At 40.6% G+C, this 126,057-nt stretch overlaps 4 protein-coding genes and 6 long non-coding RNA genes across 15 annotated transcripts; 3 read left to right on the top strand and 7 right to left on the bottom strand.

The window, feature by feature from the left end:
- Nucleotides 1–6,415: 6,415 nt before the first annotated feature.
- Nucleotides 6,416–7,963, bottom strand: LOC113013418 (uncharacterized). 2 transcript variants are annotated; one of them, XR_003270831.1, is made up of 4 exons: nt 7,926–7,953; nt 7,656–7,850; nt 6,885–6,986; nt 6,416–6,493 (listed from the first exon to the last, which is right to left on the bottom strand). It is a non-coding gene; the product is annotated as an uncharacterized LOC113013418 (long non-coding RNA). The 2 variants fall into 2 exon arrangements; XR_003270830.1 differs by having other exon boundaries at nt 7,656–7,963.
- Nucleotides 7,964–21,232: 13,269 nt separating this feature from the next.
- LOC113013405 (uncharacterized) lies at nt 21,233–24,811 on the bottom strand. 2 transcript variants are annotated; one of them, XR_003270826.1, is made up of 4 exons: nt 24,667–24,811; nt 23,840–23,923; nt 21,783–21,863; nt 21,233–21,484 (listed from the first exon to the last, which is right to left on the bottom strand). It is a non-coding gene; the product is annotated as an uncharacterized LOC113013405 (long non-coding RNA). The 2 variants fall into 2 exon arrangements; XR_003270827.1 differs by lacking the exons at nt 23,840–23,923; nt 24,667–24,811 and adding an exon at nt 22,141–22,432.
- A 5,689-nt stretch (nt 24,812–30,500) lies between these two features.
- On the top strand, nt 30,501–36,424 carry LOC113019566 (coxsackievirus and adenovirus receptor homolog). Of its 3 annotated transcripts, none has more exons than XR_003272051.1 (3): nt 30,501–31,644; nt 33,762–34,285; nt 34,759–36,424. XR_003272051.1 is itself a non-coding variant. In XM_026163316.1 (3 exons), the coding sequence occupies exons 1-3, from the start codon at nt 31,587–31,589 to the stop codon at nt 34,860–34,862; spliced, it is 495 nt and encodes a 164-aa protein (XP_026019101.1). In that variant the 5' UTR covers nt 30,510–31,586; the 3' UTR covers nt 34,863–36,424. The 3 variants fall into 3 exon arrangements, 1 of the variants encoding a protein (XP_026019101.1); XR_003272052.1 differs by having other exon boundaries at nt 30,502–31,644; nt 33,777–34,285; XM_026163316.1 differs by having other exon boundaries at nt 30,510–31,644; nt 33,953–34,285.
- Nucleotides 36,425–45,897: 9,473 nt separating this feature from the next.
- LOC113013401 (uncharacterized) lies at nt 45,898–47,190 on the bottom strand. Its single transcript, XR_003270825.1, has 3 exons — nt 47,126–47,190; nt 46,665–46,748; nt 45,898–45,957 (listed from the first exon to the last, which is right to left on the bottom strand). It is a non-coding gene; the product is annotated as an uncharacterized LOC113013401 (long non-coding RNA).
- A 5,719-nt stretch (nt 47,191–52,909) lies between these two features.
- LOC113013396 (uncharacterized) lies at nt 52,910–56,651 on the bottom strand. The gene is made up of 4 exons (XR_003270822.1): nt 56,559–56,651; nt 54,933–55,016; nt 53,707–53,799; nt 52,910–53,142 (listed from the first exon to the last, which is right to left on the bottom strand). It is a non-coding gene; the product is annotated as an uncharacterized LOC113013396 (long non-coding RNA).
- Nucleotides 56,652–58,047: 1,396 nt separating this feature from the next.
- Nucleotides 58,048–64,249, bottom strand: LOC113019565 (uncharacterized). Its single transcript, XR_003272050.1, has 4 exons — nt 63,608–64,249; nt 59,826–59,962; nt 59,352–59,387; nt 58,048–58,070 (listed from the first exon to the last, which is right to left on the bottom strand). It is a non-coding gene; the product is annotated as an uncharacterized LOC113019565 (long non-coding RNA).
- Nucleotides 64,250–78,698: 14,449 nt separating this feature from the next.
- LOC113014824 (butyrophilin-like protein 8) lies at nt 78,699–81,613 on the top strand. The gene is made up of 2 exons (XM_026156575.1): nt 78,699–79,189; nt 81,249–81,613. The coding sequence occupies exons 1-2, from the start codon at nt 79,120–79,122 to the stop codon at nt 81,611–81,613; spliced, it is 435 nt and encodes a 144-aa protein (XP_026012360.1). The 5' UTR covers nt 78,699–79,119.
- A 2,106-nt stretch (nt 81,614–83,719) lies between these two features.
- LOC113019531 (uncharacterized) lies at nt 83,720–89,148 on the bottom strand. The gene is made up of 6 exons (XM_026163282.1): nt 88,768–89,148; nt 88,512–88,625; nt 87,223–87,355; nt 86,385–86,735; nt 86,120–86,255; nt 83,720–84,899 (listed from the first exon to the last, which is right to left on the bottom strand). The coding sequence occupies exons 1-6, from the start codon at nt 89,006–89,008 to the stop codon at nt 84,147–84,149; spliced, it is 1,728 nt and encodes a 575-aa protein (XP_026019067.1). The 5' UTR covers nt 89,009–89,148; the 3' UTR covers nt 83,720–84,146.
- Nucleotides 89,149–96,524: 7,376 nt separating this feature from the next.
- Nucleotides 96,525–105,879, bottom strand: LOC113019533 (uncharacterized). Of its 2 annotated transcripts, XM_026163284.1 has the most exons (5): nt 105,019–105,879; nt 102,813–102,837; nt 99,228–99,397; nt 98,963–99,098; nt 96,525–97,415 (listed from the first exon to the last, which is right to left on the bottom strand). In XM_026163284.1, the coding sequence occupies exons 1-5, from the start codon at nt 105,492–105,494 to the stop codon at nt 96,672–96,674; spliced, it is 1,551 nt and encodes a 516-aa protein (XP_026019069.1). In that variant the 5' UTR covers nt 105,495–105,879; the 3' UTR covers nt 96,525–96,671. The 2 variants fall into 2 exon arrangements, with proteins under 2 accessions (XP_026019069.1, XP_026019068.1); XM_026163283.1 differs by lacking the exons at nt 102,813–102,837; nt 105,019–105,879 and adding an exon at nt 101,584–102,204.
- Nucleotides 105,880–106,086: 207 nt separating this feature from the next.
- LOC113019562 (uncharacterized) lies at nt 106,087–106,888 on the top strand. Its single transcript, XR_003272048.1, has 2 exons — nt 106,087–106,467; nt 106,586–106,888. It is a non-coding gene; the product is annotated as an uncharacterized LOC113019562 (long non-coding RNA).
- Nucleotides 106,889–126,057: the final 19,169 nt, after the last annotated feature.

Here is a 126,057-nt window from a genome sequence, read left to right as displayed (position 1 = left end):
ACAGAGCGGTCAAAAACAAAGTGCAATCATTCATTTCTGCAGCATTGATCACCACGAAGAGCTACAAATACAGATTTCTCCCCCTGAACACTTTCCTCCTACTCCCACTAGAGATGCAACCAAGGAGCTCAGGAAGAAAAACAAGGCGGCAGGAGTGATGGGATGGCCAGCTGAGGCTTTTTGTACTTATGCCAGAATTATAATAAAGTTTCACATAAATCTCAAATCCACCTCCACAGTGACAAATACTTTTGTCAAAGCCACATGTTGATAACGCCACTCTGAAACAACGAGGCGCAAAATTGTTGGACGATTCTAAACAAGGTTATTTTCTTATATACTCAACTATCAAAAATTAGGATCAACACATGTTTTAGAGAAATCCCTGTACAATCTGCACCAACTCTGTTTGCCAGATGTCACTTTGTCTACTCACTAGAGAAGATCGTGCACCATCATAGAGGAACAACTTCCTGTGGACACAACAGGATGTTTGCTGAGATCTAAAAACAGCAACTGCAGTGAAACAAATCCAGAGTTTAATGACCTTTAATGTGAGATCAGCTGAACTGAAATCACTGATAAGGTTTTTTTTTTACTTACAGCTCGTACAACGATGCAATATATACCATTTTCATAAATATCTCTATTTTTTATTATATATAAAGTATGAAGATATTGTATAATCACATATTAACATTCTATTATTCATGCCATGATTTATCTTAGTCTAATGGAGGAAGAGGTAGCAGGAAGGTTGCTGATTGGCTGTAGTTGATCCAAAGGCAACAGAAATGTTGAGAACATTTCTTTTTTTGTTTTTTTAACTTTAAACATTGTTAACAGTCAGCAGAGGTCGCAGCTGCTGGCATTGAGCTGGTTGTCAGAAAAGTAATGAAACTATCTGCAAGGATTTGGTTAATAAGTACTGACTAGCATCACGTGGTCAAGATTCACATCAGCTTTAGCTGCTAACAGAAGCAGAAAAAAAGCCCACCATTCAGCTGGGTCAGATCACACTGACTGCACACAGCACTTACTTTCTTTCCCAAACTGCGATATGCTTATTAAGTAATGACCCTTTCAAAACAAAAGCTGCAATAGTGCTTCACATTAAAAGGTAACACAAACAGCGAACTAAGAAATAATACATAACGTCACAGAAACAAGTGGAGCCTATCCAAAGAGGGCAGAGCAGGTCACAGTGTCACTGCCTGAAAAATCGAAGCATCTCTCTCTCTGTTTCCTCTTTCAGTTCAGATAAACATCACAGCTGGACAGAACGTCACTCTGCCATGTCGAGCTCCAAACATCGACAGCAATTCCAAGGCAGTTGTAGAGTGGAGCAGAGCTGACCTTGGAAAAGATTATGTTCTTTTGTATCGGGATGAGCAGCCTGATCCAGAAGAGCAGCATCCATCTTTTAAGAACCGGGTGGATCTGCAGGACAGAGAGATGAAGGATGGAGACGTGTCTTTGATTCTGAAGGATGTGACGACTACAGATGCTGGAATATACGAGTGTCGTGTCTTCAGTAGAGGAGGAAATCGCAGGAAGAGAGCTAATCTGAAGACTGACCCCATCAGCATCATCAACCTGAGTGTTGTTCCTTCAGGTGAGTGAGTAGAGTTGAGTGTGTGTGTGTGTGATCAGAGGTGAAGCTGCTTCCTGCTTGTTGATGTTTGTTTCTAAAGATGTTGTTGATGAGACTTTGTAGAAAGCAGCTGGTCTGAGTGATGTGATCAGAGTGCAGTAGATAATGTCTGACAGCAGTTTGAAGAGGAAATGGATTCTGTTCTGTTCTTCACTCATCACCTACCTGACAGCTGACACCTCACACCTGTTTCTCACCTGCAGGTCAGACAGGAGGAGACACAGAGGATGGAGTCAGCAGAGCACATGCTGGACTGGCAGTTGCTTTTTCACTTTTTGCTGTGATTGCTTCTTTGGCGATCTTTATAAAACTAAAACCTCCTCCTAAAACCCTTACAGATGATATTTAGTCTGTTAACATTTTTTACTGTATTTTTCCACTATATTTTATACATATTTAGTTTTTTTTACTATCTTTTACTGTACTGTACTGCTGAGTGACTGTCTTCCTTTCGTCAAATATATTTAATTGCAATGTAGACCCTGTGCTTACTTGCATATGACAAATAAAACTGAAACTAAACTGAGAATGGTCTGTGGCATTTCATCAGACTTGGGGGCTTCGGTGCTGGTTTTTGTCGCCATTTTCCCCTTTACCAGGTTTCAAAATTGATTTTTGTGAAAGACACTCTCATGACTCATTGAGTGATGCTGTTGACCAGCAAATATGAGATATACAGTCTGACAATGTCACACGAACCCTGAGCAGGTATTATTTTAGTATCTGATACCAGGTAGTATTACCTAAAGGAAAACCCCGGTGAACAATTGCAAGTTGATTATAGTAGGTAACAGTAACAATAAATTACCAAAGTAATAAAATTAACAACACTAACAACATTTATAACAAAAATAGTAGCAATAATATCCCTGAAAAGGATAAGCGGCAGCGAATGGATGGATGGATAGTAGCAATAATAACAACATTAACAATAACAGTAATAGCATGGTAATAACAATAACACCCAAAATCCACTGTTAATATCTGACACTGCAGCTGTTTTCAAAGATGAGCTCTCCAGGCACAAACATGCAGGCTGAAGTCTGTTGACTCTGCTTTAGGTAAGAAAACAGTTTTTGAATCTCAAATGTTTCACAGGTGTATTCAGTGACTGTAATATATTTATTATTTATATTTATTCAATCAATCAATCAAATTTATTTATATAGCACATTTTAAAGACCGAAGTACACCAAAGTGCTTTCCAGTAAAATCATGATACAGATAAAAATCACAATATAAAATATAAGTTACAGATATAAATAAAATATAAAATAATTACATAATCTAAATGCAAAGCCAGATGTAAATTACCCTAATTAGCCTTGAATGCCAGGTTAAACAAATACGTTTTTAGACGTGATTTAAAAGACTGAATGGAATCTGATGCGCAAATATGAAGAGGAAGAGTATTCCATAACCTGGGTGTGGCAAGGGCAAAGGCGCGGTCTCCTCTGGTCTTCAGCCGAGACCTAGGTTGCACTAAGAGCAATCTAGGTGTGATTTATATTTAAGGCACTTTATTTTAGAAAAAATACTTTGCACTTCATCCTGAGCTCTACAGTCAAACTGGTTCAGTACAGCTGTACAACTGTAAACACACAGTATATGATTAAATAAATAATGTATAATATTGAGAGGAGTGCAGGGATGTAGCAGCCAGCTGGACGTCACTACACAGACTGGTTACACTGCGTTGAAGGCGTGTGGGTCAACTTCAGTGCGGAGTAGATGACCGCTGGCTCTGGTGGAAGATCTGAACACAAACACACCGATTAGAGAAAGTTTAGATGTCAGGAGGTAAACATGAGAAAAACGTGCACCGGCTCTGTTTATTACAGAGGGGATATCCACAGAGTCACGTGAGCAGGAGGAGTTTAACACTGCAGGTGAAAGAATAAAAATAACACTGTCTTATACACTGTATAAGACAGTGAATTTCCTGAATTTCAGGATTTCTGCAATTACTATATGTATAAATATTTATTGTAGCTGTAATCACATCTTTCGAGTCTGAATGACAGAGTTGTTGCACTGATAGACCAGTTCTGATGCTGGTCTATAAAGCTCTGAATGGTTTAGGACCAAAATACATCGGTGACCTCCTGACCCAGTATGAACCTTCCAGATCCTTCAGGTCACCTGGATCCGGTCTTTTATCAGTTCCCAGAGTCAGAACCAGACACGGAGAAGCTGCATTCAGCTTTTATGCTCCTTATATCTGGAACAAACTCCCAGAAAGCCTCAGATCAGCTGAAACACTCAGTTTATTTAAATCCAGGTTGAAGACTCACCTGTTCTCAGCTGCATTTGAATAAAGCACCAAATCCACACTTTTAAGCTTAAATTTCAAAACTTACATTTAACTACTGATTTTATCTACTGTTCTGATTTTATCTGTTTTGATTTTATATACTGTTTTGTTTGTTTGTTTGTTTGTTTACCTCTGCTAACTTACAAAAGGATTCCTTGTATTTCCACCTCTTTTCTGACTAATTTCATCATAAATTTTCATAGACCTTCTGCTCATTATTTAAATTTTATGGTCCACAATTTGTAAAATTGTAAAAATACCATTTTTAAAAGGCATTAAAAGCATATGTATATTGGAATTTTTTTCAGCATTCAGTCTAGCAGTCAGTTTGCAGACTGCCTGATTCCTCCTTACCTGTAGAAGATGTGGTATTAGGATTAGGTTGGATTTGGAGGTGAGGGGCAGTGTCTTGTATTGGACAAGACAAGACTTACATGAAATAAGCTACTAATCCTTTTTTCATAACTCTTAATTGTTTTGCTGTTTTTTTGTTTTTTTAATGTTAGAAAAATTTTACATTGACAACATTGGGTTGTTGTGTTTTTCATGCATCTTAGCATATTTTAAACTTAACCTAAATTTTCAGAGTCCTCGAAAATGAAAAAAAAAAAGAAAGAAAATGCATATGTTTGCCAAATGTGTTTCTTCAATAATGATTAAAGTACAATTGAAGCACCAAAGTTGCTCTATTAAGGTTACATTTGCACAAAAGTTGAATAAGAAAAGCATTTTCTTCATTTCATAACTAAGGTTTTTGTGTTAAAAAGTATTCCATGTGATTTATTTTGAAATACTGTAAAATTACATATTATACAGAAATTTTCACTATTTGTCTTTTGCACGATAAAGTTTTTATAATTAGTGCATGCTCAAATATGCCATTTTGCAGCGCTGCTTGAATGTTTTTTTTTCATGATTTAACCAGCCAGTAGGAAGTATCTTTGTATATTTGAATTCATATTTATATTTATATACAGTATATTTGAAGTATCTAACTCAACAGATCCTGATTCACTTTTATAGTAAGAAAGGCCAGCTAAAGGGTTATATATTTAATACTACATGAAATTTTCATGTTCAACATTGCCTCAGATTTCAAAATGCGAAAAAAAAAATCATATATTCACACCAATTTATATTTAAAGAACATTTTTTCATACTATATTTACATCACATGGTTTCTATCTCACACACAAACCCTGATTTCTCTCCAGAAGTTGTGTGTTTAATCTCTTCACATCATATCCTTCTAAAATAGTTTTCTCTTCCTTTGTATTAGACCAGTCTGACTTGTGGAGCCGATAACCAGCTTCATCTCGCCAGGTTAATCCCTCCACAGTGCAGAGGAACTAATGGTGCCTTTCACTGTGTTTGCTGCTGCAGGCTGAGATCTGAGCTTTTTTAAAATTTTGATTTAGGTTTGGAATTTTTCTATACATAAGGGAGATTTTGAAGTCAACATCGAAGAGCTGTACCTCTGTGCCTGCTGTTTGTCCTGACGGTGATTTCTCCATAACTGACGTCAGCTGTTGATGAATAAACTGCAGGTGGATCAGTCTCTGCAAAACAAAACAAAGTCATGTAACAGACACATAACCTTTTATTTTAGGATGAAATAAATCTATATTAAAATTTAAATCTCTGACTTACAGTTGAAAAGTACAGAGACATATCCAAGCTTTAAACTGAAGGAACTTTAACAACTCTACTTAGTTCTTAAAACAGGAAGCTTAATGACCACAAAGCTGCTCATGTGTCAAAACAATGTAACACTTTGACACACTGCATCTTGTAAAGGAAACAAACTTGCAAACCTTTGAAACTAATTTAAAATGAAATTACGAGCAATAAATTTGTATCTGACAGCCTGACGCTCAGAGTGAAGTCTCTCTTTCAACTTCTTTAACACAGGGTGGACACAGCTGCGCATGGGCTTCAGTGTTTTCCAGCTTTCTGCACTAATTGTATTTCTTTATAAATATTCTGATTTCCTTTGGGTCCCTCTGCTGTGTGCTTTGTACTGCCTGCGCCGCTTAATCTAATAAGGAAGTCCTGAGGTTCTTTCTGCCTGTTGAAAGGTCACCTCTAAATGCAAATAAGTTTTTTTAATAATATGAAGTTTTATCTTTTGAAAAACTCCCTGAACAAACTTTGATTTGTGTGTTGAGCATGTGCAATGGACTGAAATCTTTGAAAGCAATTTTTAATCCAACTAAATCTCCACCTTTTAGTCTAGTGTGTTGTTCTTATAACAAACAATGATCTCACTTAATTGTGCTACCATGAAATAAACAAACACAGACAAAGAACTGAATGAAATGATGATTAAAAAAAATAAGAGGCTGACCTGCAGTCCATCCTGCAAGAATCACCAAAATCTGAACCAAATGTTATCACAATGCATCTAACCATGATTATCTAACAGGAAAGTTGATCTGTACCTCTCATCATCTTTGATCCATGTTGGCCTTCTGCTGTTGTTTTTCTCACTGATGAGTGAGTGACAGCTGCTGCAGGATCTCTCTCTGCAAAATCAAATGCAAAGATTTTCTAATATTAATAATGTTTTAAATCATTAGACAAGTAAAAACTGGGATGAATTTGAAATATTTTTTCCATCTTTTTGTGATAGAAAATAAAAATAAATAAAATTAAATAAAATAATAATACTGACACTAGACTGTAACAGATCTGCTACTTCTTCCGCACAATGACTTGTAGTTCACACAGGATTTGGTCATAAACTGAAGCTTTGAAAGTACTGAAAATATTGACCTGAGCAAACACCAATGTCTGAAAAATGTTTGGAGTTTTTAATAACATATTTATTAAAAACTCCAAACATTAACTTCTTAGATTGAATAAATAATAGGTTTATTGAAACCTCAGAGGAAGATTAAAGTTTTGAGCGTTTACCTTGTACGAAACTTGTACCTCTTGTCCTGTTTGACCCATTACGGTCACCTGCTGATACTTTTCTCCCTGATAAGTAGGTGTCACCTGCTGCAAGATCTCTCTCTGAAAAGCAAATGGAAACAATAGAACTGTTGCTGATGTTGTTTCATCATTTGGAATATTAATATTTATAAGGCGGTTAATTATATTTAAAAATGGAAAGTAAAAGAAAGATTTAATTAAGTATAAAGCTGCATGAAGCCAAAAAAAAGTAGAACTATTTCTATCTTTCGGAGTTCTGTGGTGAAACAACAAGTAAAGGTTTGTTTTGTTCTTTCAGAAAACAGGAAACTGGACAGCAAAAGAGCTTTGCTCACATTGACACTCTGACCACAAAATCTCACACACAGCATCTCAATTCAGACACAGGAAAAAACTAACTGAACTAACTTAAGTATGTGATGCACAAATATAGCATTTGCACTGTAGTGACTTTATTTTAACTCTCTGTGGCTCAAATTTGTCCTCAAAAAGACAAAAGTGTGAAAACTGCACATGCTGTGCATCATGTAAAAAATTTTGACAGGAACAGTTCACCCCATAATCACACCTACATGTGTTTGGTCTGCAGTGCTGTTTGAGTTGCTCACTGTTGGGATTATGAGCTGTAGAGACGACGCTCAATGTGTCAAAACTCAACAGAGAAAAATTTAATTTTAGGTGATCTGTCTTTCAAAACTAGTATAATATTTAAGCATTAAGCATTATATTTGAGCAGAATGTGACTCTTACCTTCAGGGTTTCTCTTGACACATCGTCTCACCAATACAACCAGTAAAACCAGCAGCAGCAGCACTCCAATTATGGAGGGAAGAAAGACCAGCACAGCGAGAGGAACAGAGGAGTGCTGAGGAGTAGAGGAAAATGAGGAGGAGAGGGAGGCAGTGGAGGCTGATGGAGGAGGAGAGGTGGAAGAACCTGCATCTACTAAGAAATACAAATCGTTGTGGTCACTTTGAGTATCTTTGAGTCTAAAATCTGTAAAAGAAACAGAAGCTTCACCTGTGACAGTGATCCAGCTGGATGGAGACTCTCCATGACCGCTGATGTCACACTTGTAGAGGCCTTCATCAGACCTGGAAACATGCTGGATGGTCATGTGACCTGTAGGCTGCTTCCTGATGAGGGAGCCATCTTTATAGAAAGCAGCTGTGAGGTTGGAGGGAGTGGTCTTTGTTTTACAGAGCAGAGTGATGTCATCTCCCTCCATCACAGGGAGGACAGGACTCTGCAGGATCACTGATCCACCTCAACACAGAGACAAACTACAGCATTTCATCCATTTACACACAGCTTCATCAACACTAACTCCACACACTCAGCTTACCAGCGACTGTCAGGTTAACCATGTTACTGATGGGACCCTCTCTGGACTCACACCAGTAAACTCCACTGTCTATTAAGACGATGTGGTTGAAGGTACAGGAAGAACCAGCTGATTCTCCAAACCCATCTCCACACTGAGTCCTGGTTTCTTTGCTTGTGTTTCTCCTCAGAGTCCATCCAGCAGAGCTGTCGTCCTCCTCACAGCTCAGAGACACAAAACCTCTTATAAAGAACTGAGAGCTGCTGGGACTCACAGTCAGACGAGCTGTGAGAGAAATTATTACAACAAAGCAAAACATGAGGAATAACTTTGTCACAAAGAAAACATACATTTGTTGAAAACCAAGAGAATCTTTGTTGGTGTATTTAAGGTGCAGGCAGAAGATGATCCAGGAGTGTAACTCGTGCACAGGTATCATAAAATAAAGCTTTAGAGATGCTGGTAGGTAGATTTTGTTATGTTGCAGCTCCTCAGTTCATCTTCAGTCTGAAAAGTGCAAATTTAGCTTTTCCCTCTTTTTCTTTTTTTGACTAAAATTTGCATGATGTGTCTCTGCTTATCTAGGACCACATATGGACCTAAAGGCCCAGCTGTAACTTAAACATCTGCTGGCTGATGCTGATTGTGTATGTATTACAGCACCAAGAAAGCCTTGTTAAACAGTGCAGATGCTGGTTACCACCCACTCCTAAATCCTCTTATTTTAACATTATATCACTTTATATTTAACCACCCCTTCTACTGACGTTAAAAGAATAAACTGATATTTAGAGACCATGGTACTAATGCCTTCACATTTATTTTTTAAAATCCGTCATTATTGAATCAGGACTTTTTTTTAAAACAATCATCACAATTTTATAGGCTCGTTTAATTTCTCACAGACATATATAAAACCTAAGCTTTCCCCATTGTTGTGCTAATTCTTGGTACTTGGGACTCAGTTACACTCGTTTTATGGTCTTTTATTTGTCATTTTAAAAAACGTTCCCTCACCGTGGTTTGTTGCCCAGCATAGCAGCGACATCAGGACTGAAAGCAAAGCCCAAGAGATAAAGAGTCAATAGATTTTCATGTGTTTTTGGTTTAAAAGCTAAATAACCACTACTCAACCTGTGGGGCAGTGACCTAAAGTGTCAGACTGATAAACAGGATGTGCTCTGTAGGGGGGAGGTGAGGATACAGTTTAACACCACCATAGTTTACCTGCACCATCGACCACTAAATATGAGTTTTTAACTAATTTAGTCACCTGAAACTGTGAAGCTGTTAAAATTTCACCTTAAACACAAAAAACCCAGCTGGATTAAAGCACCTGCAGCATCCACCTGTACTTCCTTTTATACTGTGTAACTACATTTACTGTTACAGCATTTTTTCCTTTAGTTATTAACACAGCTTTAAAGTCTTAAGTAAAACAATTACCTGTGGCTCCAACCCACTGCCACTCTCAACCAGAATACCTTAAATATACATATTACATACTGAGATTTTAAAAAGAGCATGTGATACTTACGGAGCAGCCACAGAAGAGCTGTTTGTCCCATCGTGCCTCACAGAGGTGTGAGATTGTTGTTGTTCCACTGCAGCACTTAAACCCTCCTCCTTCCTCTCAGTAGTAAAGTTTGGGGGGTCTGTGGTTTCTCTGCAGCACTTCTAGGAAAATAAAGAAAAAAAAGTCTAAAATGTTAATCAGGAGGTGCATTAAAGTGACAAGTACAAAATGACAGAATGAAAATGTCAGTAAGGGTGCTTACCTGAATTTTTTTCATTTTATTAATTAATTTTTTTTTCTGTATCACACACACAGAAAAAGGCTCAGAGTAACTCGGGTTTTACGACACAGTAAAAGTGAGAATTAAGCAGAAAGAAGTGTACGTTGACTGTGTCCTGGGCGACGGTGGCACAAGGTTTGTTCATGTTTCCTTTAATGTAATAAGTCATGTGGAATCAGGTAAAGTAGTGTCAGAACAGTACTTTAGTTTTCCAGTGAAAGGACTTGCAGCCTCATTTGATTTATGTAGGAGTTGGGATATGAGAGCCTGTGATATGTGATACCGAGATTGGGTACATGGCCCCAAGTGCGATAGGAGAAGGATCGTTGAGTGTGAGAGGAACTGACCTGAAAAATAGGATCATGGCCAAGCTTGAAACCTGGATCCCCCGTAGCCGGTTACCAAGATTACGTGAAGTACCCTCAGAAGGTCTGCTAGATGATGTTAATGCAGCACTACGGACAAATACAGCAAGCTGTCCATACCTGAGGCCTTGGAAACTGCCAAGCAAAGGCCAGCCGCTTGAGGAGGAACAGCACCACCAAGGCTGGAGACGGAGCAATACTGGAAGAGCATATGGGAGAAGGACGCAACCCATAACGGCGATGCTCAGTGGCTAGTTGATCTGAGGGCAGACCACAGCGACCTCCCTGAACAGGGTCCAGTAACCATCACAGTGGCAGATATCCAAGAAAGGGTCTCCAGTATGAAGAGTTGGACAGCACCAGGGCCCGACATGGTTCACGCCTACTGGCTAAAGAAGCTGACTGCACTCCGCGTCTGGCAGCACAAATGAACCAGCTGCTAGTTAACGAGAGACACCCGGAATGGCTAACCGAAGGTTGGACGGTCCTGATCCCCAAGGACCCCAAGAAGGGACCGGTCCCCTCCAACTACCGACCAATAACCTGCCTCAGTACTACATGGAAGCTCCTGTCAGGCATCATATCGGCTAAGATGAACAGGCACATGGGTCAATACATGAGCGGGACACAGAAAGGAATTGGCAAGAATACCAGAGGCGCAAAACACCAGCTACTGGTAGACAGAACAGTCAGCCGAGACTGCAAGACAAGACTGACCAACCAAGTCTGGATTGATTACAAGAAGGCCTATGACTCAATGCCCCACAGCTGGATACTGGAATGCCTAGAATTGTACAAGATCAATGGGACCCTAAGAGCCTTCATCAGGAACTCAATGGGGATGTGGCGTACAACACTAGAGGCCAACTCCAAGCCCATAGCACAAGTCACCATCAAGTGCGGGATCTACCAAGGAGATGCTCTGTCCCCACTGATGTTCTGCATAGGCCTGAACCCCCTCAGTCAGATCATTAACAAGACTGGCTACGGATACCGACTACGGAACGGAGCAGTTGTCAACCACCTCCTGTACATGGATGACATCAAGCTGTATGCCAAGAGTGAACGAGACATCGATTCACTGATCCACACTACCAGATCAATGTAGCGGTTCCGAATGACAGCAATATCAGGAAGAAGGAACACGAGAAGCTGGAGAAATACCAAGGGCTCAGAGAAGAGCTCGAGAGGATGTGGAGGGTGAAGGTAACCGTGGTCCCCGTGGTAATCGGAGCACTAGGTGCGGTGACTCCCAAGCTAGGCGAGTGGCTCCAGCAGATCCCGGGAATAACATCAGAGATCTCTGTCCAGAAGAGCACAGTCCTGGGAACAGCTAAGATACTGCGCAGGACCCTCAAGCTCCCAGGCCTCTGGTAGAGGACCCGAGCTTGAAGGTTTTCACCTAAAAGTTCAACTGAACCACATCTTTGGTAAAGTTTCTGTGATGCATCAGCTAAGGAGACCACCATTCATCCTGGAATGCAGCAGTAATCAATTAATATCTTTTCTTTTTGCAGCTCATTTTCGCTACCCAAGCATAGCTTCGCAATTAAAGTCCTGCATGCGCGAAGTGGTGTTTTTTATTTGGTTGGTTTTTATTTAAAAACAACAGTTTCTCCTCTGTGGCAGGTCATAGGCGATTTCTCTTTTTGGACAATATTCCCCCTGCTTTTGAAAACACTCACTCACAGGGCACAGATGAGGCAGGGGTACACAGGTATGTCAGTGCTAACTTATATAAGTGAGGATAGATATATTTTCGTCTCTCCCAGTATCTAAGGGGGTCCTCCAGCCTTCCAATATTTGGCTCCATCATGTACCGTTGGACCTCAATATTCGCGTCTCCTGTCACATTTTGTGTCTGTGTCTGCCTGACACTTTCATCCAGGCGATGCCACAGGTTGTTACCTACAAAATAAGGGGAGTTTTATGTGATACTAACAATTCAATTTCAATTTAATGTTATTTATATAGTGCCAAATAACAACAACAGTCGCCTCAAGGCGCTTTATATTGTACAGTAGATCGTACAATAATAGATACAGAGGACATCCCAACAATCAGTTTATATAAATGCAACTAAAATGCAATAACAATAGTACCGTGGGAAACAGCCTCAACAGATTGTGACGTTGATGGCTGTGGTGGTGGTGCGGAGGAAGAGGAGGTGGTGGAGACCCTCAGTATTGAAGCACATTCTGCTTTCAGTCTTTTTTCTGCTCCGCTAGCTCTTGCAGGGCTGAGAAACCCGAGTTTCCTGAACCTTGGGTCCAGCAGTGTCACAAGGAACATAATGCTCATGGTCTGTATTTTATCTAGCTTCTCTCTCATCCTCAGCTTCTGAGCCAGAGAAGACCCAATGGATGGTGTTTTTTCCATTTGTTCATTGAGGCAATGATCCAGCATAGTGAGCAAAGGTATGACCTTTGACCCAGACACCCTTTTTTCCTGAGAGAGCTCAGTGGTTGCATCGTTAAATGGTGCTAGGACAACCAGACACTCTGAAATTATACCAAATTCCTCAGATGAAACAGGTGGGATGTCTGTTGTGCGACTTGCCAAAGCAGCACCCACTGGCTCCCTTTGCTCGAACAGTCTTTGCAGCATATTACAAGTGCTGTTCCAGCGGGTTTCCACCTCCTGTATTAGTTTGAGTTGAGGCTTCCTTAGTTGTTCCTGCACGACTGAAAGCCTCTCCTTACAAAATACAATTAAAAAAGCATACATTAGATTGTCAAGGGAGCAGAACTATACACATAAGTAGCATTAAAGAAACTGTAATTAAGCCACTTAAGAACTTACCTTTGCAGGGGTACTGCTCCTGAAATATCCCACGATCTTCCTGGACTTGGCTCGGATGTCAGAGACCTCAGGGGTCTGGTCAAGAGCCTTCTTCACCACTAAGTTCAGGGTGTGAGCTATGGCATGTTTGAGTTGTAGCTCCCTTACACAAACCCCCATATTGGCAGCCCCATCTGTTACTAGGCATGTGACTTTGTCAGTAATTGCCCATTCTGTCATGAGTGAGCCTTTCACTTGTGCAATGTTTTCTGCAGTGTGTGCATTAGGAAAATATTGCACTCCTAAAACAACGGTGTTTAATGTGCTGGACTCATCAACAAAATGGCAGGTGACTGCAAGATAGGCCTCTGTGTTGATGGAGGTCCACATATCTGATGTCAGACTCACAGCTGCTGCCTTCTCAATGCTGACCTTAGTTTTCTCCTTCATCTCCTGGTACCTGGCCTCCACCATGACTTTCAGGGCCTAAAGGAAAGAAAAAAACTTTTGTTTAAAAGTACGACATGGCTGTGAAGCAGTGTGTAGTAGCTACAGACTGAGTCCTGCCTGTTCACATTTTATTCTGTAAAAACTAAATTTTCACTGCTTTTATGACCTTTTAGTGGGGAGAACATAGCTAGGATTTAATGATTTAACAAATCTTTTGAATCCTTTCCTCCACAATGCTAAATGGCTGGGAGTCCTCAATCACCATTCTAACCACGTCTTCATCTATTTGAGATTGTTCTCCTGAGGAAAGACAATAAAGACAAAGCACAAATATAAATATCACACACATAACTTATTGCATTGTATAATATTGTTATATCATTTAGTAACATTACAGCATGCTATATTATCCTGGCATTTGATGGCTCACCTGGTCTTGCTCCACAATCGGTGTTCCCCTTATTCTCATGCAAAGCTCTGTAGTGCCTAAGCATGGATGAGGTGTAGTTGTTATATCCCAGCTCCCTGGCACATAGCAAACACTTCACTTTGTACAAAAGTAAAGCCGCTTAACAGTAATTGTATTGCACCATCAGTATCATGAAAATACATCTTCTGTAGAAATTTACATACCTTGTTGGGAGGAATAAAATCACAATGTTCCCACACAGGGGAGGACATCCTCCTCTTCTTAGCTGGCTCCATTCTCTCCTGACTTTCTCTCCTCACTCTCATAAACCTCCAAACTGTCTCCAAACTCTCACTAACCGCAACTCTCCATCAAACACCCACATTTTGAATGAAGTCTGAGGGGTTTATATCGCTGTCATATCTCGCGGCAAAGTTCGAACCGCTTCATGAACCAGTCACGTGGTACAGCCAGGCAGCGAGGCTTCGGACGTCATCATTTTCAGCTCCTCCCATAAATGAAGCAAGCCATCGCGGAAACGCCCCTCCACTACTCGACACAAGCACCAAAACAAACTAACGGCTTGCCCAGCTCAATCGTCGTTTATTTTCTTGCAGAAATGTCGTCTTTTGTGGGTTTTCTCTCCTGTGCATTCTTTGTGACTTCTGCATTAGAAGGTACGTTTCATATTACTAGCGCTAAGATAAACTGGCAGGCTTTCCACAATATAAATAATAGCAGTGCAGTTGTGTTGCACGTTAAAACGGAAGCAGCTGGTGCATTTGTTTTGACACCACAGATGGAGTAAAATGTAAGCTAAGAGTTTAGAAAGTATTTTTAATATATTTTTCATGAATTGTTGGTGGTTAAAGTCATCATATTTGATATTTGATACTAAATAGTGATGGGTAGCTGAGGCCTCGTTAAGCGTTTCAGCACATTCCCCAAACTGTATCGATACTGTGTTGACACAGTGTTGCTGTTTTGCTCCATACTGACACCTGCTGGACCTTAAATATCACTGCAGGCAACTTACTTGAGACTCACAACAGACTCTGATTGAATGACCTACTCACACTTGTATACACTGTAAGGTATTGTAGTGTCCATAGAATGATTTTATATCTTTCATATTGCAAATATTGTAGACATCTTTAAAATCTATTGTGAATGACATTAACTGAAAATTAAAATAAAAGTATTGTGAATGTGTTATATTACCCATTTGACTCAGAGTTTATTGTAAATTTCTAGTCAGAAAAATAGGTTAATCCAATGTTTTTGCATTCAGGCTATTGCGTTTTTTGTTTTTTGTTTTTTGTACACCATTTCCACAGCTTTGGAAAACTCACAGGCACAGATAAAGCTGCGGTACACAAAAGCTGTAAAGCCAGGTGGAAAAGGTTCAGATAAGAGGTCTTCCTATTCCCCCAGTACGTTAAAGGATCCTCTGATCTTGGAATGTTTCTGTCTGACACTCTCCACAATACTAAGGGGTTGGCAGTCCTTTATAATAAAATTCAGGACTGCCTGGTCCAGAACAGTCTTCCTAGATGCTTGATTTCAAAATAATAAAACACGTATTAATAAAAACAATATGATGATGAAGCTGTTCAGTGTCTATATAGGCCGACTTGTGTTCATTCTCGGTGTGTTTGTCTCCTCATTTTCATGTTTGGCTCTGTAATGCCTAAACACTGAGGAGGTGCTTTTGTTTGTGTAAGAAACGCAGAACAGATGCGACATTTAACCTGCATAAAATGAATATAAATAATTTACACTGCAGGTCACATTGTTGTTTTTCCTATTCTGATAGATTACACTGAAACAAACAGATACCTTATTTTGCAGTTAAAAGTTCAAAATGATCTCACACAGCAGAAACATTTCTTTTTCTTTCGGGCTCCGTTTTGTTATGGAGAGATGTGTATTTTTATTTTATCTTTGCGAGAGTAATTTTGTGTTTGTTTGTTTTTTTTGGTGGCGACTCATTCCGTTGGCAGATACGGATGCGGTACCTTTTAAACACAGTTTGGCGCGTTGGCAATGAGTGATACGGCGGCTGTCGATCACGTGACTTTTTCTTAAAGCGACGCACGCATCGGTACAGGCTTCGCTGGGTGAGCTTGATACATGCGTCGGTTCGTCAGTGTTGCTGGACCCATCACTAATACTAACATGGTGAAAAATTGCACTCTGCAGAGAAAGTAAGACTCGTGTGCACAGAATGAAAGCGAGACTTTACAGGTTAATCGTTGGTTTCTGAAGTGGTGTCGCAGCAGGAACATGTTGTACTCTGGTTCTCTCTCGTCACTTCTCCCTGAAAGTCAGATAACAAAGACATCCACAAAGTGTGTGTGTTATAGTAAATCTTGTGTGACGTTTTCTGATCATTTTGCTTCAATTTTGGTTATAACGAGTTATTTGAATGTATGAGCTCACTCACAAAGAGAGAGGGAGAGGATCTGGCACCACATAAAAGTAATGCAATCGAATCAGTTTTGTTGCTGATCTTTCACGTGTCCAAAACACTAATAACCCCCAACACCCCACACACATACTATTTATTACATGGAAAACAATCCCGTTTTTGTGGGGTTCAGTAGCGGTTTTAGATACGGGCGGTTGCCCGGGGCGGCATCACGGGTATCGGGGGAAAAAGAAATGCTCGTACTCATGTTGCTCCGACGTCATGCCAGAGCATACTGGGGATGGCATAGGCACCGATCGGTTTTTTATCGCCCATTTCCTGGGAGTAAGGGCTCCCACCGTTTGCGAGGTGCGCCTGCTGCTTGCGGCACAGGGAGGAGAGGGCGGGGCTGCGGGGGATTCTCTGACTTGCTGGAGCGGCATCTAATAACCAACTCGCAAAATAAAACAAACCAACAACAAACACGAAAACAGCAGACATTATGATACAGACTTATAATTTGCACCGATGTTTTTCCTCGGTGCGCCTGCTCGCTGCTGAAGTCAAAGTAAACTTTATTGTCATCTCTGCTACATACAGTCCAGAGTAGAGAGACGAGACGAGACGACGAGGCTCCAGTTACAGCGTGTTTCTCTGGTGAAATTCAGTATGGTTCCGACAACAGTTTTATGTTAATGTAATGTGTGTGTGTCTGTCTCTCTCTCTCTCTGTGTGTGTGTGTGTGTGTGTGTGTGTGTGTGTGTGTCCAATTTAATGTTTGATCGTTTTGATATTTCCTCAAGTTAAGTGAATTATTATTATTTTTTTTTTTAAATTGCTATTGTTGCATGAGGATTTTATGGCTGATTTTTTGCTTGTACGTTTTTGGCCTCAAAGGTGGCAAAAGGGTGCAAAATACATCAATTCATATGTTGATAACATGTAAGAGTAAAAGACACTGGATTTCAAAAATTTTACTAACGTTTGGAATAAATGTACAAAACTACCAGAATAGGGCACAAGGGCTAAAACGTTGTTTAATAAGAAAAATAAATAAATAATTTCAAGATGTCCAAAATGGACAGTATAGCACATCATTAATATTTGCTTTCTTTTTCTGTTCTCTTTGTGTTTATATCCCACAGAGCTCAAAGTGAGATGTGGGGAAAATGTCACTCTCCAGTGTCAGGTTCCCAGAGGTTTAAATATCACCCTGTTAGAGTGGAGCAAACCTGAGTTCAACTCAGAGAGTTATGTGTTCTTCTTCCGAAACCAGCGTCCATATGAAAACTACCAGCATGAGTTCTTCAAAGGCCGAGTGGAGCTGAGAGATCCAACCATGAAGGACGGAGATGTTTCAGTGATTCTGAAGAACGTCAACATCAACGATACAGGAACATACAGCTGTGAGATTACAACCAGGATGAAGGGAAAAGTAGTTCATGAGGTTGTGCACTCCATCAACCTCAAAGTCACAGACTCAGGTGGGTTTGTAGAGGTTCGACTTACAGCTTTTAGAGCACAGCTGTTTGTGGAAGGGTTTCACTTCTCTTCTTTTATTTTGAAAGGTGTTTTACTTGATACACATGCAGCAGTTGGAAAGCGAATAAAAGTAAACTCAATGTGAGCTAATACTGAAGTTCTTTCATCCCCTTCCTGTTAGTGGCTGAAAATAGCGTGAAACATGATCACATGGATGCTCTCCAGTGATTGCATCTGCAGTCACATGATCAGCAATCAGCTGCTGGCAGTGACATCATGTCTACTGACTGTTAGATGTGTTTTAAAATTTAAAACAAGAAGTATTGTCAGTACAATCAGTAGCAGAGTTCTCACAGGTGTTTCTGTCCTGCTTGGTTCACAGATGAAAACATCAAGGGTGGAGAAGAAGAGGATGGAAAAAACATGAATAAGTCTCTCCCACTTATATTTGGTGTGACAGTTACTGTTCCAATTATGATGTGTATTGTAATTCTAATTATAGTAATCATCTGCAAAAAACAAAAGGAAAACCCACACATGAATTATACAAGTGTCAGTTCGCAAATGAACTTTTACCAGCTGATGAGAAAACTTTGCTCAGTCACTTAAATGATTGTGACTTTTGCTATTCTATAAAGTTGTAAATATTTGAGGTTGTGCAGCTTTGCACTTTTCTGAACCTTTAATCACGGCTAAAGCTTAAAACACCCTGTTGGCAAGATGATTAATAAAGCTGCTATGCACAGCACTTTAACATCACAACCTCGGGACGCATCCAGGAAGCCGATTTTAACATCCATCATTAAAACTCATGATAGTGCTGCATTTTAGCTTGCTGTACTAATGTGTAGGTGACGCACCATGGTGTAGTACATCCCCCTTACTGTGTAAACACTAGGGATGGGTACCAGTATCCGGTGTCATTATGGTACCGGTTCTGACATAAATGGTAGTAACCAGACTGAAAAGCAGCGCACATTTCAGTGCTTTTTTTTTCCCTGAGATGTCATGCACTTTGAATTCTAGCCAATCATTTTACCTTTGCAAGCATAGTAGGCGGGCCCAGGTACGTACCTTCTTTTAGAGCAGAGCTACAGATTAAAAATGCCCAAGGCGAAGTGGTCAAAAGTCTGGCTGTACTTCACAGCAAAAGATGAAAACTGTGATGGCAGATGCTCCCTTCACCCTGGCCAAAAAGGCTAAAATGACCAAAGAAAAAGTGGAAAACAGTTAAATATGAGAGGTTTTGGACAAAGTTTGTGTTTTTTCCATTGATTAAGCACTGCTTCCAGCCAAGAGTGATACCATATATGCCCCATAGCTGCAGAAAAGGCTAACATTGTTATCTTTTTACAAAAAAACAGCTGAACATGGGAGGTTTTTGGACCAATTTTGTGTTCTCCATTCTTTAAGCACCGGTTTGAGCACCGTTTGAGCACCGGCACCGTTTCAAAAGTACCGGTTTGGCACCGGTATCGGATAAAACCTAAGTTTTGGAAGTTTGGAAGTTGGAAGTTTCAGTTATGGCTGTTATGGTCTTTAAAGTGGGTTTAAGTTGCTTTACCCTTTTTTCATTAAATATGTCTTACAGCCTTTAAAAGCCTGTGGGTGGTCTCCCTCTTGATTGTCACTTCCTATGAGCTGGGTTGTGACAAAAATAATAAACAACCTTATGTGGCATTTTGTGAATTTTGTGCCATTTCATTTTAGTTGGGTTTATGTGGTGAGTATAAAGTTTTATAGAAATCCCTAAAAAGTTGTGTTTTCTGTCAGGGTCATATATTGTGTTCCCAATATTTGCAAAATTTTGCGAGAAAGTGTTTATACCACAAATTCAGTTTTTTAAAAAAAAAAAAAAAAAAAATTCATTTAATTCTAGGGTTTGGTTTTTTTTTTGCATATTTTGTTCTGTTCTGTTCTCACATAAGCTTCTAAGCATTTGATGGTTTGATGTTTTTTTTTTATAATGTCTCAATATTTTTGTTTTCTTTTTTTTCTTTTTATGTGATGAGAAAGAAATTATTTTACTTCTCATCACAGCTTTTCCTGCTTCCCAGACGGTCACAGCGCAAACATACAGAGAAAAATAACCATTCTTTCATACCTGGAGAGAAGCCACACAGAAACGTGAACATGCAAAGAACAATCTCAAACTGGAGTCAGACTCTGGACCTTCTCCCTGTAGACTGTGGTGACGGTGCCACCCTTGGTTGCAATCATAAACAGCAATTGTTTATTTGATACATGAATGATACATAAATGTGAAACAATTTGATAGGTTTTACTCAATTTTATGTTACATTTTAAATTACATGATCTCAATAGAATAAATAAATCAAGAGTAAACTTTCACTTAATGTTTTTGTAACTGTAACAACCGTTCTGTGTCTGTGACAGCGAAAATAATAAATAAATTAAATTCAGTGGTGGTTCCCTTCAAAGCTCTGCATCATTTCTGAGTTTTTTTTATTATTAATCACAAATACTTCACAAAATTTTACACCAAATTTAATCAAACGGCCGACTTCAGCTTCCGCCGTTTAATTCTACTCTTTGCTTTCGCTCGCTCCCTCCTGCTGTTGTCCAAAGTCATCACACACACTACCATCTCATGTTGCTTAGCTAACTTCTCCCTGACACCACCATACAATCTATCAGATAATACCCTCTGCATAAGATGTAGTCCTGTGTGCTGTTTTGCAGTAAGTGTGAAAAAGGGAGCAGCCGTACCTCTGTGTCTGTAGTTTGTCCTGATGGAGTTATTAACTGTTCTGTGCACTGAAGAATAACCTGCAGCTGGATCGCTCTCAGTCATAACACGTCATGTGACTGATACAAAACTTTTGTTTTAGGATAAAATGTTGGGCTTTATAGATTAGAGCTGCAAACATTACGCCACAGCTCATCTTCTCTTTAACCTGAAGTGACTGTAACACCTATTGCTATATTATGCTATATTAACTGGCAGGAGGGGGTCAGTCTAAGAGAGACATGTGGCACTCAAAAACCCTGAATTCAAATCTATGGCAGACAGCAACAGTAAAGATGGTTGCAGAGGCTGAAATCCCATGTGTGAAAAAGGGTTTTTAAAACCTTATATTTGGGCAAAGTCAGCAAACGTTAAAAAAATGCTTGATGTCAGATTTGACTGCTGATCCTATACATGCAGTGTTTATGTCCTGGTGACCATTCAAATAAAAGACAGTGCAGATAATGCTTCATAAAGATTTACCAGTGCAGCATTTCATGATGGCTGCAGAGTGATTGGATCTGCTTCTAGAAGGAATTTCCTGTGTGACGCCAAACTGGATTACCTTTAAAATGTTTTATTAAAGACAAACAAACTTTCCACTTCATCCTGAGCTCTACATTCAAACCGGTCCAGTGCAGCTGTACAACTGTAAACACACACAGAATATGATTTAATAAATAATATAGAGAGGAGTGCAGGGATGTGTTTGGCAGCCAGCTGGACGTCACTGGGTAGACTGGTTAAGCTGTGGTGAAGGTGTGTGGCTCGGCTTCAGTGAGGAGTAGATGACGGCTGGCTCTGGTGGAAGATCTGAACACAAACACACAGATTACAGAAAGTTTAGATAAACATGAAAAAGGCCTGCATCAGCTCTGTTTATGACAGCAGAGATATTCACTGACTGATGTGAGCAGGAGCAGGTTAACACTTCTCTTCCTTGGAGCTGATAACACCTTCATATGACCACATTACTCTCTCTACACTGCACAAAGACCAAAGCGCTGTAATGTTTTCAATATGGTTTTCCCAGTGTCTGCTGCTGCAGGCTGAGATTTAAACTTTTTAAAATTTGATTTAGGGTTGGACCTTTGAAGAGGAGCAGCTGTACCTCTGTGTCTGCTGTTTGTCCTGACGGTGATTTCTCCATAAGTGATGTCAGCTGTTCTCTGCACTGCAGCTGAATCGCTCTCTGCAAAACAAGACAAAGTCATGTGAGAGATGCAGTACTTTGTGCTAGGGTGAGATAAAGATGGAGTTTTCATGAATTAGAGCTGCAAACATGAGGCACATTCTTCACAACGCATCCTCTGTTTAACCTGAAGCCACTTGAACACCTCTGCTCAGTTTAGCTCTCAAAACAGGAAGCTTAATGACCACAAAGCTGCTCATGTGTTAAAGCGATGCAACTGTTTACACCTCTTGTAAAAGAAACCTTTTTATAAATGATTTAAAATAAATGTTTTTACCTGACTGGCACAGCATCACCATAGAGCTGCCCTGTGCTCATGTGGTACACAGAAAACATAAAAGCTTCTGTTCACTGTGACAGTCAAATGGACAAACTAAGTTTTTTTTTAACTTTTTAACCTCTTTTTTTAAAGTTATCTGCAGTTAAAGGGATTATATTGCTGTTAACATCATCAATTAACATCTTCAGTTCTGTCTCATGTCTTTTTGTTCATGCCACTGCCTCATTCATGCCTCCCTGTCATTCACACACATGTATTCTGTCTTGCTTCTGCTGACTTTCACTCATCTTCTCTCCAGAGCACACCTCCACCTCTCCAGCCTGTCTTCTTCCTGCACCGTGCTCTCACTATAAATCACAATCCCATCTGCAAACATCACATAGAGACTCCTGCCTGACCTCAGCCTGTCCGTGACATCACAAACAAGAAGGGGCTCAGAGCAGATCTCATACATGTCCTGCTCCACCCTCACATACTTATCTGCCAATATTGACCTGCTCATGCAGTACCACAGTTCCTCTCTTGGCGACCTATCACATGTTTTCTCTAGAGCCACAACAACACAGCCCAGCTCCGTCTAACCTCCTCTGTCTTCTCCATCAACACTGTGTCAAGAAAGATTCTGTGGAAGCGTGAAGCCGTACGGCTGCTTGTTGATCAACACCTCTACTGATCTCTCTCCTACACATCTCCACATGTATGTCATCTGGACTAACAGCATTTCCACTCCTTCATTTCCTCTGCACCTCCTGATTCACTAACCATCCTCCATCCACCCTCTTCGGTCTGCAATGTTCTATAGTTCCTCTCCTCAAAGTGCTACTTCCAAATCAAGCATGCTGATCAAAAAGAATGGGAAAATGCCACTGCCAGTGTTACAACAAAATAAACTCAATTTTAAAGAATACTGGGGTTCTGCATGACAGTTGAGAAGTCATCTCTAAACAGAAATACGTTCAATTTTTCCTCTTATATAATTTGTTTTTTAGTTTTTGTGTTTGGACACCTGCCTGAGCACCAAGAAAGGTGAGCACAGAGGTTTTCTCAGTGTTCTAAGCATGTGCAGTGGACTTTGTGCAAGCAGCTTTGTAATCCAGCAGTATGATTACTCACACCGTATGCTAACATATGATATTTAGTATTAAGCAAAAGTATAGAAAGTATTTAAAGACTGTGACAGCACTGAGCAGCTCCTTCAGTGGGAGACTGCGGCACCCACGGTGTGGGACGGAGAGATTTCGCAGGTCTTTCCTCCCCACTGCTGTCAGACTCCATAATAAAGACTTTAACTGATCAAGCACACACATCCATACATATGCAATAATACTAAGTGCAATAATCCTTTCTGTCATCGTTGTATTTTTACTCAGTTGTATTTTGTATTTGTATTCTATTTTTATCTTATTGTATATTTATTTTATTTTATTCTATTCTGTACAGTTGTGTACTGTATTTATTCTTATTGTATTCTAATTTTTGCGTCATAACTTTTGCACTGTCCACTTCCTGCTGTGACAAAAACAAATTTCCCACGTGTGGGACTAATAAAGGTTATCTTATCTTATCTTAAAATGATAAATGTTGGCCTGATGAAAAATCAGCACATGTTTAAAAATCTCAGCCATCGACGTCATGGAGCCTCTTGTGGAAAGAGCAGAGGACTTTTAAAGCATTTCTAACAGGAAACTTGTCGTACCTCTTTTTCTGTTTGACTCGTCTCGACCATCGGCTGAAGTTCTTCTCACTGATGAGGAGGTAGCAGCTGCTGCAGGATCTCTGTCTGCAAATACCACAGATTTCCCTCTGATAACACAATAATTATTGTTGCTGCTGGTTTGACAGCTGGAATATGAATATTTATAAGAATAATGGAAAGTGAATCAAACATTTTAGTCAGTAAAGCTGGAATAAAAAAAACTAATTCTTTCTGAAAGCTGCGGTAAAAGGAAAAAAAAGCTTTTCTTTTTTTAGTCATAATACAGGAAACTGGACGCCAGCAGAGCTACTCACATCAAAACTTGTGACCACAAAGTCTCATCATTGAGTAGATCAAAGTACATCATTGCAATCAACACAGGAAGCATAAACTAACTAAACTAACTATCCGAATGTAAAAGTATATTTACAAAAAAAAAAAAAATCACAAAATTATTATTATCATATGCATGAGGAGAAAATGATGCACAAATACAGCCTGTAGTTTATCTTTAATTTAACCCTCAGGTAGTAATGTGAAGGTCTGTGGCTCAAATCGGTCCTCACAAAAATAGAAGTGCTACACTTCCTTTGAATCATGTGTTTTTGTATGTATCTAAAGAACAATTCACCCCATAATCACACCTACATACGTTTGGTTTGCAGTGCTGCTTCTGCTTAGATTAGTATGACTAACACATTGATCTAATTCAATAAAATGAAACTAACTTTCAGTCACCTTTCAAGCCTTAAGCAGAGAAAACCAAATATGATTTTGAGGTGGACTGTCCCTTTACATGTTAAGTGAGGGCAGAATGTGTGTCTCACCTTCAGGTTTCCTCTGGACACATCGTCTCACCTGTACAACCAGTACAACCAGCAGCAGCACTCCAATTATGGAGGGAACAAGGGCCAGCACAGCGAGAGGAACAGAGGAGTGCTGAGGAGTAGAGGAAAATGAGGAGGAGAGGGAGGCAGTGGAGGCTGATGGAGGAGGAGAGGTGGAAGAACCTGGAATTAAAGAGAAAACGGGATCTTTGTGGTGAGTTTGAATTACTTTGGAACTAAACTATGAATAGAAACAGAAGCTTCACCTGTGACAGTGATCCAGCTGGATGGAGACTCTCCATGACCGCTGATGTCACACTTGTAGAGGCCTTCATCAGACCTGGAAACATGCTGGATGGTCATGTGACCTGTAGGCTGCTTCCTGATGAGGGAGCCATCTTTATAGAAAGCAGCTGGGAGGTTGGAGGGAGTGGTCTCTGTTTTACAGAGCAGAGTGACGTCATCTCCCTCCATCACAGGGAGGACAGGACTCTGCAGGATCACTGATCCACCTCAACACAGAGACAAACTACAGCATTTCATCCATTTACACACAGCTTCATCAACACTAACTCCACACACTCAGCTTACCAGCGACTGTCAGGTTAACCATGTTACTGATGGGACCCTCTCTGGACTCACACCAGTAAACTCCACTGTCCAATGAGAGGGTGGCACTGTTGTTACATGAAGAACCAGCTGGTGTTCCCCATTTTCCACATTCAGCTCCGGTGTCTCTGCTTGTGTTTCTCCTCAGAGTCCATCCAGCAGAGCTGTCGTCCTCCTCACAGCTCAGAGACACAAAGTCTCCTTTGAGGAATTGAAAGGTGCTGGGACTCACAGTCAGACGAGCTGTGGGAGAATTTATTGTATCTTGAACAAAAACCTTTTTAAAACATTGTGTATTTGAGGTGAACTGAAGCTTATTCAACAGATAATGCGCACTCTGTGCATGTCATAAACTAAAGCTGGTTGGTAGATTTTGCTGCCTTGATGTAGCTCCTAGTTCATCATCTGTTTGAAATATCACAAATGATCTCCACAGTAGTCTTTTTTTCTGATTGGCTGCCCTTCTGAAACATATAGACAGTATGAACAGCAGCATGGACCTTCCTTTCGCTTGAACCTTCTGGTGATGGTTCTCTACGTACACACACACAAAATAAGGAACTGACTGTATTTTAGTGGTGTTATCTTTAACTAGTCTAAACCACTGATTTTCACTCAAATATTAAACTGAACCACATTTTTTTAATGATTGAAGTTTTACTGGATTTTTAATTTTTGTTGTTTTTAATTCTGAGCTTCCCCTAACACACACATCTGGGACTAATCTGTCTTTTATTGGTCAGAGATGCTCTTTGGGTCTGCTTACGGGTTTACGGACGAGTTTACGGACACTGTCACCTCCTATATCCACTTCTGTGAGGACAGCATTGTGCCATCACGCACCAGGGTGAGTTATAACAATGATAAACCCTGGTTTACTCCTAAACTCAAAAAGCTGTGGCTGGAAAAGAGAAAGGCGTTCAGAAGCGGAGACAGGGACTGCTACAGAGAGGCCAAGTACAGGTTCACTAAAGAAGTGGACGTTGCTAAACATCAGCACTCTGAGAAGATGCAGCAGCAGATCTCAGAGAATGACTCGGCCTCTGTGTGGAAAGGTTTTAGGAATATCACCAACTACAAGCCTAAAACCCCCCACTCCACTGATGACTTGCTCTTAGCCAACACCCTTAACGACTTCTACTACCGTTTTGACGAGCCATCAGGCAGCCTTCACACCTCCAACGACCCCAACAATAGAGGCACTTTGGACACTCATTCCCCCACCTCTCCCCCCTCCATAGAACCATCACCACCTTCAAACTGTTCACCTGCAACACCCGCCCCCTCACCCCACACAAAAGAGGATTTCACACCACCTCCTCCGACCACAACTCTTCATATTCATGAAGCAGATGTGAGGAAGCAGTTTAGGAGTCTGAATGCTCGGAAAGCTCCCGGCCCAGACGGTGTGTCTCCTGCCACCCTCAGACACTGTGCAAACAAGCTGGCCCCAGTGTTTTCTGGCATCTTCAACTCCTCACTGCAGGCATGTCATGTGCCTGCCTGCTTCAAGTCCTCCACCATAATCCCTGTCCCCAAGAAACCTAGGATCACTGGACTAAATGACTACAGACCTGTGGCTCTGACATCTGTGGTCATGAAGTCATTTGAGCGCCTGGTTCTCTCCCATCTCAAGACCCTCACGGCCCCCCTCCTGGACCCCCTGCAGTTTGCATACAGAGCCAACAGGTCTGTAGATGACGCCATCAACATGGCCCTACACTTCATCCTGCAGCATCTGGACTCCCCAGGAACCTACGCCAGGATCCTGTTTGTGGACTTCAGCTCTGCCTTCAACACCATCCTTCCAGACCATCTCCGAGGCAAGCTTTCCTAGATGAATGTGCCTGATCCCATCTGCCGGTGGATCACTGACTTCCTGACGGACAGGAAGCAGCATGTGAGACTGGGAAAGAATGTCTCGGACTCCCGGACCATCAGCACCGGCTCCCCTCAGGGCTGTGTTCTTTCTCCTCTGCTCTTCTCCCTGTACACCAACTGCTGCACCTCCACCCACCAGTCTGTCAAGCTAATCAAGTTCGCAGATGACACCACTGTTATTGGGCTCATCTCGGACGGGGATGAGTCTGCCTACAGGAGGGAGGTTGAACGTCTGGTGACCTGGTGTAGCCACAACAACCTGGTGCTGAATGCCCAGAAGACAGTGGAGATTATTGTGGACTTCAGGAAGCACACAGCCCCACTCCCCCCCCTCATCCTGACTGACACCCCCATCACCTATGTGGACTCATTCCGCTTCCTGGGTACCACCATCGCCCAGGACCTGAAGTGGGAGCCCACCATCACCTCCGTCATAAAGAAAGCCCAGCAGAGGATGTACTTCCTGAGGCAGCTGAAGAAATTCAACCTGCCAACACGGACGATGATGCAATTCTACACTGCAATCATCGAGTCCATCCTCACCTCCTCCATCACTGTGTGGTACGCTGGAGCCACTATCAGGGACAAACAGAGACTGCAGCGTGTTGTGCGCTCTGCTGAGAAGGTGATTGGCTGCAGACTCCCATCTCTGCAGGACCTGTACACCTCCAGGACACTGCGGCGTGCAGCTCGGATCTCAGCTGACCCTTCTCACCCTGGACACAGTCTGTTTGACCTGCTCCCCTCAGGCAGGAAGCTCCGGTCCATTCGCACCAGAACCTCTCGCCATAAGAACAGTTTCTTCCCCTCTGCTGTTGGACACATGAACAATAACCACATGACTGTCCCCGCCACTAACACATGACCCTACGCTGTGTCACTGCATCATTTCATGTTTGGCACTGATCATCACCTGCACTCATGTATATATCTTTCTACGTAGCACTCATAATTCTTATTCTCATGTATATATCTTATGTATATCTCATGCACATAGCTTTCTTTCTACATAGCACTTTAATTCTTATTGTTTGCACTGAAGCACCGCAGCAATTTCCTAATGTTGTAAAGCTCAACATCTGGCAATAAACCCCATTCTGATTCTGATTCTGATTCTGATTAATTGTTCTTTGTGTTATTCTGTCATAAAAACAGGTTCACTAACCTTGATTTGTTGTGTGGCAGAGCAATGACATTAGAACTGAAAAGAAAGCACAAGATCATAAATATTCAGTGTATTTTAGTGAGTTTTTGCTTACAGGAGCAGTGACCACAAACTGAGTCTCAGACTGATGAACACAAAACAATTCCTTTGATGTGAAGATGCAGTTTAACACGTCTGTCAGTGCGCCCCAGGGTGGCTGTGGCTACAATGTAGCTTGCCATCACCAGTGTGTGAATGTGTGTGTGGATGGGTGGATGACTGGATATGTAAAGCGCTTTGGGGTCCTTAGGGACTAGTAAAGCGCTATACAAATACAGGCCATTTACCATTTTACCATTTAACACCGTGGTGGTTTACTCAGAATTTTAATGAATTTAAGGAAAGAAATCTCTGAACCTGTTAAAACCTCCTGCTAATGACAGAACCAGCTGAATTAAAACACCTCAGATAGTCACTAGTATTTCTTTTTTCATTGTACTTAAAGTTTCATTTTCTTTTTAAGAGTTTTGTCACTCTTTCCCTCATGGTCATTAACTTCTATACTTAAGTAAATGCAAATATATCTGCTTTATCTCACTGCTGTTCCCATCCAGAATCCCTTCAATGCACATATTAAGATTTTTTTTTTTTTTTTAAAAAGCATGAGGTACTTACGGAGCAGCCACAGAAGAGGTACTTTTCCCATCGTACCACACAGAGGTGTGAGATCTTTCTGCTTCCCCCCAGGCAGTTAAACCCGCCTCCTTCCTCTTAGCAGCACAATTTAGAGTCTGTGGTTTATTTGTAGCAGGTCAGAAAAAACAAGGGGTTATAATCTTTTAGGTTATAAATGAGACGTGAATTGTGAAATTTAATAAAGCTACGAACAAGAAACAATGAAAAACATCAGTAGGGTTGGTAACCTGATTTTTTTTTAATCATAGAAAAGTGATGTTTAGGGTCCGTCTGTTATATTTAAATAATGACTAAATATTCTAAGGAGCTTGGAAAGAAAAGCGTCTGGACTTCTTTAAGTTACTTGAAGATGTTTCACCTCTCATCCGAGAAGCTTCTTCAGTTCTAAGGGTCCAATTGGTGGGGAGTCCCAGATTTAAACCCAGTGGGAGTTTCCCCCCAAAGAGGGACAAAAGGACCCCCTGATGATCTTCTACCTAATCACATGAGCCAAGGTGTGAAAACGGGTGTGGGTCCCAATCAGCCAGGGTTTCCGGTGAGCTCATTGTGAAACCTGGCCCCACCTTATCATGTGATTTCCTGAGATCAGATGGCCCAGGATGTGAGTGGGCGTTAAGGCGTCTGGGAAGGGATTTCAAATACAGATGTAGAGGTCTGGGCATTCCTCACTACACTGTACAGAGGAATGCCCAGACCTCTACATTGGAGAGACCAAACAGCCACTTCACAAGCGCATGGCACAACACAGAAGAGCCACCTCCACAGGACAAGACTCAGCAGTCCATCTGCATCTTAAGGATAAAGGACACTCTTTCGAGGATGCCAATGTTCACATTTTGGACAGAGAGGACAGATGGTTTGAAAGAGGAGTGAAAGAAGCCATTTATGTCCTCTGTGAGCGACCATCTTTGAACAGAGGCGGTGGTTTACAACACCAACTCTCTGCCATCTATAATCCAGTTTTGATGAAACCCTGGCTGATTGTGACCCACATCCCTTTTCACACCTTGGCTCATGTGATTAGGTAGAGGTTCATCAGGGGGTCCTTTGTCCCTCTTTGGGGGGAAACGCCCACTGAGTTTAAATCTGGGACTCTCCACCATTTGACCTTAGAACTGAAGAAGCTTCTCGGATGAGAGGTGAAACGTCTTCAAGCAACTTAAAGAAGTCCAGATGCTTTTCTTTGCAAGCTCCTTTGACTACGATGACCTGGATGACTGAGAACCTTCAGAGACAATGATTAAATAAGATTATTTAAACTAAGGGTCACACAAAGGCTCCTTCCAATTAAAATCACATTTTAATCTTAAAATGTTTCTTATGGAGGAAATCTCCTGTTTCTTTGGATTTCTGAGACACAAACACAAATAATCAGAGTTATAAAACACTTTTAAATTTCATTATTTTTTCTTTGTAACATTTATTTTTAGTTATACCCGTACTTTCTTGGGTATATGCCTCCCTTTTTAGTTCCATATCACAAATAAAATATAGTTTTAACCCCCTGAGAACGTTATTGTGTCAATAAAGTTTAATTGAAAAGAGTGAAATGAGTGAGCATACGCATGTCCGATCTATGCTCCAGTCCATTAGGTGGCGGTAATCCACCTCTAAGCTGCCAAAAGCAGAAGAGTCTGCATTTCATTCATACAGCTGGCGACTGGACTGGAGTCCTGGAGGAGTCTGATGCTGTCGGTCTTGGCTCACAGCTTCTTGTTTTTTTTTTTTTTTCCGCTGAAGATGAGCTTTGAGGGTTTTTTTTCTCTGTGGAGTTTCTATTCTGGCGACTTGAGAGGTAGAGCTGAGCTGCTGCTCGAGGGAAATCCCGAAAACATGACCTGAAAGGAGCGGATCCCCCAAAGAAAGTGACTTGATGAGTGTAACTTAGTTTAGTGCTTCAGACACGGGCTACTTTCAGCTGCTTCCAGAATCAAAATTTCCTTTTTTTACGTGCACCTGTATGCAGCACCACATCATGGCAGCAGCATGTTGCGTGTTTGTTATTTCGCTCTGTTTCCAGTTTAAAACAGCTGTAGCTTTTCTACTGTGAGCCAACGCGTTGATCACTGTAGGTAAAGCCTGCTGTAACGACTGATGATCAGGACTGTCAGAGAGTCTATTCAGAGTGGGAGGTTCTGTTTATGTGGTGTGTTCAAGAGTTTCGGGTTAACACGAATCTGGGAGAGTCGCCGTTACATCCGTTATTTGTTGTCTTGTTGACTGAAATCGCAGACAGAGTTCCAGTGGCCAAAATGCCTGCAGGAACTTCCCGGTGTCAGAACATCTGAAACATGTTTTATGTTTGGTTCTCATTTTGTTTGACCCTCACAGCTCGGATTGTGACCGAAGTCCATTCCTCCTGTCTGATCTTCGCGTAATTCGGACTGTGGGGCAGCGAGTAACCTTGATGTTTGCAGTTTCAGCGCTGTAGCGCTCAGCTGCAAAAACGACAGCGCCGATCAAGCAGCGCATTTAATGGCTCATAATCTGTCACGTGTCGAACACGTCACCCACCCCCACCCAAAAAAGGAAAACAAAAACACTTATTCGTTGCCAAAATAAACATCAGCTGTTCAGCTTTTCCTCACAAATGCTGTCCGTTGCGGTTTTCCCGTGTTTGCTGGTCATCCTGGTTTCCGGATTAAAAGGTGAGTCACGGTTCTTGGAGACAGGAAGAGGAAAAAAATGTAAACATTAGCGTCATCGTGTGTTTACAAGTTAAAACGAACTGCTGGTGTGTTTTGGTCTAAACGGGAAACTTTTCAGCGAGTTATTAGAGGAAGTAAGTCCGTTGTGAAAACGGGAAGCTAAACAGTTACCCCCCTGTCTTTGCAGCGGCCTAGAGGACATGTGACGCAGATGTCGTAGTTACAGTTTCATTTGGGAGTGTTGCACAACATGGGGTTATTTTGCGCTATTTAACATGACCACACGTACAACCCAGTCAGACAATCATCGGGTTTTTGGTTGGGGGTGGTACTGCTCTGGCATCGATGCTTTAGCTTATCTTATCTATCTCTAGTTTTATTTAACAATAGAGGGTTAGTCTGTTCTGGTAAACACCTGCGCTCTGACATCTGCCAGGCACATTGTGGACCCTGCTCCGTGTGTGGTGCTTTCCTGAATAAGTCGGAATTGGGGTGATTTCTATTTTTACAGTGGAAAAAAAAAAAGCTAAAGCTGTACATGAGCTGTGACTATCATTGTTTCACAATGTTTTATAACAACTGGAGTAAAATTCAGAGTTTAACAGACAAAAACAAATTCTGTCCCATGTTCTTTGATGTACTCTGTGGACATTCAAACAACATGCTGGCACAAGTCGCAAAAATTTTTAGGCTTGCAGAGGAGCAGGTGATCATTACATTAATAGAGATGGCACGATACCACTTTTTTATGTCCGATACCGATACCGATATCATAAATTTGGATATCTGCCGATACCGATATGAATCCGATATAGTGTTTTTTAATCAACAAAACTGTTTTTTAAATATCTTGCTGCATTTTGTATAAGTTCATACTCAAGTTTAAAACAACAACTACACTAAAGCTATTCTGTTATACCTGTATACAAAAAAAATATTTCATAGTTCAGCAATACTGATCAATCTAATAAACTTAGACCTACACCATCCTCCCTATTCTGGTATTTTAAAGAGTACTTAGCGTAAATATTAAGCAACCTAACTAATAGGGTTCCAACTCCCAGCAACAACAAAAATAAATAAATAAAAAATAGGGAACCACCCCTCACGCGCCACCTCATGATGCTTAATCGACGTAATCAACCTTAATTTGATGCAGTGTGAAAAAAAATGCACAGAAATCAATTATTTTTCAAGAAATATTAAATAGATTCAACATCTTTCTTCAACAAAATTGCAGACTGCACAGATGGTACCTTCCCAAAGTAAAAAGTACTATAGCTTACTAGGGTATATATATTAGACTTAATAGTCACTATATACAGTAATTGACTTCTATTCATTTTACATCAAATTAAAACTTTGGGTGTCAGATAATTATTTATTAAAAGCTAGACATTTTAAATGAGAATAAGAAAGAAAAGTATGTCTTTGTGCCCCCTTTTCCCAGTTAATGCCCTATCGGCCCCCCTGGCTAAACTTTGCTAGATCCGCCCCTGCACAGTTACCAGCCGTCAGCTACGTAGAAAAAGATCCTGGTGTAGAAATTAATATTAAATAAATTCTAACAACAGCTTATCAAGCTTAAACGTGCTGCTGTTGTTCAGCCGCTGGTTTGCTCTTTCTGGCGCAAAGTGGACCAAAAACAAACGAGAGACACGGACTCCAACAGAAAAGCCGATCAGCTGATTTAAGCAGTTTCACGATTGAAGTAGCAGCCGGAGAGCGAGAGGCAGTCGCTTGTTAAGCTTAACGTGGGAATGCTTTACAAACATTCAGAGATGGACTTACACACTTGCTTTACTTCTCTCGGGGATAACTTTGTCGGAGATGAAATGCCAGGTTGCTAGCGAAGCTCCACATGCTATCCAGACCACTGACAGGTCCTGCATGCCACAGCTGCTCTATCACGTGATGCATACGTTCTGAGGTGAGTTACGGCGTGTTGCAAGTTTTGTGAGGTGCTTTCGTGATATTTAATGGATCGGATTACATTTTTTATTTTTCTCCGATATCCGATCCAGTAATTTAGGTCAGTATCGGACCGATACCGATACTTAATATCGGATCGGTCCATCTCTATACATTAATACTAAAACACACTGATGCTCTTTTAGATTTCTTCATTTCAGTACTCCCTGCAGTCCAAACGGTTCCTGTCAGAAGTCTCTGGATGGGCTCGTCTTCTGGAAGAACAAACTATAGAGAGGAAGTCCAACCAGTTCTTCAGCATAGCATGTCTGACAGATGTGCACTCTTAAACATGACTAATTTTGTTGTCTTTTATCTTTGTGTTTCTATCACACAGAGCTCATTGTGAATCCTGGACAAGATGCCCCTCTTCAGTGTCAGGGTCCCAGAGATGCAGAGATCACCCTGTTGGAGTGGAACAGAGCTGACCTCAAATCAGATGATTATGTCTTCTTGTACAGAAACCAGCGCCCATATGAAAACTACCAACATGAGTCCTTCAAAGGCCGAGTGAACCTGATGGATCCGTCCATGAAGGATGGAAATGTTTCAGTGACGCTGAGGAACGTCAAGCTCACTGATACAGGAACGTACAAGTGTCAGATTACAACCAAGGAAACAGAAAGTGTCGTCCATGAGTGCTCCATCAGCCTCAAAGTCACAACCTCAGGTAAGTTTGTAGAGGTGGAACTTGGTGTTTATAAGTCTTCTCACTGTGGGATGTCTGAGCATCAAAGGTTCTTTCATTCAGGGCAAAGTCCGTTGGTTTGTTTGTCTTTAGGCTCATGTTTGTCTCTGTTACCAAAAACAAATGTATGAGATGAAAAGTGGCGTCAGTCATTAATTAATGCCGATGCAGGAGTCTGAGAGAGAAACTAGAAATGATAACCTCTGCAGTGAGTGCGCTCTAACCCTAATTAATTCTTTATTTCACTTCTTCTTCTGCTGGATGTGTTTATGGGTGAAAATGGTGTGAAACGCTGAGATTCTAGTTCTTAACCAAATGCCTGCACACAATGTCATTACTGCTTTTCTGACATCCGGGTGACTGCTGAAAGGTGTGACATCACTTCTGCTGAAAACAGGAAAGGTTTTCCTGGTAGCTCAGTTCTCATACCTGCTTCTGCTCTGCTGGTTTTACAGATAAACACACCAAGGAGTCCCAGGCTGAGTCCAAGGATGGAGGAGAGAGGGATACGTGTCTGTCTGTCATCATCCCTGTCCTGTCAGTTTTTGCTTATTACTGATATTATGTAATTGCCCGCAGAACCTGAAAAATGTGTCCGATCTCTTTACTGACAGTGAGTTCTGCTCTTCAACAAAGACGAATCTTTCAATAGGATCTGATTCTGTTAGAGCTTCATGCAGCGCATTGACAACCTCACCAATCATTACAGTTCAATCAGTCAATGTTAGATCAGTGCTGTCCCATTGTGGCTGTAAAAGGCTTTGAGTTTAACCCTGGGTTTTATGTACTTGTAGCTTTATTGTTTGAAGCCTACAGCAGAGCTTGGCTTTTCTCTGGGAACAGGCAGCAGGTGGAGGAGCAGCTGGTATGCTGGTTGAGTCTTTCCAAAAGAAAAAATCAATCTATCCTTTTTCTTTAGCTTATCTGGAGTGGGTTATGGGAGCCCCAGCCTGAGCAGAGAAGGCTAGACCTCCTTCTCACCAGCCACTTCCTCCAGGTTGTCCTGGAGCCTCCTCTCAGTGGAAAAAATGAAACGAGTAGGTGTTGTTTTTGTTTGGGTGGGGGGGCTGTTTTGAGAAAGACCAACAGAATCAGCATTAACATGTAATATAAGCTATATATCCCAGCGCATGTGGGCAGAGGTGGAGGCATGCAGTGCATCTATTGTAGCAAGACTTGGAACATGTTAAATCCAAAGTATACTACTGAATAAGCTCCTTATTACCTTCTTTAAGCACTTTGTTTTGCACTTTAAAAAAATATTTGTTTTTTAACCAACTGCAGGCACTTTCCTCTTTTTTGCTGAGACCGTATCAGTGGTTTCCATTCAGATGACCTCACATTTAAGATCACTGGCTCAGGCATCCCTGGACTGTTTTCAGCACAGCTGCAGTTTTAAGATCTCAGCAGACATCCTATTATGTCCTCTTGTACTTGTGTCTCTGTGATCAATCGTCTTAAATGAGTCAGAACTGGGACCTTTCAAATCATTTTCACTTTTGGGAAGTGGACAACGTCACGGGGAGGCTAGTGTGGTGAATAGGGTGGTGATCAAAGATTTCACTCAGACTTTAATGTACAGAGCGGGTCAGACACCTCCTACAATTTGTGTTTAAGACTGACTTGAATTTCATTCCTGAGCAGTTTTCTGATGAAGACATTCAAAGACTGGTGGCAGGTCTAAAAACAGCAGCTGCGCCTAAAACAGTCCAGAGGTTTCTGATTTTTTATTAATCTGTTCTTTGGTTTATAAGGAATTTACTTTTATTATATATGTGTATTAAAGTTATCTGTTAGTCAGTGTTAGGGGACCATGATCAGCCGTTACCATTGTTTATCGTGCTTCAGTTTGTTTAATGCGCAGCATATAATCCTGACAAATATACAACACATTGACTCATCACTGAGTGATGAGTCAAATACATTTTAAATAAGCAATTCATATAATGGAAATCTATCAGTGCAATGATTGGATAAAATCTGTTAAAGAAACTGAGCAGGAGTTTACTCCACATCAGGAGGAAACAAGACTCTGTGTGTTTGTACATGTCAGATGGATGACATACATAAGCTATAAAGTGTTGTGATTACGTCATTATTAAAATTCGCAGTGTTCCTTGTTTTCTTTGTTTTATATTAACCGTTTGTGTGAATGTTCTGACTACACACATCTGACTTCATCTAGAAGGCTGAAGGATGTGTATGGTGGTTTTCATGTGAGGCCTTTTATTTTGTCTCTGAAGTAGTAAGTGGGGGCAGGCCCCATGATTGGAAGGTCGGGGGTTCGAATCCTCTGAACGGCTACCCTGAGGTACCCTGAGCAAGGTACCGTCCCTACACACTGCTCCCTGGGCGCCAATGGCTGCCCACTGCTTCCCACTGTCTGTTTAATATCTTTTTAAAATAATGTTAAATCTTATTTTGGGTCAAAGTCAGAAAACATTTAAAACACGTCATGTCAGATTTGACTGCTGATTCTATGCGTGCATATTTTATGCCCTGGTGACCATTAACATTAAAGGAGGTGTAGATGATGCTTCACAAATAACGACCAGTGTTTCCTGATGGCTGCAGAGCATGGAGATATGCTGTCGTCCTGCAGCTGCGGTGCCAGAGATGAGTCCATCCTGTGGAGATGAAAGCTTAGTTTAACTTTGTCGTGTTGCAAATCACATCAAGTTTCACCTGGATGAGAAAACAGTCTTGGAGTCATAACTGGTTATGGTGATCTTGGACTAGTTATTTTTCCTCCCACCTCCTTAGATCACCATGACCTGCATGACTGAAAACCTACAGAGACTTGGTTATTGTTTTTATTGATGTTTTTGACTCACTGTCAGTGGATCATGAGTTCTGTTTAAAGGATCAAGGGTCAACACTCCCTCCTCACATCCAGCTGTGGCCCTGCCACCCTCAGAGCTCTGTGCAGACCCCAATTTAAAAATAAATTGTCCCTAAATGTCTGTTTTCATCCGTCCTTTTAACAGGAGCTGTTTTAAAATTTTCTTCCTTTTAGCTCAAAGTGGTAAATCTGTACCTAAGATGCATGCAGCTCTTGGACACTTTGTGTCAACAACTAGAAGCCTTTGGTGAAACTTACAGACTAGCCGGTCCTTACTTTCACAGGAAGTCGGAGCTGATCATGTTTTTTTTTTTTTTCTCTGTAATTTTCCAGGATCACATCGGAACCCACAAAAGTCTCTGTGTGGCTAAAACAAAATAAGACTGTTTGTATCACAGTAAACTAGACATATAGACACTATTACTGACAAAATGATTCGAAAACTGTGGAGATCGGTTTCTGTTTTACATGCTTTCTGTGTCTGTTTATCTCTCCATCAGAAAATGTTTCACTCATCTCCACAGTTTTTAAGTCCTGAGCAGCAGAACAGCTGCACGCCTTGAACATCTGTTTTCTCCCCCTGAGACTTAAAATATGAGCAAAGAAATAGGCCGTGAATGGAGGCCTGATGGTGGAGGAGTGGCTGTGATCATCAAGTGTTTTTGAGGAGAAAGAAGATGTGCTGCCACCTGCTGGCTGTACTTTGTAACTGAAATTGTGATAAAACGATGACATAGATCATTTCTTTAGCTTTAACTTTGATTTGGTATATAATGGTCCCTACTTCCTGTTATATTTTGAAGATTAGTCTCCTGTTGTGTTTCTGTTTACTGCATTTACTATTTCATTCCTCACCAAAAACCACTGTGAGCCTTTCATGCTGAAGGATGTCTTGATTCTTAAAATGCATCGTGAGGATTGCGAAGCTCCAGGAGGAGCTGTAATTTTGTTTATATTGTTTAAAGGTCTTGTAATTACTGAGAATATTTTATTATATGATTATATTATGATCTAAATATTTAAATCATATATGAATGTATTGTTTGTAGCATATATGCATGAAGATCACTGGACTGTAATAATTTATAATGTACATGTGAAGCTGAATTGGTTTGTGTCTGCAACAGTGTGTAACTTGAGTGATGCAACAGTAAATATAAATATTACTTTGTCTTTTGTAATTATTTATAATGTGTATATCCTTTATTTCTCCCTCTTCTTAAAGTATGTCTTCAATGCAGCCATTGTCTACTAATATGTGTAAGATTGTGACTGCAGCTGGTTTCAAAGACTTCTTCTTCTTTGTCTTCATCAGGTTAGGAAACAATCTTACTTGTTGAATCTGAGCTGTGGTGAAGGTGTGTCAGTCAGCTTCAGTGAGGAGTAGATGACTGTTGTCTCTAATGAAACGTCTGAACACAAACACATAATAAAGAAGTTTAGATGTCAGGACGTAAACATGGGAAGAGTAGTGCAACGGCTCTGTTTATCACAGAGAAGACACAGAGGAGCAACTGGTTAGTCTACTGTCCTACCTTCACTATGACAGGTTGAGGAGCTCGCTCATTCAAGAGGGAGTCGGAGTGTATAGGCTCAAATTGTGGGAATAATATTTTGGACTTGCGTATTTGAGCCCATAGGAGTAGACCACTGCTCCTCCACATTAAAAGGAGACAGTTATGGTGGCTCTGGCATCTGACTAGGATGTCTCCTAGATTATGTTTTTCTCTGCATGCTTGGGAATGACTCTGTTTCCCCAGATGAGCTAGAAGAGTTGATCAGGGTGACTCTGGACTTCTCTGCTCACACTGCTGCCACCAAAACCTGAATTCAAACAAGTGTAAGAACATGGATGGATGGATATTTTCTAAGATAGTTTGATCTTTCTTTTTAGTCTGATTTGATGAGCTGATTATCTTCATGTTGTCACAGGAACAAATGGTGTTTTTCACAGTGTCTGCTGCTGCAGGCTGAGATCTGAACCTTTTTTTTCCAAAAGGGAGTTTTTACAGTAAGTGTGAAAAAGGGAGCAGCTGTACCTCTGTGTCTGCAGTTTGTCCTGATGGAGTTATTAACTGTTCTGTGCACTGAAGAATAACCTGCAGCTGGATCGCTCTCAGTCATAACACGTCATGTGACGGATACAAAACTTTTGTTTTAGGATAAAATGTTGGGCTTTATAGATTAGAGCTGCAAACATTACGCCACAGCTCATCCACTCTTTAACCTGAAGTGACTGTAAGACCTATTGCTATATTATGCTATATTAACTGGCAGGAGGGGGTCAGTCTAAGAGAGACATGTGGCACTCAAAAACCCTGAATTCAAATCTATGACAGACAGCAACAGTAAAGATGGTTGCAGAGGCTGAAATCCCATGTGTGAAAAAGGGTTTTTAAAACTTATTTTGGGGCAAAGTCAGCAAAAGTTAAAAAATGCTTGATGTCAGATTTGACTGCTGATCCTGTACATGCAGTGTTTATGTCCTGGTGACCATTCAAATAAAAGACAGTGCAGATAATGCTTCATAAAGATTTACCAATGCAGCATTTCATAATGGCTGCAGAGTGATCGGATCTGCTTCTAGAAGGAATCTCCTGTGTGACGCCAAACTGGATTAGCTTTAAATAACTCATCCTTTTTATTTATATGTTCCAGTTCTTCAATCCTCTCCATCATTGACTGTTTCACTATGTTTGTGAGATTTATTTTTCACAAGTCAATGTTAATTTATTCATTTATTGAGCATTTAGATTTTTGTTTATAATCTTTAAGGGCTTGTTATTAATGAGAAAATGTTATTATATGAATATATTATTATCTAAATATTTAAATACTTACATGAATGGGTTATTTGGGCCACATATGCATGAAGATCACTGGACTGTAATAATTTATAATGTATATGTGAAGCTGAAATTGCTTTGTGCCTGTAACAGTGCATAACATGAGTGATGCAACAGCAAATATAAATATTACTTTGCCTTTTGTAATTATTTATAATGTGTGTCTCTCATGCATGTGACAGAGCTGCAGGCATCAGAATGAATGACAAAAACTTTAACATTGTTTATTCAATTATATGTCACATTTAACATTACAAAAAGAACAAGTAAACTATGAGTAAACTTTCACTTAACTGTAACAGCCATTCTGTGTCTGTGTCAGGGAAACATTAAATTCAGTGGTGGTTCCCTTCAAAGCTCTGCATCTCTTTTTATTTGTCACAAAATTTTACACCAAATTTACATCAAACCTTCAGCTTCCACCATTTAACCCTTGCCTTTGCTCTCACTCACTTCCTCCAATTGTTGCCTAGCTACTTCCCCCTGACACCACCTTGCAATCTCTTTCAGATTATACCCTCAGCATAAAATATTAAAATATAAAATAAAATGCAGCCATTGCCATTTCTCTATTAATATGTGTAAGACTGCGACTGCAGCTGGTTTCAAAGACGTCTTCTTCTTCTTTGTCTTCTTCAAGTGAGGAAACAATCTTACTTTCTGAATCTGAGCTGTGGTGAAGGTGTGTGGGTCAGCTTCAGTGAGGAGTAGATGACTGTTGTCTCTAATGAAACATCTGAAACAAACACAGAATAAAGAAGTTTAGCTGTCAGGATGTAAACATGAGAAAAGAACTGCAAACATTCAAACATGAGGCCACAGCACATTAACTTAGAGCGACTTTTACACCTCTGCTGAGTTTAGTTCTCAAAACAGGAAACGTAGTGACCACAGAGCTGCTCATGTTACCGTTTACCAAAGGTTAATTGTTGTCTTCGTGCGGTACACAGAAAACATGAACGTTTCGGCTCACTAACAGCCAAACTTCAGGAGTTTGCAGTTAAAATGATCAGAGTGCTGTTAACACTCTCTTCACCCTGTTCCCTACTCTCACTACAGATCACCATGTCATCTGCAACATTATAATCCACAGAGACTGCTGCCTGAGCTCATTTGTCAACCTGTCCATCACCACTGCACTGCACCACAGTTCCTCTCTCAGGACTATCATCTGTTTTCTCCAGATACACAAAGACACAGTGAAGCTGCTGCTGAAGTTCTCTGCACTTGGTTGCACTTCTCCATCAACACTCTTAAAGAAAACATCACATCTGAAGAGCTCTTTGTCTGCAAGAAGCCACACTGCTGCTCACTGATCGTCACTTCTCTTTGTAACCTTGCTTCAGTGACTCTTTGCCTTAGCTTCATGGTAAAACTTATCAGTGGAAACAGCAGAGGAGCTTTAAGAAATGTAGAGATTTTCTAACAGGAAACTTGTCGTACCTCTTCTCCTGATTGATCCGTCTCGGCCGTCTGCTGATGTTCTTCTCACTGATGAGGAGGTGGCAGCTGCTGCAGGATCTCTGTCTGCAAAATCAAATGTAAATGTTTCCTAAATATAACAGAACTGTTGCTGTTTCATGATTTGTGTTTCTAAGAATATCCATGTATGATTTTATATCAACATAAATGAAATAAAGATTGTGAGTCATAAAACAGAAAGCTTCTGTTCACATCAACATTATTTGACCACAAAGTCGTGTGTGTCATGTGACTGTTTTTAAAGGAACAGTTTAATAATCACACCTACATGTGTTTGGTCTGTAGTGCTGTTTGTCCGCTTAGATTAATGTGAACTGGTCACAGTTGAAGATATCTGATTCATTTTTCAGGTGAACTGTCCCTTTAAGTCTTCAATATGTTCACATTAAGTTTGAGCAGAATGTGTGTCTTACCTTCAGCTTTCCTTTGGACACGTCTTTTCACCAGTACAACCAGCACAACCAGCAGCAGCCCAAATATGGAGGGAATAGACACCATCACAGAGAGAGGAGGAGAGGACTGGTGAGGAGGAGGAGTAGAGGAAAACGAGGAGGAGAAAGAGGCAGTGGAAGCTGATGGAGTAGGAGAGGTGGAAGACCCTGGAATTAAAGAGAAAAGGGATCTTTGTGGTCAGTTTGAGTCGCTTTTGGTCTAAAATCTGTGAAATAAACAAATTCCTCACCTGTGACAGTGATCCAGCTGGATGGAGACTCTCCATGAGCGCTGATGTCACACTTGTAGAGGCCTTCATCAGACCTGGAAACATGCTGGATGGTCATGTGACCTGTAGGCTGCTTCCTGATGAGGGAGCCATCTTTATAGAAAGCAGCTGGGAGGTTGGAGGGAGTGGTCTTTGTTTTACAGAGCAGAGTGACGTCATCTCCCTCCATCACAGGGAGGACAGGACTCTGCAGGATCACTGATCCACCTCAACACAGAGACAAACTACAGCATTTCATCCATTTACACACAGCTTCATCAACACTAACTCCACACACTCAGCTTACCAGCGACTGTCAGGTTAACCATGTTACTGATGGGACCCTCTCTGGACTCACACCAGTAAACTCCACTGTCCAATGAGAGGGTGGCACTGATGTTACAGGAAGAACCAGCTGGTTTTCCCCACTCCTCACACTCAGCTCTGGTGTCTCTGCTTGTGTTTCTCCTCAGAGTCCATCCAGCAGAGCTGTCGTCCTCCTCACAGCTCAGAGACAAAAAGGCTCCTTCAAAGGACTGAGAGCTGCTGGGACTCACAGTCAGACGAGCTGTGGGAGAATTTATTGTATCTTGAACAAAAAAGTTGCAAAAAAATTAGTTTTTGAGGTGAACTGAAGTTTATTCAACAGATCGTGCCAGAACACTGCACGCATGTCATAAACTAAAGCTGGTTGGTAGATTTTGCTGCCTTGATGTAGCTGCTAAGTTTATTATTTGTTTAAGACTATCTCCTCCGCACTCTTCTTCTGATTGGCTGCCCTTCTGAAACAGACAGACAGCATGAACGTTTCTTTGGTTTGAACCTTCTGGTGTTGGTTCTCTGTACGCACACATAACATAAGGAAATGACTGTATTTTACTGCTGTAATGTTTAACTGATCTAAACCACCGATTGCACTATTTTCACTCAAATATTAAACTGAACCACATTTTTTTAATGATTGAAGTTTTACTGGATTTTTAATTTTTGTTGTTTTTAATTCTGAGCTTCCCCTAACACACACATCTGGGACTAATCTGTCTTTTATTAGTCAGAGAGGCTCTTTGGATCTGCTTAATTGTTCTTTGTGTTATTCTGTCATAAAAACAGGTTCACTAACCTTGATTTGTTGTGTGGCAGAGCAATGACATTAGAACTGAAAAGAAAGCACAAGATCATAAATATTCAGTGTATTTTAGTGAGTTTTTGCTTACAGGAGCAGTGACCACAAACTGAGTCTCAGACTGATGAACACAAAACAATTCCTTTGATGTGAAGATGCAGTTTAACACCGTGGTGGTTTACTCAGAATTTTAATGAATTTAAGGAAAGAAATCTCTGAACCTGTTAAAACCTCCTGCTAATGACAGAACCAGCTGAAATGGTAAACGGTAAAGCTAAATGCACATATTAAGATTTAAAAAGAGCATGAGGTACTTACGGAGCAGCCGCAGATGAGGTGCTTTTCCCATCGTACCACACAGAGGTGTGAGATCTTTCAGTTAAAACCGCCTCCTTCCTCTCAGTAGCACAATTTAGAGTCAAGTAGGTGGCGGACCTCTATGGTCTGTTGGTCTGACCATGTGCCTTCCCCACCCAAACTGTTGTTGCTTGGTTTTTCCACACAAATGTGTATATTTCGTTATATGTATATAGGTGTATATTACAAAATGTGAAGGAGGCGTGGCCACAGCTGGAACATATAAATCATGGAGGGAGGACGACTCTTTAAATAACTCATCCTTTTTATTTATATGTTCCAGTTCTTCAATCCTCTCCATCATTGACTGTTTCACTATGTTTGTGAGATTTATTTTTCATAAGTCAATGTTAATTTATTCATTTATTGAGCATTTAGATTTTTGTTTATAATCTTTAAGGGCTTTTAATTAATGAGAAAATGTTATTATCTGAATATATTATTATCTAAATATTTAAATACTTACATGAATGGGTTATTTGGGCCATATATGCATGAAGATCCCTGGACTGTAATAATTTATAATGTATATCTCATGCATGTGACAGAGCTGCAGGCATCAGAATGAATGACAAACACTTTAACTTTAACAACAACTTTCACTTAACTGTAACAGCCATTCTGTGTCTGTATCAGGGAAACATTAAATTCAGTGGGGGTTCCCTTCAAGGTGTGTATGTTTTTTTATTAATCACAAAATTTTACACCAAATTTACATCAAACCTTCAGCTTCCACCATTTAACCCTTTAAGACCTACCATAGAACCAAGTCTGCCAGAGCTTATATTATATTTTTACATGCTGTGGAGCCATTTTTGGGAGCATTTCAAGTTGCTATACATCAATACAACCATTATATCCCAGATTCTAATAATATGTCTGCATTAAGTGGATAGTAATTACATAAATTGCAAAAAAGTGCAATAAACTACAAAAAAAAATTTAAAATCGTTTTTGTTTTTTTAACATATATTTCTAGTTAGAGAAATTTAAGAGGCTTATCCCTCAAAACTGTAAATTCAAAAAAGTTGCACAAAATAGTTTCCCACCACAGGAAATTTATTTTGAGTGTCTTCATAGTTTTATTTTTGAAATACACCAATTTTTATATACTGCAGGAAAAACGAAAATAAATATTATAATGCAAATTTGCAAAATAACAGCATATGCATCAAAATAAACTATTTCCAGCAGTGCAATATGAGTCCTAAGCATCCCAGAAACGACACAGAAAGTCATAAAGTCAAACATAACTTTTAAAAACACCAGTATAGGCTCATGAGGCCCTGATGGTAAAAAACTACATTTCCGCGAAAATGACGTCACTTCCGGTTTCGGGCAGGTCATGGCGGACATGCGAAAGTTCGCGCTGACGTCTATTCCAACGTAGGAAGTGTAACGAACAGCTGATCTGACCGGCAAAGCGTGTTTCTGGAATATTATGTTTTTGTTGCTGCAAGTGGTTTTTATGCAATTTTTGCAAAGCTATATGTGGAAGGAAACTGTGACCTAGGACAAGCTGATGGCATCAGATGTAAGCACAACTCCTCCGGTTTCATTTGCAAAAAAAAATTATTGCGCTAGCTTACGTGGTTGCAGTGCTACCGGGATTTAAAAATAATAACGCAAAACAGAGCGTGCCCGCTCCGACCGGTTTTAAAGGGTTAATCCCTGCCTTTGCTCTCACTCACTTCCTCCAATTGTTGCCTAGCTACCTTCCCCCTGACACCACCTTGCAATCTCTTTCAGATTATACCCTCAGCATAAAATATTAAAATATAAAATAAAATGCAGCCATTGCCATTTCTCTATTAATGGTAAATGGCCTGTATTTATATAGCGCTTTACTAGTCCCTAAGGACCCCAAAGCGCTTTACATATCCAGTCATCCACCCATTCACACACACATTCACACACTGGTGATGGCAAGCTACATTGTAGCCACAGCCACCCTGGGGCGCACTGACAGAGGCGAGGCTGCCGGACACTGGCGCCACCGGGCCCTCTGACCACCACCAGTAGGCAACGGGTGAAGTGTCTTGCCCAAGGACACAACGACCAAGACTGTCCAAGCCGGGGCTCGAACCGGCAACCTTCCGATTACAAGGCGAACGCCCAACTCTTGAGCCACGATCGCCCGTCAATATGTGTAAGACTGCGACTGCAGCTGGTTTCAAAGACGTCTTCTTCTTCTTTGTCTTCTTCAAGTGAGGAAACAATCTTACTTGTTGAATCTGAGCTGTGGTGAAGGTGTGTGGGTCAGCTTCAGTGAGGAGTAGATGACTGTTGTCTCTAATGAAACATCTGAAACAAACACAGAATAAAGAAGTTTAGCTGTCAGGATGTAAACATGAGAAAAGAACTGCAAACATTCAAACATGAGGCCACAGCACATTAACTTAGAGCGACTTTTACACCTCTGCTGAGTTTAGTTCTCAAAACAGGAAACGTAGTGACCACAGAGCTGCTCATGTTACCGTTTACCAAAGGTTAATTGTTGTCTTCGTGCGGTACACAGAAAACATGAACGTTTCGGCTCACTAACAGCCAAACTTCAGGAGTTTGCAGTTAAAATGATCAGAGTGCTGTTAACACTCTCTTCACCCTGTTCCCTACTCTCACTACAGATCACCATGTCATCTGCAACATTATAATCCACAGAGACTGCTGCCTGAGCTCATTTGTCAACCTGTCCATCACCACTGCACTGCACCACAGTTCCTCTCTCAGGACTATCATCTGTTTTCTCCAGATACACAAAGACACAGTGAAGCTGCTGCTGAAGTTCTCTGCACTTGGTTGCACTTCTCCATCAACACTCTTAAAGAAAACATCACATCTGAAGAGCTCTTTCTCTGCAAGAAGCCACACTGCTGCTCACTGATCGTCACTTCTCTTTGTAACCTTGCTTCAGTGACTCTTTGCCTTAGCTTCATGGTAAAACTTATCAGTGGAAACAGCAGAGGAGCTTTAAGAAATGTAGAGACTTTCTAACAGGAAACTTGTCGTACCTCTTCTCCTGATTGATCCGTCTCGGCCGTCTGCTGATGTTCTTCTCACTGATGAGGAGGTGGCAGCTGCTGCAGGATCTCTGTCTGCAAAATCAAATGTAAATGTTTCCTAAATATAACAGAACTGTTGCTGTTTCATGATTTGTGTTATTAATCTTTCGAAGAATATCCATGTATGATTTTATATCAACATAAATGAAATAAAGATTGTGAGTCATAAAACAGAAAGCTTCTGTTCACATCAACATTATTTGACCACAAAGTCGTGTGTGTCATGTGACTGTTTTTAAAGGAACAGTTTAATAATCACACCTACATGTGTTTGGTCTGTAGTGCTGTTTGTCCGCTTAGATTAATGTGAACTGGTCACAGTTGAAGATATCTGATTCATTTTTCAGGTGAACTGTCCCTTTAAGTCTTCAATATGTTCACATTAAGTTTGAGCAGAATGTGTGTCTCACCTTCAGGTTTCCTTTGGACACGTCTTTTCACCAGTACAACCAGTACAAGCAGCAGCAGCCCAAATATGAAGGGAACAGAAATCAGCACAGAGAGAGGAGAAGAGGACTGGTGAGGAGGAGGAGTAGAGGAAAACGAGGAGGAGAAAGAGGCAGTGGAGGCTGATGGAGGAGGAGAGGTGGAAGAACCTGGAATTAATTTGAAAAAGAAATCTTTGTGGTCCCTTTGAGTCAATTTTGGTCTAAAATCTGTAAAAGAAACAGAAGCTTCACCTGTGACAGTGATCCAGCTGGATGGAGACTCTCCATGACCGCTGATGTCACACTTGTAGAGGCCTTCATCAGACCTGGAAACATGCTGGATGGTCATGTGACCTGTAGGCTGCTTCCTGATGAGGGAGCCATCTTTATAGAAAGCAGCTGGGAGGTTGGAGGGAGTGGTCTTTGTTTTACAGAGCAGAGTGACGTCATCTCCCTCCATCACAGGGAGGACAGGACTCTGCAGGATCACTGATCCACCTCAACACAGAGACAAACTACAGCATTTCATCCATTTACACACAGCTTCATCAACACTAACTCCACACACTCAGCTTACCAGTGACTGTCAGCTTAACCATGTTACTGATGGGACCCTCTCTGGACTCACACCAGTAAACTCCACTGTCCCATGGGAAAACACTGATGTTACAGGAAGAACCAGCTGGTTTTCCCCATTCCTCACACTCAGCTCCGGTGTCTCTGCTTGTGTTTCTCCTCAGAGTCCATCCAGCAGAGCTGTCGTCCTCCTCACAGCTCAGAGACACAGAGTCATATTGAAAGAACTGAGAGCTGCTGGGACTCACAGTCAGACGAGCTGTGAGAGAATTTTTATTTTTGAGCAAAAACATTAAACCCTTTCATGCATGATTTCTGACAACCTCAATCGGGATTTTTTTCTTAAGTATTTTTATTCATCTTTAGACATGAAAAAAAGATTTCTCAACTTAATTTGTTAAACATGTACTTTCCAAAGAGTTTTTTTTTAACATGTGGTGGACAACATACATTTTGACTCATGAATTTGAAAGACAAATAAATATTATATACAGTGTAAAAACTATAAAATATCAAAAATATTTTTAAACTTTTGTTGTTTTTAAACTTATGTGGTAACACTGCTTCTGTTGCTGTCCAGTGCAATGCAAAAAGTTGAAACTTACTCATGACTCCACAGCCTCCCTCCTCTCTATGCATCAGTAGTGGTTTATGTGCAAGTTTACCATCAACACTGACACACATACAAGAAAACAGCCTTTGAATAGCTGCCCACTGTAGTGACCACTATGCATGAAAGCGTTAAATAAAATACGTCTCAACAAAGTAAGTATGTTACAAAGATCTTTCTTGGTGTGTGTAGCGACTTCCACAGTCTCTAGAGGCCAGAGATGGAGCCTGCCTCTTTGCCTGACGCACTGTCAACTTTACGCTATAATGCGAGAGGTGGAATTGTTTGCTCAAAGTGCTTTGAGAGTTTACAGAGTAATGTGATCGGCTCGCGATTAAGACTCTTAACATCACAGGCTCTAATGCAACAAAGGGAAACTCGTTGTGCAACAGTCAACAAAAACTACGGCTACCCAGCCCTCTCAGTCAAAATCAAACTAGTGAATGACAGACGCCCTCTTAATGTCACCACTAGCACCCACGTGACTCCCGTTACACATCACCATAGCAACCAAACAAATGAAAACCCATTGATCATCAAAAATTCAATACATTTAGTTATGGCTGCTACAGTGTGTTTGGGCTGCAGAATGAAGGTGAAGAGCAGAGCAGCTTGTTCATTAGATGTTTAAACAGCAGACATAACATAAAATAAAGAAAATTTTAATGTTTTTCTTCAGTCCATCAGCTCATGCAACAGCTCACTGTTCTGACCTCCATCTCAAATATGCTAAATTTTCTCCTCCTCCTTTGCTCCGCCTTTCTTCTGATTGGCTGCCCCTCAGAAGCAGAAGGTGTGAAAAGCAGCAGCCTGGAGCTGTCGGTTCTCTGTATGCACACTCTTACTATAAAATAAGGAACTGCTTCAGCTGAGGTGTCATCTTTAACTGCTTTAAACCATTAATGTTGTTAATACATTTTTATACAAATATTGAACTGACCCATGCATTTCTTTTGTTCTGTTTTACTGCATTTACTTTTATTTCTTCAAGAAATTGATCAAATTGGCTCAAATTACCATACCATAGGATCTGGTTCTAACCTGTCTCTATTCCGGCTCCATTTTTGCTCCTTGTGGCTCTGTTCTGTGCTGGGAAAGGCCTGTTTTATGGTCTTGTCACAGGACAGGATCACTTACCTTGATTTGTTGTGCAGCAGAGGAGAAACATTAGAACTGAAAAGAAAAGAAAAGATCATAAAAATTCAGTGTTAATAACAAATATAAGCTCACAGGAACAGTGACCACGAACTGAGCCTCAGACTGATAAACTCAAAATGTTTTCTTTGAACAGGATGTGTCCTGTTAGCAAAGGTGACGATGCAGTTTAACACTGTGGTGGTTTATCTGCAGCATCGACCACACACTCTGATTTTTTAATGAAGTGAAACTTTGAGCTGAATTAAAGTGAGAAGCCACAAGTCTTCCTCTTTACATTTTTATCTCCTCGACATTTTTTCTTTGGACATTTCTTTCGACATGGTCATTAACAGTAATTGATTCAAATAAAATATATCTTGCTTTATCTCATCTTATCTTCAATAAACATAAAAACATAAAATTTTAAGAAAGCATCTGGTACTTACAGAGCAGCCACAGAAGACGTGTTTGTCCCATCGTGGCACACAGAGGTGTGAAATCTTTTCGTTCAATGCAACAGTTAAACCCTCCTCCTTCCTCTCAGTAGCTCAGTGAGGGTCGGTGGTTTCTCTGCAGCAGTTCTGGAGAAAAATCTCTCTGACCTTTTAGTTTTAAGCTGAGCTGTGAATCATGTGATGTATTGTAGTGATGAAGAAGAAAGAATTCAAAATGTCAGGAAGGTTGGTCACCTGATTTTATTTCATTATTCACAGAAAACTGATGTTTAGCGTATGTGTTCTTTTTCTTTTTTTTTAATATATCTCCTCTTGATTGAGCCTTTGTTTAGGGTCAGGTCATCTGTTGTCCTTTGTTCCACGTTTCCATGTTTCAGTCTGCCTCCGCCAGACTGTGACAGAACGACCCTGTTGAACCAAGCAGACATTTATTTCAGTGACTTTTTTAAATTTAAGATTCTTGTTACGTAACTTTGCAGACGTTCGATTATTTCCTGTGTAGGAAATCAGGAGGAGGAGACGGAGGCTTTTTGGGCTCTAGTGATGGGATTTCCGGCTCTTTTTAGAGAACCGGCTCTTTCAGCTCCGAACCGGCTCTTCAGGTTGTTTTGTTGCTTTAATAAACAATAATATAAAATTATGCACAAAAGGAATTACTAATGTAAAAAAGAGTGGTTTTATTTATATATTTTTATATTTAAATATATACGGTGGCCCCTACAGACAACGTACGTACAAACTCCAAAAAGCACATTTCTAGTGTTAACTGAACTTCCAAAGCAGAGCTACTAGATCACTTAAATTACACAATTGAAAGCATGTGTGTATTGTTTGTGTATTTATACACAAGCACTCATATATATTCAAATAATTAAATAAAATTAATTTACCTGTTACTACACCAAATCCGGTCGTTGGTACTTGCTGGCTTGTGTAGCCACTAGGTAACAAAAGCTCAACACTGTGCCCAGCATCCTGGAGCACTTCTGTTGTGTTTTGTACGTGCTTCAGAGTTCGTACATGATTTGAAGTTTGTACGTGCTTTGTCTCTAGGGACCACCGTAAATATACTTTTACAAAAACCAACTAGTCACAGTTCAACTTTTAACCATTTAAATTTTCAGCTTTTTCCTTTTAAACAAATTTAAAGTGAAACAACACAAAACACTGCAAAACACAACACAATTAAATATAAATTATAATATGAAAACAAAAAGAAGATGCATATTCTCTGTCATATGGACCTGCATGAATAAACTTTCTGAATCCTTTATCATCTGCAACTGAAAATAGTTGTGGATGATTACTATACCTTTCTAATGTGACGTTGTTGTCCCTGGCTCTCTTTCTCTGTCTCTCCCTCCTGCTCTGTTCCTGTGCTACATGCGGAGTGAAGCGGGAAAAAAAGTGCGAGAGAGAGAGAAAGAAAGAAAAACCTTACAGCTCGCGATAAGGAGCCGGCTCGCGTCATTCACTTCAAAGACCTGGCTCTAAGAGCCGTTTCGTTCGCGACCGACACATCTCTAGTTCTTACTACTTCCTTTGTATTTTGAAGGTTACTTTCCTTACGGATCTTCTACATCATGCTTTGATGTTTTGTCCCTCCTTGTCTCCTTCATCCTTCTCCATGTGAACCAGAAATCAGTCTCAGTTCTTCAGTTTCCTTTTCTTATTCTCCATCATTTTCTGTTTTGCCATATGTGTCTGAGAGTAATGACTGAACGAACAACAGTTTAACTGTGTCATTTTGCGAATTTTATGTAATTTTATGTGAAGGCTGTAAACATGTAACTTTCATGAACACTGTTAGACCTGACATGATTAAATACAGCAGACAGATGTTGCAGCTGTGCGAACATCACATTTAAATCACTTTGAAATGAGGCTCTGAGGTGAGGATGGGTCCTTCGGTTAAAACACCTGCTGCCTTACTCCTCTCTCTTCAGGTCTCCTCTTCACCTTGAGATGTGCAAGTGTGAGTCAAACTTTAGCATCAGAGTGTGGTATAAATATAGCCACTAGGTGGCAGCACAGGGGCTTCAGTTTGGCCCACAGTGGCTTCCACTCTGAGCTTTAATGGCACAAAACTGTAAATACAGAGTCCGAAAGAAAAAGCTACATCATCAGAAAAGAGATCACACAGGAACGGAGAGTCAGTGTTCTGCAGGCTGCACACATTTTGACACTTATCCTGCAGTCATAGAGGGAGAGGTGGGGCACAGAGGTGGACAGGTTACCTGCATTTTAGCCCCGTCTGTCACAGGACTAACACAAAAAGACAACCTTTCACACTCACATTCACTCTTATGGGCAATTTAGAACCACCAGTTAATCTAACCCTACTAACTGTATGTCACTGGACTTTTGGAAGAAGCTCCGGCTTCCTCCAAAAGTCCAGCTACCAGCTAGTTTGAGGCATGAAAATGCAACTCCACACAGAAAGACTGGATTCAAACCTTGTTCCTGTGAGGTGATGGTGGTGACTACCACACTATTTTTCCTCCCTTGGTTGACTAATCAAACATAAATTCATATATGAATGCAAATACTCTTCAAATTACGATGGAAAATATAATAGTTATATAACAGTAACAGTTTTTAAATGCTGCATGTTTGATGCTTTTTCAGTTTTTATGTTCCAAAAGATTATAAAAAGTTAATACTGACTTCTGTTGCAGACTGCAGTGTGACAAGCAATCTTTACCTGCTCAGTAGCTATTTTTCATAAATCTATGCTAAGTTATTAATATTTTAGAAACAATCTTCCTTCTTCAACTTCGACCATGTGATCCTTGCCTCTGCCTTCACTCACTTCTTCTTCTTGATGTCTGAAGTCATCCTATAAACTACATGTGATGGTGCCTAGCTACATCCTCCTCTGACACCACCTGCTTCAGGGCAGAAATCAGTCTCCTCTTTAAATCTCTGGTGTTGCACAGGTGTGTTCAGTGACCAGAAAACTGCTTTATCTTTAAAATCTTTTATTAAAGACAAACATAAACTTTCCACTTCATCCTGAGCTCTACATTCAAACTGGTCCAGTGCAGCTGTACGACTGTAAACACACACAAGATTAAATAAATAATAAATAATATAGAGAGGGGAGCAGGGTTGTGTTCGGCAGCCAGCTAGACTTCACTGGTCACACTAGTTAAACTGTGGTGAAGGTGTGTGGCTCTGCTTCAGTGAGGAGTAGATGACGGCTGAGTCTTTTGCAAAGTCTGAAGACAAACACACAGATTACAGAAGGTTCAGTCCTGCACCGGCTCAGTTTATCACAGAGGAGCTGATGTGAGCAGGAGGAGTTTAACACTGCAGGTGAAAGAATAAAACTAAATCTGTCTTATACACTGTATGAACACCTGAATCTCACGAATATAATGACCAATATTTAAATTATAAACATGCATTTGTAGTTGTATTCAGGCCTTTTGTGTATGAATGATGTGATAACTTTGCTAACTTACAAATTCACCTTTTATTTCCTCGTCTCCTGACATCTCAGAGTTATTTACACCACCTTCACATTTATACAACATGTTTTCTTACTATAGTTACAGAATGTACTGTCTTCATCACACAAACTAGGGTTTGTCTGCCACAGCTGTGTGTCTCATGTGTTTAACCTCTTCATATTTTTCTAATGTTATAATTTATCCTCCTCCCAGAGCTAATAACCACATTCATGTGACCACAGTGATTTTCACAGTGTGTGCTGCTACTCTTTTGCTAAACTTTCCTGCAGAGGAGTTCGTGCAGCGAACATGAAAGAGGAGCAGCTGTACCTCTGTGACTGCTGTTTGTCCTGATGGCGATCTGTGCATAGCTGACATCAGCTGTTCCATACAGTAAAGAATAAACTGCAGCGGGATCGCTCTCTGCAAGACAAGACAGAGTCACGTGACTGATACACAACTGTTGTTTGAGGGTGAGAAAAATTTGGACTTTTCATAAATTAGACCTGCAAGCAGGAGGATGCAGCGTGTCTGGTGTTTCACCGAAAGCTGCTTTTACACCTCAGCTAAGGTTCCCACATGTTTACAGACTGTGTTAGTTAATAAAACAGGAAGCTCAATGGCCACAAAGCTCCCCAACTCACTCAGAAACATGTTTCACTTTTACATGATGCATTAAAATATTTTGCAAAACCAATTTCAAAGAAAAACACTAAACATTTTGGTTTTGATCTGTTTTTTTACGTTGATCTGACCGTGTTTACCATTTAGCAACGCATCATTATAACGTTTAACTTGGGTTGTCGATACATCACAAACAAAATGGGTTTGGCTCTCTGTGAAAGTCCAATGGACAAACTTTGGCTGTGTTTAATAAAAAGGATGGTGACATGATGAGCTTAGTGTGTTAATGTGGTTTATTAACATCATTACAGGGAACCAGCTTTAGTTCCCAACAAAGGATTCAGCTGTGGATGCTGGACGGCCTGAACTTCACTTTGTTCTGTTTAAGGAGGTTTTTTAATTCTTAGTGAGAGACACACAGCTACTTCCTCCAGCAGCACTTTCTGCCTTATTAAAGGAGGACTGAGAAATAAAAGCTTGTTATTACAAGGTATAATGTTATTATTACTATTATTATTTTAGCAGCAGGTTATTTAACTGAGGAAAGCATCAGAGGAGCTTCTCATTTCTTAAACATGTCAGAGGATATGATGTTGCTGTGTTTCAGACGGGTCAAATTATTGGCCTGTGTCAAGCAAAGAAGCAGCTTAGGAAAAGCTCAACTACTAAAACCTGGCTACGAATGACCCCACGCGTTATTAAAACCTGGGGGAAAAAACTAAAGAGTGCAAATAAATCACTTAAACATTTGATGACAGCACATCACAAAGAGAGAGCATTTCAACATTTCTGCAGTGCACGATCTTTAATGAATCACTGCTGTCTGAAGTAGATTTCATCACAGTGCATCCAACACACGTTTAAACATCCTGAGGAAATGTCAGAGGATCATCGACGAGTTTAGAGACTGTGTAACAGGAAACGTTTCATACCTCTGGTCACATTTGACTCATACTGGCTGTTTGCTGTTGTTCTTTCCACTAAGGAGTAGGTGGCATCTGGTGCAGGATCTTGCTCTGTAAAACAAAGTCAGACTTTCCATAAACAACAGGACTGGTACTGCTGCTGCTGCTTCAGCATTTGGAATATTAATACAGCTGAAATCCAGAAACATGTTGACACTGTGTGAAATCTCTTAACCACCTATTTTATTCACAATGAAGCACAGAAAACATTTGAAATGCTGAAAAAGACTCATTTTAATGTTTTATGAAAAGGTTGGGACGGGTCAACAAAAGGCTGGGAAAGTAAAAAAGAAACAGCTGGAGAACAATGCTGCATCTAATCAGGTTAACTGGCAGGAGGTCAGGTACATGACTGGGTATAAAAAGAGCTTCTCAGAAATGAAGACCACTGATCTGCAACAAACTGCGGCTACAAATCGTCAAGCAATTTCTCAACATGACAAGTTTCTCCACATAAAATTACCAAAACCTTTGGACATCTCATCATCTACAGTGCAGAATATCACCAACAAATTCAGAGAATCTGAAGGAATCTCTGTGCGCAGGGCCCTCAGTGCTACTTGAGATCCCTGTTTTGAGCATTCAGACAGCACAAACTCGACTCTTTCATGGAAATCACTGCACGGGCTCAGGAGCACTGCAAAAATGTACTGTCTGTGAAGGAGAGGGAGCACTGGGCTTCATATCAGACCTCTGCTGGAAAGTCTGTCTCTCTGATCGTGTGGGGATGTTTGTATGTAATCGGCAGCTTGCACATGTGGAACGGCAAAAGTCAGTGTTGAAAAATGTATGCAGATGTATTTTTCAGGAAAGGCTCAGCATATTTCAGCAAGACGATGCCAAACTGCATACTGCATCTATTACGACAGTGTGAATTTGTAGTAGAAGAGTCCAAGTGGTGAATTGTCCTTCTTGCAGGACTTTGAGCAGCTGGAATCCTCTATGGGACAAGAATGAGACCACATTGCTCTCCTAAAAGTCCAGCAGCACCAGTCCTCAGTTCCCGCATGTTTACAGACTGTTGTTTTTGTTTGACATGACCCTGGCCAACTTTATTCAAATGTAAAAAGACTTTTGTTTTCTTTTAAAAGTACATATTTTCAGTTTACACATTGTTTTCTTTGTTCTGTTGTGAACGGAACATTTTATTATTTTATTAGGGATTAATGAAGTATTCTGATTGTGAAAAATATAAAGTTATGAGATCTGAAAATCACTGCAACCGTTTGGTGGATGGTGTGTAAAATATAGAAAAGAGCTAATGATGTTTAACATGAGCAGTAAAACCGAAATAAAAAAAATCGAGGTGTTTCTTTCTCTCAGTCCAGGGGTGAGAAACTGAAACTGGACAGCAGCAGAGCTTCTCCTTCTTCTTCAGCATGCTGATGTGCAGTTCAAACACACGGGTATTTGGTCGTAAAGTGAAGCTTTGAAAGTACTGACAGTATTAACATGCTACCTAATCAAACATGGGTGTTTGGGCCAACACACATGTTGTAAAAACCCCAAGCACGAGCTGGGCAGACCCTGTTGTGGAACCATCAGAGGAACATCAAAGACTTCTGAGATTATATAACAGGAAACTTTGCGTACCTCGTTTGCTGTTTGATTCCTTTCGGTGGTTTGCTGCTGTTCTTTTCACTGATGAGTAGGAGGCAGCAGCTGCAGGATCTCTCTCTGCAAATACCAAAGATTTCCCTCTGATAATACAACCATTACTGCTGCTTCGGCATGTTAATATGTATAAAGCATTGTGTTTTTAATGAAGCTGAAATAAAACAGTAACTCTTTCAAAAATCTTTCTGAACGCTGAAAAAAATGTCTCTTTTTTTACAGTCAGATAGCTGGATGGCAGCAAAGCTTCTGCTCTCATCGAGTCTCTTTGACCACAAAGTCTGAAAACACAAACTAATCATAAATATTAAAATATAAGGATATATTTCAAATATGATGATTATCATAAATTATAGTAGCTTAAAATGGACTTTTAGAATTTACTTAAAAATGTGAAGGTCTATGGCTCAACAACTCACAAATATAATAATGTGAAATTAACACATCCTGTGCACCATGTGACCATTTTTAAAGGAACAGTTCACCTCATAATCACACCTACATGTGTTTGGTCTCCAGTGCTGCTTATCCACTCAGATTAGTGACTGGCCAAACTTAGAGATATTTGATTACAGTTTTTTCCTTTAAACTATTTAACATGTTCACATTAAGTGTGAGCAGAATGTGTGTCTCACCTTCAGCTTTCCTCCGAACACAGCGTCTCACCAGTACAACCAGCACAACCAGCAGCAGCCCAAATATGGAGGGAATAGACACCATCACAGAGAGAGGAGGAGAGGAGCGCTGAGAAGGAGGAGTAGAGGAAAACGAGGAGGAGAAAGAGGCAGTGGAAGCTGATGGAGGAGGAGAGGTGGAAGACCCTGGAATTAAAGAGAAAAAGGGATCTTTGTGGTCACTTTGAGTTGCTTTTGGTCTAAAATCTGTAAAATAAACAGAAGCCTCACCTGTGACAGTGATCCAGCTGGATGGAGACTCTCCATGAGCGCTGATGTCACACTTGTAGAGGCCTTCATCAGACCTGGAAACATGCTGGATGGTCATGTGACCTGTAGGCTCCTCCCTGATGAGGGAGCCATCTTTATAGAAAGCAGCTGGGAGGTTGGAGGGAGTGGTCTTTGTTTCACAGAGCAGAGTGACGTCATCTCCCTCCATCACAGGGAGGACAGGACTCTGCAGGATCACTGATTTATCTGAGCACAGAGACAAACTACAGCATTTCATCCATTTACACACAGCTTCATCAACACTAACTCCACACACTCAGCTTACCAGTGACTGTCAGGTTAACCATGTTACTGATGGGACCCTCTCTGGACTCACACCAGTAAACTCCACTGTCCAAGGTGGCAATGGCATTGAAGATACAGGAAGAACCAGCTGGTTTTCCCCACTTGTCACACTCAGTTCTGATGTCTCTGCTTGTGTTTCTCCTCAGAGTCCATCCAGCAGAGCTGTTGTCCTCCTCACAGCTCAGAGTCACAGAGTCATATTCAAAGAACTGAGAGCTGCTGGGACTCACACTTAAATGAACTGAGAGAAAAACAAACAATTATTTATATATTTTCTCACATAGAGAGCATAAAAGAGGATCCACAAGTACAGCTTCTGAAACAGCTTGTTGATCAGATGCCATAAGCCCTCCCTTTCAATCTTGCTGCTATCCTTCTGTCACAAATCACCCTGATGAATCTCATCTCCATCCTGATACACTAGTAGATGTTAAAAGTCACTGGCAGGTAGATCTTGTTAAACAAAATATAACGTAACAGTTTATTAAATTCCAAATCCTAAATCTGGTGCAATACAGTAATACAACAATAAACAGAACAGCTCTACTCAGTAAACGTTTTTCTGTGAGTGCTGCTGTTCGGTTTACTTAGACAGAATCCTGATGGCTGACAGGTTGAACTAACCAGCTGTGCAGATGTTCATGTAGTGATCAAACACTGTGGGTTTTACATAAGTGTCCTATGTGCCTCTTAGTTCATCGTCTCTCTGAAGCAAAATGTTTTAGCTCCTCTCACTCAACACCAACCTTCTTCCCCCTCAAATAGGTGTGAGCAGCACTGTGGGGCTTTTTTGCTCACACATTTAAATATAAGGGATAAACCTCATCATACACAACCAACAGCAGAAAAAAGACTCAATTCAATTTGAAATTTTGAGCATGTTTGATGGGAAAAAAGATACCGAACTGCAAAAACGGATTTTTAATATTTTTAGGTAGACAGTCTGGTGAGAGCTGAACATGTATGTGACTGGATTTTCTCTCAGTCTATGTTAAAAGCACATCCGATCACTTTAACTAAGATTTACAGGTCACTCTGAAGACAACATGAAGATACTAACCTTTTTACATTCACCCTCTTTTTTTTTTTTTTTTACTAATAAGGCCTCAAAAGTGCACGGAGCTTGTTCACTGGACTCTTATAGTAATATCGTTGACAAGAAATGTATCGACTTCCGTGTCAGGAGCTGCTTCTGCTCACGTCTTGGTATCTAGCTGACACTATTTGAAACCAGAAGGCTGAGCTTTTATAATATCATTAAAAATACAATCAGCGGGATTTTTATTCAAATATTAAACTGAATCAAGACATTTTATTAAATGTTTGACTGAATTTTACCACACAGAGTTTCACTTCACCAACCGTGCATTAAAGCTGCTCTGACTCAGCTGGTCCATCTGAGCCTAACCAGTTTCTATTCTGTCTCTACTTTTGTCACATTCAGCACAGCTCCAAGTTGTTTTTACACTCTTTTATTTTTTATAAAAAGTGTTAGTTGGTAATAAAGCAGGTTGTCCCTCACCTTGGTTAGTTGTGCAGCAGAGCAGCGACATCAGGCCTGAAAACGAAGCACAACAGATACCAACATCTGTTTATAGGAGCAGCAGAACGGTGACCACAAATTAATTTCCAAGCGATGAACTCAAAACGACTTCTTTAAACAGGACATGCCGTGTAGGAGGAGGTGAGGATACAGTTTCAAACTGCAGTGGTTTATGTGCAAAATCACATTTTTAATGACGTTTAAAAAGTAAAATGTTATAACCTCCTGTTACAGATGTAAAGCAGCTGGATAGAAAGAGCTGATGTGCACACTTCTACTTAAACCTTCTTAGACAACCCTAAAAGTTGCATCTTCCTCTTTGTAGTCTCGTCTCTTGCCCATTTATCTCGAGGTCATTATCACAGTTATTGAGTATTAAGTGTCTCGCTGCCACTCTCAGCAGAACAGCTTCAAGTCACGCAATAAGATTTACAGGCAGCATGTGGTACTTACAGAGCGGCCACAGAAGACATGTTTGTCCCATCGTGCCACACAGATCTGAGATCTTCTTGTTTCACAGAAGCACTTGAACCCTCCTCCTTCCTCTCGGCAGCGCAGTTTAGAGGCCCTGTGGTTTCTCTGAAGCAGTTCTACGAAAAAAAAGACAGAAAGAAAAAAGGAAAGTCCTGTAAGTTTCAGGTTTGAAGCTGAAATATGAATCACAGAGTTTATTAAAGCGATGAACGGGAAAGAATGAAACATGTCAAAGCTGTGGGCACCTGAATATTATTAGTTTTAAACCTTCATAAAATTTGTTTTAGTGTTTGTCGCTTAGTCTTTGAGGAAATTATCATGACCTGAATGAACCAACCTCAACATGTAAAATGTAGGACATTTATGTAAGCTGTTATTCTGGTCTGTATATGATTTGCACCATATAACAAAATTTAAACTTTCAGGTATTTGATTAACTTCTCATGCACAGAAATGCAGCTTTGCTACACAAACAACACAGAAATGACAGCTGTGAGAGTAGACTTTATATATCTTTATATCTTTCTTGTGTAAATGGAAATTTGTCTGTGTTGTTGAGCAAATTCTTAACGCTAGTGTGTATTTCACGCACATGGAGAGATTTTTTTTTACTCGCTGGTGCACTGTTACACGCAAACTACAAGATGCCCTTTTGGGATTTAACTTGTTGAACATGTCAGTGTGTTAATAAAGTTAACTTGAAAAAAAAAGCGATGCGGAAGAAAAGTGACGGACATGCGCTGCTGTGCTGCAGCCATGCTTCATTCAAAGTGCCACCTGATCGAAACCAGTGACAGCCCTGCTGTCACTCAGCGAGAATTGGGAGACTGGGAGGATTTAAACGCAGTGTTTTGCTTTTCATTCCTTTTCTCCCTCATGGACGTCCGTGTGACGGTCGTCCGCACACATGAATGCAAAGGGGGGCAGTTTTACCTCAGGAAGCCAAAGACGGTGATCAGGTGAGTTCATGTCATTCTTCGATTCGACAACTTTTCAGTCCCTTTTCTTTCTCTACCCGCACACATGTGGAACAGCTTGTTGTTAAATGAAGCCTTTTAAACGTGAGCACTTAGAAAGCAAGCGTCCTCTGACGTCTTCGTGTATCCTGGGTTAGAATAAGCGCTTTTCCCTTGATGTCCCTGAATGCATCAACGTGCAGAGTCTCAGAGGCATTTCGACAGCTTTTGAGTTTCCTGGTTGTAAAACTGCTGCTGAAGACAGTTTATTACAGGTTAGTTCATCTTGCGCAGTGTTAGTTAAACATTTCGATCATTATGAGTAAGAATTAAACCTGCAGTGACCGCTGACGGACACTAGAGGGCAGTCAGTCATTTCACATTTACAGAAATACACAGGTTGAAACCAAATATCATTTCTCCAGCATCTATAGTAGAACAATAGAAACAAAAAACAAAACAAAAGCAAAATTAATATATAATAAACAATATAAACACTTCATGGATTATCTCACTTCCTCTAGGCTACTCAAACAGGGGAGAGAGATCAGGGCAGTGCTGCGGTGTGTAGGAGGATATGCCGGGGTAGTGACGATGAGCAGGCGAGCAGAGATGGTTGAGGTTAACAGCATAGACTGCAATATGTTTTTGTGGTTGGAATCCTCAGTAAACAAACAGCTCCACGCCCTGCCACTAGCGTGTGATCTAAGGCGAGATAAACAGTGTGTGCAGCTTCAGAGCTAAACCCCGCTGAGACGGCTGATGCAGCTTTCCAGCCCACGTCTCCGTGAACCTTACAGTGTGCGCGCTGCGAGTTCGACCAAATGATGAATAACACTGCAGTCCGCTACAGTGAGACGTTAGACATACAATAGATCAGCACAGGTTTTATAGTTAGATGTAACTGATGTATGGAGTGATTTTAAATTCCCACTGTACAAAAACGGCAACAAACAAACACACAAATTAAAAAAAAACAGACAAAAAAACCAGTGATCACCGTCGCACAGAGATATTGTAAAGACTGTGTAAAACGTAAGACTGGGGGCGTGTCCTAAACGCAGCAGACCGCCTTTGACTCCTTGGCAAAACAAATGTACACACATCCAGTTTCCAGCAACTTCAGGGTGGTCGGTTGTGAGTTGTTCTGCAGAAATGTCTCACATTCTTCTTCTTCTTCTTCTGACTTTCGAGACAGCGGCATCACAAGGTGAGTGCCAAACAAGCGGAGGAGTTGGCAGTCTGCCAAACGCTGTGACTCACGATTTTTAGGGAAGTTTTTTTTTTTTTTAACAGTTGTTTAAATGTAAACATCAATAGCAGCGTGTTTGCAGCGAGCAGCCACCTGAAAATCGTAACTGTGGCCCGGCTGATGGTAAATAAAATCAAATGCGAGCGAGATGATAAACATATCTTTGAGATTCACTGCTGCTCTTTAAATCTGCAGATTTGCAGTGAAACAAAAGCGAAACTGCGTTTTCTTTACTTGATATGGGCAGAATGTTGCATCAAAGAAAAGAGTTTGAAGTGATGGGCGAGTGAGATTGAATTCATTGGCTGCAGGCATGAATATTGTTAAGTAAATGAAAGGCGTTTCCAGTCCATTTGTTATAATCAGAGCCGGTGTTCCAGCTTAACTGGTTTTTTTCCACTTTGAGAGGATGATGTTTTTTGCATTTAAGCAAATGGTGGCAAAACTATATAGTTTATATATATATAATAATAATATATACTGAGGTACCAATCGGATAGATGCGTGCCAGGAAATCTGTTTATTTCAAAAGCGAACAGCCCAGATTCTCATTAAAGCAACAGATTTGCTTATAAAGTGCTCTGTAGTCATCTCGGTGTACATCGCTCCTCTTTTACACCCTGCTGGTTTGCTTATCTTGTGCAGAATATTACGATGACATCATGTTATATCGAGCAGCAGCTGATTACATTAAACTTTGACTGTTATCACTGGTTAACTTGGGCGTGTTTCCTAAATCAGCAGATGTTAAACAGCTGACAGGTCAACAGGATATATGCAGGTAAACTCAAAGGTCTATTGAGCTGATCGATGGTGTCGTGAGAAAACACTGGCTCGTCTAAAGTTTATTATTATTTTTTAATTAAAATAATTTCATTGTTGTCGGGAGATAATATTGATGCTAATTTCTAGGAGCTGGAGATTGTTTTTGTTTTTTTTGCAGAGGTCTTTAATCTTGTCAAACCACATAAGCCACTGACAGACAGATGAACACTCAGTGAAAATGATAAATCTGCAGATCCAACATCTAGAACACTGAGAGTCGAATAAGTAAACAAATCTAACCAGTTAATATAAGAACCAGTTTACCTGGAACACCAGCACGAGGTGTTGAGTGGCTCTAAGCAGAGATTAATTTGGACTGCATGCTTCCATCGCCTACCACCCACCTCAGCACCACCAATACTTATATATTGTCCATATTTGATCTTTTGCACATCTAAAACATCGGTTATTGATGTCTTACTGCAGCGGTGGGGAACTCCAAGCCTTAAGGGCCAGAGTCCTGCAGGTTCTAGATCTCACCCTGGGTCAATAGACCTGAATCAAATGATTAGTTCATTACCAGGCCTCTGGAGAACTTCAAGACATGTTGAGGAGGTAATTCAGTCATTTAAATTAGCTGTGCTGGATCAAGGACACATCTAAAACCTCAAGGCCACCTTTGAGGCCTGGAGTTCCCCCGCCTCTATCTTACTGGAACTGAAAGGGAAGAAAAAGACAGGAAACAGTAAACATTGCATTTACAAAGCAAATAAATAACACGCCCTAACCCAGAGCAGCAGAGTTAAGTATCTGGTTTACACCCATTCAAAAACTTGCCAAATCTTCTCTCGCAGCGCCAAACAGACTATTCTTCTTTTGAATCTAGTTTTAAGATTCTGGTACTCCACGTGCTGACAATCGGGTGTCTGATTGGCTCCTTATCAGCAGCACCTGTGAGCATGGACCCTCTTGCAGCGCACAGTTAGCGTCTGCTCCTAGCGGGGGTGACAAGAGGAAGACAGTTCATATATAGCTAATGTATCTGTGAATAATAAGGAGATCTCACAGCTTTTTCCATAATGGTCTGGAAATGACTCCGTAACTGGAATACAGCTAAAATGATAATGTGCAGTTGCACTTTTAAGACAGCTCATTTTGAAATGTATTACTAGACACACACAAATGGATAGGATTCAGCCTGACACAAGGATAGGCCGAGGATCAAAGGATCTGCTGTTAATGACTACCATAGCCCATTACTTCAGAAAACTGGAGTTACGTTTGTCATAGAAAACATTGCCTAATTAGTAACAAGGTGTCTTTACAGCACGGTTTACAACAACAATACAATAATACCATAGTTTTACAATAATATCTAAGATGGTCGAGGTCATCGTGGAATGCGATTCAAATATAAAGCCCTAAACTCACAGCACACCTTTAAAGGCTGGTTTCATTTTTCATTTTAACTAGCGTGACTGTAGCTAGATTATGATAAGATACTGTAATCAGTCAGTCACGTCTTGCTGCTTTTGTTCTGGTTTTTTAGTTTTTGTTTTTTTTTTCTCCCTCTGATGGATAAATCCTTTTGATGCATTGTTAGAGTGAATTGTTAAATGTTGTCATTTCTACGCTTGCCAACTCTGATGAAAGAAATTCCACTGTCCTTCCCCCCAGATTCTCCAGGTTCTAGGTGGGGGGCTGTAATGTTTTATTGCAGATACAAACTATCTGGAAGATCTGCTTCTTTTCATGTAAGCTTCCTGCGTTTACGACCCTTTGGTCAGCAGGAGGTCTCACACACACACACACACACACAGTCTTACAGAAGTTCACACATATACATACAATGCCTTGCCTTAGAACCATGTGGGCGTGGCTTTGTTCTGATGTTTTGTCTCTCAATAAAAAGGCAGCAAGGGAGGTCATCGCCGAGGTCATTTTCGTGGTGGACACAGGCCTCCCTAGCGCAAGTGATCGATCGATCGACTGTCTTGTTTTCTTCATGATGAATACGTCTCTAGAATTAGCGAGGCTTGTGGAAACACAGACCCAACATTCATATTTGTTGCAAGTAGAACAACACAGAAATCTTTATACCAGTAGTTTTAAGTTGTCATATCGTTAGCATATTTATCTTTCTGCATGAAACCAGAAAATGACCTAATGTGTTACAAAACAATCGCATGTTATTGTATTTAGCAATGTAGCTTCCAGACATATAGGTTTATAGATGTTGTTCATATCAGTGCAATTTGATGTTGCCTTTGAAATCTCCAAAAGTTGATTCTGTTCATCTGGACGTAGCGTTTTGTGGGAGAAACGTTTCGTCACTCATCCAAGTGACTTCTTCAGTCTCAGCTGAAGGTTTCCCCGATCTTAGGAAGAGTACATTTGCATAATGACTGAAACCATGAAGGAACAATGGGCTGGGAGGTCAGTTCCTTAATATTAATTATGCAAATTCACATGACCATTGATCAATGGCCTTGAGTACCATTCACATAGAGTTGTGGAATGGCTTCAATCACAGCATTGTAAGATGGCCAGGACTCTGCAGTCTATTTACACTTACAGGCCAGTGGACACGCTTTCAATGATGAGGGTGTACACATCCTGGACAGGAAGGAACGCTGGTGTGAGCGCAGAGTCAAGGAGGCCATTTATGTGAAAAGGGAAAGACCATCTCTGAATGGAGGAGGGAGCCTAAGGGGACATCTGTCACCATCTTACTATTCTGTGATTGCAGCCATTCCTCAACTCTGTGTGAATTGTACTGATTGCCATTGATCATCACGTAGCGTGCCACACGAAACACAAGACACTTTGCAACCTGCTCTTTAATCACTTTAATCCCCGCTTTTTCTCCTGCTTTGTACACATTAATCATGTTTGTTCCTGCTCTCTTACTTTTTAGAGTTTATACTTGCCCAGTTTGTGTGGCACACCCACAATTTCATTGTACGTGTACAATGACAGGAGAGGGCTTTTCTATTCTATTCTATTTGGTTTTTATTTACAAATCTTTAAGGTTATACAAATGGTACAATGGGAATTTCGGGGAAAACATTTCCTGAGAATTCAAGGGCATCGCAGCTGTGTCATTGTGGGTTCTTTGTAACAGTCAACATATTGATAGGGATTCTTGGGAACGGCGCTGGGAAGAAAATGTGCAAATTCTAAAAAAGAGAGCCACAAAGTCTGACCAGTACTTTGTACCATATGATTTGAGTCTGGTGTTCTTAGAGAAGAGCTTGTTACTCAAGGTGTTTCTGTTCAGCAGGGAATTTCACGAAACCTGTTAATCCCTTGAGGTGATTTTAAGTAATCGAGCCAGACACAAACAATGAATGTTGTAACCTGAGTCAGGTGTTTGTGTGCACAGAGTAGGTTATAATCACAGAGGTGGATGAGGTCACTTTGAGCTTGATTTTTATTTATTTTTATTCTCCTTTGTTGTGGATCTCCTGGAATAAAAAGTTATTCACACAAGCTGGTGACACATTCACATTTATGGAGGACCCTTTTTCCAACAAACAACACAAAACTAGGCTCATTACAGACTTGAATAGGAGCTTGTATTCTGACTCTCCTAACATCTGTATGTGATTTGTCTCAGCAGTGCATTTTTGTTCTTTGTTTCTTGTAAATAAAGCATAAACCGAGACAGAAAAGCTACCAATCCCCACAAATCCTGCATGAAATCCTGAATGCAAGCAGAAGACTCCAACCTACTTCTATCAAGGACATTTGTGACTTTTCATGTCACTTTAAAATACAGCAGAGATGGTGGTGAAAGTGCATCTTCAAGAGATGCACATCTTCTCTAAGGTCCTTGGGCTTGTTTTGGATGCATGTCGAGCTGCAGGAATCCATTACTTGAGTCCGCTGATGTTTTTTTTAGATGTCTTCAGTGCTTCCTGTCCTGCTCCTGTCAGAAGTCTCTGAATATGCTCATGTACTGGAAAGAAAACAACTTTACTTTAGAGGGACTCACATGAGTTCTTCTACACAATATATCTTAAAGAGATGCAGTATGACACGTTATCAATGTTTGCTTTTTTCTTTTGTCTTTGGTCACACAGATATAACAGTGAGGTGTGGACAAGATGTCACTCTTCACTGTCAGGATCCCAGGGGTGTAAATATCACCCTGTTAGAGTGGAGCATACCTGAGATTAAGTCAGACGGATACGTCTTCTTCTACCGAATCCGACACTCATATGAAAGCTACCAGCACGAGCGTTTTAAAGGCCGAGTGGAGCTGTCAGACCCGTCTATGAAAAACGGAGACGTTTCTGTGATTCTGAAGAACGTCAACGTCAACGATACAGGAACATATGAGTGTCGGATTATAACCAGTAATCTCAGCAGCGGTCAGAGAGTTCAGAGTGAGTCCAGGCAGTCCATCGACCTCACAGTCATAGACTCTGGTGAGTTGAGAGGTTCACTTTACTACTTATTCTTCTTCTGACTTGTAGGGACATGCAGAGCCAAAGTGCAGCCCTCACTGCACGGCTAAGCACAAAAGAGCTTTTTGTGTCTGTGAACTGTGACGCTGGCTTTTCGGAAGGAAGCATTATCTGTTCATTCATGGTAAAAACAGAAGACCCTGCATGTTATTTTCCACCATCTGATAAAAGAAAGAGGAGAAAAATCCCCAACCTACGTCACTGGAAAGGATTTAAAAAATATCGTCTTTGGATGGGCTCTGAATTTAGCGCAGACTTTGATGTTTATGAAATCTTCACTGCAAACTGCAGTGATCTTATTTTTCTGTTTCTACTGTGGTCTGAGATATAATGATGCATCCTGCAGTGACAGGTGGTGACATATCTGATCTGACACAGTTGTTTATTGGCTGTGTTTTATTTATATGCAGACATCTGCTATTGCTCTTTTTTTCCATGCTCTGTGTGACATTATTATACCACCTGAGTGTGTTGTACATGTTTGAAGTCCACGGACTAACCTGCATTGTCTCATAGTTCAGAGTTTTGAATGTGGTGGTTCAGTGAAGCAAGAAACAAAGATGGTGCAGCTGGTTGAAAAGACTCCGATTTTGAGGCTGGTGTGCAGCCGAGACACAGATGACATGAAAAGAGTCTGTGTGAGTTTAAACTGAGTGTAGTGTTGAATAACTGATTTACAAAGTTGTGTACTCACTCTAGTACTTTAGCTTTCGAGTACCTATAGCAGAATCTTTTATTATGCAGAAAAATGTCCGTGATATGATTGGATCATAGTTGTTGCAGCATTAAAATGTGCTTCCTTTTAATGTATAAGATGGATATTTTATTGGGTTATACTTCTGGGTGGTTTTATCTATATTAATCGAGCAATATATCAGTATCAGTACAATTATAACTAACAAGGTACCGTAAAATAATGAACTGAAGTTTCATATTTCTGGGGGTCTAGCGTCACCCTGCACCCTCATCTTTGGGTGCACCCCTGCTTTTCTTCTTTCCATGGGGAAAATGTATTTTGAATTGTATATTTAAGTTTATATTTAGTTCTGTTTCTTGTTTTTATGCTTTTATTTGATTGGTGCTTTACTTGGTATACATGCAGCAGCTTTAGAGAGAGAAAATAAAAGTGTCAGTCTCTGAAACACGACGCAGTGATGCTGCTCAGCGTTTATTACTGTTTGCAGGATTTCAAAGTATAAAAGCAGAAATACTGTCAGCATACCTGAGTCCTCACACCTGTTTTGTTTTTTCTCTGCAGGAAGCGAGGATGAACAGGACAAGAAGACATTTCTTTTAGCTATAGGTATTGTTGCTGTTGTTTTAAGTCTTTTTGTTATTCTTAGTGCTGCTGTATGTATCCACAGAAAAAAGAAATCATCAACACACAGGGAACATGAACATTATAAACATCCACCTGAAAAAGAGCTGATCTGAAATGCATCAGACGATGTGTAAAATATTATTTTCTGACCCTGTTAGCAAGCAGACAGCACAAACAAGGGTCCCCTCACAGCAACATGCTTCGATGCACCGCTCCTCTGATCTCAAGTCATGTTCTCCCATCAATCATTAAAAGTAACATTAGGTCAATGCTGTGGCTGCAACAAGCTTCATGACTGTTTCTATTTCTTTTCCCTTTTTTTCTTTTAAGCTCTAACTTTATTCTGTGCGGTTTTCTGCAGAGCTTGATCTTACTGTGAGAACAGGCGGCAGGTAGAGAACAGCAGGCGAGCGTAGTGGAGCTTTTAGCAGGTAGAGAGGTGGAGGAGACAGACGTAGAGTAAATCAGTTCAGACAGTGCATTAAAACGGGGCCACAGTAGCACGGTTCGCAGGTTCTCACAGCTAATTAAGCACTTTATTAAGTTCTTTAAGCTTTTATTTTGCACCTTTAAACACTTTATTATACTTGCTGCTATTTGTGGCAACTGCAGCCAATCAGCGACTTCCTTCTTTCTGGCCATTGCCTCCATTAGATCAAAATAATTCGCCAAACACAAGTCAGGTAGTGTAATATGTGATTATAGTATAACCATAATATTTATTTAAAAAACATACAAAATGGTTTTATTGTGTTATTATATGAGTTGTGGAAAGTTCTGAGTTGGATCTGTAAATATCAGAAACCTTATTTAAACTCAGCTGATCTCACGTTCAGATCGGGCGTCGCTGTTTTTAGACTTCCCGTCATGTCCACTTAAATTTGTTCCTCTGCACAAGTTGCAAGGTTGATGTTTCCATTGACTTTCATTTTCAGGAGTTCACTCGAACATTAATCTGGTGAATAGGAAGGATTTTAATTCTGAAGACTTTTTAACACAATCTGAGTCAGTTGGTGCTTTCAGCCCCTGACAGTTCGGCTCGTTTCCTGTCCTGATGCCTCAGGATCTCACCCTTTCTCCTGATCGGCGCCCTCTCCTGTTGTGCTGCCTTCAGGCATTGAAACTCATCAGAAAACTGCTCAGTCGTGAAGTTCAGGTTAGTTTTAAATACAATTTGTTTGCTGTTTGTCGTTTGAGGTCTGTGGTGAGGCTGCAGAGCGCTCTGTGGCAGAGGTCAGAGAGGGACTTCCTCTGAGATCTAAAAGCAGCAGCGGCTCTCAAAACAGTCCATAGGTTTCTGATTTTTATCGATCTCTTCTCAGAACTTTTCAGAATTTAAGTCTTTATTTATCTGATGTACTCAGTGTGTTAATATTTCACTCTTTGTTTTCTGTTTTGTTAGTCCCCACTGATCTTCTTTAGTTTGTCAGTTCAAATGTTGTGGATTCTTACTGATATCCAGTCTGACTCTGACAGAGTGATAAGCAAAGTTCATTGGAAATATCCACTGTAAAAAAATAAATAAATCGATATTTGAAGCTCAAAAGGGACAGTGCAATGTGTAAAAGGAAGGTGGAAGAAGATGGACGGGCGTTCAAAATTAAAACCGAGCAGGATGAGCGGTCATATCAGGAGTCGGCAGGAGGAACGAGGTATGAAACCCATGGAGAGAAATGTGGCTTCTCTCCATGTTTAGCTGTTGTTTGTATATTTTGTGTCCAAGCCAAGTGGATCTGTTGGCTCAAATTAGTAAATAATACATAGAAAATACGTGTTTATATGTATGCATGTACACATGTTCATTTCTCAGTACCATTTTTACATTGGAACTTTGTTTTTTGTGACATATTTGTATTATATTCATGCTCTTTTGTCTTCTGTTCATTTAAATTAACTGTAAGTGTTGTGCAGTTGGCTGGACTGTTGATCTGAACTCATCATAGAAATAAAGTGAGAGCCTCATATCACAACTAACACAATGACGGGTTTGTTTGATGTTTTTTCCCTCTAGGGGCTTTTTCTCTGATTAAAGCAAAAATAGGGGAACTATGTCATTAACTTCAGCCTGTTTGCACTTGTGCACTTCCTTCTTCTAAACTCAAGTAATTATAATTATGGGTGTTTTTTCGTAAATGCTTCTCTGTAGAAATGAACTTTCTTAGTTGAGTCGCGCATTGAAAGACATTTTAGATCTTTATATGCCAAACAAATAAAAAGTTAAATCGGCACAGTCAAGAGGCGGGAAACAGAAAATGTTTGAAGTGTCCTTTAACTGTGACTAAAATGTTCCTAAATTCCCCCTGGTACTGTTTTTGGTATGTAGCAGGAATGGCTGCAGCTCATTTCAGATGCACTCGGGTTATTTCCACTCCTGCTCTGAAGTACACTGTGCTCACAAACACGACACAGTATATCGCTCCAGCTGCAAGCTATCAACCTTTACTGACTCGACTGTTTGGTCACATGTCTGGTTAGCTGACATTGACCTTAAAGACAGTTTAACTTCCAGGGCACGCAAAGCTATTTAAAACCTTATTTTGGGCAAAGTCAGCAGGTTTAAAAAAAAACCTGAGATCAGATTTGACTGCTGAGTCTGTACATGTACTTTTTATGTCTTGGGAACACTTCAAAAATAACTACCAAAACAGGACCCATTAGGTCTGTTTTAATGTTTTCTTTTTAACAGGAGCTGCTTTTCTTTCTCTGTCATCATAAAATCAGACTGGGATTAGGGAATCTGCAGCGTCTGTTAATGATGAGTGCACTTTGCTTTCAAAATAAAAAAACAGCTGACCGTCAGTCACTTTGGTTAAATCAGTCAGAAGCCACGAGTACAGCTCACGAAGACTTTATCACGAATGCCAATAAAGATAAGTCCTGTTTTCAGTTGAAGCTTATCTCATACTGAAAGTCAGAGTTCAGCATGTTTCCTCATATTTTTACCAAGATTATGTTTTCTGAACCCACAGAGAGGATGGGAATGATGTTTGTCTGATGATACAAACTGTTGACTTGCTCAGTAGTGGTGACTTGTGTCACAGTGACCTGTAGATAGACATTTGTGATACTGTGGGGACTGATGCACTGTGACTTTCACTTCTAGGAAAATGAAACGGGTCAGAGGATGACTTCTCTGGTCACAGCCTGTAAATAAATGACTCAGCACAACACAAACGCAACTGGTCAAAATGTTCATTCCTGTTTGTCCGAAACAGCCACGTAAAAACGAACAACTGCACATCCCTCACAATCAGATCATCAGATCGTTGCTGTACTTTCTTTCTTTTCTGCTGGTCACCACTTTGTCTGTGTGTAATTCTGTGAACAGGATGTGGTCAGACTTAATAAGACTAAAGCTGTGTGTGTGTCTCAGCAGTGCTTCTGTAAGCTGGCTGATTTTCTGCATCTTCATCCCTACAGTTGTTAATTCCTGACTAGAAGAACATCTGGAAGCTGCTGAACATCTGTTTCTTCCCGCTGAGCTTTAAAATATGAGCAAAACAGAAACAGGCCTTCAAGTGAGGAGTAATGGAGGTTGAGTGGCTGCGATTATTATCAGGTGTTCATGACATGAAAGGAGATGCTGCCACCTGTTGGCTGTAGTTTGTCACTGAAGCTGTGGTGAAATGTGTACATGAGATTATATTCTGTTGTCATGAATGAATTCGCTTTAAAACATTCTACAAAATAATGGTTTGTGCATGACAGAAATAAATAATACTAACACCTACTCTCGGGGGCTTTATTATGCGCACTGTTACACTTGACCTCATAAAATTCAGCAGACAGATTTTGCAGCTGTGCCAGACGTCATATTTCATTGTGGTGTGTGCGTTTGGCACCACAGGGCCACCGTACATTGATCTAAAATGACATTTCTCGTTTTAAAACTTTCTCAGTAAATCCATTCTGCACCTTGAAGGTGAGTTAAATGTTGTATTAACATGTTGTATTAGAGGAGCAGACTGAGCTTTGAGAGCCAAACAGCTTTTATCTTTGAGTCGAAGTTCTGGTTGTAGAAGGTTTATAGTTAGAGTTTATCAAAATTCAGCACATAACTGAGAGGAAGTCTCATTTATAAGTCTTTCTTGGCCAAGTTCAAGTAAACCGATCAGATTGTCATTACTGAATGCTTTAATAATGATTAATATGTCTGGTAAACACTGAAAACAGGTCCACCAGACCTGAACAGCACACAAGAGTTAACTGTTTCAGACAGGACTGGTACACATAGGAATGTTTTTGTTTTTTTAATGCTTCTTCTTTAAGCTCATTAGTTGGAAGCAATTTAACAGGCTCCCAACATGCTCCAAACTCTGGTTCATGTGTTGTTTCAGACCTACTGTTGATATGCTTCTTTAAAATAGGCACAGTAATTATGCTAAATACTGCTATGTTTTATCAATCTGTGTATTGGTACATAGTGTTGATTTTATTTGCATGGTTTTATTGTGATATTTATATTGCATGGTTTTATCCTCATATTTATATTATGTATTTTAGTGTTGTTGCACAATATTCTTCTAATCCACTGTGGACTAAACAGACAATTGTAGGCCCCTGTGAGGTGGGGGCGTTCCCCGAGGTGGCCTATCAGCCGCCAGACTGACCTGTTAAAGGGGATGGTGAGGGCAGAGACAAGGGGAGCGACGCACGAAAGGTGAGGAGGAGAAAAAGAAACGCGTGTAAGCCCGCACATGTGTTGGAGGACCTGCTGCCTGACTGTGGGGGGCCACGAGTCGTTCGGCGATCCAGTCCCAACGGCAGGAACAGCAACAGTGGGTGGCGATGGCCGCATTTCACAGCAGGGCAGGGGTGTCCCTCTGCCTGCATCTGATGGTACTACGAGGGAGGCCGTGTTCAGGTGTGGAGTGGTGCGGGACTGTGCGGCGACGCGCTGTCAGGAGGAGACAGGTCTGCGACAGGAGCCCCCTCCTTGTTCTTCTGGCCTACGTGGTTTCCATCCCGGAAGAGGAATTCCTCTCCTGTTTTAGATAAGGAACATTTCCCCGCTTGTGGCTGGACTGTGGGATTATGGGACTGTGAGGGGGAAATTTTGCATACGGGAGACATTTGTTTAGCTTTGTTTTAATAGTGTATAGTTATTTTTGCCGGCAGGGTTTTTAGTGTAACCTGTATTTGTGATTCTGGCTGTGTTTTTTCCATGGAAATAAATGGTGTGTGTTCAAAGTCAGCTTAGTGTCTGTGCCCAGAGCACTGACCCACTCGCTCCCCTTCCTCTTGTATGTGAACGGACTTGGAGGTGAAGATTTGGGTCCACCAGTTTTAGCGGCAACAAGAGAAACACTCGAACAATAACTTCCACCAGCGTCACGTTAATGCTTTTGTTTATGTTGATATCTAACATGAATATAACAATTTTGCAATGTTGTGGCTTATTATCTAAAAACTTGTGTGATAATTTCTGTGTAATCAGGGCTGAAAAATGCAAAGCCGCGCGTTCCTGTATAATTCCATGTTAATTACCTATTAAAGGAAGAAGCTGAAGAGCCTGGTGTGTCCAGATCTGCTGGCTGGGATGTACCTGCATCATGATGCTAACACTGGTTAAAATACCAAATAAAACAGACCGATTGAAATGTCTTTACAACATCTCTGAACATCATGTGGGATAGTATAAGACCTATAGATGTGTGTCAGATTTTTCCTTCCTGAATCCTCCAATAGACAATAATGTCTCTGTTTCCCTCCTCACAGTTTCTAGAAGCAAAGGTCAGAGGGCGCGCTCTGGGTTCTTCGACCCTTCAGAAAATTGTCAATGTAAATAGACCTGAAGCAACAAGATCAAACTGGTCCTCACATTAACATCAAATTATTCAAAACAAAAGCAGCACTTTATCAAACCATGGCTCCTGTTCACAGGACAAATATCAAACGTCTCAAATAAAAATGTAGCTGAAGTTTAACCACCTCTTAACAGCACACAAAACAAAGATGTTGTCAGTCAGACTCTTTCAGATGGTGTTACACAGTGGATCAAAGTATTTAGTGTGACCTAGTGAGGACCATCTATACCGAAGCACTTATAAATGAAACTGAAAGGACAACAGTACCTCAAGACTCAAAACAAAACTCATACAAATGTTTAATGCAAGGTGCAAACAAAACTCACCTGTTTATAAGATTGGGGAAACCTGCAGTCAGCTGAGACTAAAGAAGTCACTTGGATGAGTGACGAAATGTTTCTCCCACAAAACGCTACGTCCACATGAACAGAATCAACTTTTGGAGATTTCAAAGGCAACATCAAATTGCACTGATATGAACAACATCTATAAACCTATATGTCTGGAAGCTACATTGCTAAATACAATAACATGCGATTGTTTTGTAACACATTAGGTCATTTTCTGGTTTCATGCAGAAAGATAAATATGCTAACGATATGACAACTTAAAACTACTGGTATAAAGATTTCTGTGTTGTTCTACTTGCAACAAATATGCATCAAAAAGGATTTATCCAGAGCATATTTATTTATCAGAGGGAGAAAAAAAAAAACCCCAGAACAAAAGCAGGAAGACGTGACAGAGTGAATTCTTAAACGTTTGTCATTTTTATGTTTACCATTTGTACATTGTTTTAACTCTGATGAAAGAAATTAGTAAATTAATGTTAAATTCTACTGTCCTTCCCCCCAGATTCTCCAGGTTCTAGGTGGGGGCTGTAGTCTTTTATTACAGACACATCCTTGTGCTTTTGATGTAAGCTTCCTGCATTTACGACCCTTTGGTCAGCAGGAGGTAGCACACACACACACTCTTACTTAGATACAGAAGTTCACACATATACATACAATGCCTTGTCTTAGAACCAAGGGGGCGTTGCTTTGCTATGATGTGTTTTGTGTGAACTGTCTCTCAATAAAAAGGCAGCAGAGTCGGGGTCATTTTCAAGGTGGACACAGACGAGGCCTCCCTTGCGCAAATAATCGATCGATCGACTGTGATGAATGATGTTGAATACGTCTCTAGAATTAGCGGGGCTTGTGGAAACACAGACCCAACAGTGACTGACTGATTACAGTAACTTATCATAATCTAGCTACAGTCACGCTAGTTAAAATGAAAAATGAAACCAGCCTTTAAAGGTGTGCTGTGAGTTTAGGGCTTTATATTTGAATCGCATTCCACGATGACCTCGACCATCTTAGATATTATTGTAAAACTATGGTATTATTGTATTGTTGTTGTAAACCGTGCTGTAAAGACACCTTGTTACTAATTAGGCAATGTTTTCTATGACAAACGTAACTCCAGTTTTCTGAAGTAATGGGCTATGGTAGTCATTAACAGCAGATCCTTTGATCCTCGGCCTATCCTTGTGTCAGGCTGAATCCTATCCATTTGTGTGTGTCTAGCAATATATTTCAAAATGAGCTTTCTTAAAAGTGCAACTGCACATTATCATTTTAGCTGTATTCCAGTTACGGAGTCATTTCCAGACCATTATGGAAAAAGCTGTGAGATCTCCTTATTATTCACAGATACATTAGCTATATATGAACTGTCTTCCTCTTGTCACCCCCACTAGGAGCAGACGCTAACTGTGCGCTGCAAGAGGGTCCATGCTCACAGGTGCTGCTGATAAGGAGCCAATCAGACACCCGATTGTCAGCACATGGAGCACCAGAATCTTAAAACTAGATTCAAAAGAAAAATAGTCTGTTTGGCGCTGCGAGAGAAGATTTGGCAAGTTTTTGAATGGGTGTAAACCAGATACTTAACTCTGCTGCTGTGGGTTAGGGCGTGTTATTTATTTGCTTTGTAAATGCAATGTTTACTGTTTCCTGTCTTTTTCTTCCCTTTCAGTTCCAGTTTCCAGATGAACAGAATCAACTTTTGGAAACTCACCTGAGGTTTGCATAATACTGAAATGATGGTGGGTGCAGAGTCTTAAGTTTATGGGAGGTGTTTCAGAGAGAATGAGACATACTGAGCAGTTGGAGCCACACTGGAACTGTATTGAGCACCACTAGCTCAGAATCAAAGACACACCTCCATCCTTCATTTGTCTGTCCTGCAGATCCTTCCGATTCCTAAAAGATGAAATGAATAGAATAGAATAGAATAGAATAGAATAGAATAGAATAGAATAATCCTTTAACTGAATACTGGTTGTCTGGATCAAATCGCTCATTCCAGAAACAAGGACATAGATCTTCCAGGTCAGCTCTGGTCAACTATACAACTATGATGTTAGGCTGAATGTTTTTAAATTGTTTCAGAGAACAAACAAACACATTCTTATAAGATTGAGGCCATAAAAATGCGCCATTATTGTGTATTATTCCTGTCCAAGTTCACATCACTGAAAATAAACTAGTGCTTGATTTTTTAAATTCTATTAGACTTATTTTATTAAACATATTCAACCACACACACAGTTAACACAAACCTCCTGCACTCAGATTTCCATCTTTCTAACAAAATTCATGCAAGGTTCCCACAGTTGGATGAAGGTTTCACACCTATCCTTAGCAATGTCAGCCAGTGTCTTATACAACATAGCCCATGGGTTGATGTTAACATGAAGTATTTCTAACTGTCTCTTACACATACACTTTTTTAATCCAGACACTACTATATATAATTAGTAAATAGTAGACATGAGTGATTATTAATTATTTTCCTGTATAAGCTGAACTGACGACTATCCTGTAGCAGATTATACTACGGTCACTGAAATGAGTAAAACTGCTGAACATATAACAAACTAAAACCCGTCTCTAGCATCCATGTCTGTCACACCAACCCTCTGCATGTCCACCTTCACTACATCCATGAATCTTCTCTGTGGGCTCCATCTTTTCCTCCTACCATACCTGACAGCTCTATATTTGACATCCTTTGTCTAATATAACCACTACACATATCCAGATAAGGTCCCCTCTACTCCAGCAAAAAGTTTTTGGTTTAGAGTAGCATGGATCCCGCTGAGCTTTGAAGTGTGAGCAGGGCAGACAGCTTACGTTTAGAATAAGAGTGGCTGTGATCATAACGTCTAAAGAAAGGACATGTGCTGCCACCTGTCGTCTTGTTTTATCACTGAAGCTGTGAAATTATTTAAATCGCTTCAATACATCTTCTACATTGTTTAGTCTATAACAATAAAATGATGTGGTTTGATCCCAGGCTGCTTTCTGGCTGCATGCCAAATATCCTGGGGCAAGATACTAACCCCACGTTTGCCTACTGGTGGTGGTCAGTGTCCGGCAGCCTCGCCTCTGTCAGTGCGCACCAGGGCAGCTGTGGCTACCATCACCAGGATGTGGATGACTGGGTGTAGTGTAAAGCGCTTTGGGACTGAGTAAAGCGCTCTACAAATGAAGGCCATTTACCATTTTTGTGCGTTTAATTCTCCTATGTTAGATTTGCATATGTGCATATGGTCACAGCAGAGAGAGCACAATCTGGGTTACAGCAGCAGACAGATCCTTTTTTGAAACGTTCATTTTTTTGAATAGTATCAAATTCGGGATCATGGTTATGTTGCACATTTAGATTAAAAGAAATAGAAACCAGTGTGGCTTTGTGAGTCCGCCTTTACTTTGTATTCAACAAATATATAGACATAGTACCGTCACACAGTCTCACACAGCTTTAGGCGCACTGCAGTATGGCGAGTGGCTTGTTTACTCGCACTAAAGCTCCTCATTTCAGGAGATACTCCCTCTTGTGGTGTAACGGAGGCATAACTACTCTCACCAGCACTGTCTCATTGGAGACTAGGGCACAGATCATTTTACAACTAAAGAGAATAACATATAACAATCAGAACATTTTAACCACCTGTGTGTGTGTGTGTGTGTGTGTGTGTGTGTGTGTGTGTGTGTGTGTCTTTAGGATGAACTAGAAAATAACATAAATGTCTTTATTTATATTCTCATTTGCTTCTGTTTGTATTTCTACATTTGTTTTCCGTGGGTGGAGACAGTCTGGAGCATGACTGTCTATCAGATGAGCCATAACTGAATTCCAGTCTGATTGGTTCCGCGTGACTTCAGAAACCAGCTGGGCCAAAAGTAGCTGTCCAATCGCCCAGTATCCACGTTAGCTCCTCCTCCCAGTGCAGAAAACACCCACCACAGTCAGCTGTTGCCTCAATCGGGACTTCCCCGTCAGTGCTGCGAGTCCGCGCTGCTTCGGCTTTTCTTTATATTTTCAGATTCGGAGATTATTCTTAGATATATTTGAACTATACGAAAGGCTTTCCAATGGAACAAGACGAGCAGGTGAAGCATCTGCGTCCCACCACGGGCTATGGAGAGAGGTTCAGGCTCACCCTGACCACTCACAAGTCCTTTTTGGAACAAAGATGGCGACGTCAAATGTCATTTCGAGGCGTTGGACGTAAGGGGTGGAGCCCCGCATTGGAGGCTCCACCCCAGAATAGCACGTCACTGTGCCCTGTGACGTGCTATTCTGCCTTACCGGTGCCCAAGTGGAATTTTATGCTTCCTCGACGGATCTAATGCAAAGGAAGTATGGCTACGATGCCCTTGGTTCACGCTGCACTCCTCTCGACTGTGGTTTTTTTGGTCTCTGCGTTTAACGGTAAGTTGGGGTTATTTGTTAAGACGTTCCTCCTCGGTGCAGTCTGACATTACTATATCACTGTAGATCGGTTATACAAAATTTGTAAAAGTACACTTAAATATCGCTTCACCTATTCTGATTCAGTTACGGGTGGGAAGAACTGCACATTTAACGCATGAAGAAAGAGTGGGGTTATCACTTAGTACAAGTTCTCTTATGGCGGTTGGGCAGTGTTGGTCCGGAGGGGGTGCACTGATTGGTTGGGCATGTTAGGTGTGCGTAAATGACAAGTAAGTAGTGACCTGTGTCGTATTTTGCCTTTGTTGTGTCAGTACTGTAGTATGTTACCATTTAGGAGCTAATGTAGTCCATAGTTGGAGCGGTAGGCCACGCATGCAACGCGTGAGTTCACCCTCATTTCATATGCTAACTTATGTTGTTAGCTTGCCCCCGGTTTAGCTTTGTTGACGCATGTACGGTCGCTCGTATGTCCATAATGTCATTCCTGTGTTATCAGACCTTCTCTGTATGTGATGCTTGTGATTGTTTACTTTGAAGTAGCGGAGTTTGTAGCGAACAATTAGGTACGTGGATTAATAAAATGTAGTCTGACCGGAAGTATGGCGTCCCGCTTGCCCTTCACAATAAGTGCATTATAGCGGATTATAATGGGGGACGCTTTTATTTTGTATAACTACCGGAAGTAGTTCCTGTGTACTGACGGTTGCTTAACTTCGCGCTAATGCTATTTAGTTGCATAGTGTGAGCAGTTTGAAGTGTATTATATTTTTCTGATCTTTATATTTGATTATGTTAACTATGTTGTATTATGTTTATATTTGAGTATTTGACTTGTCTATTCTCTTTATTTATTGTTATTTCCCTTGTTTATTTCCTTTGTAGGAAACCACACACACACACCCAGACACACACTTATGTACACCCGCTGTGTTACAGCCCCAGAAATTAAGCGGTGACAATAAAGTGCCTCAAACGGAACCTCAAGCTCCCTCCTTCTTTCGTACTCTATTTGGCCTTAAGTAGTGTTCTGGCCGACACACCGGGGTGACCGTAGTGCTCAAAGACTGAATCAGTGCCACACAGGTTTATTTGCTAAATAAATCAGATTATAACCAAAAACCACAGTAACAGAACTGATTTGCAAATTTCTGAATCCCCCTGTTACTGAAAAAGATCTGTGTATTTATCTTTAGTTTTTAGTTTCAAAAGGAAATCGTGCATTATAGGAGGGGGACGCACACATTTTGGCAGATGCAGCCACACAGCCTGATAAAATCTATAGAGGGGTAAACCCAGGTTAATTCACTGGGGTGCGATGTGATGACATGCTCACGTCTGGTTTTACACTGTTATAGTATCAAAGTCTTTGTCTGAACAAACTGTTCCCGTCAGATTATTGTAGTGCACAGTTTAAGGTAAATAGTCTTCCGCACGGTACATTATAATGTCATGAAATTAGCATTAAAATGCGTTTTTTCAGCTTTTGTGATTTGTTTCAGTGACTTCAGATCAGTAACAAGTAGAGTAAAGAAACGTAGCCAGACAAGTGTCTCCTCCTCCTCTGAACGCTCTTGTGGATGGGGGAACAATTTTTGCTGGAGGTAACTACTTTGGCACAACAAATGTGAAGAAACATGCAAAAACGTACAATGAGCAGCATCTTTCAAACTTGCCCATGCCTTAATTCTCATGTGTTCTTCATAGTAGTAGCAAATGCATAAAAATAAGGCTTTTATCAAAATACTCAAAGAAGAAATTTTAGATTTTAACTGTATTTACAGAGGCTTTAGAGCTTTTCCTACTGATAAAAACCTCATGGCCGTTCATACTACACAAGGAAGTGACCACAGACTTTAATGTTGCTGGATTCTCCACATATTTAAAGTCTCCTTTGATAACACACATCACTGTGTGCTAAATTTCGGTATCCAGTGTGTGCTGTAATTCATCTATTTCCCCAGATGTCAGTCTGTTTGCAGCTCTTGATGATTAGATTGCACAAAGGAGTAAATTAGCTTTTTAATGTCTACAACCCAAACTGTGTCCTCTCATTCAGTCCAGAAAAACATCACAGCTGGACAGAACGTCACTCTGCCATGTCGAGCTCCAAACAACAACAAAACCATCACAATGGTAGAGTGGAGCAGACCTGACCTGGGATCAGAATATGTCCTTTTTTATCGCAATAAGCAGTTTGCTCCAGACAACCAGCATCCATCTTTTAAGAACCGGGTGGATCTGCAGGACAGACAGATGAAGGATGGAGACGTGTCTCTGATTCTGAAGAACGTGACGATTAATGACACTGGAACATACGAGTGTCGTGTTGTACAAAGAACAAACCGCAGGAAGAGAGCAAATTTGAAGACTTCCCCCATCAGAGTCATCAACCTTCATGTTGTTGTTCCTCCAGGTGAGTGAGTAGAGTTGAGTGTGTGTGTGATCAGAGGTGAAGCTGCTTCCTGGTTGTTGATGTTTGTTTCTAAAGATGTTGTTGATGAGACTTTGTAGAAAGCAGCTGGTCTGAGTGATGTGATCAGAGTGCAGTAGATAATGTCTGACAGCAGTTTGAAGAGGAAATGGATTCTGTTCTGTTCTTCACTCATCACCTACCTGACAGCTGACACCTCACACCTGTTTCTCACCTGCAGCTCAGACACACACAGAGGATGGAGGGAAGGAGGATGGAGGGAAGGAGGATGGAGGGAAGAAGGATGGAGGGAAGGAGGATGGAGGAGAGAAGAGTGGATCTGTTGGACTAATAGCTGGTCTGGTAGTTCCCGCTGTGCTTCTTATTGCTGTTGCTGTTTTTTTTTTTTTTATCTACATAAACCATGACAATGAGAATCAGGAATGATACTAACCTCCTGTTGAAATGTACTTGTTTGAAACATCTTACGGCTTTTCCACCTGAGTCTCCTTCTGTTGCTCCAAATTCCCAGCGTGTCACTCAGCACAGGAACAAACAGATGATGAACAGCCTCCTATTGAAATGCACCATGTTTGAAATGTCTCAGAGCAAATGAGCTCTCAGTCTCCTGGCTTTGCGCCAATTTCCCATCGTTGTCACTCAGCACAGTAAAAAAACAGATCTGAGGACGTGTTTATCATGAAAAGAGCCCAACATTTGGTTTTCAGGGTTTTTATGAAGGGGATTTATTTCTGTGAATGAAAAACCGACTGAAATCCTGGATTCTGTTCTTCACTCACCACCTTCTTCTCACCTGCACGTCCTCCAGGAGGACATGGGGGGTTTGTGGCACTGGTAGTGAGTCTGTCAGTTTTGGTGTGTTTGTTCTTGTACCTAATGATTTGATCTGTAAAAGAAGAAAAGGGAATGGTGCTGAATATGTGATTCCTGCTTCTCAGAGATCCTGTTAAAGTCTAAAGACATTGGGAGGGTTTCACACTGTTTGGAGCAGGGAAACAAGTACTAATGGTGCAATCTTTCTACGTAGCACTTTTAATTGTTATTCCTACTTTTATTTTTTCATGTCTATTTAAGTGCTATTTATGACACTATGTTTGCACTGAAGCACCGCAGCAATTTCCTAATGTTGTAAACCTGCTCAACATTTGGCAATAAACCCCTTTCTGATTCTGGTTTTGTTGTTGTTGCTGTTGTTTTTTTTTTTTTTTGTTTGTTTGTTTTTTTTTTTTGAACAACACAGTCGAGATTCACATTGTCCTCCCAGTGAACCGCAGAATCGAATGTCTGAGATCTTTCTACAGCTGAATTATGAATCTCCTGCTGCTGATCACAGAGACAGAAATCGTCTAAAAACGCACAGAGGCCACCAACACCCCACAAAGGTCCCTGACTTCACTGACAGTCTGGGGGAAAAAAGCATTTTTCTGAGGTCTGAGGTGAGGCTATCTCACATAGTTAACCTGCCAAGACCTGAACTTTTTCATGGCATTTTTAATTTCTCGTTGCTATTTGGGCTGATTGGGACCTGATGAATGTAAAAACAAAGAATTACCTGATTTCCTTTTTTTTTTCTTTCTTTATTTTTGTTTTTGAGAAAAGTGAGATCGCTTAATTATCCATGTTTCACTTATCTTAACTGCACTACTGTATAATCTATATTATTGCTAATATATATTTGTAATATCTATATCATGGCTGAAGCACTTCTGGATGGATGCAAACTGCTTTTCGTTGCCTTGTACCTGTGACATGTGCAATGACAAAGTTGAATTCTATTCTGTTCTATTTAATTCTATCCACATACGTTTGTTTGACATTTTGATAAAGTAGCAGTTTAATGTCCTCGTACATGGATATTAAGAAAATTTTGTGTTTTGGTCCAGATCAGGGGTCTGCAACCTTTCACATCCAAAGAGCCATTTGGACCCGGTTTCCACGCAAAAGAAATGAAGATAACACTGTGTATTTCTTTTTACCTTTATGCTTTGTGTGAATACTAAGGTGTGTTGCTTATGAAATCCATGAAGTGCTACAAAGAAAAATACATTTTATTTATGTAATGAACACATTTTGAACTCTTAAAGAAATATAACAAAAGGAAAGACGCCCAGCTGAACTAAAATGATCCATGTAGCAAACAATGACTGTTGTGAGCCTAAGTTGTGTGGGCATCGAAGGACTACCTAGTGCAAAGAAAGAATATACATGATACAGATGTGCATAAGCTGACTATTTCTTTTTCTACATATACCGGTGTTTGAAAAATGAACAGTGAAAGCAACAGCAAAAACAGATCCTTCAGGCTGGACTGAACAAAGTGATATTTTATTGGCAAAACTTTTAATGAATTTTTAAAAAACATTTTACTGTTGTGTGAAATCAATAAACTCTTATTTTAGCAAAATTATCAAAAACATTTTACACATTGAATGTTTGCAGAACTTATTTACATAGTAAGTATTTAAAGCTCCATGCCTAGCATAAGTTACTTGCACTGGTGTCTTGGGACAACTCCATCTCGTCTCACTTAACCCGTTTTTGAACTAATGCTGTGTTCTGGTAATTTGACAGCATACATGCTACTGCAAACAGTTGGTTGATATTGTAAACAGGTGACATGGTGATGATGCTATCAAAAAGTTTGTTCTGTTTGATCCTCCTAATGACTCGCTCCACATGTAGCCCGAGTCTGACTGTGGCCTGCGTCTCCTTAACCTGGTTCTTCTTCTTCTTCTTCTGCTTAGATAGAAAAGGGGGGCGGTACACTTTGCATTTACAACCATCTGTGATCAGGAAGCCCTTATCTACCATCACTGCCATGTCTTCAGTCAGCTTCTCAGCAATGCCTGATTGTTTGAATAGTTCCTTGTCACTAACCGAACCTGCGTACAGATCAGAGATGAATGTGACTGGACCATGTGGAGCTATGCCAACCAGGGCTTTCATCGTGCAATGGGATTTGTATGAAGAGTACGTTTCACTCTGGAGAAGTGGTGAGGATGGTGTCTGACACCTCAGCTCTGTACAGTCAAGGATCACCTGGGTGTCTGAGAAATCTTTGAATTCCTTAGGGAGGTAAGCTTGCACTTCTGCACGTGTAAGCCAAATGCACTGAGACCCCAGTGCAGTGGCAAGAAAACTTGTCCATGTTGCAATGATGCTGCTCACTGTGGACTGGTGTATGTTGAATCGATGAGCCAGGTCCCTCTCCTTCAGACCAACAGACAGGAAAACCAGGAAAAGAAAGAACTCGTCGATTGGCTGGAGCAGCTGCCTCTGAAAGGTTGAAACAAAAGGGAAAAAGTTACTCCTTAATCTATGAACTAGTACGATCATGCTTTTCTTGGCTAAATGTTTTGTAAGATAAGACAGGATAGACCCTTATTAGCCCCACACGTGGGAAATTTGTTGAGCAGAAAGTGGCAAAAATTCAGAAAAACAATGAGATAGGATAAGAATAAGACACTGTGTACAATAGAATAAAATACTTTATAGATCAGAATAAAATGTGATATTGTCAAAGTAAATGGTTGCTGGAATGGTTATGCACACCATACTGCACTGTCAGGGTTGAATTCTTTTATGTTTCTAGTAAATAAAGTTGTTTTTATTATCTTTATATACAAACGGCAAACATCATTATATGAGTTGTAGGACAAGTGTTAGGACTTGTTAAGAGTCCTACTAAGGGGCAGGTCAAATGTCAACGGCACTGCATCCATGTTTATGATTGCGTCCGGTCCGATGGAATATTCGTTTATCTTTCTTTGTGTGAATTTGCGCAAGTTTGTTATTTTCTCTGCATAGTCGGGGGGGAGTTGCTGACACACAGTCGTCCGCGCCCTGATGGACAGTCCTTTTCGTTTTTTCGTTGGCGACTATTTTGGCTTTCAGTCGGATCTGCACAGTTGAAACACCTCGCCCATTTGCTCTCTGTGTGTTCATCCAGCCTTCAATACATTTAGGCCATCTGCTCTTATTTCCTCTGAAAGCTTTTGTCGTCTTTTTGGACTGAGCCAGTTCGTCACGCTGGAGTCTCCAACGTCTCACCATTGATTCGTTTATGCCAAGGGTACGTGCAGCAGCTCTACTTCCCCTCGCTGAGAGACAAAAAGACTGCCTTTCATTGGAAAGCTGCATCATATGCATTTCTTGTGTTTACCATACTGAGGGTTTGTGAATGAAAGCTTCCTTTGCTCCTGTAATACTCCTCTTGCTAATCAAGTTTGTTTTTCGCGCTACTTCGTACGGGACTACGTTGCCTTTCGGACGGACAACATACCACTCTTGTCCCCCGATACTGTGTGTCTGATCACATGCCCTTCTGCCAGCCAACGTAGTGCCGTACAACAGCAGAACAAACAAAACAAATCCTCTGAAAGCCACAGGGTTCAAAGCTTGTGCAAAAAGTAGCGGCTTGTAGCCCAAAAATTATGCCACATAAACACAATGACATCGCACCTCTAGTTCCAACTACCAACAAAGCCATAGCCTACCGTTTGTGTGCGTGCAGGTGTCAACACTTCTTCGTCCGTGTTGGCAGCTGACTTGGCTCTTGAAGCCCGGATCATCTTATAGATGCAAGGCTCAATCAAAACCCAGAATGCCATCAAATGATCATAGCTTGGAAATCTATTCACAAGAGAGACAAACATCGTGTCAATCATTAATTAACATCACTCATGAAACATACAGTCAGCAGATAAAAAGTAAATATCTGTTGTTTTCATGAAGACTGGAAACACTTGAACTTCGATGTACCTGGTATAGAATTGGATGTCAGTGTCAGAGCCAGCAAACCGCTGTAACCCAAACTCTCGCTGGACACGTAACGCCTGTATTTCCTTCCTCAGACTCTCCACGTCTTTGGACAGGTCTTCTGCTGATGGCTCAGGGACTGAGCAGTAGTCATGATCTCCTGTAACGCTGTGCTGACCTTGATCCCCAGGATGAACTAGTTCAGGGGGTTCTCGCTCCGTTCTCTCCCAAACACTACTCTGCGTTGGTTCAACTTTATAATTATTCCACTGAAAAAGTGTCGGGACAGCACCTTTAAAAAGCCTCCTTCGACCATCAAGGGTTGTTGGTCCTGCATCCTTGGCTGCTGGGTCCCTGATAAGAGAGAAAACAAAATCATGTTCATTCTTTTTTGTTGACTTTTGTAGAAAATGGGCCATGTTTCTGGTGACAGTGGGGAAGGAAAAACTCCCTTATAACAGTCAGAATCGAGAGGGTGGGGAGGCGAGGAAGTCAGAACAAAAGGCACGCTGTGGCAAGATTAATAATAACTAATGATTCAATTCAGACAGGTGTATAAATGCACAGTGGGTGAAAATGTGATTAATAAAGAGTGCATTATGTGCTAAGGGTTTAAACAGCTCCAAGAATTAGAAGAACCTACTTAAAACAGTTTTAAAGTTAAAATCATTTCTGTGTTTATTGTAGTTTTTTTTAAGTTTTCCCACCACCTAAAGCAGGGTTAAAGTAACAGTTTCACTATCATGTAGCGTTAGTCTCACCTCACCCAGCCTCAATATGCTTACTTGACAGCACTCCTCGGTATTAAGTCACACCCAGAGGAAGACTTTGATATATTCACCTTGCAGGGATGCCTTCTGCAGATAGCTTGATTTGTGCTATCCGTTGTAGCTTTGCTGTCTGTCTTCTGTTGAACACATCCAGTCTCATTTTTCTTCTTATCTTCTCTGCAGATGCCTCCTCTGCCTTTCTGCCTACAAAATAAACATTTCATTATTTCTACTTTTGAGCTTGCTAACTAAGAAAACACGACATAAAGCCCACTCTGCATGCAGCTATGTGGTTTTCCATCATCAGAAACCACAACGATAGTCTAGTAAATAATGAAAACACTTATGTTAGAAAGCTTATATAAAAGTTGCCCGATACAAAATGATCGCTGCACAAGCGGAATACGCCGGCTGGAAGGTCCCATCTTTCAGTCTTGTTTTGCTTACTCCTCCTTCAATGGTGCTACTCAGTTTAGTTCACCTAATGCGGTAAAAGAAAGTACTTCTCTATTTTCCTCGTCTATTTGTACAACCTGGGGCGCAACAGTTATCAACAATGGTTAACGGCGTTCACCACGGCAGCCGGATGCTGCCAAAATAGCGACGCCTGGAGGGGGAGAGCCTGTGTGACGTCATCTCCTGGAGCCTGAACAGAGGTCGCTGCTCCCTGCACAGAACTACAAATACGACCAGTTTCGAAATAAGAAATCGCATCCAGTTTACTAATGGCTGGGTGCAAATCTGGCTGTTTTCAAGCCGCTAAACTGTGAGTACGTCCCAAGTTAAGTCAGCTGGAGTGCGTGGGAGTATAATAGCCAAGATAAGATAACCTTCATGTCCCACTCAAATTAGTTTTGACACAGCAGTTAGTGGACAGTGCAAAAGTTATATAACAAAAATTAGAATACAATAAGAATAAAATTCTGTACACAACTGTACAGAATAGAATAAAATAAAAATACTATATACAGTAGAATAAATAGAATAAGATATACAATAGGATAAAACAGAATACAAATTCTATGTACAACTGAGTGAAAATACAACGATGCCAGAAAGGAGTATAGCACTTAGTGTTGTTGTCCACCCTCCACCACAATTAATGTTATACATTTATCAATGAATTGCAAATATCTGGTTGTCATATTATGTGTCCATAATTGTAAAGTAGATGCAAACTACTACATTGACAATCGGGCAAGATATTACTTTAAACCCATTGTTGTCCTCCATGCACACAGGGGAAACTTTCAGCGGTTTTCACATTAAGGCCGTTTGAATCCTCAAAACTTTATGTGGCGATTGCCGGACACTAAGAGCAATTTTTAGAATTAGGGATTGGGGTTTGGGGTGTGTTTACCTCCGACTAGTGCTCTTTGTTGTTGTCCTTGCGTTCGTCGTCTTTTTTCGGAGTTCATGTGTAGCGTTGGTACCCAGTCTGGATTTGTTTGATCCATTTCATAGGCAGGCTTCCCTACAGTGGTGCGATAGAATTGCACGTGTCTGCAAAGTCACTCAATACGACGTTTGTTCGGATTGTATAACCTCCGAGTGCATCAACAATAAAAATCATTAAGCTATAAAGAGTGATGTAAACATACTACATTTTCACTTACCGGAGTGAAAATGTCGGGAGCACACCAACAGATATTTGGAGATGGAAGAGAACTGGAGATCAAGTCGTCCCACGGCTGCTATCCAGGCTAGACGCCTTCTTTTGGTAAGGTCCGCTATATGAGCTCCCTCATGCTGCTTCCAGGTGGGGAAAGAATGAAAAGATAAACCATTTCCAAGCTTCTTCCCTTGCCGGTCGTGTGATCGAACATTACAGCCGATCACGCAGCAGTTACGAACCATGGCTGATGTGTGTGCTTTCGCTCCTCTTTCGCTTGAGCCCTGAAATATGGCGCATCAGCCCAAAAGACTTTCCACGCCCACCCCGTGACATCACGCGCCCAAGCCCTGTAAGATAGTGCTGTCCTGTGTGTCGAAGCGTGTTCAGGGGAGTTTTTGGGAAGCACGTATCGAGGCTCGCTTTGATTACGTATGCAGTGACGTTCGAGGCCTCTCGGGCAGTCCGTACCACGTGACTGATTCAGGGACTGGCTCGCCGGTTCGCGCCAGATTCGAAATAAAATGGGCAGCAAAACACAGCTGATTCCCCATCGCACTGTTGTGGAATTGGACTAAGTACGTGCTACATAGTTGAGCATTTCTTCTTCGATGGAACCAGCAAGGAAGAGATTTTTTTTTAATTTAATCTCCTAATAAAGTATGCACACAGTAATAAATGTCACAAATGATAAGTACCATAATATAAATAAAACTATAGATCCTATAATCTGATTTCTGTATTTTAGTTTATTAAAAAGTGAAGCGCCACACAGTTTGTGTGATTATCCAGATGTACATAAGCATGATTACACAGTTACACAATCATACCAAAACTCTGTCCTGATAGTTTCCACTTTCTCTTTTGTATCACACATACTGAGACAATATTCGGGATAAATAACAATGAAAACAATTCATTTATTCAGTTTAGAGGTTTACACATCCCATCAAAGAGCCCGTTTCACTTGAATCGTCCACTTGATGGCGCAGTAGAGCAAATGAATCATCACAATGCTTTGACCATGAGTCGACCAGTGTGATGGAAAGCTTCAGTTCATCACGAGGCTTCATCTTATGGAACGCCAGGACTGCCATAATGAATTAATTAAATACATGACTAAATAACTGAGTATCATCCTTAAAAGTTTTAGTGTGTTTGTACAGGTGGCTACAGAACTGGATCAACATCCTCCACAAGCACAGCAGCTGGAGCCAAATGATAGATTAACATAATTGGAACTACACCCAGCCCGTGTTTTGACTGAATATTACACAGCTTCACTGAAGAACAAGCTTCGAGGGCAACCGATCTCTCCCTGAAGACAAAATGCAGTTCGAGATCAACAGCGTCAACTACAAGACTCAACAATGTGAACACACAGCAACACTGCCCTAAACCCTAAAGGGTTCAGCAGCATGTACAAATACCATGGATGGATGGAAGTATGCGCTCCCAATCACAAGCTAGGAGGTTTGCCAGCGACATCACTGTGTGTGAATGGACTTGAGAAGACTGTCTGAGTTTCACATTTGCCATACTGGGAGCTGAAAAGGCAAAGGAAGAGACTGAAAAGAGTGAAAGACAAAAGGCAAAGCTGAAGAAGAACGGCCCACTGGGCCCCTCACACGCCACAACTGTGAACTGCTGCAGATTCAGGAGAGAGACAGAAGCTGTGAGAAGTGGAGAGCATGGAGGAAAAATGAAGTCTGTTGTTGTTAATGTGAGAACACGTGAAAATTGGGTTGGAAAACTGTGGCCGGCTGTCTTGTGGAGGTTGATAAAGAGTTCGTAGGATTGCAACAAAGGTAAAAATAAAACGCACACAAACACACATAAACAGAGAAATGTGAAGGAAAGGCAGCTTTAAGGACACGCCCTGCTGAATCTGCAGCTCCACTGCACACAGCCATTAAACCTGCCTACTAACACACACATGCAATGAAGATCAGCTTGTTATCTGTCATCAGTGTTAAAATTGTGCAAATTTCACAGACACTTGTTATCAAACGCTGAGTGTATCCACTGCTGACAAATAACTCTCTAGGGTTGCAGGACAAGAGTTTAACTTTTGTGAAGGGAAAAAAAGAGATTCTGGTTTGACCAACCAGTGATCAGACAATAAATTTAGTTATTAATATAGTAAATTGTGAGATGCTTTCTGCATTATTGGTGCAGCACAAGTAATTTACTGTATGAAGGAAATTCTCTTTTGTGATAATATTTTGAACATGCATTTCTGTTGTCCTGTCAACTTAGTGGGTTAATAGCTGATTTGCAAATTAGTTGATTGTTACTAGATCAGGGAAGGATGACAGTATTATAAAACAAGTGAATAAGATGTAGCAGAGGGTAGTTTCCTGTTTCTGATGTATGGGTGAAGCTTGCACCCAGATACACACTCTGATTACACGAGAACAAACTTGTTTTGTGAAATACATGATGACATGTTACACGTTTTATGTTTGGGGACGAAAAAAAAGGAAAGAAAAATTAAATGAAATGATTGGGTCTGTGAAAATGAAAAATAAGTTTAAAAAAAAAAGCACAGACCTGGGGAAGAAATCCACATTCCTGTGATAAAACATTGATATGAAGTGTTTAGGAAGCTTTTAATGGTGAACATTTGTGTTGTGTGAACTCTGCAGCTGCTAATGAAAAACATTTTCTCTGTGTATTTAGCAGGTGAAACTAGGTCAGTTGGCCCCAGACTTTCCAGAATTGGAAATATTCAGGAGCACTTGTGGGCAACCAGTAAATATGATGTGGGGAAAATGAACAAAGGTAGTGACACTTAAGTCTGATTTCAGACCATGTAAGCATCAGTTGTTAATTAAAGCCAGAAGCAGTGACTGCAGCAAACAACCTAAACCTAACTGGCAGAATCAGCCAGTTAGAAAAAGAAAAACAACCTAAACCTAAGAGAAAGACTGTTTTTTTTTTTGTTTTTTTTACACTTAGACATGTCCGGGCCTAAAATCTTTTTTGTTTTTGTAACAGTGCACTTAGGGAAAAACCTGCCAGGTATCATCCCTCTGGGTGTGATATTTTGTGTGTTGATGTTAAAAGCAGGCCTGCAAGATTGGGAGCAAAAGTGCTATAAAATACTTTAATTGAGAGCAAATATAAGGTGAGCTTCTCAAGATTACAATTGGCTTCTGAGAAAATTCACCTACATAAGATGCTGACCATATTAGATGGGAAATCCTGTGTTTAAAAGGATTGTAGCGATTCAATCCATTTCAAAAGCAAGAAGAATTGTTTTTGTTTTTGGAATGATGAAATATTGCTGTCAGTGGACATTTAAATTTGTGTGCTGTTTTCCACTATCAGCAATGATCGTTATGAATGCATGTGATTGGTATAAATGCAAATGCTGTGGCTGGACTGATGATGTGGACTAAATGTGACCGACTTGAAATTCAGAAGACGGTAACTATTCTAGGATTGGTCACTTTTAATGCCTAATCCACCCAAACAGTGAAAAAAAGGGTGGATGTGGGTGTTTTTGTTTGCTTGTTTTTGCAGAAGCAGAAGGATGACAGAGACCAGAGGAGGAGAGACTGTAGGTTTACATGAGTGTGGGCAGACTTAACCCTTTAGCTGCTACTTTTCTGTTTTACTGATTTTGTGTGAAGAACACTGTTTTTACTGGCTGCTTGTTGGTTATAGTAACACTCTGTATTGTTGGAAAATGTCAAATGTTAGAAGTTGGCAGAAAGCATAGCGGCCTTGAAGAGCGTGCAGAGAAGGCCAGCCCACATCAGCAGCAGTTAAGCTATGCTCTGATGAACGGCTTTCACCCACCCACTGCTGACTTCATTAGGAAACAAAATTTTAATCAAAACACAGACGGGTCCGTTGAATGCATGAATTGGGCCCGCCATGTGCTACTCCGGAGGAGACGCCCTGATGTTGCATTGGCAATGATCTAACTAACCCTTTTCTTTAAGAAAGGAGCCTAGTTCTGATGAGTTGACTCATGGGAGTGTCGATGCGTCAAGAGGAGGAATTCCAGGTTTAACATGAAACAATGTTTTGTGTTTTCCATGAGTTTTTCATGACGATTTTCTCCACGGCTTTTTACTGTGACTTGTGGGATTAACATGTTATGGACAGGTGGTGCACTTATGTTCAGATGAGGGTTTGAAAACCTATAAGTGAAGTTCACTAAACTGAAAAGAAAAATGTGGTTTGATGATGGTTGAAATGTCTTCCAAATGGTTAGTTTTTCCTTCTAGTAGGGAGATACAGGTGCAGTGGCCAGAGTATTGCTGGAAGAAATCATCCCAAGGGTGGAATCTCCAGAGATTGAGACTGGGTGCTGATCAGAAGTCTTCAGAGACCCAGCGAGAAGTAAGAAACATTCATGGCAGAGCTGAAAGCCCAGGCAGTAGTTGAGGTCAAAGGTCGTGCGGTTTGGGGCCCTACTAGTCATTATGAGAAGGTTCCAGAACCACAGCAATAACCATAAAGCTGCATTGGAACGAGAGGGTGAGGGGTGAAAAGAGCGCCCTCCTCCAAAAAGAGCATGCCAAGCTCCAACTCAGCGACTGCAGAGCAGACTCTGTGGCACCTAAGAGGGATCATGAATGCAGATGACACCTTATTAAACAATCAGGCAGTTGTGCCGGAAGTAGTTCCGTGTGGTTTTGTGTTAAGGGGGTCGTTGGTGTGACATTTCTAATCATCTTATAACTGATATGCATTTACATGACTGTGAACATCACAAACTCTGTTAGAGTCCTGAGCAGAAGTGACTGGAGTAGTTTTAGCATGCACGTTTTACAGCAACCTAACTAATAATTATTTGTGTATATTTTGTAGACTGATTTTCTAGCATGTCAGTTCCTGATGTGTAAGTGCATTAGGCCCTCACTGTCCGAGTAAACATAGTAACAACAGTTGTGAGTTCTTTTGACATGTGTACTCAGCTTTGACATGTTGTTTGACACCCTAAAGTAGGATTTTGGGTTCATCACATTTCAGTGAGGGATTTTGATAGGTCTCAAACATGCTGGAAGCACCTAAAGAATGAGGTTGTTCTTCTAGAGTTAAATGTGGTTGTTTTGGTTTCCCCAATCACTGATGTGAGGACAGTAAAGATAATTGCAAATGCCTTTGAGAGGGTTTACACTGTTTAAATGGGTCTACAGTAGTAAAGAGTACAGCACAATGCATAGATAGAGAGGAAAGATCGATCTCTCTGTTGTAAATTTAGCTCAGAAGTGTTTGATATATGTTGGCTGTGTGGAAATTCATGGCTACTTCTGGGTTTTACCCCAGACTTTGGGAAGCACTAACTTTGAAGTTAGTTTATGTTTGTGGTATTCACTTAGGTACAAATATAGTCGCTGTCCTTTATGGCAAACATCTGGACAGAGCAAAGCAAATGGCACAAAGGAGTGTGTGTGATGTTTGGTGATGCATGTGTGCTTCAATTCCTAATAACACTGGGGAATAGGGTCTTTTACAGAAACCATTAATAAATTGGGAAACATGGGTTGATGGATTTAACCCGCAGAGTTGAGGGATGTCATCTCTACAGTTTTAAGAGTGTTCAGCTCCAAATTGTGCTGACTGCACCAGAGTACCAGCCGCTCAACTTCCTGCCGGTATGCAGACTCATCACCATCCTGAATGAGGCCAATGACAGTGGTGTCATCTGCAAACTTTAGGAGTTTGACAGCCGAGTTCTTGGAGGTGCAGTCGTTAGTGTAGAGGGAGAACAGTAGTGGTGAGAGGACACATCCTTGAGGGGCACCAATACTGAGGGACCGAGTTTCAGAGGTGATCTCCCCCAGCCTCACTTGCTGCTTTCTATCTGTCAGGAAGCTGGTGATCCACTGACAGGTAGCTGGTGACACGCTGAGCTGGGAGCGTTTGGAGGAGAGAAGTTCAGGCACAATGGTGTTAAAAGCCGAACTAAAGTCCACAAACAGGACCCTGGCATAAGTTCCCGGGCGGTCGAGGTGTTGCAGAATGTAATGCAGCCCCATGTTCACTGCATCATCCACCGACCTGTTTGCCCAGTAGGCAAACTGCAGAGGGTCCAGCTGGTGGCCTGTAATGTCCTTCAGATGGGCTAACACCAGTCGTTCGAAGGATTTCATGACCACAGACGTCAAGGCGACGGGTCTGTAGTCATTCAGTCCTGTGATGGTGGGTTTCTTGGGAATAGGGATGATGGTTGAGCGTTTGAAGCAGGAGGGAACTTCACACAGCTCCAGAGATCTGTTGAAGATGCAAGAAAAGATGGGAGCCAGCTGTTCAGCACAGGTTTTGAGGCAGGAGGGTGAGACACCATCTGGTCCGGGGGCTTTCCTGGGCTTCTGTTTCTGAAATAGTCGGCTCACATCCTCAGTGTGTATTCTGAGTTTCAGGGAGGAGGAAAGGGGGGTGAGAGGTGTGATGGAGGTTGTTGAGTCTGGATCGGAGAGGGTGGTGGTGGTCGTTGAGACTCGAATGGGGAGGGTGGTGGTGGTCGTTGAGACTGGATTGGAGAGGGTGGTGGTGGTCGTTGAGACTGGATTGGCGAGGGTGAGGGTGAAGGGGGGAGAGGTGGAAGATGTGTTGGGGGTCAATTCTGAAGCGGCCATCTGCTCTGGTCGCAGCAGATGGCCGCCCCTCCCTGAGCCTGGTTCTGCCGGAGGTTTCTTCCTGTTAAAAGGGAGTTTTTCCTTCCCACTGTTGCCAAAGTGCTTGCTCACAGGGGGTCATATGATTGTTGGGTTTTTCTCTGTATCTATGAAGCGCCTTGAGGCGACTTATGTTGTGATTTGGCGCTATATAAATAAAATTGAATTGAATTGGGGAAGGGAGGGTGAGGCGGGGAGTCTGTCCGTCTCAAACCTGCAGTAAAACACGTACCATGGTCACGCAGTCTATTCTTGAAAATATTTTGTGCATCTTCATTTTTATTTACGGTTCCACATGTGGCAAAAGTTTTGTGTTGCCTTAACTTACACCCTGTAAATTTAATAATCTATACTTCAAACGTGGGGATGGAGACTACTTTTTGTTTTTATTTGCTGACATAACCAACTCTGTCTAAAAATAAACCTCTGACATGTTTAAACATATGAAGAATGGGATGTAGTATCCTCTAACTACTTGGTTAAAATAGTGTTAGAGAAATAAACATATTCTTATAGCAATGTGCATCACTGTAGTTATAAAACATGAACCATCTAAAATGGTCCCACCAATGTGTAGTCCTACTTAGAATAATCCTTTAATTGTCCCACAAGGGGAAATTTGGTTGTTACAGCAGCCACTTGCACAATCACTTCTGCGTTATACTTATCCCTGCCCCACTGTTTCTGCAGTGGTTAAACAGTGGCGATGTTCTACACCCGCTGCCTACAAGAGCTCCCAAAATTGAACAACTGCCAGAAAATTAGATAAAGGATTTACGTTATATGCTGCATCACAGATGCACAACTACGAGGGTAAGAAAACAGAAATTAACCGACAAAAAATAACGTTGGCTAACGTCAAATTTAAACATTGCGTTACTCCTCTCTGCTTTATCACACCTAATTTGACTGGTCAGATAGTTTAATCAACATGTGTTTGGGTGATCAGAAGCAAATATACATCAAGTTAATACTGCAAACATACAACATCTAAATGTCTGTGAATGACTGAGAACCAGTCACCCAGGTCATTGTAGTCAAAGGAGCTTTCAAAGAAAAGCGTCTGGACTTCTTTAAGTTTCTACATTTAATGAATTTTTAAAAAACATTTTACTGTTGTGTGAAATCAATAAACTCTTATTTTAGCAAAAATATCAAAAACATATTACACACTGAATGTTTTCAGAACTTATTTACATAGTAAGTATTTAAAGCTCCATGTCTAGCATAAGTTACTTGCACTGCTGTCTTGGGACAACTCCATCTCGTCTCACTTAATCCGTTTTTTAACTAATGCTGTGTTCTGGTAATTTGACAGCATACATGCTACTGCAAACAGTTGGTTGATATTGTAAACAGGTGACATGGTGATGATGCCATCAAAAAGTTTGTTCTGTTTGATCCTCCTAATGACTCGCTCCACATGCAGCCCGAGTCTGACTGTGGCCTGCATCTCCTTAACCTGGTTCTTCTTCTGCTTAGATACAAAAGGGGGGCGGTACACTTTGCATTTACAACAATCTGTGATCAGGAAGCCCTTATCCACCATCACTGCCATGTCTTCAGTCAACTTCTCAGCAATGCCTGATTGTTTGAATAGTTCCTTGTCACTAACCGAACCTGCGTACAGATCAGAGATGAATGTGACTGGACCATGTGGAGCTATGCCAACCAGGGCTTTCATCGTGCAGTGGGATTTGTATGAAGAGTACGTTTCACTCTGGAGAAGTGGTGAGGATGGTGTCTGACACCTCAGCTCTGTACAGTCAAGGATCACCTGGGTGTCTGAGAAACCTTTGAATTCTTTAGGGAGGTAAGCTTGCACTTCTGCACGTGTAAGCCAGATGCACTGAGACCCCAGTGCAGTGGCAAGAAAACTTGTCCATGTTGCAATGATGCTGCTCACTGTGGACTGGTGTATGTTGAATCGATGAGCCAGGTCCCTCTCCTTCAGACCAACAGACAGGAAAACCAGGAAAAGAAAGAACTCGTCGATTGGCTGGAGCAGCTGCCTCTGAAAGGTTGAAACAAAAGGGAAAATGTTACTCCTTAATCTATGAACTAGTAAGATCATGCTTTTCTTGGCTAAATGTTTTGTAAGATAAGACAGGATAGACCCTTATTAGTCCCACACGTGGGAAATTTGTTGAGTTACAGCAGAAAGTGGCAAAAATTCAGAAAAACAATGGGATAGGATAAGAATAAGACACTGTGTACAATAGAATAAAATGCTACGCTGTCAATGTAATTGGTTGTTGTAATGGTTATGCATATCATATCGTACATTTTTAATTTTTCTACAAAATAGTTGTTTTTATTATCTTTATATACATACTGCAAATGTGTTCATACGAGTTGGCACTCCATCTCTTGAAGGTCAAAAGCTAAGTTCAACGTGACTGTCTGGACTGATTATTGTAGGAATGATGTAGAGTGCAGAGGGTTGCTTGCAACACGCTCACACACACATGATTACAGGGATATTCTCTGGTTCAGAGGGCCAAATAATATGTCTGCAAGTAGCAGTGGGACAGAATTAAATAATCAAGAAATAATCAAAACTAGGTGGGGAGGTGTTTTTCTTTTCTCTCTTACAGAGGAGAGAGCAGATACCAGAGGAGGTCACAAATGTACAAGGAAGATTCGCAGGGAGACAGCAGGACTGCCATCTCTGTGTGAGAGCACGATAGCCATGACAATCTTTGTTATTGTCTCACTATATAAAGTTGTGGAGGGTTATCCTTTTTGTGAACCAGATGCTTGATCTCACATAGAGGTCCACAGCGCTGTGTAAACTTGTAATTTGAATTGCTAACACAAATTAAATCTTTTTAAATGACAGAACGTTCTCCTGAAATTCCTTCTGAACACACACACAACAGTACCATGGAGTATGGAGCCCCGCAAGGAACATGGGGGAAAAAAAAAAAATTAAGATTAACTTTTGCAAGATCTCGCAAAAGTAAATCGGGATCTCTCAAAAGTAGGTAGCATTTGAAGGCCAAGTTGGCGTATCCTTCGTGACCCAACCTATCCGAGAACTCATACCAGCCAATCAGTTTCCAACAATGGCAGCAGCTACTTAGTTTTAATATGACTCTTTCTGGGTCACAAAATAAACTTTTAAGATATTTTCAGACGTGAATGTAGCTGTGTAAACTTCAAGTATCTGCTCAGTTTATCAAGACATCACATATTTGCAAAAGTGGTAATTTTTTTGTTTTTGAAGATGTCTGTTACCCACCAGCTGAAAGCTAACAGCAGGTCGAGGCCCACTACAGCCGGGGGGAACACCGCACTCCAGGCACATCATGCCTCGACCTCCTAGTCGGCTTTGAGCTGGCGGCCCTCCGAAGGATGCAGCCAAAACATTTGCCAGATCTCGCAAAAGTTCATCTTTATTTTTTTTCTCCCATGTCATGAACACAACAGAACGATGGGGAAAACAGGTGCTGTAGTACACAGATTTAAGTATGCAAAGGATGCTGAGCCCTTTAGGATCTACATAAACACAATGCCATCGCACCTCTAGTTCCAACTACCAACAAAGCCATAGCCTACCGCTTGTGTGCGTGCAGGTGTCAACACTTCTTCGTCCGTGTTGGCAGCTGACTTGGCTCTTGAAGCCCGGATCATTTTATAGATGCAAGGCTCAATCAAAACCCAGAATGCCATCAAATGATTATAGCTTGGAAATCTATTCACAAGAGAGACAAACATCGTGTCAATCATTAATTAACATCACTCATGAAACATACAGTCAGCAGATAAAAAGTAAATATCTGTTGTTTTCATGAAGACTGGAAACACTTGAACTTCGATGTACCTGGTATAGAATTGGATGTCAGTGTCAGAGCCAGCAAACCGCTGTAACCCAAACTCTCGCTGGACACGTAACTCCTGTATTTCCTTCCTCAGACTCTCCACATCTTTGGACAGGTCTTCTGCTGATGGCTCAGGGACTGAGCAGTAGTCATGATCTCTTGTAACGCTGTGCTGTTGAGAGATATTTTCAGGCAAGAATGTAGCTATATGAACTTCAAATAGCTGCTTGATTTATCAAGATGTCACATATTTGCAAAAGTACTCTGATGTTTTCTGAGACATCTGTTACCCACCAGCAATAGCTGACCGGGAGGTCAAGGATCACTACAGCTGGTGAGATGAGTGAAATCCCAGCATATCATTTTTAAACCACCCGTGGTCTTTTGCTACTCAGGTTAAACATGATATTTAAGTCTCTTAGGCAACTTCTAAATTTTAATGTTGGGTTTAATTTAGTGTTTTATTTGTTCCTGAGTCAGTTTGGCTGAGATTAAAGTTCAGCTTCATAACTGGACAGTTTTATTTAACACTGAAATCTTACTTAGAGAGCTGTGATTGTATTTTGAACTACACCCATCATATCCCCTGATGTAAAATGTTCTGTTTTTGTTTAAACAGCTGACTCTGAATTAAATACACTAAAAACTCAAGAGGAATCATTTTCACTGGGAGCAAAAGCAGCATGCTAATGCATGGAGATCCTGACTGCTCCAGTCAGCAGATTATATTTTAAATACTTGATTATATTTTGATTATATTATAAATACTTATATTTATAATATTATATTTTAAATACTTGCGGGGGAGAAGGCTTACTACAGAGGAGCTGTCGGTTATATTAATGGCAGTCGCGTTCTGGCGGATGGTTGAAAAGTGTTCACTCTTACTTGTTCTCTGAACTCTACATAAAGAGGGACGTTTGACAGTTTTGAATGTGATGGGAGGTGCCAGCACCGCTGTTCTTTCACCTTTTTCTAAACAGGAAAGTAAACTAACTTTTTCTCTTTTTTCTATTCAAGTTTGATATTCTTAATATTTTGAACTCTATTTTTGTTTATTTTTAATGCTACGCACATGTTTATCCTTTGTGTCGTTGAATGTTAAAGGTCTCAGGGATAACGTTAAAAGAAAAGCAATGTTTATGTTTATCAAAGGGCTAAAAGCTAATTGCACCTTACTACAAGAAACTCATTCAAGTGACGCTGATGCCACCTTCTGGTCAAATGAGTGGGGTGAAAAATCCTCTTCGGCCACTGATCCAACCACTCTGCTGGAGTAGCTCTCTGTTTCTACCAATGTCCAGGGAAGGTCGTGACTTTTCAGGCTGATGATTCAGGACACTGGCTGGTAGTTTTATTGAATATTGATGGTTCATTTGTGATTCTAGTAAATGTTTATGTCTAGATCTGTGGTTGGGCTCGATATGTTATAGATATGTTTCACATGTTTCTATCTCAGCAGCCCCGTTGACAGATCACAGTATTATTATTCTTAAACACCAATTTAAAGGAAAGGCATGCAATAATAAATTTTTAAGGACAATTTTCCCTTCGCAACTAAAAAGAAAAAAATGGTTAGAGACTATTATTTGAAGTTTTTGACTAAATATCTTTCTTTTTCAAGTCCACCTAAAGCAAAAGAAAATCACTTTAAAATTATAAATGCCATATATCTGTCCAATGACTATCTTCACAAGAAATTAAATATAGATACGAACGCATGCACTTTCTGTAATACTGATATTGAAACTACTGCATCTTTTTTTTATTCATGTGAAAGTTCCAGATCTTTTTGGGATGATTTTCTGTACTGGTTAACCTCTAAAAACATTGACTGCCCTTCTCTAACCTTTCAAGTAATTAGATTTGGATTACAAACCGAAAAAAAACCCCCAAAACTTATTTATAGTAGCAAAATTTTTCATTCACAAATGTCGCTTCATGAAAATTACTCCGATTTTTGTTGGCTTTAAAAATGAAGTCCTGCTGTGGAAGGCTTCATTAGACAAGTGTAACTTAAAGCTCACACCTTACTTGAATTTTTGATGCAGCTTTTCAATTGATATAGCTAGATTGTATGTGCGTACTTTTGTTTTTACTTTTATATGATAGGTCACCTTACTGTACTTTTATGCTGCTTTATGGTATTTCTGTCCTATAATATTCTTTAAATGTTCTTTGTTTGACGACTGCTTTGTTCTTAACCACTTATAACTGTATATAACTTTTTGTTGACATGTAAAATAAGCGCTGTATTGTTATTTTTTGACAATAAAGGGAAAAATTGTACTGCTACATCGGACTTATCTCAGTCTGGGTTGATGCATCAGTTTCACTTGAAGAACACTGAACACTCACGGATACTTTAGTAGCTTCAGCTGCTTCATTGCTTGTCTCCTCCATAACTGACACGGTGTCTGATTGGTCACCATCATCCACGAACATGTTGGCTACTGTAGAAGCGGGTTGTTGTTTACAACCATCCCGGAAACTGTTTAGCATCTCTGGTCTTAGGCGTTTCTTAGCGCGGTTTTTACTCGCTTTTCCCAGACCCGTGGTCTCCTCATAGCGAAAAATTGTCGGGACTGCATTTGATTTTAGTCTTCGCTTATAACCAGAAGCACCTGTGAGCTCTTTTATCAACCGTGGTCGACTAAATGCCTCAAACGCATCAGGGCTAAAGTGGCTAGAGCACAGCCGCGGGTCTTTGGGGAGTTGTACTCGACCGCAAACATCTTCCCATTGCTTTCTTCTTGTTTTCTCATGAGGAAAGCTGTGCAGACTTACATCTGTTCCTTTGTTGAGCTTCGACTGGAAATTACAACCGAAAGCTGCACAATGCGGCATAGTAGTTCCTCTCCTGCAACAACAGGTTAGCTGAACGAAAGCGCCTGCCCACAACCAATATACATCATCGTCCCAGAATGCATTGCGTGAACAAAAACATGGCCGCTCCCAAGGCTTCAAAATAGTTTTAAACAACAAAGATTTAATGGATAACGAGAACATTTTAGTTATTTTCAACAATGTTTATGTAGTGGAGATAATTTGTAACATATTTAGAGTAACTTGACATAATAGTCGGGATTCCTTTTAAGAACAAAGAAGGAAAAACTGTGAAAGAAATCCTGTTTCTGACCAGAGCTTTCCTCCTGACGCTCAGACGACCACATTTTATTCATACCTGATTTCACTTCAAGCTTCTCTTTCTTTTGATTTATGTAACACAGTACACACAGAGGCCAGCCAAGTGAAATTAACAGTGTGTTGTGACCACATGGGGTAATTGGGATTATTATTATTTTTTGTATTATGTTTAGTTGTTGTCCCTGTGGTTTTCCCTTTAGTTTTTAAAATGGTTTTCTCAGTGTCTCTATAGGCTCGGCTGTCTCTCATTTGGGGAGTTTGTTGAGTTATGATATGATTTTGCTAAGCATTATTTTTGAAGGAGTTCTGTTCAGCTGACCTCTTTTATGGGTCCACTTATTTCTTAAAATAGCTTATTTTTCGGTGATTGTGTATATTGACATTATTTTTGTCATTTTGGGGGTATTGCAAAAGCCACATTTTATAAATTACACCCGTACCTGTGCACCCTTGGCTTCAGGGTCCCTGAAAAGTAAGAAAAAAAAGTAAGAAAAAACAAAACAAAATCCCATGTCACATTAATCTTTTGTTCTTTTTGTGACTGGACATTCAAAGGTGTCTCACATAACAAGAAAAATAACAATGATAAAACTTTCAGATACTTCACCTTGTTTTCTTAACAAGTTGAATGTTTTAAGTCATGTTAATTTATAAATTTGTTAGTTTCAACAAATCTCTAATATTAACCTCACTTTAACCTTTAACGGCTCTAATAGACTGTGTGTGCGCCTTGGCATTTGCTACTTCCAGTGGGGAAACTCCCGTAGAGCACTTCGTTTCCGGTGTGATATTCGTGCCTTGTTTATGGTCAAACTTTCCAAAACAAGTTAACCCAATGGATGAATCATGCGGCGATTTACATATCTCGGCCCCCTAGACACAGTCTGTTTGACCTGCTCCCCTCAGGCAGGAGGCTCCGGTCCATTCGCACCAGAACCTCTCGCCATAAGAACAGTTTCTTCCCCTCTGCTGTTGGACACATGAACAATAACCTTATGACTGTTCCCACCACTAACACATGACCCTACGCTGTGTTGACTGCATCATTCCATGTTTGGCACTGATCACCACCTGCACTCATGTGTATATATCATGTATATATCTATCTACGTAGCACTTTTAATTCTTATTCTTACTTTTATTTTTTTCATGTCTATTTAAGCGCAATTTATGACAGTATGTTTGCACTGAAGCACCGCAGCAATTTCCTAATGTTGTAAACCTGCTCAACATTTGGCAATAAAACCCTTTCTGATTCTGATTTACATATCTCGAGATGCCTTGGGCATTTACCATTTATATATCTGTAGATGATGTTCATCGACTTGAACTCGATTATTCTACACCAAGAGCAGAACAATTAAAACTATATATTGGATTTGTGAAATGTTTAAATAAAGGTTCATTTAATACATTTTCATGCATCTGGACCACAGTAGAACAGATCTCATACTACTGTCCAATTTTGCTTTATTAGCCGTTCTTGCAACTTTAAACTTTGTGGGGGTTTTTCAGTTGTTCTCACTTCCAGCTACTTTACATCTGACCTGCATCCTGTGTAGATACCTTCATAGAGAGGACATTAAGTTAAACTCCTCTGAGATATTAAATTACACATTGTGCGACAGTAGGGGGCCCTGCATTGTTTAGCGTTTTTTTGTTTTTGTTTTTTTTGCATTAATGCAATTAATTAAATCTATGAATGAGATCCTTGGAAATTGGTCATAAAACTTGTGCAGAAAGCAAAGAAACACAAGATTAATCCAGGTTAAAAAAGCAGTACAGAGAGGGGGGAAAGCAGTGGCCAGGATTATAAGAGAATATGCATTTGCTGTTTTGGTCAGTATTTTAATATATAGTCAAAGTTAGCAGCCCTTTTGCTTTATATTATCTGCTCTTGATGGATTTAAGCTGTATTCCCTGGACCAGAGATCTGAGGTGACTTCAATCAACAGCTGATGGTTTGTGTTATTGTTGATAGTTAATATCGTCAACTAATAGGGTTCATTTGCTTCAATAAAGTGTATTTCATGTAATCAAATGCTTTTCGTCTGCTTTAAGGTGATCAGAATTTGACATTTGAGATGCTGTATCATTTAAAGCAAGTTCAAAGAAAGTGCTGAAACCTGTCTTTATTGAAGTTTCACAAATCACAGAAAGTTTTCATAAAATCGTTGTTTTGTTGTGCTTTTGTTCTGCTATCAGTGTGGAATAATCAAGTACAGGTTTGAAATGTCAGGGTTGTGTAGTTTTTGCTCTGCAGCAGATCAAACATGCTTTATCCATTTCCCTAATCGGAAGTTACAAAGGCAAACCAACTTCAGCCTCGTATTAAAATGCACATTTGTGTGGTAATGTTATAAAGCTGTTGTGAAATCTCGTATTAAAATGCACATTTGTGTGGTAATGTTATAAAGCTGTTGTGAAATCTGTTTATGTTGTCCTAGTAAGGCTACCATGAGGGCAGCCACTAGAGGTCGCTAGAAGACCGGTGTGTATATGTGTTTTCCAGAAATTGATGTAGCCACGTACACTGCTGCTTCAATTCAATTAAAAAGCGGTTCGTGCTTGAGAACCCTGCGTCTTATTGCCTCCGAACATGACAAAAGCCATGGGTCACTAGTTGAAAACTTGAGGATTTCTTACCTTGTATAGTCCCGACTGTCATCAGCTGATGTGGCAAATCGCTGCAGTCCCTGAGTCGACTGATAAGACCCGAGCTGCAGCCTGAGCTCGTCGAGCTCCCCTGATATGGTTTCATATTTAACGCGATGTTCCAAAACTCCAGGTCGCTCTGTCTTTTTCGAAAAATTATTCCAGTGGAATAACGACGGGACAACTTTGGGCTGAAGACAGCGCTTCCCAGAGGAAGACACGAAGATGTCTCCAGTCTCGAAATGCCGACTACACACTCTAGAGCTGGTGGTAACAATGAAGCCGTGCCTTCTGATTTTCATCAGCCATTGTGCGCGCAATTCAGGATCCTTGGGAAAGCAGTGGAAACTTAACATCTTGTTGAACCTCCCCCCAGCAGTGCACAGCGGGACACAGCAGTGGTGGGTGTTCCCGCCTTCTGCTCTTTGTAGCTTAACGCGATCTTTCCGTTTTCGTGTTTTGGACATGATTTTGGTGTCTATCTTCTTCGCAGTAGCGACAGATCGCAATATAAAGCTGCCGGAAATGTACAACTCTACATCCGGTCTTAAAACAGGAAGTTAGCGTTTTCTCGTTCACAGGGTCATTTCCTTTCCTCACCGATCTCCCTGCACCGAGCAGCAACAGGAAAAAACAAACCCTGCGCAGTCCTACAAAGCTAGCTTTAGTTCTTCGTTGTATTTCAGGTTTACTGGAGGCATTTTAATCGACCAAAGCGAGCGCGTGGAACACCTGGGTCCCTCCACGGACGGCGGGAGATTAATGGAGAGGCAAGTTTACACTGTTTGTCAAGATCAGCGCGGAAGCTTCCAAGAGGAGTTTGCATGTTCTCCCCGTGTTTGCGTGGGTTCCCTCCGGGTACTCCGGCTTCCTCCCACCGTCCAAAGACATGCAGCTTGTGGGGATAGGTTAATTGGATAATCCAAATTGCCACTAGGTGTGAATGTGAGTGTGAATGGTTGTCTGTCCCTGTGTGTTAGCCCTGCGACAGACGGGCGACCTGTCCAGGGTGTACCCCGCCTTTCGCCCTATGATAGCTGGGATAGGCTCCAGCGCCCCCCGTGACCCTGAAAAGGATAAGCGGAAGCGAATGGATGGATGGTTAAAAAACGGAACTGTAGACTGGCCGATGGTTTCCACACAGCCTACAGCAGATCTACTGCTCTAAAGAAAACAATCTCCCTTAGGTTGTGGTCACTAAATGACAAACAGGCGACCACGTGTCGTGTTCTCCACATACACAGAATATTATTATGAGCCTCTTTTCTTTTTCTTCACACATAAATCTTCCTGTCGCCTGGAGATCTTTTCCTAAAAGTCTTTGAGGTTTCAGAGCTGAGACATGAAGCTGTTGTTCCTGTTCTGGTGAGAACAGGTGGGTGTGTTCTGCCAGTCAGTTTGAGGTGGGAGGAGGGGGATCATCCTCCCTACCCTTTTTACGTGAGTACCCAGAGAGCTGGTGGCTTAAATGACTTGGATGTTAACAGAGAGCGTCTGTCCTGATAGCCGGTGTCTTTGGACCTTGGATTTATATTTTCATTGTGCCATCTGCACACAGACAGCCCGACTATGTTGCAGTTGTGTTGTAGTACAGTCCTCTACATGCTGCTGCTGGTCTGTGTTCTGGTCAGTGCATATGAAGGTAAGCTGTGTAGCTGCATGCTTGTTGTAATGTATGGAGTAGTTTGGGTGCATTTCTCTAAGGGATGGTCATGTGTCATATGTGCTTAGATTTGAGTGATATGGGAGCAAATTCCAGATGTTATAGTTTCAGATTTCATATCCATTAAAAATTAAATTGACTTCTAGACCAGGCATAAAGACAATATGAGCCCTCAGTGAGAATTTCAGGCAAGAAAAAGTAAATGAAGTTCAAGTTTCCTTAAATGGGACTGTGCTGTTTATCAAAACTTCTGTCAGCTTATTATTATTATTATTAAGTAGTTAAAAACATTGGCACAATTTCTGGAGATTCTGGCTGTGAAACAAAAAGAACAGTGCTGATGTGAACTCAAGGAAACCTCCCCCCCTGTTTAACAGCTCTGCTGCAAATACAGCAGCCGCACAGAACTTAGGGGGGTATGACTGTTCAACAGGAAGGGACACGAACACAAAACTGTAGCCTGACAAATTTGACCACAGAGCAAAAAAAAAAAACCCAAAACACTGTCTCACAACACGATCACTGTTGAGAATTTTTTCACTGTGCTGTGATAACTACTGTGAATCTGGAATTTTAAATATTATAAATATATATTTACACCATGTGTGTTCAAGTTTTGACACACTCAGAGTGAAACAGATCACCTGTTAGCTCATCCTGCACATGCACTCTTACAACCTGTTGAAGACAAACTTTATTGATAAAGTTTATTGATCAACTCTGGCCTGTTTCTATTTTCATACTGATCCTTTTAAATAATGTCTACATTTTTGTGTTCTGGTTCAAATGCATGTAAGCTTTTGTGACCTGTAACTTACTAATAAAGATAAAAGATGTTTGTTTGTTTGTTTGTTTTTTAAGTGAGATAAAACAATTCTGCATCATCATCTTTTATTGAGCAGACACCCGTGTTTATTGTGATGAATGGAGTACAGGACTGAACAAGACGTGTGTATTGAGTTGACAAGTGGCATCTAGGGAAAGAGTCACCTTTGTAATTTATGTCACAAAACCTCACTGTGTTAAATTTCAGCATGCTGTGTGAGCTGTACTGCCTGTGGCTCCGCAGGTGGTTCTGCTCCAGAAGTGAGCGATGCTGTTGATGTCGTTAACTTCTCATTTTGTTTCCTCTGTTTCAGACATAAACACCACAGCTGGACAGGATGTCACTCTGCCATGTCGAGCACCAAACAACAACATCAGAGCTGTAGAGTGGAGCAGAGCTGACCTGGGATCAGAATATGTCCTGCGGTTGTGAGGCCGGTTGGATGTGCTGCCATATTCTCTGAAACGCCTGTGGAGACGGCTTATGGTTGAGAAATGAACATTCAATGCACGGGCGACAGATCTGGTTGACATTCCTGCTGTCAGCATGCCAATTGCACGCTCCCTCATTGCTTGTGGCATCTGTGGCATTTTGCTGTGAGACAAAACTGCACATTCCAGGGTGGCCTTTTGTTGTGGGCAGTCTGAGGTACACCTGTGCACTACTCATGATGTCAGATCAGCATCCTGATGTGGCACACCTGTGAGGTGGGATGGATTATCTCAATATAGCAGATGTGCCCACTACCACACATTTGGACTGATTTGTGACCACTGTTTGGGAGGGATGGTTATATTGTGTATCTGGAATGAATTTTAGGTCTCTACGTCCATCCCATGGGGAATGGGAGCAGTAACAAAGGTGTTGCGTTTATATTTTTGTTGAGTGTATGACCACAACAAAGCGATTCATTATTGCTACATAAGGGCTCTCATACAGGACATCAGTTTCAGTCACGTGTCTCTGAAATTTGCTCTGACTAAATGAACATGTGAATATTGTCAGATTCTGTTATCTCAGAGGTTAAACTGAGGTCCAGAAGTGTCTGATGTGGTTGTAGAGCACTCTGAGAGAACATACAATTATGTTACATGATTTATTTATTGGACACAGAAGCACTGATTATTTTTCTCTGCTGTTATGAAGTGTTTAATGTTAAAGGTGAAATCAGAAGTTTCCACCTTTAAGATTGTGTGATCCTCTGATTACTCTGAAGTGCTGAGCTAAGCCATGCTGTGGTTTTACTCTGTGAAAGGGAAAGTTTGTTAACTCATGTTCGTGTTTTGAAAGTATTTGAAGGTATCCTGTAACCCGAGCTGTCAGACTCATGCAGATTAATGCTGAGAGTAAAATTGCTTCTTGCATGGATGTGACCATCTTTTATGTCATACCTTTCTTTCGTCTTTCTCAATCAATTTGGGGCCTTATTATTTCCTCTGCTGCACCTGTCTTCTGCGGCGTGCCTCAAGGATCTGTCCTTGGTCCCCTGCTCTTCTCACTGTATATGCTTCTCTTAGGCGCAATCTTTGAGAAGTACAACATCATTGTTATGCCAGTGACATACAGATCTATTTTGAATTAACTGATGATCGTTCCATGTCTGTGCACTGTTTTTGTGAGTGTATGTGTGAGGTCAAAGATCGGCTCTCTGGTAACTCCCTTAGCTTAAATAACAGGAAAACCAAAATGACAGTAATATCCCTCGTGGCCAACTCCGTGAGCCTTTGGTTCCTTGTTAGTGACCTAGGTGTGTTTTTTGGATAGCTTATTTAAATTTGACAAACAAGTGTCTTCTGTTGTCAAATTCTGCTTCCATCAATTGCGTCTTATTTGCAAGGCCAGACATTATGTCCCTCATAGGGACCTGGAGGGGCCTTTGTGACATCTAGGTTGGATTACTGCAACTCCCTTTACTTTGGTCTTAACTCTACTCTTCTCCATAGACTGCAGATTGTTCAGAATGCGGCGGCTCGTCTCCTTACTGGTACCGGGCAGTGTGTCTCTATTACCCCCATCCTTGCTGACCTGCATTGGCTTCCCGTTAAGTATCGCATTCAATTCAAAATCCTGCTGCTCACCTTTAGAACTATTAACAATATAGCGCCAAGTTACCTCAATGAACTACGTAGATCATACACCCCTGCTAGGGTACTAAGATCATCTTCCCAGTCACTTTTGTACCGTCGAGATCCCGACTGAAGACTAGAGGTGACCACATGTTTACCTTGGCTGCACCCGATTTGTGGAATAACGGGGAGGTTTTATTTTTTTAAATTTTAAATATTATTTATTTTGTTTTGGTGTTTTTAACGGCATCAACCTGCGAGCATGTTTGGTACTTTTCCATGGCCTTCATCTGTCTCTATTATTATATCTGACCCTCTTGTATGTTCAGCACTTTGGCATACCCCTGGTTGTTAAATGTGCTATATCAATAAAGTTTGTTGTTGCTGTTGTAATAAATGTTGAGCTAACGTTCATTAGTTTTTGTGCTAACAGGAGCCAAATGAACTTCCCTCAGTGGATAACCAGACGTCTTATAGTAAACTGGTCTACATTTGCATTTGTGACATTTGACTTGATAAACTGACGCCGTCAGAAGTTTTGAATGTGTTTAATTTTTAAGGTCAGTTTTAGCGCTGATACATTAACATATGTTTAGTCTAAACTGAATTCTTGTCTTCTTGCTGTAATGGAGCTGAACAAGCGTTAAAGAACAAACACACAAATGGAAACAATCATTCACAGAGAAATCGGTGAGGACAGTCTGATGTGTATCTCTTCATATCTGATAAAAGCTTTTAAATCAGGCATCTTATCAGGTATTTGTGAGTTTTCAACAATAAATAAAGATTTTGACAGTAAACTTTATTTTTAGGACAAGAAAGGCAACCACAGCCTGACCCAGGTTTACTTATCTGCTTATTTTATCAGTGGAGACTGAACATGTGGCTGTTTCACTGTTAAAAGTCTACAAATCTAGAACCACATCCATAACATTAAACATTACCTTTATTATTATGTCTATAGCATTACCATATTATCTTATATTAGAATAAAATTTAAACCAAAGGCTGGACTGTGATCACTGAAGTGGGACTTTTATTGTTCATAAACGTTCTCAGTAGATTGTTTGTGCTCAATTTCAAGTTAGGTTTTTCACACCTAATTTGAGTGTGTAGTTTTCATTATCTATAGTAAACTTCACAAGTACATCCTAAATGTAAACATGATATTGTTGTTATTCATGACATATAATTAACTTTGGTCCACATGACAGTTTCAGTCATGTGACCTTGAATTTCACTCTCTTCTCAGTGGAGGATTGTGAGCTCAGAGCTAACCGGGAGCTTTGTCTTCTGATGCACTGAAGATAATAACAAGGACAGAGGAGGCAAGGATAGAAGAGACAAGGAAACATACTTTTTAGTTATAGTTATTGTTGCAGATGTTTCTTGTTATTGTCTGTGTTGCTTTATTTATTCAAAACCGTAATCATCAAAACACAGTGACTCTTATGAACATTAAAGAGCTGATCTGAAATGTATTCTGTGCACTTTTCTGCAGAGCCTGATTTTATGATGAGAACAGGCGGCAGGTGGAGAACAGCAGGTGAGCGTAGTGGAGCTTTTAGCAAGTAGAGAGGTGGAGGACACAGACATAGAGTAAATCAGTTCAGACAGTGCATTAAAATAGGGGTCACAGTAGCACAGTTAGCAGGGTCTCACAGCTAATTAAGCGCTTTATTAACTCCTTTAAGCTTTTATTTTGCACTTTTAAATCTAATTTGTGATCATAGTGTAGCCATAATATTTATTTAAAACACATACAAATCTTTATTATAATGGTTATATTCCATTATTATATGAGTTGTGAAAAGTTCTGAACTGGATATGTAAAGATCAGAAACCTTCTCGGCTCATCTCGCATTCAAGATCATCACCTCGGCCACCTCTGGACTGTTTTCAGATCTCAGCAGACTTCCTGCCGTGTTCTCTTATACATTCAATGTGTCAGTTTTTTATTTATACAGCATCAAATCATAACAACACTCACCTCAAGGTGTGTTATATTGGAAAGTAGACCCTACAATAATACATACAGAGAAAAAAAATCGTATTCCTTATTAAAGGAAGCTTTGCAGCACCCACAGGCTCAGATTCAGCCTTCACAGCATCACGTGGCACCACTAGCTCTGAATCAAAGAAACTTGGATGCTGGTTTTCTGGATCCAAATGCTCATCTCATATACAAGGACACATCCATCCTGTTGTTTTGAGCTCAACGTGTTAAAGTGGCATCCACAATCAGCTGTGATGGTTTTCTGGTCTGAAAGACGTTAAAACAAAATTCAGAACAGACTGATGGAGGTGGAGCACTCTGTGATGGAGTAGCAGAAGAACAGTTGGAGGCTGTTAAATCTGCATTTGGTCCTCTGTGTTTTTTAAACAACTGAGCAAACAGAAACAGGTCTTAAAGTGGGGTATTGGCCTTTTTGTGGCTGTTATCGTGGGGTATTACTGAGGAGAAAGGTGGTGTGCTGCCACCTGTTGGTTGTGGTTTTTTAACTGATAGATTTAACTTCTAAAGGCTGCTTATGTAGAGGAGAGCAGTGTGTCAGGAGGCGGCCTGGAAGTAGGAGGACTCTTTGAAGAACTCATCCCTTTTATTTATAGGCTTATTTATCAGGCTTAAACAGGCTCATATGTTTCCTGCTTCTGTTTGATTGGCTCTTGTTGCTCAGGGGTGAGACTCTTTCTAATTTGTGCCTCCTGGTCTTCTCCGTCTTCCTGCCTGTTACCTGAAAATCAATCTCAGTGCTTCATGCTGAAGAATTTCTCATTTATATGATGGTTCTGGAGCACTGTTTGTATTCTAGTTGTAATTTAATGTTATTTAATTACCAGAGTTTAAAATGAAGCTCTGAGACGCTGATGTCTCGTTCTGTTGAGACTGTTTCCTTGACTCCTCTCTCCTTGTGTCCTTTCTGAGCTCCTCAGTGGGCCTTAGACACACTGGAGGGGTTTGTGCAGAATGATCCTCTGATAACAACATCACAGTTTGATAAATGTCAGCATCCAGCGTGTGCTATACGCACTCTGGTTTAGAAGATGTACATGAGTGAGGAGAAGCCTTTTACTAAACACACATCAGATTGTTCTCACTGATCGCTCTGATTATGAATAACACGATGACCTGAAGCAAGCTCAGAGGGTTTGCTGTGTGTTCTTTGGTGCTGATTCAGCAGGAATCAGTGAGAAAGTGCAAAAATAAATCTCTGTTAAACAGTCAACAGTCCAGTTTTTTATTTCTTTGCTTCTCCACTTCAGTGGCTCAGTGCATCAGATTCACGGGGAGATTAAAATCAAACAAATAACAGAATTAAACCAGGGAACAAATGAGGGGAAAGTTCTGCACCAGGCTGAACCCCATTACAGTCAGGCAGTGGTTGATGTATCGTTCACAGAAAATGTAAACAGGTGAACACAGACAGTACATGAGAGAAACTGCTGTAAGTGATCAAATCAACACATGTCGCACAACATTCCTCCTTCCTTGCACAATTTCCTCGAGAAACTGAGGAGAAAAAAGAACACCTCGACTGTTTCAGCAGCTCCTGGAGGAGAGGTGAGAAACAAACTAAATCTACACCAGCTTTTTTTTACTCTGATAACTTCAGGATTTCATGGCTGACTTCACACATGCACAGACAGCAACAGTATTTTTTAATACAGATCACAGCATTTATGCATTCATAATCTTGCAAAACACTAAACCCAGAGAAAAAAAAGCATACATTACTTAGTTTGTTTAAATTGTTGGTTTACACCAAAAAACAAAGTTTCACAAATAGGAAACGTAAAACACAAGTTTTTGTAACACTGTTTAAATTTTCCACTGAAGGAAGTTCAAGTACCTGCTGAAGGAAATAAACAAATTTGAAAAATATTATAAAGTCAGTGGTACTGAGATGGTCTAGTTTGTAGAAACAGGTCATTTCCCAGTCACTGCTGCATTAACTTCAGTTTTCATAAAACAAAATTTGTCATTTTTAGCTGCACAAAATTCCCTTTTGCAGTCTAAAATCCCTGTTTGTGTAAATTGAGGAAACTTTACATGGTAAAGACAGTTATAAAGAGGGAGTTATAAAAATGACACTTTAGTTACAGTCATGTTGACTGTAACTAAAGTGTTTCACTCTGAGATATTTTTCATGTCTGTAACATTGCCAGGATGCATCACCATGACAACTAAGAAACAGAGCTTAAAGAGTGTAAACAATTTTATCCCAAACCTTCATCCTCATCTAATGTAATAGATTTAATGCTTAAAGTGATGCATTTTTTATTCATAAGTGTAGAAACCTGTGAGCTGTTAAATGATTCCCTCCATCACCAACCCCACAGATGTCCAAATGTAACATTTTTCACTCTTTAAAAATGGGAAATATAAAGTTTGTGTCCTGGGACCTAAATTTGCAGATATGAACCTGAGGGATGTTCATGTGTGAGTTCATATCCACAAACACATCAGTCAGTATTGCACCATTAGTACCTGTTTCCCTGCTCCAAACAGTTTGAAACCCTCCCAATGTCTTTAGACTTTAACAGGATCTCTGAGAAGCAGGAATCACATATTCAGCACCATTCCCTTTTCTTCTTTTACAGATCAAATCATTAGGTACAAGAACAAACACACCAAAACTGACAGACTCACTACCAGTCCCACAAACCCTCCATGTCCTCCTGGAGGACCTGCAGGTGAGAAGAAGGTGGTGAGTAAAGAACAGAACAGAATCCAGAATTGAAGTCAGTTTTGACGACTTTAAAACAGGAGACTCAGGTGGAAAAGCCGTAAGATGTTTCAAACAAGCGCATTTCAACAGGAGGTTAGTATCAATCCTGATTCTCATTGTCATGGTTTATGTAGATCAAAACAACAGCAACACCAACAAGAAGCACAACAGGAACTACCAGACCAGCTATTAGTCCAACAGATCCACTCTTCTCTCCTCCATCCTCCTTCCCTGCATCCTCCTTCCCTGCATCCTCCTTCCCGTCCGTCCTCTGTGTCTCTCCTGTCTGCCTGCAGGTGAGAAACAGGTGTGAGGTGTCAGCTGTCAGGTAGGTGATGAGTGAAGAACAGAACAGAATCCATTTCCTCTTCAAACTGCTGTCAATTATCTACTGCACTCTGATCACATCACTCAGACCAGCTGCTTTCTACAAAGTCTCATCAACAACATCTTTAGAAACAAACATCAACAACCAGGAAGCAGCTTCACCTCTGATCACACACACACTCAACTCTACTCACTCACCTGGAGGATCAACATGAACACTCAGTGTGATGATGTTGACTTTCCATGAGCTTGTTTCTTCCATGAAGACACGACACTCGTATGTTTCCAGTCATCAGTCGTCATGTTCTTCAGAATCAAAGACACGTCTCCCTCCTTCATCTGTCTGTCCTGCAGATCCACCCGGTTCTTAAAAGATGGATGCTGGTTGTCTGGATCAAATTTACCGTCCCGGTACACAAGGACATATTCATTTCCCAGGTCAGCTCTGCTCCACTCTACAATCATGGGTTGTTGTTTGGAGCTCGACATGTCAGAGAATAACGTCCTCTTTAGGCTGAGCTGTGATGTTTTTCTGGTCTGAAAGAGGAAACAACACAGAGCAAGAGAGGTTAAAGGGATCCAAGTATGACTGTTCACTTTAAAGCAGCCAATCGGAAGACGCTGAGTTATGCACACTGGTCAAACCATCACACAAGTATTAAATGTTATTTAATATCATAGTTTTACATCTAGTTCCTATTTTTAATATGTCCGTTAATAAACTGAACAACATAGGCTAGTCTGGCTTGACAGTGTTTTCCTATCATGGCTGTAATAATCTATGGACATGTATACCCTCTAAGGTACCGTTCTGTAGCCTAAACTGTGGGTACTGATTTGTACCCTTGTAATTTGTACTTTTTACATGTCAAACCTGTACTTTAAAGGGCAAAGTTGTACCCTTAGTATAAAGTACAAAAAAGAACCCTTAAAAGGGACAAAAATGTCTTTCTAAAGGTTCAGTATCTACACACAGATTTCCTATATTTTCCCTCTCAAGATTTGAAAAATTGAAGATACAAAGTCAAAAGTACTTGTCACATTTATTACCTTCTTAAATACATTGCTTATCTGTTACATGCAAACTGTTATCAACAGAGTATGTGTCATAGGCTGCAACATCAATTTAATATGTTGGCATTATTACATTTGGCTCAATGCTTACATACATGTGTAAAAAGGAAAATGTACGAGCTGTGAAAACAGTTTCTGAAAGAATGACGAGTAGACTGATATGAAATATTCCTTTATTGGAATAGCCTTAAACAGGCTGACTTCTGCTAAATGGATCAAACTGGGCAGAAAGTATACAAACACATAACACTAAAGCATCTTTCTTTCAGCTTAACGAGTGAACCGTCAGCTCGTTCAAACACACTTTAAAGTTCATTTGGCTCGACACCACCGAACAGAGGCAGCAATATAACATAGCTAACATCAACATTGCAGTGAATCCTGCTTATGCCGTGATATTCAGGACTGCAAACCAAGCAGCATCACTGACTTTCAGCCTGTTGTGTTTGTGGATATATGACTGACTTTAATTATCCACAAAATCATCACATTCTCTGTAAGATTAATGTCAACTATTGAAGTGCATATATTTTAAAGTAAAGGCTTTAAAACCAAGTAAATGCACAAAGTTCTAACATCACTAACATCACATAACTTTGCTCCATTCTCTCCTGACTTTCTCTCCTCACTCTCATAAACCTCCAAACTCTCACTAACCGCAACTCTCCATCAAACACCCACATTTTGAATGCAGTCTGAGGGGTTTATATCTGTCATAGCTCGCGGCAAAGTTCGAACCACTTCCTGAACCAGTCACGTGGTACAACCGGGCAGCGAGGCTTCGGACTTCATCATTTTCAGCTCCTCCCATAAATGAAGCAACCTGTGAATCACTCAAAGACATGCACAACTGGCTGAAATGCATTTAGATCATGTAAGGGCATGTTTGCTGTGTGTGTGTGTGCCCAGGCCGGTTGAATGTTTGTGTTTCTCAGACCACATTCCAACACTGTCATTAACAATGACTAGTGATGAACTAAAGAGAGAAAACACTCCCTCTCTTTCTGGTTGAATTATTCACAGCGCCATATCTCCATAAACCTGACAAGTGGGCCCTAACTTCTGGCTGAGGACAAGGAATTGTGTTATTTAAGGTGGGAAATCAAAATTTGGGAAAGAGAAAACTGACTGTTTAAAGGGAAAATTGTGAAGGAGTCTGAAACGCTGGAAAAAGAAACATATATGAACTCACACACACAAACAGAAAATGCATTAACCTTACAAGGACAAGCTCGTGGAGATTAATGCATAGAGACTGATTAAACCGGGCTTAGAACACAAACATACACAACGAAGATCAGCTTGCTATTTGTATGAGTGATAGAATGGTGTGAAAGTTTAATAAAATACACTTGAGTTTGAAGTTGAGGAATAACTGAAAAAGAAGCTATATGACAAGGGAGTGAGTTATGGGAGAGAGAAAAAAGAAAAAGTGATTGAAGTAGTTTTAAAAGAGTGACTTAGGAGTGCCCTCGTACTGAGTGATCAAAACCAGTGATCACTGTAGAAAGAAATAAAATAATTTAACAAGGTGGTAATGTTTGAACATGTATTTGTCTTGTCACAGCAACTTATTGAGAGATGACTCCGTATGCAAATTAGTTGAATGACTCAGGACAGGAAAAGAAAAAGAGGAACTTGGAACTGTGTGAGTGAAGCTTGCACTGGAGGAGACACTGTGACTGTGTGGCGTTTAACAAGACTTTCTGTGTATTGAGCAGGTGAAATTATGTCAGTTGACTTCGGAGTGACAGGACCCTGAAGAACTTGTGGCAAAATGTTCTGTGTTTAAGATTTTTGAGGTTGTTGTAGTGATGGATTGATTCGGTCAGTTTGCTTTGGATGGTCTTGTTATTTTAATGGAGGGAGTTTGATTAAGCATGGAGCTGAGCTGTCTGAGAGGGGCCCATTATTTTTGTAACAGTGCACTTAGAGAAAACCTGTCAGGTGATTTTGTTTTGTGCTTTGATGAGCTAATAATCAGCTCTCTTTTTACTCATTTTTGTTCTAAGTAGGCCTGTAACAGTGAATAACAGCGCTGAAAATTCTCAGGAAGAACAAAAATAAGGTGGGCTTTCCAGATTTCAACTGGCTGAGGAGAAGGCTACCTGTGGGGACCTGATCAGGTCGTAAGTCCCTGTCTAAAAGGATTCTAGCGAGTCAATCCAGTCCAGAACTATTTTACTGTGACAAAATAAAACAAATGAATGGGCTCATTTTGCTGAGGGTGGAGAATCTGATCACTTGCGTGGCAGGCTCCACTATTAGCAAAAAATATGGTGTGAATATTTTACATATTGCAACTCATACGATGTGGGAAATAAACTCAAACTTTTTCATATTTTCTAACTTATAATATGGGAAATAACACTTAAAATCTTCAATATTTTTAAAATACTGTGGGAAATACACTTACAAATAATTCTAAACTGTTTGCCCAGTAAATTTACGAATAAATTCTTTACAAATCCTACCATGTGAATTCATGGATTTTTTTTTCACATTCTGTCTCTCACAGTTGAAGTGTACCTCTGGTGCAAATTACTGACCTCTGTCATCATTTTAAGTGGGGGAACTTGCACAATCGGTCGCTGACGAAATACTTTTTTGCCCCACTGTATATTGGTACAAACTGCAAAACCTAGTGGATAACCTGCAGTCGCAGGTCACACCGGCTCACTCCTTGGCGGCCGCTTATTGGGGCTCGCTCGGGCCATTTCGGAGGTGGGGTGCCCCCGGCCTCTTGGCCTGGGGCTCGGTCACTCAGGCACAGCTGGCTGCCGGCGGAGCTCACGGGCGCGTCACTGCAACTCCCCCTGGCTTCTGCTCCGCGGCTGCTGAATGAGCCCTCATCTGGGACTCTCCTTAGCTCTTACTGGGACAGTGGCGCGGCTGCCCCTCTGTGGGTCTTCCTTGGTCTCTTGTGTTCTGGGGGCCTCTGGATGTCTGGAGTTTTGATCTCCTCCATAACTGCTTGATACCATAGAGGACAGGGCTGTGGCTCCCCACACTCCCTAGCAGATCATTACATGGTGTGTAATGATCTGCTACATGGAGAAACCTTTGGAATGCAAGCATGCTGATCCACACAGGTATGCACACAGGTGTACACACGGGTATTCACAGACGCGGACTACAGCTTTCTTGGCTGCTGCCTCAAAGCACACTGTGCGCTGTCTATCCTGCGTGCTGCACAATATCGTTTATTATTTAGTAACTATTGATATCTATGACTAGCTAGTTTATTGTGATGGTGCTTTTTTTTTCTATTATTATGTTGCTCTTTGTTGTTTGCTGTCTCCTCTGTTTTTTTTTTTTCTCCATACAGGTGACCCAGGAGTTTTTTTTGTTGTTTGTTTGTTTTTTCTCTCTTCCCCCCCTTCTCACCGTCTCTTCTCCCCTTTGGTTTTCTTTCATTCTTTCCCCCTGTCCTATCCCACAGTTATGTCTGTCCCGTTTGCAACTGAAAATAAAATAAATTCATAATTATAATAAAGGTCAACCAAATGGACCAATATGGCAAGGCCATGATGATCCACTTGGTAAAATAAATCCGCTTGGCATCTTTCTTGGCCTCAAGACAACAATTCTGATGGCTATAGATCCAAAAAAAAAAAAAAAAAAAAATACATAGTGAGTGAGAAAGGTGACTGGAAAGGAAAAACTCAATGCATCATGGGAATCCCCCGGCAGCCTACATCTATTGCAGCATAACTAAGGGAGAATTCAGGGTCACCTGGTCCAGCCCTAACTATATGCTTTAGCAAAAAGGAAAGTTTTAAGCCTAATCTTAAAAGTAGAGATAGTGTCTGTCTCCCGAATCCAAACTGGAAGCTGGTTCCACAGAAGAGGAGCCTGAAAACTGAAGGCTCTCCCTCCCATTCTACTTTTAAATACTCTAGGAACAACAAGTAGGCCTGCAGTGCGAGAGCGGAGCGCTCTAATAGGGTGATATGGTACTACAAGGTCATTAAGATAAGATGGGGCCTGATTATTTAAGACCTTGTATGTGAGGAGCAGGATTTTGAATTCAATTCTGGATTTAACAGAAGCCAATGGAGGGAAGCCAAAACAAGAGAAATATGCTCTCTCTTTCTAGTCCCTGTCAGGACCAGTTAAACTAAAATAACAGTTTAACTGTTTTTTTTTTTTTAATTCATATTTTTATTAAGGTTTCAAAAGCAGGCATTCACAGTATGTACATCATGTAAGCATTCTTCATACTTAGGTTATCTGCCTTAAATACTGAAATAGTATTTTAATTTACATCCAAGTCATAAGGGAAGAATACTTACAACGACAGAAGTAATTGAAACCATCACATAATCCGAAAATCAAAAAACAAAAAACAAAACTAACAAACCTAAGAAAAGAGAAAAAAAAAAAAAAAAAAAAGAAACAAAAAACAAAGAAAAAAAAAAAACAAAAAAAAAACACGGATGTGTTGGTATGGGGTGATCCTATAAATATATATACATACATCATAATTATTGGTTTGTAATAGTAAAATCTGGCCTATGAGGCGTGATATATTTAACCCAGTTTTCCCAATATGATGTAAATTTCTCCAGCTTGTGGTTAACAGAAGCTGTTATCTTTTCCATGTTATAAATTTCCATTGTGATTTCCATCCATGTACTTATGTTTGGGCTCTCTGGGGATAACCATTTTCTGGTGATATTCTTTTTACAGGCCACCAATAAAATATTTATTAAATGTTTATCATATTTAGGCCATTCCTGAGGTATATATCCAAAGAACATAGTCTTACTCTCGAGAGGTATTTCACGTTTAAAGATATCCTGTAAGGCATTATGTATTTCTCTCCAATAATCCCTCAAGATTGAGCAGTCCCAGAAAATATGGTAATGATTTGCACTTTGATTTCCACAGTTCCTCCAACAAGCAGGGGGGTTATCATCATAATGAGACTTCTGAGAAGGTGTTATAAAGTATCTAATTAGGCATTTCCAGCCAAATTCCCTCCACTTTTGTGAGCTGGTACACATCCACTGATATCTCCATATTGCCGTCCATTCTTTCTCTAATATTTTTATCCCTCCTTCCTTCTCCCATTTTGTTCTAATATATGAAGTCGAATGTGGTTTCAAATCCATTAGACCCTTATAGAGACATGATACAATTCTATCAATAGTTTCTGAGTTATAGCTTTTTATAAACAGTTCCATCAAGCGTGTGTTTATCATTGTTACGTTTCTCATCTTCGTGTCGGCATAGTGCCTTAACTGCAGATATCGATAGAAGTCTTCTTTTTCTAATGAAAATGTTTTTCTAAGCATGTCAAAGCTGAACAATTTTCCATCCTTCATTATACTGCACAGGGCTGTTATGCCCTTACCTGTCCAGTCCTTGAATCTAGAATCCAGTTCATTAGGTTTGAACTCTGAGTCGTAAGCACACCATTTAAGAACTGTAATATTGGTCTCGAGTTTATATTCCTTTATAATAGTTCTCCATGTTTTAAGGGTCCTTTTCACCCACATGTTATCAGTATTTTTTATATAGGTTTGTAAGTTATTGTCAGCTAGAGTTGCCTGAATAGGTATAGACAGCATTTGTTCCTCAATGGTTTTCCATTGGGCAGTGTATGATTGGTTACACCAGCATATTATTGCTCTCATCTGCGCTGCAAAATAATAATATCTGAGGTCAGGGAGGCCCCATCCTCCCTTTTGCTTAGCCAGCTGTAGTGTTTTAAGGCGAACCCTTGGTCTTTTACCTTGCCATATATATCTAGATAACATTTTATCCCACTCATTAAATTGACTTTGGTTAATCTCTATTGGTAGGGTTTGAAATAGATACAAAAATCTTGGCAATACATTCATTTTAATAGAATCAATTCTTGAATTAAAACTAAAGAAAGGAATTAAATTCCATCTTACTATATCTTCCTTTATTTTTTTGTATAAGGGTAGGTAGTTCTGTTCGAATAGTTTTGTAAGGTTTTTCGGTAAATTTATGCCTAAATATTTAAAACTCTCCGTTTGCCATACCAGAGAGTAGCTACATTTTATTTCTTCTGGTGGGCTGTAGTTATATGAGAGTAGCTGGGTTTTACCTATATTAATTTTATAGCCTGATAATTGGCCGTATTGTTCAAATGACTGCATCAGCTTGGGTAAAGAATATGTTGGGTGTCCAAGGTAAATCAAAATGTCATCCGCGTAGCAAGCCAGTTTATATTGTGTCCCTTTGATAAAAATTCCCTTAATGTCCTTATTTTGCCTGATGGATTGAGCTAGTGGTTCCAAGTATAGTGCAAAAAGTAACGGTGACCATGCACAGCCCTGTCTAGTGCCCCTTTTTAGGGTAAAACTGTTGGATAGGCATCCATTAATTTTGATCCTGGCTGTAGGATTATCATATAATGCTTGTATCGTTTTAATAATCATATCATGAAAGCCAAATTTATATAGTACCCTGTAGAGGAACTTCCAATTGACAGAGTCAAAGGCTTTTTCAGCGTCTACACTCATCACAATTGCTTTGATTTTGTGTTTTTGTATATGGTCCATAATGTGTAGTGTCTTTCGTATATTGTCCTGTGTTTGGCGTTGATGTATGAAACCCGTTTGATCATTACATATCAGTGTTGGTAGGAACTCTTCTAGCCGTTTGGCCATGATAGATGTGAAAAGTTTATAGTCCACGTTAAGAACAGAGATTGGCCTGAAAGATCCACATTCCATTTTATCTTTGCCTTCTTTTGGTATAACTGAAATAATTGCCTCCTTCCAACTGGGGGGCATTTGTGCCTTTTTCAAAACCCAATTCAATGTAGGCAGTAAGACAGGTATCAGTTCCTTTTTAAATTCTTTATACCACTCTGCCGTGTAACCATCTGGTCCTGGTGATTTACTTAATTTAAGCCTATTAATTGCAGCTTTTAATTCTTCCTCAGTTATATTCATTGTCATTGCTTGATTTTGTTCTTCATCTAGAGTGGGTAAGTCTAGAGAGTTCAGAAAGCTATCCATCTGAGCTTCAGTCCCGCCCGGGGCTTCAGAGTATAGGGTTTTATAAAATCTTTCAAAGGCTTCCTGTATTTCATTTAATTTATTTTTTATCACTTTTGTACTTGGGTCCCTAATTTTATAAATTGTATTTTCCGCTATCTTTTTTTTCAATTTCCACGCCAATATTTTGGTAGATTTAATGCCACTTTCATATTGTCTCTGTTTCAAAAACATTAAATCTTTCTTGATTTCTTGTGTGGCTATATTGTTAATTTCGTTTCTAATGTTTTTGATGTCCCTTAATATATCCTGTGTTAAGTCCCTTTTATGTCTTCTTTCTAATTCCTTTAGTTTCTTACTCAACTCTTCTAATTTTCTATTCTTATCTTTTTTCCTAAATGAAGCTATTGCTATAATTTTCCCTCTTAGTACCGCCTTCAGAGTATCCCATAGTATGGGAGGTGGTACTTCTCCGGTATCATTGAACTCTAAAAAGAGACTAATTTCTGATTTAATTTGTGCCTTGAAAGGTGAATCATTCAATAAACTTGAGTTCAATTTCCATGTATTATTTTTTAACCGTAAGTTAAAATCAATGGATAAATATATTGGTGCATGGTCACTTATATCTATCGTTCCAATTCCACAAGTATATATTTTATCCTTATCTTTACCAAATGTTATAAAATAATCTATCCTTGTATAAAGAGAGTGTGGGGCAGAGTAGTAAGTATAGTCCTTTCTATTAGGAAAAAGGTCTCGCCATATGTCCATTAATCCTACCTCCTCAAAAAGTGCATTCACTTTGATATATGGAGATTTCATATCGTATGTTTTCTTGCTAGACGAGTCTAATTTTGGCTGCAGGTGTATATTTAAATCCCCTCCACAGATCAAAAGGCCTTCTGTTTCTGTTACCATAATATTAATAATCCTTTGGAAGAAGCTAATATCACTCTTTGGTGGGGCATAAACATTTAAGAGGGTGATCAAATTACCATCTATTTTCCCTTTTACTAGAATAAATCTGCCCTCTTTATCACCCATTTCAGATACTTTTTCAAAGTTTAATTTGCTTGAAATAAGGATTGCAACTCCTCTCCTATGTCCTGATTTGTATGAAGAAAAAAACAGATTAGTAAAACCCATTCTCTTTAATTTTACGTGCTCCTTATCTGTCATGTGGGTCTCCTGTAAGTAGACTATATGGGCTTGTTCTGCTTTCACTTTAGTTAGGATTTTAGTACGTTTAATTGGATTTAACAGCCCATTAACATTGAAAGATATAAATTTTACTTTATCACTAGCCATATGTAATCAGCGTATGTCCATAAAGCAAGTAAAATTAAACTTATCAGATCTACTCCCTAAACAGACAAACATATCAAACATAAACATCAAATACAGAGAAAAAAAACAAACAAAAAACTGTGATTCCAAGGCTGGGGTCTCTAAGAAATGACCCTGTGTAGAGCTAGAGAAAACGTCTAGCTGTGGAGGAAAGCCTCTCCCATATATGGGCTGAGGGCCCCCATCATGGCACTTGAGGCGGCAGAAAACAAAGTCGTTGTTCATTTCACAAAAAGTGTGTCCTTATGTGTCTCTCGCTTATATCTGTGTAGTCTCATCCAATTGGGGTAAAGATATTCTCACAAAACATCTTGAAATATATTTAACACCACGTATTTTTACCTCATTTTAACGTCCGACAGTACTTATAGCTCCTCTGGCGAGGGCATGATCTGTCTTCTGAAGGTTCGCAGTCTCGCCCTGATATCTTTCTCTCGCTCGTCGTCTGTCCCTCGCTGAGTTGGACCTCTCGTGGTTTCCCAGGCGGTACGGGACAGCTGCTCGACCAGACTCTCCTTCGGTGTAGTCACATTAACTGGAAGTCCTCTGTCCTTCATGTCTGTAGTCGCCTCCTCCGCCGTCTGATACAGAACTATTCCATCCTCATAAAACACTCGTAGTTTTGCCGGGAACGGAGTATGGAAGCGGATGTTTTTCTGCTTTAACACCCGCTTCGCCTCTACGTACTCCTTTCTCTTCTGCAGTACTACTGGAGGGTAGTCATGGTCAAAGAATATCAATTTCCCATTCAGAAAAACTTTCTTCTTTTCCCAAGCTCTACGTAGGATCTCTTCTTTAACCCTATAGCGGAGAAATTTGACTATTATTGATCGCGTTTTATCTTGCCTGTCTCCGGCGGGTCTTAAAGCCAGCGCCCGATGTGCTCTCTCGATGCCAAACTCCTCGTTAGGGTTTATCTCCAGAGTGTCCCGCAGTAGTTTTTCCACAAAGTCCACCATAGACGAGCCCTCGGCTCCTTCCGGGACATTATAGATCCTTAAATTTTTTCGTCGGGATCTTCCTTCATAGTCAAGTAGCTTATTTTCTTGTTGATGCATGACTTTTATCATCTTATTCAGAGTCTGTTCCAAGTTTTGAACACGGTCTTCCACTTTTTCAATTCGTACCTCTGCCTCTGTTATTTTTTGATTAACGCTGGTAATCTCTGATTTAATATCAGTTAATTGTTCTTTTATGTCTTTTCGGAAGTCCCGAATCTCCTCCAGGATTTTTGTCAAACTTACGTCGGCACTTGAGAGAGCTGGGTTAGCATTAGCTTCGCCTTCTTGTCCCTTCGTAAGAGAGCTGCTCCTCAAATTTTCTGCACCTGCAGTTTCTGCTGCGGTGGTTTCTTTGTTTGCACGCGTCTTCCCCATTCTTGCCCCTCTCATCTATTCGAGTATTATTTGTAGGTCTAGTATTTGATGTTCTGAAGGGACGAAATAACTATTTTCGCGAGGGAGCTATTGCTTTAGCCTGCCATTCGGGATGGTGACGTCACCGGAACCCAGTTTAACTGGTTTTATGTCTACAGCAGATTTACTGATCTTTGAATATAATTCAGAAACACTTGACCCCTGTTTCAATGCAGGCGCTCAATGTTGACATTGTGGAGGACTATAAATACCTTCGAGTATACATTGACAATAAACTGGACTGGGCTAAAAACACCAAAGCACTTTACAGGAAGGGCCAGAGTCGCCTCTATCTTTTGAGGCGACTGAGGTCCTTAAACATCTGTCGGAATATGCTCAGGATTTTCTACAAGTCTGTTGTGGCCAGTGCGATCCTCTACGCTGTTGCATCCTGGGGGAGAAGATTGAGGGTTGCTGATGCCAAAAGACTCAATAAACTGATCCGCAAGGACAGTAATGTTGTGGGGATGGAGATGGACTCTCTTAAGTTGGTGCCAGCGAGGAGGATGTTGTCCGAGATGAAGAGGTTTAGTGTCTAGACCGGCTGGGGTGAGTGGAGGAACGGTGGCGTGAGAGAGCAGCTTTCTGGTTAATCCTCG

Source organism: Astatotilapia calliptera, chromosome 3, assembly GCF_900246225.1.
Source record: "Astatotilapia calliptera chromosome 3, fAstCal1.2, whole genome shotgun sequence".
Classification (NCBI taxonomy): Eukaryota; Metazoa; Chordata; class Actinopteri; order Cichliformes; family Cichlidae; genus Astatotilapia; species Astatotilapia calliptera.
This window is presented reverse-complemented; position numbering and strand designations above follow the sequence as displayed.

What these genes read in the sequence shown, in the direction of transcription:
- LOC113019566 (XM_026163316.1), top strand. Translation starts at nt 31,587, where the DNA reads ATGCTGTCCGTTGCGGTTTTCCCGTGTTTGCTGGTCATCCTGGTTTCC. An exon ending in CCTGGTTTCCGGATTAAAAG is followed by an intron (nt 31,645 to 33,952) that starts GTGAGTCACGGT and finishes TCTATCACACAG; the next exon opens with AGCTCATTGTGAATCCTGGA. An exon ending in CCTCAAAGTCACAACCTCAG is followed by an intron (nt 34,286 to 34,758) that starts GTAAGTTTGTAG and finishes CTGGTTTTACAG; the next exon opens with ATAAACACACCAAGGAGTCC.
- LOC113014824 (XM_026156575.1), top strand. Translation starts at nt 79,120, where the DNA reads ATGGCTACGATGCCCTTGGTTCACGCTGCACTCCTCTCGACTGTGGTT. An exon ending in TTTGGTCTCTGCGTTTAACG is followed by an intron (nt 79,190 to 81,248) that starts GTAAGTTGGGGT and finishes CCTCTCATTCAG; the next exon opens with TCCAGAAAAACATCACAGCT.
- LOC113019531 (XM_026163282.1), bottom strand. Translation starts at nt 89,008, where the DNA reads ATGGTTCGTAACTGCTGCGTGATCGGCTGTAATGTTCGATCACACGAC. An exon ending in GCAGAAGGCATCCCTGCAAG is followed by an intron (nt 86,736 to 87,222) that starts GTGAATATATCA and finishes CTCTCTTATCAG; the next exon opens with GGACCCAGCAGCCAAGGATG. An exon ending in GACATCCAATTCTATACCAG is followed by an intron (nt 86,256 to 86,384) that starts GTACATCGAAGT and finishes TCTTGTGAATAG; the next exon opens with ATTTCCAAGCTATGATCATT.
- LOC113019533 (XM_026163284.1), bottom strand. Translation starts at nt 105,494, where the DNA reads ATGTCCAAAACACGAAAACGGAAAGATCGCGTTAAGCTACAAAGAGCA. An exon ending in GACAGTCGGGACTATACAAG is followed by an intron (nt 102,838 to 105,018) that starts GTAAGAAATCCT and finishes CTTACTTTTCAG; the next exon opens with GGACCCTGAAGCCAAGGGTG. An exon ending in GACATCCAATTCTATACCAG is followed by an intron (nt 99,099 to 99,227) that starts GTACATCGAAGT and finishes TCTTGTGAATAG; the next exon opens with ATTTCCAAGCTATAATCATT.